This window comes from Cinclus cinclus, chromosome 1 (assembly GCF_963662255.1).
Source record: "Cinclus cinclus chromosome 1, bCinCin1.1, whole genome shotgun sequence".
Classification (NCBI taxonomy): domain Eukaryota; kingdom Metazoa; phylum Chordata; class Aves; order Passeriformes; family Cinclidae; genus Cinclus; species Cinclus cinclus.
The window spans coordinates 83311298-83455476 of NC_085046.1; the positions used below are offsets into that span (position 1 = coordinate 83311298).

At 40.2% G+C, this 144179-nt stretch overlaps 1 protein-coding gene across 2 annotated transcripts; it reads right to left on the minus strand.

Annotated features, from left to right (window-relative positions):
* Nucleotides 1-16152: 16152 nt before the first annotated feature.
* GRB10 (growth factor receptor bound protein 10) lies at nt 16153-118842 on the minus strand. 2 transcript variants are annotated; one of them, XM_062500009.1, is made up of 16 exons: nt 118792-118842; nt 95078-95171; nt 69136-69352; nt 66263-66404; nt 37156-37312; nt 31525-31640; nt 29388-29462; nt 26189-26326; nt 25577-25687; nt 24205-24303; nt 22623-22700; nt 21841-21957; nt 20902-20968; nt 19836-19923; nt 17121-17214; nt 16153-16299 (listed from the first exon to the last, which is right to left on the minus strand). In XM_062500009.1, exons 1-16 carry the CDS (start codon nt 118840-118842, stop codon nt 16153-16155), a joined length of 1791 nt encoding a protein of 596 aa, XP_062355993.1. The 2 variants fall into 2 exon arrangements, with proteins under 2 accessions (XP_062355993.1, XP_062356002.1); XM_062500018.1 differs by lacking the exons at nt 26189-26326; nt 95078-95171; nt 118792-118842 and having other exon boundaries at nt 69136-69344.
* Nucleotides 118843-144179: the final 25337 nt, after the last annotated feature.

Sequence of the window (144179 nt, forward strand, 5' to 3'; positions counted from 1 at the left end):
CAAATGAGTAGTTCACCACTCAATCTTAAAGTCATTTAAGGACTAGTATGCAATTAAGTAATTACTGGGCTGAACAGAACAGCAGTCAACATGGTAACAAATTACTGCAATGGTAAAAAAATGTATTTTTTTTAGAAAAAGGAAAACTAAACAGACAAAAAATATGTTTGCATCTCAGACTTTTGGACAGAGCTAGAATGGAAATTACCCAAAGGCAGGAACATACTAATTAGGATGTACAATAGAAATATGTATCAATAACCTTGAAAAGGAGGAGGCAGAGGTAGGCGTAAGAACAACCCAGGGCATGAATTCACACAACAGTTGTGTGCCGTGGGCAGATATTCTTGAGATCAGCCTTATAACTAGCTGAGCTGCTGATGCAGCTACAGAGAATCCTCACACTTACACACAATCATAATAATGCATTCTATTTTTTGTGCCTTATCTTTCATTAGCACAAAACACATTTGCAAGGCTCTGGGTTTTACCTTTTGAATTTAAGCTTTTCATTATCAGAAAAGTCATTTTCAGCAGCCTAGCACAACAATAGGCCCCTATCCTGGCACGTGTGGCAGGCCTCAGAATGTGGTCCTGCAAAACTTGCTCAGGAATCAACACCTTTGTAGCTGGTCCCCAGGTACCCGAGGAGAATGGCATAATATGGGCCCATTTAAGAGTTGGCAAGGCAGGCAAACGATGAGACAAGTCATCTCCTCCGTGAGCAGTGCCAAGAAAAAGAGTCCTGACATGTGAAAGGCAACAGAAAACAGGAGAGAGAGCGTGTGAGGCACCTGTCATGTTAGCAACCAGCAGATGAAAGACTTCTGAGAGTCTGAAAAGATCTTGTAAGAGAAGCTTAACATATAAAAGCATGTACTTCTATACCCACCTGAGTAAAGGCTGTATGTCATTAGTCTTAACAAACAAGGAACATATGGCTAAATAATTAAATAAATTCTAGTATGATGATAAAAAGGAGTATTCTAGAGACAGATGCCAACATTAAATATAAATTTCCTTGGAAGGAAAAGAATAGTGAAGAAAAGAAGAATATGCCATAAGAAAAGAAGATTTAAACACTAAAAAGAAATTAAAAGAGGAAAATCACAGCAGCATGGGTAGCATGTGCATCCAGTCAGAGGTTTCTGGCTTTTCCTGCTGGCTTTTCCTGCTGGCCCTGCTGCTGGCTGGGGTACGGGCACTCTAGCTGGGGTGCAAAATGCTTTTTGTTTGAGCATGCACATTCCTCAAAGCTGGGCTTATGCTGTTATTGTTTACAAAGCTTCACAAATGCTTTCTATTGCTTAATAGGTTAGTTTGGATTAATTAGTTGAATTGGTTAATTAAGGTGAATGAATACCAAAAACTGTATTTGCTATAGGACTTCTATTTCAGAGCAATTATAATTCTGTATCTACATTTGTTATGCAGTTTAACTTTGTATGCCAGTTTATCATTGCTCCTTAATAATAATAGTGTTAAGCAGTCATGCAGAGATTTTCCACTTCTCACAATCAAGTATTTTCTGTGATTGTACATTGTGACATAAAATTTTATTTACACATTATTTAGGAAACTTATTGATATAAAGGAATTTTCCTCGTAGATTAAGATCATCACTAAGTTGTTTTTAATTATTAAACTTTTGCTATTTAATATTAAGACGTCTGTAACACCTTCCTAGTTTCTACTTTTTAGGAGAAATGTTTCAAAAAGATACTCTTTAGCCAAAATTTCTATCTTTGCAGAAATAAATTCTTTTGTTTCCTGGGTGTCTTTTATACATGGGCAGAAAATACGATCATCTTATGGAAAATCTTCAGTATATGTCAATAAGCCTGGGCAACAGACCACAGAATCACAGAACTGGTCAGGTTGAAAGGACCACAGTGGGTAATCTGGTCCAACCTCCCTGCTCAAGCAGGGTCATCGCAGAGCTAATGGCACAGGATTGTGTCCAGATGGTCTGTGAATATCTTCAGTGAGGGAGACTCCATAACTTCTCTGGGCAACCTGTTCCAGTATGTGGTCACCTACACAAGGAAATTCTTCTTCATATTCAGGTGGAGATTCATATGCATCAGTTTCTGCCCATTACCTCTTGTCCTATTGATGGGCGCCACTGAGAAGCACCTGGATCCATCCTCTTGACACTCTCAGATATTTATACACCTCAATGAGGTCCCCTCCCATTTGTCTCCTCTGAAGACTAAATATGCCCAGCTCCCTCAGCCTGTCCTCATAAGAAAGATACCCACAATATTCCTCTTTTACTCCCACAGATTCTCTTAGATGTTTGTCTTTTATTAGAATACAGGCTTACTCATCATCTCCCATCTCAAGCCTCTCACTACCCATCACTACAGTGAGTATTCTTTCTGGTCCATTCTTTCTAGGCCCCATCTTAACCACAGCTAGAGGTCTCAGAGTCCTCTACTTCGGCTTCCTAAAATATATGAAAGCTGCAATACCTGGGGGTCTTTATATTTGTGAGATAAAACAACTTGCAGTGAAAGGGTATCATTCTGCCATCCCATTATCCCCCTCCCCCCTCTTCCTTTTTTTCCTATGCAGCCATAGGAACTGGGGAGAAGAGCTAGGAATGTCACATCTTGAATGATCAGTACGGAGCTGCAGGAAGCTCAGTACAAATAATCTGAAGTAACACAGGATACAGAGAGAGTTAAGTCTTAAGGGTCAAACTTAGTCTTACCAATATTGGTGGCACTGTTGGATGAAAACCTCTGTTTAATAAGCAGCATGATCAAGAATAGCAAGAAGTTTGGATCCACTAAGAACAAGTTGGAGAACTACAGGAAAAATATTCTAATGAATTTTGATCAATTGTTGGAACATTTCTTGAGCATTCAATATTCTCTCAGATTTTCACTTTCAAAAAGTCTTCAGTGCCCTCCTGGAGCATAAGAGAAGATTTTTCTTCAAAGGCACTTGCACTGTCCTCTGGGGAAGATTCAAATGAGTAGGCCTGATTAGCTTCGAAAACAGAACAACATGACAGAAACCAAGAAAAGGATAAGTGAATGAAAGAGCACAGGGAGAAGACTAAGAACTTCTTTCTGTTTTTCAAATTCTGAAAGCCCAAGAGGGATAATTCTGGGAAAATAAAGACAGCACATTAAAAACAGACAGAAGGAAACACTTTTTCACATCATGTGTGGTTAAAACTGTGGAAAATATAATTACCACAGGAAGAATTAAAGTCAAGAACTCAGCAAGATTCTGATGGGTTTGCAGATGTATAAGGATATCAAACATATTAAGAGCAATTTAAAACTGCTGGAAGGCACATGTATTTTTTCAGGGAAAACTGGCCAGGCATTTTAAAACTGCACAAAGACGTGTGCTAATCAGACTGAGAGACAAAGAAAAAGGTCTCTGCAAGATAATGCACCCACAGGATGCTGTTAAAGAAATGACACCTCCTCTGAAATCCTTCGCATTCATTCTCTCTCCCTCCCTTTAAAAATGCAGCACAGAAAGGGACAACATCTGCCACACTGAAAGACCACTTCCTTCAGGGTATTGTCCAAGATGAAAAGGTGTCTGCCAGCCATTCTCCCAGCAGGCTGGCATTTCAGCAGTCTTCAGCTTGTTCCATGTGTCTGGCAATGTATATTTGCCTTGAAAAATAGATCTGGTTCTACGATTAGCTGGATCCCTTCTACTTCTCTGAGCTCATATTGTTTTTAAAAGCAGAAAGCACCATATGTAGTATATCCATAATTTCCATCTTGCTTTTTTTGCATGACTAGTCACAGTAATGATGCTTCCCTCTTGTTACGTCATGTTAACTGTACCTGCACTGTCATGTGTCAGAAAAAGGAAAATCTAAAAACTGTGAGGTTTATTCATCTAAATGAAACAGTTTGTCAACAGCATAACTGAGTGCGAGTGAGGCCCAAACATAGGGAGGTGTTATAAATAAGTAACTTAGCAGCAGCATTACTCTCATGCTGAATTTATTGCCTTCCTAAACAATACACTCCAGTGCATTTTTTATAGGGCCTCTTTTTCCACCAATTTTAGACCGCTACTTATATCCTGTCTACAGAGCAGGAAGCGATTATTCCCTTCCTTTTTGTAAAGTGAACTCTGAATTATATGCCAGTGTTGCTGACACCAATGCTTGACGTTGCCCTAGCAATCAGACAGTAGATGGTACTTGGTACATTTAAAAAAAAAAAAGAAAAGAAAAAAAAATTCTGTAGCATAAGGAATGTCACAAAGCCAAGTTTGGCACGACTGGCTTGAAACTCTGAAATGCTAACAATAACCCTGACTTAGGGTTATACATATTCCAGCTTCTACTGGAATGCAGAGTTGCTGTTACTATGGCTTTAATTGCCTCCACTATTAAGATCAGATGAGTCCCATGTCTTCCCTCCTTATATACCTTTCAGTGACTGAAACCTTTCCACCTTATTTTTGTTCAAAACACTTCAAAACCTTCCTAACCTCTCTGCTTCATATCCAGTCTTGCAAAGACAGGCTGTGCCTAACAGATGGGGAGATACATCCTCTATAGAGGCTGTTTTGATAGTTGACACAGTACTGGAGTCACATCTTTGCCTTCAAGTCATCCCATGTTCCTACACTGAGACTCACAGCACAGCACTTCACTGAGGGACAATAAATGGAAAAAAAAATGTGTTGCCATTAATTGTTGCATCAGTCATCAACTTCTCATGGACAGAATCTCTCTGCCTCTGAAGCTGTAAAAAATAAATTCAGGAATAAAGCAGTATGTATGACATAATACAAGAATAATAACATTAAACTACATTTGACTCCATGTAAACTACCTGATTCCTCTGAAAACATACAACCAGGAAAGATAAAACTGATTTCTATTTATACCTTCACAAAGCTTACCAAACTTGCCCTGAATTTTAAAACCAAATGTTCCTTTCAAAACAAGTGGTGAGGGGAAAAGGGGGAAAGATATAGTATTATTTAACAGTAAACTGTAAGAGCAACCTTTTAAGCATACAGTGCTCTTGCCAGCTCTCTGAAAAGAGTCTAACACTGAAATCCCAATTTATTTTCCAAGAAATGACTATTTACTGTAATATTTCTTCGCCTGTTTATTAGTCTGGTTTTGAATAGATAGCAATACAGTCCACACAGGATCAAGAAAAGTGAAAAAAGTACAACAAAACACTTGTTCCATTCCAAAATTTTCTACAGGAAAGATATCACTGCTAGGAGAAAAAAAAAAAAATACAATCAGCATGATCTGGTTTAATGGGGAAACACTCAGGAATACTGGAGGGTTGTACACATGCAGAGGCTAACAGATGGTTGAGATGAGTATCAGGATTGGGATTAGGATAAACTGGAAGTAAATTGAGTTTGTTGTAGAGGTTGAACTTCTTTTTTCACTAAGCGATAATGAAATACTGCTGGCCATGTATTTTTCTGATTACGCAATATATTATCTGTGATTGAAAAAAATATACCTTTTTTGTTCCTCAGAAGAATGAGGTGAACAATTCTTCACAGAATCCCAGAATGAACTAGGTTGGAAAAGACCTTTGAGATCATCAAGTCCAACCTATGACCTAACACCTCCTCAGCAATTAAACCATGGCACTGAGTGCCACATCCAGTCTTTTTTTTTAAACACTTCAAGGGATGGTGACTCCAGCATCTCACTGAGCAGATGATTTCAGTGCCCAATCACTTCTTCAGTGAATAATTTTTTTCCTGATGTCTAACCTAAACTTCCCCTGGCACAGCTTAAGACTGTGTTTTCTTGTTCTCTCAGTTGCTGCCTGGTGAAAGAGACCAACCCCTACCTGACTACAGCCACCTTTCAGGAAGTTGTAAAGAGTGATAAGGTCTCCCCTGAGTCTCCTTTCCTCCAGGCTAAACAATCCCAGGTCCCTCAGCCATTCTTCAAAGGGCTTGTGTTCCAGTCCCTTCACCAGCCTTGTTGCCTCCTCTGGACACATTCAAGCACCTCAACATCCTTCCTAAACTGAGGGGTCCAGAACTGGACACAGAATAATGGAAAGAACAGAGTAAGAGCCATATGCTAAAGCAACACAGAAATTTCCTACTGATGCGCATCAACTGACCAATCAAAGAAACTCTCTTACAAGTTTCAACAAACTTTAGCAATTTTAGCAAGAAATTCCAGTTTCCTCACTTTGTGTTGCTGGTGGGGGATGTACGTTTCAAACACCAGAATTCCATGATGCTCTTCCTTGAGGTGTCACTCACCCAAGTAAACCTTTCAGCTTGTATCACAGGTATACAGCAAACCTGTTTTTCACTGAATTTTCATTAGAGTACCTTCTTTTCCCCTTTTATTTACTATTGACATAAGCAGTAAATTCCTGTAATGTAAACAGTGATTGTCGTTTTACTTCACCTTTCCAAGTTCAGCACATTCTCACTCTTTGAATCCCAGTAATGCTGTATAATTTTTGCTGTTTCACATTTAGCCCCACATAAAACTGTACTGTCAACATATGAAGATCACTCCAGTCCCTGAGCAATGAACAGGATCTCTGTAAGAGGATACACCTCATGTGACAGGTTTACAACAAAACCAAGCTCAAGGCCTAGAAGCACAAGATTTTCAAACAAATAAGAACTTTTTTTCCTGACCAAATTTGAAAAGATTAATAAAATTACGTTGTCAGCTGGGATCCAGCTCCAAGACTGCCCAGTACACCATCATTTAGTACTGCCACCCCTCCAGACTGCTTCCCTTAAGCAGCAGTGCCCTCAACCCAATTTTCAGCAGTGCTTAAGAAGAGGTTCTCTTAAAAATGTTGTGAATTGCAAAGCTTTGATTTCAAAATACTTAATGAACTCCTGACCCTTTCACCAAAACTGGCTTAAGCACATGTCAATTGAAATATTTACATTTAGCATATTATGCTGCACTTTTAAACACTGACTAGTTTAATACCTAACAAATTATGTGAATTAGTTGGATCAGATTATTTGGTGAAAGTGCAGAGGTGGCTAGGTTCATTTTGAGACGTTACCACATTTATCCTTACCTCTCTGGGGATTTCACTCCGTTTTCAGGTATCTTGGAAACAGGTATTGTTTTTAGCTCCCTATAATTCACAGTTGCCCTGCGAAGAAGAGGTCACCAGGAGCAGCTAAGGAATTTTAATCTCAAGAAATTTCTAAGGCTTTTCCAGCACCTACCGGGGCTTCACGGGTCCTGCGCTCGCCCTGCACTCCTCCGTTAACCATTAACCAGGCGTGGCCCTATGTCAGCTCCATCAGCCGCTCTTTCTCAACACGGGGAAAACAGAGAACCTGTGCACTCATTCAGCCTCAATTCGCAGCCATTGCGATAGGAGGGACGTGGGATTTCTCACTTGGTCACTGAGAAAAATCCAACGAGACGTGGGACGGAGCGAGCCAGCAGCCCCGGCATATCCTGCCTCTGCCGGGATTACGCCAACGAGGATGCCCACGCCACGGAGATGTCTGGCGAGACACATGAACGAGCGAGCGTGACAATTTGGGAAACCCAGAGCCAGAGCTCCTGGGGCAGCGGCTGCCTGGTGGCTCCCACCTGCCGGTGCCTCAGGGGCACTGCCCGGAGGGGGAAACCCTCATGTCCACAAACCGGGACTCTTGGCTGCTCTTGGCAGGCGTCGGTGCCAGCCCTGCTGCCATTTGCAGCAGTCTCCCCGCCGGTGGCACCCGGCCTGTGCTTAGAGCTGTTTCACAGCGGTTTCACAGGGGACAAGGCCCAGGCTGCCGCTATAAAACAAAGGAACCCCAAGCAAGGGAAAGCGCTGCACCCTTGTGTAGGACCGGCCCTGGGCAGGGGATGGAGCCCACCGGGCCCGCGGCCCTTTGGCCTTGCCAGCCCGGCCTGTTCCACCTCTGGGGCTGGGCACAGCCAGGCTTTGTTAGCTGGCCCGCGCTGATGCGACTTACTCCAGAATTTAGACTTGTCAGAATCGCAGACTAGAAATCAGCAAAATGGGGTTCCTGTTTGGCAAAGGCGGCCCGCAACCCCTCCGGGCCCCTGGCAGAGCAGCAGCGGCCCGGGCCCAGCCCCTCCCGGGGGGCAGCACAGAGCCCAGCACCCTCCAACACCTGCTGCTGGACGGCCATCGGGCAGCAGGGTCCTCCAGGGAGGCATGGAAGCAAGCTGGGCACCAGCAATTGCTCTCATCAATGCACGTCAATTGATGCGCCTTAAAGGCGGGTGTCAAGAGGATGGTGCCAGACTTTCCAGTGGTGCCCAGAGACAGGATGAGGAGCAGTGGCCATAAACTAAAACACAAATTCCACCTCAACATGAAGAAGAATTTTTTTACATTGATGGTGGGAAAAGCTGCCCCAAGAGGTTTGTGGAGTCTCGGTGTCTGGAGATATTCAAAAGTCAACTGGACACGTTCATGTGTAACCTGATCTAGGTGAGTGTGCCATGGCAGGGGGGCTGGGCTGGAAGATCTCCAGAGATCCCTTCCAACCCTAAAAATTCTGTGATTTACTCTTTCCATTCTCTCCCTGCCTGAACAGCAGTGGGTGGCTTGGGGGAGCCTCGACAGCTCCCCCACACCTGGTCTGCCCACCCCATCACAGCGTTCTGCCTCTGGCTGCACTGTAGCTTTCAGCAAGAAAAAAAATCACCTGGCTTGAGCAGGTGCACACCCCTTTCTGTTCCCCAGATGTCAATGGTGTAAGGAAAAATCTGTGTTTTACCTAGAGGCACCCTCCACAACATGTTCCACACTGCTGAACAAAAATGCCCAGAGATACCCATTTATACAAAACTTCTAGTACACTCGTTTCTGAGATGAAAGGGAGTAGTGCCTATTCTCTGTTTAAAGCTCATTTTAGAGGACACTTCAAAAGCTCAGTCCCTGTAAATTATGACCCAGTTTTGAGGCTGAATGAAGCCAGAGACTACTTTTGAGCAACTTCAGAGCCCTGATGGACTCAGCTCTGCTGTGGCAGCCTCCACACACGCGGTAAATCCTCCCAATGGAAGGCTGGAGCAGGGGAAGGCACACGAGGGCACGACAGCAGACCCTGGAGGCATCACTTCCTTGGGTGGGGTGGTAGGAAGCAAATTCAATACTTACATGGCTGTTTTGTTAAGGGGCAGCCTTAATTCAGTCAAAGGGAGCCTCCAGTTGACTGTAGAGCAGGTTCTCATGGTTGTTCCTCAGGTCTTAAGTGCTACCTTCAGCTGCTTCTGTAAGAGCCAGCCCTCATGTGGGCGCGTTACTGGATCAGGTAAGAAGTATCTCTAGCGCTTGTCTCTAGCCTTAGTAGTGGACATACAGGGAAGATGTACTTAGATATGTGCTGTCAAGTATTGATTCTTCCCTTGAAGACTGCTCCTGGCACTTGGTGACATGTGACCAATGGACTTTCAGAGAAAAAGATGGTATTTTCGTAGTTATCCATCAGCTGAGTTTTCTCTATCATGATGTGATAGAAGCCCTTTGTGAACCCATGTGAACTTTTGCCACGTGCTACATTTTGGACATGGTGGACAATGCAAGAGGTTATATGAGCAGTTTACCAAGAAATACTTTGGGTTTTCCTGGACTGGTCCTCTGCATACTTCAGGTGACTTATGTAACAACAACAACAACAACAAAAACCTCATAATTATGTGTTTTGTTTCAGCTCAGCTGCCTATGTTTATCTATAATTCTATCATACTAGCTCACTGAACTGTTTTATTCTATGTTTGATTGTTCCTCTGACCCTCATGTTTGATCTTCCATTTCTACTGCATCCTAACTCTTCTGCTGCCATTGGAGATCCTACTCTCTTTTATACTTTTAGGGAGAGAGGATGCAATCTCTTTCCAGGTACATGTACTTCTCTGAAGCACTTTTTTCTAGAGCAGGTCAAATGCTTGTTCCAGCAATTGATTTTAAGCATTTTGAGGCAAACTTTGTGAGCCTTCAATGACTCACCCTTGTTTAGCCAGCTGTTTTCACAAACCTTACCGTCTTATGCAAAAAAAAAAAATCCAAAACAAGGAAAACAAACAAACAAACAAAACCACAACCAAACCAAATAAGTATTCCACCCACCAATTCTATAATTACCAATTTACATTCTTTCATAACTAGATGTGTTCCTGTACTTTTCAGGAAGCTCTAATCCTCACAGCTTGCCTCATTTCTGTATTTGTTTTTGATTCTGACAGTGCTACAGCAATGTGAAAACTAGGAGCTGGTAAGAGTCACACGGAGCACATTATTATCATACACAAATTCAGCAGCAAAGAGAAGCATCGTGGAGGAAATCAAATAATGAAAAGGTCTAAAAAATTATTTAAAAATAGGATGTGCCTAGGATTCTTTGTGGAGCAGCGATATTGTCCACTTTCAGGACTGTGCTTAGCCATTTGCTTTAACCATCATTGTTCTTGGCAGAACCATAGTACCATACTCTCACCCTCCTTTTCTTCTAATGGCAGTTGGGCAGGCTGTTTTGGAAAATGGGCAGTTTGTAGAGAACACGAATTCCACTGCTGTTTCTCTCCTTGGTAATGCAAGATGCCAGTCCTAAGACCTCTGAAGAATGTGTTGCAAAGGACAAATACAATGGCAGTCTTTATGTAGAAGTATCTTCACAAGTTTGAGAGACAGGAGGGGAAACTGACTCCTGGGGAGTGGTGAGCAGCACCGAGGGCATTACAGCACTGCCTTCACTGTGTTCTTTTCCTAGTTGCACCCAAACCACCCCTTGGACAATACTGCCCAAGAGTAATTCTCTTCTCCCTTCCACTTCCGTCCAATTCTCTCTTTTGAGCTCTAAGGGTTTCTACCTCTGAGAACAGCCAAGCCGAGTTTCAGGGCCCATATAAACCCAGGCTATATTTTTGCTCAGGGCCAACAGCTGTTTGTAATTGCACTTTCCTATTCCCCAATTGTGGCACCAGGATCTTGCAGCCAAGGGATGGAATACACCTGATTATAGAAAAGTGTAACAAACCTGGGCAACAAGTGTTGTAACAAGTGTTGTAAGACCCTTTTAATCACAGCTTAGTGTTTTGTGTGAACCTGTGTTTCTTGCTAAAACATCTGCTGGTATCTGTGAAAAATAATGACCAATTAGAGCAGAATTGTCTTTGGGCTAAGGGTTTGGAATGTGGTTACACAAACAAATTCATGTTCGTCTCAGATGTGACTAATCACAATATGTAATGAAAATCTTATAGGTCTTGGACATAGTTGTGGTTATGCTGGATTTTCAAATACTAACTAAATTGTGCTTCAAGTTAAGGAAGGAAGACTTAAGATTTAGGATGCAGAAGGAACCTAAATGAAGGCAGCATGGATATTTCAGAGGGAGATATCTTTTTTCTCCATCTGCTGAAATTGTTACTGAAGTTTCCAAGATGTCAGAAAAACAATGTAGGAGACACTAAGCAGTCTGTTACAGACTGGACATTGACAAACCAGATTAAAGCATTACTAAATTAGCAATAACAAAGACAAAAAGTCATCTAAAGTTCAACTTGAAGGGAAATAGCTCATCTGGTGATGTTTTTCTCATCTGGTTTTGCTGGTACAGGCTAAAGCAACAATTTAGTGTTAAAGCAATACTAATTTAATGTTTCTTTATATCAGGATAAAAGTCCTGCAGCCACATGCTGTAAAATATGAGTCCGACAGGAATTTACTTATAGGCCAAGTGCATTTAAGCTGTTTTGCCTGGTGAACTTCTTTCTGGAATGCCTTATGTGGGATCAGATGTCTGATCATGTCTGTTCTGCAAATAATGTAAAAGAAGCACAAACCTACCAGGCAGGTAATTCAGATCTGTACCACAGACTCACTTCTGGCCCAGATTAATTTTGTACTGGTAATGTTCTAATAGCCCTAGTACCCACTGCTAACACCAAGGGTCAGATTTCACAGGCATCATTTTGAATCTGCCACAGAGCTGGGCAGTTTGGACAAACATGCTGACAGCACTACCTTGCCATGCAGCAGGCTTACTGAGATCATCTTACCATGTTTGTTGTTTTTTTTTTTAATGCCATCTTCCTGTCTGTTCCAAATGCAATATATACAATAACGCAAGGTGGGGTTTTGGTGTTGATTTTTTTTATTTACAGGTTTTTGTAGAATTATTGTCTGTGACTTTTAATGATCATAGTGGGAGTCAATTTCAGTGTTAGTATGGCCTCCTCTAGCCAAGCAGGAAACAGGAATCCTCAAACCTTTTGTAAGCAAGCAGTCCTCTTTGTTAACTTAGCGAAAAAAGTAAGTTACTATATGCAGGATAGTGAATTCTAAGCACTTTAACATGCATGCCCGGATAGGAAAAAACTTGAGGAATATAAAAATCCAAAGAAAGTACCCTGCCTTTATGTAGTGGTGAATGAATTTCATCATGATAACATATAAATTGTCTCATGCTGTAGTGCAACAAGGAGACGTCACATGGAGACATAGCATGCAGAAGCCAGAGTGCAACAGAGTTTTGAAGTGGAATGCATTTTATGGCTTCTATGGATTAACAAGGAGGAAACAGGAAAGGATTGTGTCCAAAAAATAAAAGTGAAATATTTCCAACCTTCTATTTTTCTGTCTGCCAAAAGAACCACCAATGCCTCCACGCCACTCCTCAACCCTCCTGGATTTTTTAAGTAAAGATGTCTTTTGTGCAGATAGTGCTTTTCCACCCAAATTCTGATAGGGTGGAAATACAAGGATTTCCAATGCATACAAATACAAGGATTACAGGGGTAAATAATTGCTTTCTGGAAATACTATTGAAAAGTTTTCTGATCCAACAGCTATCAGGCCAAGAAAGTGTTTTATGCATAGTGTGCATTTTCAGTGAGTTATATAACTTTATGACCTGAAAGTTGGACACAGTATGTTGTTCTGATAAGATTCTAGCAGCCTTCCTAAGTGAATACTGTAAATAGCATAGCAGAATATCTCCAGTAATTTTTCAGAGGAGTGAACAAGTTCTTTTCTAAATTAAATGCAGTAAATTCTAATACGAATCTTAAAGACAGAACAGCCAGGATAAAGGTGTCTTGGGAATTGTTTTTTCCTCTTCACAGTTCTTAAAAGCTGTTTAATACAACCCATCCAACTGATCTGAATTAAGGCAAGAAATATACAGTGTACTGATATATCCAAAGCACGACATTCATTCCAATATAAAATGAATAGCATTGTATTAACGTTTATTTCTAATTACAAGAAACAGAATATCAGTCCCTTATTTGTACAAAAATACCTGAAAGATTACAATTAGGTTCACAAGCCAAAAAGCTATTTACAGTATGAAGCAAAGCATATTGAATAAAGGTTTTGTCTCTTAAGTTAATACCTTTTGCATTCCCTGAAACTTTAAACTTTATTCCATTTTACAGTCACTAAATCTTGCATTGTGACAATATAATTTACGATAAGCAAGTCTTGCCACTGGAAAGGTGCATTGATTGGTCAAACTGTCAGGTATTTAGTGCAGAAAAGATAAGACAAAACATCTAAACTGAGGCACGTGTTTCTTCAAGATTAATTAACAAATAAAAAGTTTTTTGTACTTTAACACCTATCGTAACATAACTTAACTAGTAACCTCATTACCAAAATGGTTTGGCATTTTCCTTCTCAACATATTCAAGATTGCTACATGAAGTATTTATTTAGAAAATAAAATCACAGGCAAAAAGATAAAAATTCAACAGGCTCCAAAACAACCCTGAGCATCCCCTTTACATTCATGTCATTTAAATACAAAAATAAGAGTCAAATGTCCTTCAGTCCTTGGTATTCTGAGCTGGCAGCCAGCTGAATCTGTTGGAAAACTAAGGTGGCATTGACTGTTTTCCAGCAGAAAGAAGACAAAGCAGTGATCTGCTTAAGTAAGATTGTTGCCACTTTGAAGGTGGTCACTTTCTCAAAACAGCTCACTTTAGCTGGGAAGAGTACAAAATACTAAGTCAACCATCTACATACAAAAATCATGGTTCATAGTCAAACTTTTATTCTCAATTTAAATAAGATGCAAAGTTTTTTTTTTTATATATAAATATGAAACACTGCAAATACTATCCGCCTACTGGGAAAAATGCATGGTTGTCACTAAGCTATGTAAACAGAAAAACTTAAAACTACAGCATAAATGGTCTTATTAAACTGGTAATGTAGTCAATACAAGTATCTTTTTTTCTCCTAATAGGGGCCAAATAGAAGCATGCAAAGTGAAGTCAGACTTAAGTTAGCTTAATTTCAAGGTTTTAAAATACATTGTCTAGAAAGCAGGAACACTCATTTCACTATGTACAATTGAAAAAAAAAGCAAAACAAAACAAAACAGAAAAGGCTTCTACTAAAAACAAAATCAAGTTTCTTCATTTTTAGTATCTAGACATTAAATGGAAAAAAATACTAAATGTGTTCTGTAAACTAAAATACAGTGTTTCTATACCATTGACATAGTTTAAGCTGATATGGATGACTCAGGCAGGTTATGGTTTGTCTTAAGCTATTCTTAACACTACATGAAGACCTAAAAGTGTAGGATTGGTTTTCCTTCTTTACCCTTTCAGATGACTAGGATTTCAAACCCAGTGGCAAATATTAAGGATACTAGCCTGTGTAAATAATTTACCAGTTTACAAATGCTCCGTTCTGCACTACACTCTGCAAGCTCCCAGGGTAGAATACTTCTCACTATGGCTAATGGCACTAAGCACTGGGAAGCTACTTCAGTTCAGACAGCTGCTGAAGGAATGGTTGGCTGCAACTGCAGGTGCAAGGTGGGACTTGTCTGACTTTAATCGTGATTTATCATCAGAAAGAGTTATTGTGTAAACATTAAATAATTCATTTAAACATTAACAATAATGTAGTTCTGATGACAAACCAGCACCAGAGCAAGATACATGCTTGTCTGCCATAGGTACTGGCGTGCAGTAGCACACATGACACAGGGATCACCAGTTACCTCAATGGATGATATTGCCAGCAGCTACTTCATAATCAAATCTGTTGCTATTGCCAGCATGTTCCTTCTCACCATGTAAACTTTCATGGCCCTACAAAAAGCAGAAGGCGTTCAGTTCTTCTTATGCCCTATCCCCAGGAGAGCATTGTGTCATTGTAGCTTTACTATATTGAAAGAGCTCTTTGAAACAGTCTGAAAATTCAAGGAGCTATAAAGCTAAAAACACTGGTTTTTAAGTTTGTTGGTTTTTTTTTTTAAATTTTGTCATACTAAGACTACCTGCAGAACAATCTTCTCACAAAAAATTATGGTTTCAAATACAAGTGTAGTCATTCAGTCCTACTCTATTTAGTAACAGTAAGTTTCCTCAGGAAAACAGTCAAAAGGCTGTGAAAAACAAACCACCACTCCAATAATAAAAATTTGTGCATAGAATCTAATACAGTCTCTGCATGACTGAATGCCACTAATATGCCATCAACATACTACAGCCATTATGCTACAAGTCAACAGTTTTTAGAGTATGTATATTGGTGGTATGTTCTTTTAGAATTGTATCCTCATTGCTTCTTCAAAGACATCTGCAGATCATTGAACCTCAGGTCTCCAGAGAAGTACTGAGACATATGTGGGCACGCACACACACACACACTTCTTGATTTTCTTCTAGATCCTTTTAGGCTGAAGCATTCCATACATTTTAGGGTGCAGATTAATACCCAACTCCTGCATGAATTTTAAAAGCCACATCAGCTCCTAATATAGGCTGCATACAATATCCGAAACAAAGTAGGAGTGCAAAAAAAGTGATCAATACAAAAAGTAAACACACTAGTCTTAATTGTCAAGATTATTCCAGGGCAAGAGTTCTTTTCAAAGATTTCTCTTCATACTTGTTCCTGTTAAGTGGCCCAGCCAAGATACTTTCCAGTTTTGTTTCAAATTTACTCATTGTTTTACAGACCCTCCCCCCATTTTTGGGATGCTGGGACACTCAGCAGCAATCACTCTTAGGTGTTAGACAAACCAGCAATCTTGGTCTGTTGGCACCTGTCGAATCCATCCCTTTCAGAGTCCCAAGGTGCATAATTATTTTTTAACCAACTTAACAAATCTGCCAATTCCCCAGTGTCAACGTTCTCTTACAATTTCTCTTCTATCAAATCCAGTCTTCAGTGAGAGTCAGATTTGAGGTCATAAGGCCACTCGGATGCAGTGGTGTTTGAGTTTGCAGGGCAAGACTCCTTTGTTTAGTTGATAGAATTCAACAAGCTGGATTAGATCACTGAATTTGGTGTTCCCATCATCCAGACTGAAAAATATCTGTCCATCATCTTCACACTAGGAAAACAAAACATCCTTTTCAAGTTAGGCTGCACATGAAGAGATACACGCATGAAAAAACTTAGAAAGTACAACCAGTGTGTGACATAAATAAATAATGGACACTTGATTGCCCACACAACCCAGTGCCTGCAGATCTTTATGAAACCATGCTCAGGACTAGAAAAAATATACTTAACTCAACTTGTAACATTTTGCTTATGGAAATGAAAACTTGTGGGCAGAGTAACTGAAAGTTGTACAGACAGCACTGGCATTCATTAAGATAAAACAAAAATACCCCAGAAGGATTTGTTAGCTGTTTGTAAACTTGGCCAGCTAAACAATGGAGAGGGTTTGGAACAATAAAAAGGTCTACATAATCTTAAATTTTTCGTGCTTTATTGGACCAAGATAAAAAACAAATTGTTTTCCAACATCTTAGGGTAACGTTAGTTGAAGCTCAACGTTATCAGATAACTTCCAGAATAAAAAAAAGTTTCCCAAAGTTATTCTATGTTTGCTTCAGTGAGAAGGGAGACAACAGCTGCTGTTGTCGCTGACATTCACAGAGAACAAGTTCTGTGCATTACACAGACTTGTATAATATAGTGACATACACTAGTTTTCCTGCAATATTAATCAATAACTTTAATCAGACATTTCACTGATTAAAGAATATTCTAAAGAACATCCAGTTTATGTATACTTGCTAATGGAAACATCCTTGTTAGTTACATCAGTAACTAATAAGAGAAAAAATTTCCTCAGAAATTGGAAAAAGCTTCATGGTTTAAAATTTTGGCTTTTGTTATCAGTATCAAAAATAATCTACTTACCGGCAGGATTTGAAAATGCTTTATTTTTTGATGATGGCATAATGTAAGTACAAATGCCTTTGGATTGCTTTGGCTGTCCCGGAGAAGAAATAATCTAGGAGAGAACATTTTTAAGAACAAATTGAATATCGTCATCTGTTTGTTCTTAAATAATCAGAACTACTAAGTAATTTTGTGCCGCTGCCAAACTCTTTTTCAGTTGCATTTAAGAGGTGATTCTGTAACTGGCAATTTGCTTTCAATTATTATACCACGGCTATGCAACATTAACAGATGAAGAAACAGCAAGTGCAAGATACATGATGGTAGTTCTTCCCCTAAGAGTGTATGAGGCTTTTTTTAAGGATCTCTCTAACTCAGCTTTTCATTAATGATATGTACTCTCATGAAGAAAATGTTATGTTATATATGGGAATCTGTTCCCACTCTACAATGTCTTGCATCAGTTAACAGAAATCCAGTGTCAGAAAAATTATGTGTAGGTTAAATGGATGCAATTGCACAGAAAGAGCTCAATAATTTCTTAAAACTATTTACCAGTTAAGTAGCTTCCACATTATGAACATGGGGAAAACACACACTGATTTTTCCTCTAGTCACACTATTTTTCCCTCAGCATTAGTGGAAAGAAAAATGTACATTGGGTGTACAGCTACCAACATCATACAGTTGTCACTTTGGACTTTGGGACTTTAATGGACTTTATTTAACATCCATACTGGGAAGAGGAGGAAAAAAAAAGCTAGATAAGAAATCCTGTGTTTCCTCGCCTTGATATTTATGAACTAAGGAACCAGATCTTCTCCATGCCACAGGAAACAAGACTGTACCTTTGGCAGAAGGCTTATAGCACTAATCACTAGTGGATTTGTGTGATGGCTGAGTGCAGGACTGCAGCAGGCCTCTTAATTGCTGACCACAAAGCCAGGAACACACTTTTCCAAGGTACAGTTGCAAGAACTGCTTGTAGTCTTGAGAACTCAGAAGAATTTACTCCAGCTCTTTAGAACTGATTGAGAAATGTCAGTACCAAAAAAATGCACCATTGTAACCAGAGTCAGTTCAGTAGTCGGGGACAGGCATGTCTTGCCACTCTCAGAAACCATGCATGGTACTTGAAAGTTCCATTGTAATCCTAGGAAGACCAGATGTGTGGAAAAGGGACAAAAGCCTTCATAAATTACGATCCATGTCAGGGGGAAGGACCTCACCTGCCCTGTGGTTACTGCAGTTCATGCAGGTATCTCTCAATTATTCTTCATCTAGCTGTTTCAGATAATGCATGGTATCATAAGCTGGTGGCACAAAGCAGAGGTCTGCACAGCTGATGATGCAACTGTTTATTCAACCTCTGGCAAGCAACCAGCTTCCACACAAACAATGACTACCAAGAGAAATGCATCCTCAACAAGAACTTCCAGAGATACCCAAGATAGCAGCATCAAGCAGTTGCTTGTCTACAGTGTTGAGCCTCTTGCATGAACTATCAGGAGACTGTTATCTTCCTACCTGCTTTTGTTCAAGAACACACAGAGCAAGAAAACATAGGCAGTTTTCCACCCTGAAAATCATGATCCATAGATCTCAGAGCACATAGAGTAACATGGTTCTTTTGTCACTGCTGGAGGACCTTATTATGGCCAAACTAACCAATTTTCATGTTCCAGTGAGTAAGCTGATTAGGCACAAATTTAACACAGCATCAAACATATGAACACATTTATGAAGACCTCAAGAAGGATGATTCCTAAGGCCAGATTCCTAAGACAACAAGACAAAATGAGGCCAAGATTACAATGTGAGAAAACCAGAAACTCAAAAAGTCAGCAGTGCTCCTTTGCTTTCTCAGCTTCCCTTTTCTGTTGGACCTGCTTAGCTAAAACCCCCTGCCCTAGCCTTAGCATAGACAACTACCCCCCAAAACAAGCAAACACTGCTTGATGAATATATATACATGCACTACCAATTTCCACTTCCCTAATGTATTTTAGTCTTCAGAAAGATTAGTGTTGCTTCTGAATAAGAAAATGCTGAAGAAAGGTTTGAACTTCACTGTCTCCTGCGAAGCCAGCGTGGATATTTCTACCTAACCCTGAGAGCAGTGAATCAAAGGCAACCATGCATTTCCCATCCTACAAATCAACAATGCTGAATGCAATTCAAGCAACTTCCCTTCAATAACCATAGCTCCATATAAATAAGGAAAACAGAGATGCTTAGAAGACACTTAAATGCCGACCACAGACATTTTTGAGAGTGCTGGAACAGGTATTTCCATTTCTTTGCTCTAGAACAGAAATAGTGAGGCAGCACCATTAGCTGCTCTGATTCATGCAGAAGAGCATGGATGGCTGATCATAAATTTGTTGGCAAATGATTAGGTACAGCTTTGCCTGAAAAATATGTCCTAAGTGCAGATTACAAGAATTAACTCTTTTCAAATTCCAACTTCATCTAAAACATGACTGCCTCTATTAGAAAAAAGGAAAGACACTTAAGTGTATTCCTAATTTACTTTTCAAATTAAAAGTTAGGATCCACTCCTACAAACACACACTCTGACTTTTTTTAATCCAGGCAGGTTATAACGGGACTACTGAACAATCAGGTTACTCAGAAATGCTCATAAATCTGTAAACTGTTACAGCAGAAGTTGTGCTCTCATCTATAAACATTATTGTCAGATCATAAATACTGAGCAACAATAATACCTACCCATCTACAAGCCCTTGTTGTTTAATAATCCTGTGAGATTCTTCTCTAGAGATTCTGCCGTGAAACCAGTGCTGTGTCCTATGAATAACTGGAGGAGAGAGGAAAAAGAAGGAGAGGATGGTTAAAAACAGTTACACACACACAACCATTTTTTCCACATTCTAATTATTTGAACATTTTAAAAGTGGGTATAGTTCTCTTACAGAATATAAAGTATCTTCCATCAACCTATATAAAAAAAAAATCGGTATCAAAAAAAAATGCATCTACTTAATATACCAAGTAGAGAGGCATTATCTCCATATATTTTCTGATTTGCTAATATACAGTTAGGTAAACAAGAGAAGTCTCTTATAATACTGCCTTCTCATAGCTTCTTGAACATATTGGGACTAACAATCCTTAGAACTCAATGTATAAGCTAATGAGTTAGAAACAAGTTCCTCTAAATCTCAAATAAAGAAATGCACTTTAGATGGTGCTTTCAAGAGCCAAGTTAGCCCCCAATATTATCTTTGTTTCATTTTTCAAATGGTATTTTAAAATTCTGTTAACAGAATAGCAAGAGAAAATATCTGTGTTTCCTCCAAGAAATCTAGGATATTAATATGAAGTATCCAGCTATTTTAATGAATTTACAGTATCAAAGATATGTCTTTGGACTTGCATATTTTACATTATTTAGTTATTATGGAACAAATTCTATTTTGAAAACTCTTATATCTACTCTTTAGAAGATCATTCATTCACTTTCTTTGTCCAAAATGGCAAAACAACCTCTGGATTCTTTTAAATGGAAACATTTATAGAGTGTCTATTTTTACAAAATACAAGTTTCAAAAGACTAGTCCTAAAGAAAAGTTTGAGTGGGCATCAGAGGAAAACAAGTTTCTTCTACAGTGTTTGTATGTGTAGGCATGTTAATGACACAGAAGCTACTGATAAGGATTGTATCTGACATCAAGGCATTTGCACTACATGGCTGCACTCTGTGTCTGTATGAAATGTACTTTTTCTTTACCCAGAGAGGTCTCTGATACTATGGTTACAAACCATCAGAATTTACCTGTACTCAGTGTGGAAGGATGGAGTGGACTTTGGCTACCCAAGATGTTCATTCTTGTGCTACGTTTCTACAGAGAAAATGAATTACCATTAAATCCACACTAACGCTTCAGGAGAAAAGAATTAGTGCACATGCAATATAGATTTAATTTACAGGAAACTGGGGGCTGGGCAGATTTAATGCAAGGATGAGAAAAAGAAATGCAACTTTGAAGGGGGCTAATCTACAAGCAGCAGCTCATTTCAGTTGGCTTAAAACACGAGCCAGATGTTAATGATGAAAGCTCAGTATCTTAAAAAAAAAAAAAAAAAGAAAAGAAAGACAGAAAAAAAAGAAAAGACTGATATGTTTCTGCTCAGGCAAAACACCAGGCACTCAGTAAATCAAGCAGTATTTCCCTCCCGTACATAAAGCACCAGCTAATGCTTCAGTAATGACTCCTTTACCCTAAAAGACGAGCATGTGGGAAAACTTGTACTGCAGCTGTCTGTCCACAAGACACTATAAACAAGTTACATCAGTTTTCATTGCAAGAGGTCCTGCCTCTTGTATATTCTGCAATTAAACTTACTGGGAGCAAGCCATTAGTCAGAGCCCCAGCCTCTTCCATGTGGGGAAGCATTTAATTTGACATATTCCTCCTCAGAGACTGGTTTTGCAAACTGGCAGTAAAGTTCTGGTGGGTCTGCTTTCCCCCTCAACTTTCCTCTGGACACTAGGGGGACAGAGAAGCAGTGGTAGAAGGTTGTTGTGAATGTGACAGTTTTGCTAAAGATGGATATTGACTTTCAGATCTGCATGCTTGCAGTGTGATTGCTTCAGGTCGGAGCTAAGCTATACTGTGACCAGCACTGCACTAACATCATAGCACACTCTGTGTTTTGGCTCTCAACAGACACTTACTGACTGCAAAAATAGAAAAGAAGAGAAGATAGCTACCCTCCAAGCATGTCCTTCTTCCAAGGCAGCACTCTGTGCTTCAGCAGGATTTTCAATAACTCTTCCTATTTGCCCCGAAAAATCCATTGCTACTAGTGAGTTTTCAGATACACTTCTCTGAAAAGGAATTTTCACTTGTTTCAAAAAACAGGGAAAGGAAAACCCAGCTTGAGAGTTTCATTTCAAACTGTTTTGGTTTCAGAAGATTGTCCAAAGTCCTCCTTCAACAGCATAGAAAATACATCTTATTTTTTTTCCCCCCTTTCAAAAGATTCACAGACACAAAAATAGATGTTTTTTCTTTTTCAACTGTAGGGGAGGGAGACAGTTCAAAGGCTCAGAACAAAATCTGTTTGCTCAAGTTGCCCACTTGCCCTATTACTATATTCCAGTCATTTTCAGGGCCGGTAGGGATCCAAATATAGGCTCTTCCCTTTTAGGTAGTTAACAGTCAGCTCTTGGCCCAACATATTTTAGGAAATCTACGTGTTAGTTTTGCCAGACCTAAGCTGGCTTCTGCAGAGACAGCCAGATGTCTCTGTGCCGTACATCTCAAAGAGCATGACGTAGCCAAGATTTTTCAATCATGTGGATCATGTAAGCCTAAGATAATGGAGAGCCAACCACGGAAACTGTACTCATGCAAAACATGAACTTTACATTGATTTGCTACACAATGCTGAATTTACATTTCTTAGCGTAAGATTTTCCACTTTTAAAATGCAAAAGCAAATGTATCTTTTCCAACATCATACATCAGTGAGGTAAAGTTCATCACTTACTACTGGAGTGGAAAAGTGTGGAAGCATGGCTTTTCGCTGCTGAGGAATTCTATAATTCTGATACAGTAGCATTCCATACTGCCAACAGAAACACAAGGACATTATTATTCAAATATATGCCGTGGGGAAAAAAAAACTGTAGTGATTTCATGATACCACTTACACTGGAACAAGGTGCCACCTTTATTTATTATTTATTACTTATTATTTATTACTTATTATTTATTATTTGTTTATTATTTTCCTGATCAGAAGCTCTCCCAAAGCCATTTGCATTGAGTAATAGTGATTGACAAGTGGCAATCACAGAGTAAATAGGCACAAAAAGTTTTATTTAAAAAAAATACAAGCTTGAGTGATATGCACAAGTTATTTTTGCCACTCTCAGCTACCACCATGTTCTCCTTGTAGAACACAAGCTTCCAGTCAAAATCAGAACACACACATTAATTTCCTTCTTTTTACCCTCCAGAACTTTAAAATATTCTGCACAAGACATTCAAACTCAGTTTTCATAATGAAAACTTTCTAATTCACTAGTTCTTTCAATACATTTCACTGTCACCTGGTACTTTTCTCATCCTTAAAAAAATAAGGTGATTGAATTCCCGTCATGCCCTTGGTTGAACATGAAGAATTTTAGCAACACTAGCAGCTGGGATGGTAGGTAAACACTGACACTATCTTCCCTAGAGGCACAGCGCTGAAGTAGAGCAACATTGCTTACTGAATGTTACAACTGAAACAGATTATCTAATTTCCAAACAAGGTAACATAGGACTAGAGAAAGCTAAATGAGATAGCGAATGAAAAAGAAGGTTATGGGCAGCCTTTGGGCAAAGCCTTATTTTTTGCTGACTGTGTGCCTTTAATCATCTTCTGGTGTGTCTTAAAAACTAAGTCATTTCTTTTCTGGACATAGGATGTAGTAAGGTAGAGAGAAAAACACAGCAGTTTTCAAAGCAGCACATTCAGAAAAAGCCTTAGAACCAAACCAGACTTTATGCACATTTTCCTATGAAGATCAGGAAGTTCTCTCCTTCAAAGGGCACAAAATAGTCAGCTTTCTCCTCAGTTCCCTCCATCCTGATTTTGTTTCAAAAAGCAGTGAAGCCTCCTATCACAATATCACAAAATTTCATTGTGTGCTCTTAGACATGAGTAACTTTCACCCAGATACAAGGTTACTTATTTTTGTTACTTCTTCTGATAGAACCTTCAGAAAAATGGAAAAAACAAATTGCAAAGGCATTCTGTTCTGGTAAGGGGAGCCATTGACCATTAGGAAAACATCTTCTTTAGCTTTATAGTAACTCAAAAATACCTTGGTTAAGCAGGCTTTTAATTCATTCACATATTTCAAATTTGGATCTAAAACTAAAACTATACTTGATTCATATGTGGAAGGAATAAATGTCAGTCCTATGCTTAAATTGTTAGATGAGACAAAATGCTTGGCATTTTGCTCTTATCCATACTGTTCTGGAGTAGATGATATTTAAGAACATATAGGTAATTTCTCATTAACAAAATAACACTTAACTCTAGGTGTAGCTTTGCAAAAGTAGAAGAGATTAGCTACCTTGAGGAGTCGAAAGGCAGTCATCCAGCACGTCCTGCTTTGCTCGTCTTCAGCACACAACAACCGCAGTTCCTTAGTTTCATTTCTCACTCTGTTTGGCTTTAAAGTATGAGAGGGAAGAATTCATTAGAAAACCAACAGCACTGTAAGCTTAGAATCACTGTAAGCAGGGTAAAGGCAGGTACAGTATTAGTCTAAACAACCAGCCAGGAAAAGCTCCCACCACACTGAATTTAAAGCTCAGGAGAAGCTGAGCATGTTTTGAAGGAAATCACTTTCTCAGCTGGGTCCAACAAGATCAAATACTGGTGCCTCCTGATTTTCAGACCGTGGGGTCATTGATCCTTGCAGATCCCCTCCAGCTCAGGGTATTCTATCATACTGGTTTGAAATAACCTTCAGTCCTAGCAGTTTATAGGAACAAGGTATACAGGCCATTCTAGAACCAGACCTGGGCACTTAAGTTTTGTTGGTTTTGATAGTTGGAGGGTTTTCTTGGTGAGCTTCTTTGCAGGGTTTTTTTTGGGATTGGATTGGGGTTTTTTGTACGTGTGATTTTTTGTTTTGTTTTGATTTGGTTTTGTTGGTTTTTTTTTTTTCAAATCTGCGAGAAGTTTTACAAACTCCCATTTTGAAATGAAGGATGAAACTTTCCATAACTGAGGGTAACTGAAAGTTTGCTTCCATCAGTTCAGGATCAGTTGTTCAGCCATTCTCTTTGATGCAAACCCTTGTTGTCTAGCTCTGGAATGGCTGCTAGGAAGGAGACTACTTCAGTACTGTTATAAAACCAGCTCCCAGCCTTGTTTTCTCAGAAGATTACACTTTTCAAACCTTTGAAATACTTTCCAAATGAATCTTTCAGCATAACAGTTTTAAAAATCTTCAAAGACAACTGGTTATTCTTACACTCATTTTTCCACGACAGTCTTTCTCTTTAAATAAAGGCAAACCTCTGGCCCATCATAATGATAAAATTGTACCACATCAGAGCTTAATCCTTTGCTGCTACATAGTTTTGGTTCTTGCTGTCCACAGAAACTTTTCTATTCGATTAGAGAACTTGGAAAAAGCTTTCATCTGTGAGGTGAACCAAGGCCACCTCACAAGCACACCATGCTCCAGTACTGAGCTGCTCTTGTACAAAATTTTCCCAAACCAAAGGAGCACCAGATAAAGTGTTAAAAGTGTCACATAAAATGATGACAAGATTCACAGGACATGCCTGCCAAATGAAAGATGCTAAAGATCACGTCCTCATGACAGAAAAGGCTTGCAGAGTCTTACATATAAATCCCATTTAGCTGGGGGTTGGGGTGACTCTGAGCTACCAACACCGTCTGTAACTTGAGAAGAACTTCATAAGATTTACCTTTATACAAAATCCATACTCTGCAGGGGCATTGTACAACTTCTTGCCTGCTATCAAAGAGAAGATATTGCTGTCTTCTAGGTCAGCCAACAATTGCAAATGTCTTGGCTCCTGGGGAAATAACATGATTTAGCACAGGTAAATGAAAGGTTTTGGAAGATGTTGCGCAAGCCCTGCAGACTCTCAAGCCTGGCCTCCGACAGAGGGCAGTGCACAAACACTGCTCCTCTCTCCTAGGCAGTCTCAAGTGGCCATGGCACACATCCCTTAAATATCAGCCTACCAGCAGAAAGTGCTTGGTACAGGAAGCTCACAAAATACTTATGTAAACCCATCACATTAAAGATGGCCTGGCTTATCACATTGGTCCAGAGAAATCTGAAGGTTAGCACAACTTTAGTGGCCACAATAATGTTGCCTGGCTGGTTTGTTTTTATTTTATAATGAAACTGTGTGGCTCTGTTCATGCATTGATAATGCCTTACTTATCTTTTTCTATGGAACAAAAAAAGGGAACACTGTGCGGAGATTTTTAAAAAACAGGAAACAATACTGTAAAAGCAGAAAATGCTTTCACATGCTAGTACTGTGCAACTTCTTTTTAAATCTTACCTTTGAAGTTCCTTTTGTAGAACAATAAAGTCCTGATCTCCTCAAACACATAAACAGTTTCTTCCATGATTTCCTACCCAGCTCTTTCACATGCAAGAAACCTTGAATTTCAGGGCAGCTACTGGAGTTTAAAAAGTTCTGTTGGAGAGGAAAATGTAGATGAACATTGTATTCTATGGGTGAATTATAAAATTGTCACTGTATTTGCAAAACAGAGAAGAAAATGGCAAATCACTTTGCTGACTTGAGGTGCAGTTTCATTCTAGGGTTAAACTGACCTAGATGTTTAATCTGATTTACCTCCAAACATATATTCCTGCTCCTCCATTGCATCTACCTGGCCATTTCCTCCTGAAACTGACACCACCTTCCTATTCTCTGCATCAAGACTTAAATCTCAAAAAAGCTATTACTTCTCTGTATCCCCATTTGTCTTGCACCTGGCCTGAAGGGAGGGAAAATAAGTTTATTAATTCTTAAAATAATACCTCATCACAGCAATTTTGGCAGATTGTATAACTTGGAAACATTGGCTAAAATCTCCATCTTTATTCTAAAGTTTTTGAAAGGGAAGAGCCTGTTTCACGATTTCAAGTTTTCCCAAGATAAGAAGTATAACAGACAACAGAGTATTTAACAGAAAATGAATTGCAGAGCAGTCAAGTAAGTGCCAGCAATTATACCAGACTTCAGGATTTAGGAACATTTAAGTTCTTGACATAAGTAGAGGAACCCCATACAAAATAATTTGATTTGTGATATATCAAAGGAAGGAAGGAAGAATTAATTATGGTAGGAGAACTGATGGATTGCTCCCTTTTTACAACAGTCCAGGTTTTTAAATGACAGAGGGCTTGGTCATTAAGTTAAATGTCAAATTAATAAATTCAACAAGTATGAAGAAAAATGCATAAACCTGGTTGGCCTAGATGTCTCTGCAATTCTTCAAAATTGTGTTTTGGTGTGAACAATGTCCACAGGAAACAAAACCAGAAACAGCGCCATTTATCAGAATTCTTACTTGCATTAAACTAATTTTGTTCAAGTCCTCTTCCTCATGTCATCTAACATAATGGGAAAGAACAATCAATTTTCTTACTATTTGTACTATGAGAATCCACTTTTCAGCTGTGAAAGGGAAAGATCAAAAGGAGAAGAGATTCTTTTTGTCCAGTCAGCTAAAACAAAAGTAAACTAAGATGGCAAGCTTTTTTGCATGTCTGAGCCAGGCTGAGACTAGGGAAAACAGATCCCACTGGTTTTAATTCTACTGTCATGACTAAAAATACTAGCTCTTAATGCAGTGTATGATATCATGAAATTATATTTAATATTCTTCCCTGTTATGTGTGTAATTAAAACCAGGGAAATTGCTCAGTGTTTACAGTGGTCTCAGATGCAACGTACTTAAGGCTACTAGGCTGCAGTAGGTTTACCTTCAATAAATTACAACTGCCGTTGAAATTCTGAAAAATGGCTGTGCGTTTTTAAAAGAAAATAAGTACTTAATATAAAAAGTTTAACAAAAATGGGGTTTTTTATGGGTAAACAATGAACTAGAGGGAATTTGCTCACCCTCTTTCCCCCACCCTCTTGTGTTGTTAAAACCCCCATGACTTAATGCTTCTCTGGGACTGTACATTTCTGAGCCTTCCCAGAAGCAAACTCATACCTCATGAGGCTGTAAGGTTTTCCTTTCGCTACCACTTGAGTTGCCCCCAAAACTTTTCCATCTTCTAGAACATCTTGCTCTTTTAGGGAATCCTGCTGCTTGTATTAGCAATTCTCCACTTAAACTATAGGAAGAAGGGTGGTCCAAGGTGTGAAGACCTCTCTTCCTACTAGTCTGTGGCAATGCCAGTCCATGCCAGTTTTAGTTCCTGATTACAACCTCACTGCAAGTGACTTTCATTTTGAATTCCAGAAATTGACTTGATTTTTTTTGTTTGATTGTTTCCCAGATGTAAGTGGATGCTAATGTTTTAAATTCTTCACAGTGAATGTGGAATGAAAATTTGATGGACTTTGGTATGGTTATGGGACAAAATGAGTGCACTGGATCAAAAGTCAGTGTAAACTTGTTTTTAAACAGTCAATGCATACTTGCAAACATGCAAAATGACACAAATCAAGCTAAAATCAGTTACTTGTATGTTTATATTCTTCATACATTTGTACTTCTGCTTTATAATTTATTCATTATATTATTCATGATACTGTCTTCTAGGCGTAATGGTCATATGTTCTTAGTATAGTACTTCTTCAATAAAATGTGTTTTAATTTGGCTCCGGAGTTGAATGTCCACAGGTTGAGAAAACAAGTGAAGTGAAAAGGATTTAGACCATGGGGCTTAGACTGGAGTGCTAAAATTGAGAGATTTAAGCCCACCCTCCAGCACCATCCTTGAAGGCCAACCAACTATGCCACCACCACAGTTCCTTTATGAGCAAGCAAGAAACTGTAGAGTGACACTGAAACTTCAGCATAAATGCAGCACACATGCCACCACCATGCAGATTGCACAACTCTACCAACGCATAAGGAACACACCCCTCCAATTTAAGCTGGGGAGCTTTAAATGGGATTACTTTGCAAACACTGTGTACAAATTTCTACTTGCACTTACTTCTTAGGGCATTATTTTTCTATACAAAAGAGCAGCTAGTGGGCTGAACTATGGGGAAGCTGGTCCTTATTGTTAATTCTTGTCAGGCACAAATATGGGACACAAAAAGCAAAAGAAAATGTTATCATCACAAACTCATCTTCTAATATCCACTTGCATTTTTGCACTTTCTCCTGTGCTGTGATGTGGAGTACAGAAGAGTACTTCTGTTCTGCCTTTTATAAAAGGTATGTTTGTTTTTCTAGAAATATATTTGCTGAGACTGTTTGCGAGTAACTTTAGGTGTCTAAACCACATACCACAGAGTAAGTTGAGTATTAATGGAACAAAGATGTATGACCATAGCTATGAATACTTTGTGTTTACAATTTATACCTCAATGCCACAGGGTAAGATCTTTGTCAGGTATTTTCAACATTAGCCCCATATGCTAATTCACTATACTGGTCTTTCTCTGACTGACTGTTTTCCAGACTTTTGAATTGTCTTCCTGTCTTCCTTCCTTCCTCCTTCTCAACCCCTCCCCCTCCAGCTCCAAAACTTTCTTTGTCCATACAGATAATTTACAGTACCTGTAAAAGTTGTGACTGTGGGATACTGCCATTTGTTTGCTGGCACCAGGCAACCATTTGTTCTGGAAAGAAATTCTAGACACAAAAAGAAGACAATTGAAAGTCACATTATATTTGAACAGTTACAGAGAACTAGTGATATTTTCTTCCAGTCATTAAGTTTTTGGAACTATCAAAATTATTTGAACTATTAAATCCGTTTGGAGATCCCCTGACACAGAAAGTAATACTAGGGCTTTTCAAGTGCAGTTCTTCCCTTCCTTCTGCTCACCAGATGCCCGTGCAGACAGATTGTGGGTTTTTAAAATATCTGATATGCAGCATTTCATAAGTGCATTTTCCTCTCACTTCCTCTTCTACTGAGGACTTTTGGGGATCTCTAACAGCCTCTACTTTCTTAGGAAGGAAAGGATGAATGATCCTGCAAGTTGAGTATGTAGTGACTCCTTGCTTACTGTACCAATGACTCGACTTCAGATTTATTCCTCCAGCTCCCCTCTCATCTGCTATGTTTTAAAATTCCTGTATAATTTGGTACACTGAATTTACTATACACAGCAATGACATGAAATCATTCTTGAAGTTTTTAAACATTATTTGAAGCATTGAGACATACAGAAATGCCTGAAATAAAACAATGACTGATTATAACAAGATGAATCACAACAAAAACATTTCCAGTTTAGAACATTTGTCACTCTTTAGGCAATATAAATTTCAGTCTTTAGGGCATAAAGAGAAGGGCTGAAGAGGAATCACCCTTCTGCCAGGTAAGTTGCACAATGAGTTATGAAAGCTAACATTTACCAGCCTCTCTTGAGGAGAAACAGTGCCATATGGCAGCAGCTAATGCAACGGATAGGGAGCCTTCGCATTCTTACACCACAAGAATGATTTATTCTGTGATTGCAGGAGCCTGGTACTGAATGCCAAGCATTCTGGGTTTTATTCCCATGCTCTGTTATTTAATTAAAATATACCACATGAAACTAATGCGCTAGCTCCTCTGATACCAAAACTTCTGTACAACGCTCAGATGTTCATAGGTTTTCAGATAGTGAGATCAACAGAAGTAAAAAACTGGAACATGGAACACTCCATGTACAGAAATGTTTCACAGAGTAAGTCAAGGCACAGACTCTGAAACAATCACCAGCAGATGACAAATGTACATGCAAGCAAGCGTGTGAGGATGCAGCAACCGTGCACCTGTACAAGGAAAGGAACAAATTCATCACTCACAGTTACTTCAGCAATGAGTTTAAACATGACCTTGTGTATCTTTTTTTCTTCTCACACCACAGATGCCTGACTGACCCAAAGTCTGTTCTTACCTAACCACCTTTGGATTACCCTTCCTCAGCTATCTCAGTGGGACACACCAGTTGACATTGGTTCATACCAACAGTCTGCTCCAACATAATTGTTTAGATAAAATGGGAAAAAGTCGTCCTCAGATAAGCAGTTACACAGTAACCAGCCTCAAAGGATCAGTTACAAAAAGCAAAAGTTCAAAAGATCTTACAAATACAGGAATAGGTATAGCTATATCATACAGTACTTTTCAAGCATGGGTATACCAAGGACATAGAGAGGACAAGCTACTGTGATCAGTAAAGAAGGCAGAGCACAGTAGTAAAGCACAGCCATAGGTGAAACAAGGTTCAATATATGTAACAATAAACTGGAAATTCCTGGTATGGAATACGTGCTTTAGGGGTTACCCAGATGAGTTTGGGTTTTATTAATTATTACAGTCAGAAATTAGAAAGTTTGGATACTACTTGATATGCGATGAATTTGCTTTGAATCAAGTAACTTTGAGGACAGCGAGTAAATTGCACTTCTGATTGTTTTTCTTAAGCCAACGAAGATTTCCCTGTCTTGGTCACTCTCCAACATAACTACAGACATTTTGAAACAAGTATATACACTTGGTAACTCAAAAACACTTGAGGTTTTTAGGCTGGGAGGAAAATACAAGGAATTTAAACATTGGTTAAAATTTCTTTGGAAAGAATTCTGTTAGTTGGTTGCCTTTTTTTATATATAATAAATGTTTAGGACTTAACAGTGCTCAACAATGTTATTGCAATCCACCCCTCTGTGGTATAAACAACTAAGTAATGAGACTCACCATGGGATTTTTGAAAAATTCATATTTTGCGTAATTCTTCCTGAACAAAAATTTACTTTCACTTCCCATTGTGGACTCAACTTGAACTATAAGCTCATGATCTTCCAAGCACCTCTCTGTGGAAAAAGAACATGATGTCAACACACAGGCAACCAGCAGGAGTGAGACCAACTAAGAACAGAAATTAAAACAACCCAAAGTAATTCCATTACCTTTTATAAAATTAGCAAAACACATTCTAGCTTTCAAACCACATTGCCATGAGGAAATACTTTACTTTGCAAAGTATTACAAAATCTAACATTATATGGCAGTGTTCTTCAAGGTATTCCTGTATCAGGGCTTCATAAGCACTGAGACTTTTGAGAAAGGAATAGATTTTTTTTTTGTGTGTGCAGTAGCTACAATACTACAGACAAACCTCTTCTTTTTGGCATGGATTGTGTGCTGTGGAACTGGCAAGGTGGACAGGTTTAAGGTGGAAAAAAGTTACAGAAAGGCCACTGTTAGGTCACTGTATCACAGAAATACAGTGTTGTATTTGATCACACTGTATAAAACCAGTTCATTTCAAGGTGAACTTCAGGCCTTTATTGTAGATGCTAGACAATGGGGTTTATTATGAAAGAGGTCACAGGATCTACTTTACAGGAATACTGACAGAGACAAATGTTTTGTACACATGACAGGGCAATTTTCTGCTCTAGATTTGGTTACAAGGTAACTCCCCATAACCACTACTTCTCTGGTCAAAAGAATGGCACATCAAAGCATGAACAGATAGCTTAACAAACCCAATTCACTGAAAGCAGTAACTTGAAAGAAGGCAACTGACTAAGTGTGCACTACTTAATGAACTCATTATCTTGACAAGTCTCCAGAACTTTCTGAGAAAATATTTAGGTATTTTTCAAAAGTTTGAACTAGTCAGTGATTTCATGCCTTATATAATACAAAATTTAAAAATCAGGTCAAACAAAACAACTTTCGCAAAGCTATAAACAAAATGCCTGTGACTTGCTGATCAAAGAAGTTTGGAGAGTCCCTTCCACACTTTGTGTTCCTGCAATCCTTGTATTCCTATAGTAAGAAGTGCCAGGGTGCCATCCAATTTCTCTTGGGGTGTTTTCAGGATAGAATAGTTTTCAAAGGAGTCAACACTGAAAAACCTCCATAGTGGGCTGCTCTCAAACAAAGAGCTGTTTCTTAGCATATCACTTTGAAGAGGTAGTTCTTTGACTAACGTGCACAATACTGCTACGAGGTGGCTGTTAATAAAGAATATTTGCACCACCTCAGCATTCATCACCTAAACCTAATTTCTAGGGCTATGCAGATAAAGTTTCAGGTATTGCTAATCTGCTGCTACTACTATCATGTTTTTTAAGCAACTGGTGAAGTCAAATCTCCTTCACATTGTGATGAGAACTGTGGGCCTAGGAGGGTGAAGGGCCAGCTTTTTAAATTATGCTTCCTACAGAAAACATTTAATTGCATGGGTATGAAGCTTCATCACAGTATGAACCCTGAAAGACCACAAGTCCTGTTACGGTCTTGTTCTGCCACCACCCAAAGTAGTGGTCTTTGCTTTCCTAACACACTAAAAATTGCTTGTCAGGGACAAACTGAGTATTCTGTTCTGAGGAAATGAAGTATAGATGAACATTTGTCAATTGTTTTTGTATTTCAGTGTTTAGTTTGTGCAAATATACTTAGTGCCTGTTTCTTAGATGCTTTAGATGACTGACTTAGATTATGTAGTATTCTATTACTACATAAAGACTCTTTTGAGATTCTGTGGTGATATTCCTGCTGACTTAATGTTTATATTTTCATTTTGATGGTCAAAGCCATCTTGAAGAAAAGGTGCAGCATTTCATAGCACATGCATATAAAAAAAGGAAGCTAGTGCTGGTCAGTTTGCTATTACTTCATAGAAGTTGTACACTTGGAAATGCTAGGTAATTTGCATTCAGTTGTTACAAACGGGATGAACTTGACACATGAGCAGCTCAACCTCAGCCCTGCTTTGAGCTTTGTGCTACAAAACTAGAAGCACAGATGTCAGCCTGTTAAGTTCAGTTCAATAGGTCAGTCTGTCTTCAAGTGGCATTGCTGTTGAAGTGACCAGAGATGTGTCCTTTCAGTTTATCTGACGGGCCCACTCAGTCTCCTCTACACACTTCCTGGAACAGACTTCCCTCCACCCCACTCAAGTTAATTGCATTATTATCAGAACTTCTACTGAACTGTAGCAGTGATACAAGGTGGGAAAAGGAGCCGGATTGCATCATGAACAACTCACAGGCACAACCCAAAATTCCCAATCAGAGAATCACTATGAATGACAGGTGGACGGACCCCTGTATGAAACAGCCCGCCCTGATTTTGCATTTAAGACAGCACTGTGTTTAACTTTTAATTCACTCATATTAAGGGAAATCAATGCACATCAACAAAAAGATCTAGGTACAAAACTGCAGCAATGCTTTCTTCTAACCCTCACATATTTCAGAGCCCTACTATGTTCTCTCCTGCTTCAATTGTATTTAGCAACTTGTACAGTCAATTCTGGAACTGTAAAAATGAAGTTTATAGGTAGGGATTCTTTCAGTGTCCAGACACATACTATCATGTGAATGTCTTCACCATTATTGTTTTTGTTAATGATAGTAGTAATACTAATACTACTACTAGTAATAATACTTTTGTTTGTCCAATACATAGCTCTCAGTCCCTGTCCTAAATTGATGGTAGTTAAGTATGGAATAGAACATAGGAAAAATACCACATTTTATAAACAGGTTAGATATACTTATAGTAGCAAATGAAATAATGGGACCAGTTCAAATTTCATAGACTGCTTAAATATTGGCTACAACGTGCTTTAGATATTAGTGGTACAGTGCAGCAGGAACCACTTCCAAATATCAAATCAAGAAAACATGATGTCAAATTCTCACACCACTGCCTCCAGTGAGACCACAAATATTTTGTGCAGTCAAATAGCTGTTTTAAATTTATGTGCAAGCACACATTTTTATCTAGAATATACTTGGCTATATGTGTGAAGTCAACAGTGAGGTGAGGGCTCCTTACAAAGTGGGACCTCGAAGACCAACGCAATGATAAATATGGAGCTGGTTTCAAAAATTTGGTCTTGTCTTCAGTCTGTCCAATAGTCAAACAATGAATAGGCTCTGCAAACCAAGCTCTTTTGGAAAATACTATTAGACTAAATATGGGGAGGAAGAAAAAGATGGTGAACTCAATGCAGGAACTCCTCTCTTTTGGTGGGCTTCAAGGCTGTCACCTGGAGCATTAAGTCAGCAAGGATGTATGGTATAAGAAGTAATGTCTTTTGAAACACAGAATTCTGACTGCTCTTTCACCATATTTCTCTTCACACTAAGTATTTATTCACCATTGTTTCATACTTATACTAGCAATCTTATATCTAGAGGAACAAATATATACTATCAGATGCCTGATGATAATTTCATCCAGATTGCAGACAGATTACTACCTTGATCTGACAGTCTCCAAAATACAGGAAAGCTACAGGAGTTAGAAATAAGAAAATAATAAAAAATTTGAACTGCAACCAAAACTGGTGGAAGCATTAAAGTTGGTATGTCAAGTTTATTGAATATGTATACTTTAGACCTCAAATTCAAGAAACTGGATGATGTTGTCTCCTGTTAAATGAACTCGTTTATTTCCTTTTCTGTCCTCATCCTTTCAGATGTGTGAAATCTACATAATTACATTTTTTAAAATTCTTTCAATATTTTTTTCTTTGTCTGTTGGCTTTACACCCCCAAAGAAAGGTTGCATTACTTCTCACACAGATCTACTGCGTGGCCTACAGGGAACAGCCCTGGGGCCGTCCCTGTGGAACAAAGTTTGGTGGCTGCTGAAGCTCCAACCTGCACACCCCACTTCTCTGGGGGCCCGCTTTGTGCTTCCATGTGAAACAGAGGTCCAAGGCAGGCAGGTCCCCATGTATATAAATGCAGCCCGATAAGTATCTTGCTCTTTTCCCATCATTGTTAATTACCAAGTTATTTGTGTGTAAACAGAAGCTTTTGATTTCCTAATCAGCCTCCTGCCCGATTCATTCAGAGATGTCACACACCAGAGTTTGACAGCACAATTAGTCACCATGGAATCTATTGTGATGTCACAAACACTGAATTGTGGCATCATTGAATGAATCTGGCAGGAGAAGGATGTTGGTTACAAAGGAGAAGGCTTCTGTTTACACAATACCTTGGTAATCAGCAATGATGGGAAAGAGAATATAGAAAAAAGAGAGCCTGGTAGTTTTATGAGCATTGATAAAACTGAAAATTTGTAAAGGTTTTTAGAAGCACATGTGGCGCATTAAGTTATGGAGATAAAGATCCTGTAATTTATACCTTAATTCTTCACCTCATCATACGTCCTCAGAACTGAGAGTATATCAGAGACATAGACCAGTGAGCATTTTATGTTAATTTTTTCATATATTTCTACATTAGGAGAGATAATAAAACCATTAAATAATCAGAATATCCTATATGTTTGGGGTTTTTTTAAGCGTTAGGTCTGCAGAGCAGTGAATTTATTAGTGTTCAACAGTAGTGGTTTAGGGCATCCCTTTTCCAGCAAATCATTTCCTTTTTTTATTTGTAAGGGTTCTGAATTACATTTTTAGACATAAAACCCCCTCTGTTAGCTACAGATAGCATTCACAATTCCAGTGCTGGTGACTGCAGCTTATGATTTGCCTTCCTCTTTTCTAGAAAAAACATTCCCCATTAAGTTTATCAACTAATACTCCAAATGCTACACTCTTTAAAGTGTTATTGTACGCTATGGAGAATTATAGATAGCATTATCTGCACGATATGCTGTTGCAAGCCGTACAGCAGAACCCTGTAACTAATCAGTGCCACAAAATAACAGGAAAAGCAAGACTGAATAACATGAGATCCTTTCAGGTACTGTAATTAAACCAATTCACGGTGTTATTTGATTCCCCACGGTTCTTCCTCTTGCTGCCTTCTTGAAACTGTAACCATGACACCTTAATTTCAATTAGGTGGAGGAGCTGCTGCCTGGAGAGCAGATACCACCGCTGGTCCAGAAATTGCCCATGGATTTGTGGGTGGCGCCACCATTTTTTCCCTGCCTGAAGTCAAGTTTAGCCAACCCCCTCCCCCACCTCAGCATGTCAAGCTTTCATAAGCATTACTGTAGGTAGGTAAGGCTGAGTCTGTTCACCCAGGTCTCCCAGCTGGTGATGAGCTGAGCTGTTTCATAGGACCGTACTCTAAGGATCAAGCTTAATTTGCCTAAGCTGTTTATTTGCAATAGCTTCAGACACAGCAAGGTAGCAACAGAGTGCTAGCGTGAAGATTAGACAATTCTTCTTTTTTTATATAATAAAAAAACAGAGGATGGGAAATAAGGCTTAAATGCTTAACACATCAAATTGTAATACACAGAAAGCACGTATGTGACTTCAGCTAATTGTACAAATAAAAGCAGTGGAAAAGAAAACGTTCCATCTAGAAGCACATTTATATGAATTACACATATTTTATGTTCCCAGGTAACCATGCCACCCCTTTGACCATTCCCTACCTAATCCTAGGTGAGGGTGATGCTCCACTAGAGTCCAGCTGTTATCATCCACACAATGACTTTTGTAAACGAGCAGCTGACAGAGGTCCCTGGCTGTCATGTCTGCTAGAATCTCGACCACTTTGCTTGTTCCATCTTCACTAAAGACTTTTACATCCTGCAACATAAAGGGTACACTTACAGATCAACAGCTCTGAACATAGGCAAACCACACAGCTACTGTAGAAAAGCATCATCCTCTTGGTGTGAGGGTTTCAAGCACCTTGGCAGCCAGGACAAATGAAATGGATGATTCACTTCATAACACTTTCTCTCGATGCCCCCTAGACCTATTTCCCCTCCCCCCTCCCCAACACCTCCCTGTACTAAACAAAGATTCAGCAGGGTTAATATGACCACATACACAGAGGAAAAGTGAGAGAGCAGGTTCTATATAAAGCTGCGTAAGGTAAGCAAACGTGAAACAATGTCTAGAGAGCACTTTGGCAACAGTGGGCGAGAGAAATCACATCCAGTCAAACACACACAATTTTCGTTGCGATCCCATCGGAGGCCTCTGCACATTCACAGAGAAGCAGGCCAAGACCCCAGTGATTAAAAAAGGCTCTCTTGTTCCCCACTAACTTTTTATTGTTTTATGTGGGGAAGTCCCACTTGCAGTTTGCCAGCTAATCAATTACCTAGCACAATCCACACATTTGTCTCCCTGCCCTGACTTCTCTTTTGATCCTAGCTTGAAAGTAGTTTGCAACCAAATATACATACGATGCACATCCTAAATATCAATGGGGATGAGAGAACAAGTCAAGAACCTTCTCCCCCACCTCCTGAATTATACAGATGCTTTCCTCTTTGCATTGTTCTGCTCAAGCGAGAGACACTTCCCGCAAAATTATTTCTCCAGGCAAATGTGCAGGTCCCAGATTTAAATCAACTCCGTGTTTAAAACGCTCCACATACTAGGGAGAGATGGAGAGTCTAACAAAAACCTGGAGGGTAATTCGATATGGAAAATCTTACCTCAACAGCACGTAAAAGGCAGCAGTCGGAAGAACAAGATGGCATTTTAAATGGGGATTGCCTCTTGAGAGTTAGTTCTCTGCCTCCGCCGACCCTCTGCAGCCTGTGGCTGGGCGCCTGGGGTGCCGGCGGCGTCAGGGGCTGCCGTACCCTACCTGTCACGTAGCCCCTGCTATGGGGACTGTTTCTGGGGAGGGAAACAACTCTGCCAGAGCTCCACTCAAAGGGTTACACGCAATCTTTGCGGTAGTGAATCAAACCACACTGTGCAGACCAATCCTAGCCCTCCCTCCGACTGATGTAATCATTTCCCACACACTATCAGACTTCCAAATTATTCCCGCCTCCCCCATCCCCCCCCCCCCCCCCCAAAAGAAAAAAAAAAGAATTACAAAAGAAACGTGGTTTATTTTTATGACGACCTCGGGGCGCTTGAGACCCCTGGGGCGGGCGCGGGGCGGGGAGCCCGGCATGCGTGTGCTGCTGCCCCGGCGCCGGTGCCGGTCCCGCCCGCAGCCCGGCCTGCCCGCGCTGATGTCATCGCCTGCAACTTGGGCACTTGAACTTCTCCGCCGCCGCTCCCCGCCCCGCCCCGCCCGGCCCGGCTCCGCTCCGCGCCCCGGCGGTGCCACCGCGCCGGGGGCCAGCGAGCACGGCCGGCGCCGCCCCCGCTCCCCGGTGCCCCGGCTACGCACAAATTCGAGCCCGGCGAGGGAGGAGTTAAAGCCTCATCCAGCCCAAGTGACTCAAACCCGCGCGTTCAGGAAACGGCTTCATCTGACAGCAGGGATGAGCCAGCTCTTTCAGAAGCGGGCTCTGGAGAGGAGAGGAGGGGGAATCCCGGTTGCTCTAGGGAAGGCACGCGTGCTGTGCAATGTCACGGCAGCACTCCTGCCAGCGTTTAGCCAAGCCAGAGGCATCCGCACACACGCAGGAATTTGTTGGGCGTGGGGGTGCCCCCGTTTTCTGTCCTGCGGGCAAGTCTCTGTTGTGTCGCTAGCGCCGTGCCGCAGCAGAGCCCCGCATCACACCCGCAGCGGTCCCGGCCCGCCCCGCCACTCGGCAGCACGCCCGTGGGACGGGGGGACACGAGTGGATGGATGCCCGAGACACCCCGCAGGCATCGCGCCGCAGTGTGCGAGTGGGGAGCGCAGCTCTCGTGTTCCCTCCCAGGATGGGCAAGCACACAGAAAAACCGGTATGCAACAAGACAGAAAGTAGCTATTTTATCTGTTTCAGCGGGGAATGGGAAGGAATAACACCCGCTTTATTTTTTTTTTCTTCTACTTTTACAGTATAGCCATCGGTTGAACCGAAAAGTTGGTGGTGGAAGAATTAATTTCTACTTTCAGCTTACTCTGTGCACGTAACTGCACTTTCTGTATTGAAACGAAACTATTTTGGATAGATTTCCTGCCTCGGGAACCAACCTGGTGACATCATTCATTCATTAATCACGAGAAGCACAGCTCTGCCTCAGCTTTCAGTGAGGGGAGCCCGAATCAAGAATACGCCGCAGCAATCGCCACTTTTGCAACACCTGGAGGACAAGCCCCGCCTCTTTTCCCTTCCTGCTGGGAACAAGGCAGTGATACAGGACAGACTGCACCTGATCACTGCCAGTGCCAAGTCCCAGAAAAGAGGCAAAGCTGTGCTACTGAAGGTGCCTCTTCAGCCCGTGCAGAATGGAAAAGAGAGAGCTGTAAGACAACCACCACGACACTTTTCCCTGCTCCCAAGCATGGAAAACCTTAATGCCGTGTGGCCACTGGAAGAAAGCTGCAGCTGTCTTTTATGCTCATTCATGCTGTGCTCTCTCAGTATGAAGTAAAGAGGTCATGGGTACATGTTCCACCCTCCCCCTCCTTGCCCAGAGTCTGAGCTGATGCTGATGCCAGCCCCCCCTGAAGTACAACAGCATTTCAAAACTGGATACCCAACGCTGCAGTTTGGCGTGCGACTACTGTAATGCCATGTTCCCTCCTCCGGAGAGCCAGGCCCTGGAGGCAGCACCCACTGTCCCCACACCACAGCCGCTAAGGGAGCTGGGTTACAAACATGGATATGTTCATTGTGGGACCAGTCAGCCCTTGGGGTGTTAACAGTGCCTTTAAAGCCCAGGGACTGGAGTGCAGTGGGTGGGCAGTGTGCACACAGTGAAGAGCAAGTTAACTTCACTGACTATTAATAGTGCTGTGTTTGCCATCAAGGACAGTGCAAGGCCATGTATCACCACTGACATCACAGATATAAAACACTGCATCAGGAGGGGATCTAATGGCCTGAGCTAAACCCTGCCCCAGGGGACGGGAGAGAGGCAGGAGTGAGATGAAACCGTGTGCCTCTGCAGAGGCAAGAGTGTAACAGCCCCTAGGAGGCTCAGAGGAAGGGAAGGGGATTTTATGCCCCCACACAACGCTGCAGAGTTATGAAGTATAACCACAAATAGGAAACCAGCCTGACGACAAAAGCTTAATCTCCAACTTTCTGACAGTTTCTGCGACAAGAGACGCAGATAACAGTATTCCTGTATCACAGAGGGGACTGCATTTAAAGTCAGTTGGTCAAATCCAACTCTCACTTTTCCTTTCTCTCTCTTCCCCTTCCCCCCCCCCCCCCCACCCCACTTTAAGAGCACTCTATTCAAACTTCTTCCACCAGAAACACTGTTTCACTTCCAAAATTGATTTTGGACTTACAAAGGAAAATGAAGCAGGATTCATTTGAATAAAATACTCCAATAATGAAAACACTTTGCCTGATGAGAGGTTCAAAAAGTTAGTCTGACACTTTTGCCCTGCATCCCTCCGAGAAATGCAGTGAAATGCAACAGCAGACTGCCTGCAACAGTGATTTACAAAAGACCCTAATTACGTCAGCAGCACAAGGCACCTTCTATTCAAAATTAAGGTTAAGAATGCTAAGCCAACCAGAGCACTATATTGGCTGAACATTCAGTGCTTCACAGTGCAAAGGAGCAGATAACAGACTGCACCATTGTTCTGGAAAGAAGTCTTCCCCCAAGCTTTTCTTTTCTTTTTTCAAAAGACAAAAAGACCTAAAAAAATTAAAAATTTAAAAGAACATTAATATTCATCACTTTGGTGATTTCATCTAATGGGTCGAGTATCTTCATGGCTGTTTCATCTCCCAGCCTCAGTTCCTCAACCTCACTGCAATATTTTATGTGTATCACGTAATGAAAATATTTTAGGAATGTGAAGGGGGAAAAAAAACCCAACAAAAAACAGAAAACCCAAAGTCATGTGATGATCACATCATTTCTCCCTACTTTTTACACTATTTCTTTCCTTTTTCTTCAAAACAAAACCTGTGACTATACACAATGATCATAAAAATTCACTCTTTTACATGATGTTATACTGAAAATCTTCAGTGGCGAACAGATCTACATTTGCATTCTACAATCTGAAATCAAGCAGTGTAATTTATATCAGTGCAAACCTTTGTTATCCTGGGTTATGACTCCAAACATAAGGAAGCACCAGTTATCAGAAGGCCCTCTGACTGAAATCTAATAGATAAATGGTTTCAGTACACTTGTTCTTTGATAGTTTCCCTTTATAAGAGATTTAGATCAGAGACTTCACAGAAAGCTATTAAAATACACCGAAGAGTCATTACTAAGAGCTGCACAAACAGAAAATCAGTCCAGCAAGTTTTTTTTTTACTTCCATCCCCCTATTTCACTCATCAAGAGTGTTCAGACATGATAATCATACACAATCAGTGAGGTACATAGAAAGGAAATGGAACTGAAATGTATGCATGTACCTTGCCCAAGCAGAAGCAGCTATTTAACTGCAGAAGGTACCTATGTACCAGACAGGTACTTGCTGTTTTCACTGGAACCCTGTTTTGATGAGATCTTTTTTCTAAAAGCTCTTTATAATCAAAGCTTATCAGCTCACAAGAGCAGTCAGTCACTGGAGGAATGAGGAAGCTTTCAATTAGGATCGGTCAACTCAAAGCTGCTGAAGACTCAAGCTCAGCCTGCAGGCTACCCTTGAACTGCTGTTTGCCTGGTTGAAAAAGCAACAAATGAAGGTTTTGCTTCCTAAAGTTAAAGACCTTTGAAAAAGAGAGGCCTCTAAGCATGCTCTGTGCACACCTGACAGGCAAGCAACTCAGTCAACCACATCTACATGCCAGAGTACCAGCCAATCTCCCTTTACTTGCCCAGCAGCATTAAGGCAGCTTTATAAGACATGGAAATTTCAACTGCTGTAATGAAACAAATATATAGGTCAATCCTATGGTTCTTTTTGCCTTCTCTGTTGCACTGCTCATGCAGGAAAATGGCCCTTCAGACAAACAGCGGTGGTAACAGCAATACATCATGGATAAGATCACTTATACACAAGGCATTTGATAGTGCCTCCTTATAAAACAAAAAAACCTGTGAGGTACGTGATTACTTCTTCCCACCCCCCACATATACACATAAAACCTTTGGAAATGCTGAGGTTAAGGTTCTCATAGCAACATTTACTCTCTCCTCTGGTATATACTATATTTAGGTACACATTTAAAAGCCTATGAACAACAGAGAACAACTGTTGTATGATCAAGATCTTAGTCTACGACTTTCATATACAGAACAGTAATCTAAAAAAAAAACATTTCCACAAACCCCTGCTTTAGTTGGTCATGTTTCAAAACCCTCATTCTGTCCCCCTTCACTGGGCTATTGAATTTTAAACCCATTTCCAAGGGTCAGAGGAATAACCAGTCCTAAAGGGGAATCATAGCACCTTATGTTCAGTGGTCATCAAAACCAATACTGAAGTAATAAACTCCATGAGGGTTGCACCAGCAAGAGAGGTTTTGGGAGTCACAGAGATAGGCAGGGGAGGATTAGCACCGGGTTCAAGTCAGCATTGGTATTGAGAGGGTTAGCTCTTCTGAAGCCATCATATATGAACATCCAGTCACACATCCATCCAGTAATTTTGGAGAGTTACATTCCTTGTGAAAGTAAGGGAGAGAGATGGAGCAACTTAACATCTAAAGCAGATGACCGACTCCTGATTCTGGATTTAAGATGGAAGCCATAAGCTATGCTGGCGAATTCAGGCCACTGTGGTGATTTATCAAGCAAACATTCCTCTGTACTAGCTACATCATGGTTTAACCCTAGCCAACAGCTTAGCCCCACACAGCTGATTACTTACTGCCCCCAGTGGGATGGGGGAGAGAATTAGAGGGAATTACATTAGAAAACTGACAGGTTGAAACAAGGACAGTTTAATCAGGAAAGCAAAAGCCATGCACATGAGCAAAGCAAAACATGAAATTCATTCCCCACTTTCCATGGGCAGGCAGATGTTCTGCCATCCCCAGGAAAGCCCACCATGAGTAAGGGTGATTTAGGAGGACAAAAACCATCACTTCAAATGTTCCTCCCCTTGGCCCCATTCTTCTTCCCCCAGCTTCATATGCCAAGCATGACACCAAAAGGTGGAGGATTTCCCTTGGGTTAATTGGACTCAACTGTCCTGACTCTATCCCCTTGAGCTCCTTGTGTTCCCCTCCCCTCTTTGCTGGAGGGGTGGGGTGAGTACCAGAAAAGACCTTGCCTCTGTGTAAGCACTGCTGAGCAGTGACTAAAACATCTCTGGAATAATCAACACTGCTTTCATCACAAATCCGAAACATGGCCCCATACCAGCTACTAAGAAGAAAATTGACTCTACCCCAGTCAAAACTAGCACAATTACACACTGTGCTTGTTGACATTTGAGCTTAAAGAAATAAGCAAAGTGTGTTACATTGCATGTATACAAAGCATATTTAAAGGAACACATACAATGAGCACACTTGGGGTACTATTAAAGTTTAAAACAGAAATATTGTAAAAACAAGCCAAAGCTTTTCCTCCTCTAATTAAAAACTGCATGTGAAAATTATTATCTGCTGTGCAGGCACTGAATTATCTGCGTCTATCTTCTCAAAACTTAAAACATTTCTTAAATCTAAAAGTACTTCTCTCTGTATAGTATTATATAGCAACTGCATCGAAGCATCTTCAAAAATATCAGCTTTTTACATACAATTGTGCAGAGCACATTTTCAAGAACAAAAGATTTATCTCAATGTGTGTGCACATACTTAGAGGCTGAAGGTTTGGAAACTGTAAGCTGCTACTCTGTAATTTCCATATTTTAAAAATAAATAGAGGAATGCAGTTTTAAGTGATACATACCTACATACAGACAACACATCAATTTTGTGACAGTATTCCCAAAAGCTGTTTCAACTCTTTCCCACTTTGGTTTAATGTTCAAATGTTCAGATAGATCATTTGACCTGTTTGACACTTTCACATCTTCCCACTCAATTCCTCATTTGCCTCTCATTTTTAGGTAAAAGAAAGGAGAAAGACTTTTTCAATCCTTCTAAGAGTAACAATAGGCCTTTATGAATTTTGCTGAAGCTTCAGGGTATTTGCAGAATGCTGGAAGAGAGAAAGCTTGGAAAGCAGTTTGTATAGGCTTTGACAGTCCACACCAGCAGGAAGGGAGTGCAGCAACAGCCAGCTCACTCAGTCCTGGATCTGGGGGTCCAGACTGTTCCAGCATTTTCTGTTAGTTTTGACTCTAAGTCTGTAAATGTGCTCCCTTCTCTCCACACAGCTCCTCCTAACAGCAATTCCTTTTTATGCAAAAATTCCTTCTGGTTTCAAGATCCTTTACATACCTTAAAAAAGACAGTTACAGACACTGTTATACTCCTCTGGTTATGTAATGAAAGGCATTAAATGATTTTGTTGGCATTAACCTTTATCTTACATATATTTTATAGTGCAATTTATCCCTAGATAGTTTGCAATTCTCCTCAGCTGTGCTTACAGAATGCATTATTTATTGTCTGAATTTTGTCCAAGAGAAGAGTTTAGTACAAAACTTCTTGCAAACACAATTTAAATCACTAACAACTCTAGAAAGGGTAATACAAAGAAAAAACATAATAATTCCTTGATTAAATCCTTAAAAGTAACCAAGCTAGTTACTGAGTATTTTAAATTGCTTTGGCATTATAAAATACTCTGCAGAAAAGGAATTATTACCACATCTTCCTTCCTGCACAGGCTTCCAACCACAAAAACCACATTAATTTGAAGCTTGGCAGAGGGTACAACAAAGCTTCAGGGAGTAGCTTCCCATAGGATTTAGTAAAATGGTTGAGGTCCCCAAGACTAGGATGGTTCCTTATTTCCCAGTAGGACACTGTGACAACAGCAGCTGAAGCCCTTGTCATCTAGGGCCCAGGAACCCTATGAGCCAAAAAGCCATTTCAGCACAGGGGTCGGCAGCGTGCAATTGGCTTCTCACTTTGATTTACGATTATCCAAGCAGAACTTCTGCGTAGCCCACAAACCCTCCTCTTCCCTTGCATGTTTTCCTGAGCAGAGGTTGCAGAGCAGACAATAGGAACACCCTTAAGGACTGCACCTAGACGTGGCTCCAGCACTGCATTTGCATCCATGGGTCCAGCCACATATTACTGGGAAAGGGACCAGAGACTGCTTTCAAAGACGTCTTTGGAGACTGAGGATTAGTATTTGAAAATGTACACATTTTTAATGCATGGGCAAACCTTTGGAGTGGTGACTATCTCTTATATGATAAAATGGGACCTTGGGATTTTGATTGTGGTTGATGTAGCAACAGAAATAAAACAAAACAAAAACAGCAGCCCAACAATAGGGGAAAATGCCAAATAAACTGTATTTTGAATGTCCAGATACAACAAAACAAACGCGTTATTTTAAGAACAAGTAGTTACAATTACAAAATTTGTCTTGAACGAACAACCCAATTTACCTAGTCTGGTAGCGGAGGAATCTAAGCTAGCATTAAGATGTAGGGCTGGACAGAAATCAAACTTAGAATGCAATACAGAGTAAGACAAAGATAGACCTTCTTCCCACTCCTGTGTCTTCCTCCATCTTCCCCAAGAAAGTAACCAGAAGGAGTGAAAAAGCCAAGGATTTAAGCACTTGTGAATCTGTTCCCCAGTGCTTTCAAGAGCAGAGTTCCTAAGGTTTCCTCTGCATCCCTGAGGGCTAAAATGAATCTAAAAATATTAATGAAAACAAATTCTTAGCTGAAGCCCCAGCTCCCAGATGTGCTTCAGCGGCATGAAAAAAGTTTTCAGAAACAGATACAGTGATGCACTAAATTAAAAAACACCCAAAGGAATAAAAAAAAAAAAATCAATTATCTATCTTTACAAGAGTTCCTTTATTCCTCACACACACACACACATCCTGATGGAGCAATAACATCCCAAACAGGAAGTTACATCAAAGATGCCAGTAGAGAGGGGGAAGCTGGAAAGCAAAACAAAGTCAACTTTTTAAGAAAAACCTCTCTGAATTCAACATGCGTAGCTTGATGAGAGAAGAATCAAGTATGATATGTCACATGGAGACAAAATACAATGGCTACAACTAACCTAAGTGCGAAAATATGAAGATGAGAACAACTTAGGACAGTGAAAAAGATAATGGCAGCTACTGGTAAAAAGAAGGCAAAACATGGAGAAAGACTCTTCATGAGAACTGACTGTAACCTATGGGCACTCAAGGAATGATGACCATTTAAAGTATAAACACCCAACGAAATTTACAGCACAATGGCTTCCCCGCACTGAAAACCCCAAAGCTCAAGCACATCTTGGAAATACAAATGTCCCACACTCCGACAGCACCAGGCACAACACACAATCATTTTTTCCAGTCGGGCTGAGTTCATACTGCTCTGACAGTAGCAGCAGGGTGCTTTATAAGGAGAGAGTGACAGGCTTAACTCTAGCAGCATGGCAGAGCATCCCTAATGCCCGGCCGTCAGCTGCCTCTGTGCTGTACAGTATTCAGCAATATTGCTTAACTTCCTGTCTCCCAAGCTACCAGCTCTGGAAGCCAGCAATTCCAAGCAGTGAGCATCAGCTAATTGTTGCTGCCTGCAACGTTCAGGATGTTTTATGGGTCAGTTTGTCACATGCACATAATAAATGCTTTTAACAGAGTTGCTCACATTGGGTGGGGAGGGGATTTCTGCACAACTGTGTAAGCATCGATTGTGTGGCCAGAATTAACCCCCTGCAGATCTTTACCCAGGAAAAGTTATGTCAATGGAAGAAGAGAGCTTATGTTATCCTCTCCCCAAGGCATGTGTAATTCTCATTTCCAATTATTTCTTTTACGGGGGGAAAACTGTTCCATGAAACTGCTCTGCTGTTTAATTTTTGGTAGATCTAAGTATCAGAGGAAAATAATGGCGTGATATGGAAAAGTTTACAGGGATGATGTAAGGTCCAGGGTTATGGCACCACGATTAAGCTGGATATTCTATCTTGAATGCAGCTAGCTCCATGCAAATTTCACTCTCTTCCAATGTGCTAAGATTTATTAATTTTCAGTTGAAAAAAGTGAGAAAAATATTGGCATAAACCAAAAACCAGTAATACAAGAGATTTATTAGCATACAGTGTCTAACTACCCCACCCAAAAATACTTCATGTAGAGATCCAAGGTACCAAGAAATGTTTTACATCTCTCACTGCTCTGCTTTACTGCTGCACCCATCCATCCCTGCACACTACAGGAAGATCAACTCTTGAGTTTAAATCCACAGCAAGCATCTCTAACTTATCTATTTCCAAGTTCTCTCTCCAAGGCTTGCTTGAGACCACTTTGCACATCCCTTCCTCCAAGTAGGGGCACCAAAAACGAAAAAACAAACACAAAAAAACCCCACACAACCCAACCCTTTGCTTAGCTTACAGGGACAAATTCCCTGCTGCCATGGTTACCACTCCAACTTCTCCTGTAGAACTAGGAATAAAAAAAATTAAAAAATAATAAAAAAAAACTTCCCTGAGAACAGACGGCTATATGTTAGCTCTCCCTCCCCTCACTCATCATTGTTAGCCACTAAATCAGCTACATCTGGCATATTTAATTTGGACTAAATAAAATGTCACTAATTAAAAAGATGCCGAACAAGCAATCCATGACATTATAGAAACAGCTTGGTATTCAGCCTATTATGAACTGAAAGGAATCAACCAGTTTTTACCAAAAGCTGAGAAACAAAGGCAACTAAATGGTCCTCTATACAATCCTACTTACAACAATGTCCTCCAGCTCTCCCCTATCATCTACATGTACTGAGGTTTCCAGGCATTAATTCCTGGAGCACCAGTGGCTCAAAAGTGAAGTAGTTAGCTCATTATATATTGTATTATACAGCTTGAAGTCTGCAGCATTTATGCCAACTTTTAAAAAGGTTACTTTGCTAAACCGACAATAAGCAAGACATTCAGCAGGCATACACACAAGTTGCTTTAAAGGACCTGTGGCCACATAGTGGATGAACAGTAATAGCCTCTCCTCTCTTATGCTCTTCCCAGTTCTCAGCAGCCTGATTTGAAGTATCACAAACTGCTCCATCCTTTCTCTCTTGCAGCTCCTCTCCTCTGCCTGTTCCTGAAGATTAACATGCCAGCTCTGCATCTCCTGCTGCAGGTCACAGTGCAGAGATGTGAGTGCTGCTTTGTACCAACACTTATTCCAGAGCAGCTCCTCTTACCCTGACATCAATACACCCAGTCCTTCCCATCACACTACAAGCATCTTTCTCCTCTGCAGGTACATCATCACCAGTATTCCACTGCTGCTTATCAAACAGATTTCAGTGCAAAGCTGCACTGAATCATATAAACCTATTTTCACAGCCCTTAAATGTTTTCCATCATCTTTTTTGCCAACTGGTAATCTTTCATTCTATCCCTTGTGACTAGTTGAATAAGCATTTGAGTGATGTTATTTTTAGTGCCTCTAAGGCTGAGGATTTCCCAAGAGAACAGATCATCTTCTAAGTGCTCTGGTCCAGGTTCTCATCATCTATAAATCAGACGACTAGTTCCTCTGTTTTTACTGATATATGTCATAGAACACATATTTAGATGTATTTTGACTGCCATTATTCCATTTTAGTACTGCTCATAATCAATAAGATACAAATATTAAACGTAGAAATCGTTCCACATAAGAATTCTATTAGAATTTACTTTAAAGATATTCAAGCAGATTATGTTGGTAATGCTGGTGCATGCCAGCCAAGCAAAGCTATTACTCTTAGAAACTCAGTAATTTTAAATGAATTAACAGGGAGCTTCACCCTCATAACTCCAAACTTTATTATTAAAGACATGTATGTATAAAGAGATTATATGTTGCAAGATCAACATATCTTAAACTGTTTTATGGGTTGAGGTTTTATTTCCTCATTATAAAAATTTAAGAATGATCACAAGCTCACATAGGGTTGAGGGATGGAAAGGATCTCTGGAGGTTATCTGATCCACCCTGTAACTCAAGCAGGGTCACCCTGAGCCCTTTCTCCGGGACAGCATCCAGGTGCCTTGGAGTATTTCCAAGGACAGAGATTCACAACCTCTCTGGGCTGTGACTGAGAACGGTCAGCCACCCTCACAGTTACAAGTGCTGCTTCACATTCAGAGAGAACATCCATTTGTGCTTGTTACCTTTGTTCCTCCCCCTGGGCATCACTGGAAAGAGCCTGGCTTTGTCCTCTTTGCACTCCCCTTCAAGGTAATTATATAGATTCATAAGATGCTCCTGAGCTTTCTCTTTGGCAGGCTGAACAGTCCCAGCTCTCTCTGCCTTTCCTCACAGCACAGATGCTCCAGTCCCCATATCATCTCTCCAGGCCTTTGTTGGACGTTCTTCAGTATGGCCATGTCTCTCTTGTGCTGGGGAGCCCAGAACTGGACCCAGCAGTCAACATGTGGCCTCACCAGTGCTGAATAAACCTCCCTTAACCCACTGGCGATGCTTTGCCTGCGGCAGCCCAGGATATCATCAGCCTTCTTGGCCACAATGACATATTGCTGGTTCACATTCAACTTGGAGTCCACCAGGACCCCCAGGTCTTTTTCTGCCAAGCTGTTTTCCAGCTGGGTGACTCCCAGCATGTACTGGTGCCTGAGGTTGTTCCTCCAAAGGTGGAGGACTTCACACCAGACCTTGTTAAAATTCATGAGCTTTCTTGCAGCCTGTTTCTCTAGCCTCTAAGCTCTTATACAGATAGTGAAAAGTTACATAACCACAACATTAACTAAAAGCATGAAAAAGATCTAGTTTGATCCTAGTTTAGGAACCCTAAATGGGTCTTTTTGTAGGATTCTTCATCACTGTTTTCCCAAGCCAAGCCAAAGTGGCTCTAAGTTCCCTTTAAGTTAGTGCTATGGTCTGTTTGTCAAAGGCTGATGAACCTAACAGTGTAGGTATAAATAAGAAGTTTTGTGCTGAAATCCATGTCACAATAAAAAAATGCTTCCTCATATAGAACTAGATAACATAATGCCAGAGATCTGTTGCCAAAGCCTGCATGAAAGAAAATGCTACTTCTCCATTCAGCATCTGCTTCAGATTATTTTACATGGAAGTCACTGCTGCTCTGAATTTGTCAGGCACAGTCAGTTTCCAATTAAGCTATCTTATCTTTGAAGTTAATTGGAAGCAAAGCTTTCTCCTCCCTATAGGCATCCCCCTACAAGCAGGTAATCTGAGATAATTTCCAAACACATTCATTCTGTGCTGTCCACCCAATTAAATATCCTACACAAATGCAATCAAAGAGCCTTCTTTCTAATTGAAAAGTTTATGCAACAATTTTCATGAGGATCACATTAACCATTTAAAATAATTACCTGTATTAAAAAGACAATTATATTCAAATAGCTCACATGCCTAGTTTCTTTGTTTAGTGTAAGCAAAAGGGTATGAAAAAATCCCCAGAGGAAAAGCGTAAACATTGGGTGAATCTTCTAAGACAAGAGGCACTCTCTGGAAACCAATTCTGCATGATATTAAGTGGAAAATCTTTAAACAGTGACCTTTCTACTGTAGCTGATCATAGAGAAACCAACCATTTGCAAGACTCCGAAAGGCAATGACAAGGGAGCTGACTCTGTATTTTCATGTGCTATAGATAACATATAAAAGTCACTACCTACAAGCATATTTCCTTCTGCCCCTTTCTCCCTCCTGTCCCTAAATTATTGTCAAGAGGTTAAATAAATCCACCATGCAAAGATACCAGTAACTTTATCTCTGTCCTGGCATGAATGATAATTTTTGTCTCAAAGGATTTTGATGGCTCTGTATTTATACCATGGATCTTCTTTAGGATTATGCTGAGAAAAATCTGGGTCATTGAAATCTTCTTGAACTGAACCACAGAGAAAATGAGAGAGAATATAAAGGCACTGGTGTCAGGTTTATTAAAGGAAAATGCCTTCTCCCAAGCTCATTTCTCCTCCCAGATTGACTGGCAGAAGGCAGATCAACCATTGGACATCTTTCTTATTCTGAAGTTTCTATTTCCATGATTGCATAATTCCATTCCCTTTCAAAATAAGACTTTTTTTTTAAATGCTGTGCACTTGGATCACAGACCCAGCTACATAAGTTTAAGAAAGCTAGCCTCAAAAGGCAAAAGTGCAATTTAGACCAACATATAATGGAGAACATGCAAACTTCTCAGGATCTTAGGGTCATGGGCAACATAATAATTTAATAGTCTCTTCTAGATAAAACCTGAATCAAATATATTTCCACATAAACAGTGTTTTTCCTTTCCCTTCCTTCCCCAGACAGTAGCTTGGGTCTGAGATAAATCTAAATACTAAGATCTGCTTCCCTTAGTCTCTATGCTTATTGCAGTCGTGTATTTATGTAAACTAATAATGTGTACTGAAATATCATTCTATAAATTTCAATATCTAATTGTTCCATTCAGTTACCATGTAGAATTTCATAGGTTAAATACATAGTTAGTTGTACATGTACAACCTATTTTGAAGCGCCCTTTAAAAACATATTGTATTAATAACTGGCAATAATAATATTAACTATTAATTATTACTTCATTTCTAACTGTGTCAAACAAATCTGCTGACTTCAGAAAATCTCACTACTTACCAGTTTCAATTCACTCATGTAGAGACAATTCTACATTGAGTTGTGGCAGAGTTGTGGCAGAGTATAAGGTTTCTTACTGGAGAAACATCTATCTTGCCTTTTGTACAGCACAGAAAAGTATCAGAACACTTGCTTCTTCCACAACTCCCCCATCTTCCTGCACATGATTACACATGGCAAAAGTAGAAATTTTTTGCTATCTGCAGAATATTAACAAAAAATACTCAGTACTGCAACTATTTTTAGTTCAACTGTTGCTTATATGCTCTTCAAATTAACTGACGCTAATCAGACCTAAAGTGTAACTTATAATAAATAAGTGGTTTTGTGGATTTGTTTCCAGAGCTCTGTAGGTTCTTCTTTCAGTGAACCCAGAAAACAACACAAGGTTGCTTGGCTCACATCAACCAAGGCTTTGCCAAGTTGTGCACCCTATAAATTTCACTTTTTAAAGTATAACAAAACAGCTATTACATCAATTTCCTTCAGCTATACCATGAAAACCCCATTTAAAAAAGTGAAAAGGTACATTCCTCTTCGAGTGTGATATAACACACTTCACTTCCATGGACAGTGCCCCATCAAGCCAAATGTCTTAATCTTCTCTGCAGACACCATTATTTTCCATATGTACAAACTGGATTAGATAAATTACCAGGTAGTCTTATTCTGGGTTTCAACATGGAAAGCACCTTGAGATGACAAATTCAGCTGTTTTAGTTAGCTAAAACATCAGAAAGAGATCTTAATGACTTTGTCACAAAGATCATCAGCTGGGGAAATTAAACCTCCTTCCTTCTTCACAAATTGACTCTAGTTTCTTGCATTTGTTTTTCTACACAAAACAAGAGCTCAGGGCAGCTTTCCCTAGTACAAAATCAGAAAGCAAATCAGAGGTAAGTCACTTTCTGAAATGGCAGTCCAGTTCCTCAACCCTCTCCCTTAGAAACTCTTGCTCTTGCTCTCCCCTCAATGGGCTTACTGGCTCTTGAAGAATAGGTATTTCCCCAGCCCACAATCCCATTTATTATTAAATTTTCTTTTTTCCTCCTTGGCATCACTACTGTGTATAAAGTACCAGAGGCTAAAGCTATCTGTCCATGAAAGTCTGTAATCCCTCCCTAATTCTTACCTAAATTCTTCTACTGAAAAGACTACCTCAGATGTCTGAACACTGCACACAGAAAGGAAACTGCTAAACAGATGTGGAAGAGTACTGACTTAACTTTGCACAAAAAGACTGTGATAGGAAACTCAATTTTTCACAAGCCCTTAACAAATGATGGAAAAGAATCAGCCCTGGAGCTGCCAGCATCTCTCCAGATAAACAAACTCTGCCGTTTCTTGCAGAAGTAACTGAGGACATTGGCCATTCAGGCACATGGTCAACAATAATTTCCCACTTAAAAACAAGGCCCAATTTGGTCCTAATAAAACGGCTCGGTAACTTAAGGGAAGGAAAGGATCTTCATGACCCCAGATCACTACCTGGCTTGCATTCCACCTGAACTACACAGAGTTGGCAGTCATTTCAGCTGTCACTAGCCACCTTAGCCAAAGCACATCCTGTCTTCACCAGTCATTTGTGTTCCCACTGGGGTCAACAGAAAGAAGAAGAGGCACTTGTGCAACACATCTTTTATAGCTTTGCTACCCTAAGACAGCATGAAAGCCCTTGAAAGGGACTTCCCTATGTCACCATTAACTGGAGACAAGCAACCCAAATAAGAAGTGAGGAGGAATAGCACACAACAAGGTCCCTGGGTCAGACCATAAGACTCATCAAGCAAAATATGGAATGCAACACCTTACCAAAATAGAACTTGCTGTTGTTTTTGACAGGAAGCAAGCATCTACCTGAAGAAGTCTGTGAACAGAAAGACAGTAAAAGACTGGGACTATCATATCTGAATTTGACAGCCAGGATCTGACAACCTAAGGGTGATTAAACCCAAATCGCTGACAGAGCTTTTATGAGACTATGCACTGAGATTGAGCCAACTTCTGATTTGACCACTCATGTAAGGAAGTCCAACACAAAAAAAGTGGATTACCTTCACCAAGAAATCCCAGTATCATCCTCTGAAGTTAAAGTTTTTTTATCTCCACTTCTGCCAAGCTGAGATTCAAAAAAGGGCTCCTTGGAGGTGGACAAAACAACTATGCTGGATATGTTCATTAGTCTATGTGACATTTTCCAGCAACAAAAAAAAAACAATGCCACTGCACAGCAAATAATATGAAGAGCACAGCCATTCCTACTACTTGTCTTTTGTAGATAAAGACCTCCAAGTTTGTTTTAAATTAATGCACATGTTTTATAATTCAATATGCAATCAATAATCAAAATAGGTATTTAATTCCAGATACTGGTAATTCAGCTACAGTTACAAACTTGATTTACTACCATGTTACACAAAGTCAAATATGTCCTTCAAAAATACTTCTTTATGGTTGTAGTGCAAAAGCAGAATTGCCCAGCATAAAGAAGTACTCTTCACCAACCATCCAAAAGATCTGTTAAGTCACTGTAGGAAAATTTGCCTTGCAAAAGTTTTGCACCAACACAATTAGGTTTGTACAAAAATATCATGGAAGAACTCCTTCCATTTCAGGGTCAGAGTTCTGCACTAACTGCAAGTCTACACCAAGCAATCTGAGCAATCCAGTCAGACTTTAAATACCTTCTCTTCAAATATTTCTAATGTATTTCTTGAAATCAGATCTTAATGGTTTGAAATTTTATATAAATATTGGGTCAATTTGAGAGGAAAAAGAATTACTTTCTCCTTCCCTACATTAATGTATTTTAAAATAAAGAAATTAAGATAATAAATTATTTCCCCCACAATCCATCAGTCCTCACACCTAGATGTTGCCACCAAGTTGCACCTATTATGTTCAGAAAACATGTAGCTGTAGTAGAGATGAACTCAATTACGCAGAAAGCAGAGACTTCTGCAGACTCAAAGAATGCAGTCATTATGAATCATGTCTGACACCATACAAGCTTTTTATATTATTTTTGCTGGAATTTTACTAGGGTCTCCCCTTTCTTAATGGCTAGTATTTGAATGTAGGGCTATTAGCACTTCCAGGCCTCTGGCACAGGGATGAAACAAGCCCTTTCCATGCACACAATCCTTGAGCATTTTGATAGACAAGTTAAACATCACAGCTTTTACAGCTGCACACTGGAGAAAGTTTGGGAAAGAGACAAAGCAGAGAAACTGATGCATGTTTACAGTGCTGTAAAATTTATTTCACCATCATCAGAGCTACTATGTAATTTTATTATTTAAGGGATAAAAGTAACATATAGAAAGCTTCCAATGAAGTTCATTCAACTCTTTCATTTTAGTGATTATACACCATCACAGCAGTCTTTCACCTCAGAGCCATTCAGACATCAATGAATGAGCTGCTGGAGACACCCACAGCCAGCATCTGCTGCACAGTCAATTTCTCTACTCACTGAAAGACTCCATCATGCTGTCTCACTTCTTGCAGGATTTCTTGCTATAACTGAAATCCTAAAAGGTTTCTCTGTGACCTCTGAAGATTGCCCAAGATTGCCATGCTATTTCATGGACACAGAGGGCAAGACACAATGAAACCTTACAGACACAGCAGCTAGCGCAACCTTGGGCAGAGCACAAAGTTATTTTCTTGTTAGCCAGCTAGGCTTAAAGTTCCTCCGTATTACTTGAAGTGTTGCACTTAAGTACAGCTCTAAGCTATGCTTAATTAGGCTGTAAGCAAATGCTCATTTGTAACTTGCATGCAGTGCAACACAGAACTGAATGTTCACTGGGAGAAAAGGGAAATTATACTGAAGGTACATTTGCACAAATATAGCTGGCAGTCTCCTGATTTTCTCCTTATTAATATCCTAGAAAATACTGAAAAATGTGTTACTCTGTACAAATGGCTAGAAATTGATAATCTTTATCCCTGGACTGAATGTGGTGCTCTCACGCCCCCCCCAGCTGACAAGCACTTCACTTCCCTTGGAATGACAGCCTCTCCCTGCAGAAGATGAAAGACTCAGGATTTAGATTACCTTTTCCATGTGTGCAAAGAAACTCCAACAACTCAATGCCAAAAAATAAAACCAAAATCCCCAAGAGACTAGGATGCAAATCATGGTGGGTAAGTATGCTCAAAGAAAAACAAAAGCATAAACCAAAACTTTCACCTAAAACATCGACTGGATCCATATTCAGTAGTAAAATCCAGTCTCAGCACCACTCATGAAGACAAGAAAAGAGGTTCTCAAATATATTTAGGACCTTTTAAATGCTGGAAATGGAATGACATTAGCTTCAAGTGCAGCAAGAGCATTTTTCAGCAAAGCATTATGAGTCTGCCTTTTAGAGCATGCTCATTTGACAAGGCTGTAACAAGAGCCAAGGCTCAGCCTCACTTGTAGAGCTTTACAAAACTTTAACAAGCTAGTTTGTTTAAAAAAAAATAAATTCAAAGGTCAGGCATGGGAAAAAAAATACATAGAACAAACCAGCATACAACACAGAAAATCACACTGAGAATATCAAACACAATGTTTTACTTGTATGACTAGATGTAATAGTCCTGTAACATTATTCCTGTAACATTAGCTTTCTTTTCTTTGCCTCATGAAGCGGAGGGTGATCTTTATGTATTTAATGTCTATTTCTTTACAAGCTGTCCCATTCATGTCCAATTCATTATAAGGTGACAGCACTGAAAGAAATATTTTGATTTTCACCTATACACAATCATATAGATGTACGTGTGTGTGTGTGTATGTTTTTATACATATATATATATATATATACTTCAAACATTTAAACATAACACTGCTCTGGAATTTGTGACAACTTAGTAAAAAGCATTCATAAACTGAAGCACAACAGGTATTTTTCAATGCTAAAACTGGGTACCTGATACCTGATGCTTATGAAAGATCCCATCTATAGCTTGCTCAGCAGAACGGAGTACTTGGTAAATGAGAATTGCTGAGAAATCTGTAAAGCTATTTATAAGCTCTTGAAACACTGTGGTTGCCTTGCTTCGCGTAGATTTTAGTAAGCAATAAGGAAAATAAGTGTAGCTGGCAGCAATGTGACAAGTGAGTAACTTCAGAGTAATTAGATGATCTTAAAGTTTGCAGGCAAGGACATGTTCTAAATGACTCATAGAAGCCTAAGGGCAACTTGTCTGAAAAATTAAATCCAGGTGTTTTACTATGGGGACACTTATTTAGCTGAGAATACTCTCATTAATGTTTTGCACCTCCTTTTTTCAGCAATTTTTTTTGTTTTGTTTTTTGGGGTTTTTTTTTTTCCTTTTTTTTGTTTTTTTTTTTTTGCTCCTTATGAATGGCTGTTTCCTATTCTTATTACCTATTCTGGCAAGGATGGTAAGGAAATGTCTGGATGGACAAGGCACACTGTAAACTTTGTGTGTGTGTGTGCAGGGTGAAGCAGTGTCCTCATAGCCCATCTCTAAATAACCCAAAAAACAGAGCAGCTCCTCACTCTGCCCAGACAAGATATCTAGGCAGATGAAAGGGGTATCTGAAAAGACCTGGGTGTTATAAAGTGGCACCTGTTTGGTAAGACACAGAAGCAGCTTTTAAATGTCTCTCCCACTTTCATCCTCTTTTCCCATAAATACTTACTGAACAGTGTTTTCTTTACTGTAAATGAAATCTCACTAGATGTAAGTCTGGTGTGACAAAGCTACTTTATTCACATTCCCCAGAAACATCCCATGCTCAATGTGGGATCTTGGATCCAAATTTCTAGCTGATAGTCAATCCATTTTGTTTCAAAGTGCTATTCATTTCTCCCTCAGCAACACCAGAAGAAACCCAAACACTCCAGGTATGAAGCACAATAGTATTTCCAATTCTGTTGCTTCCTGAAATTCAGCAGGAGAAACCAGCTCCAGTAACCCTGGCAGCAGCAGGGTCTACTACTGGAGAGAATGAACAATTCCAATGACAATGGAGAAACATGAGATGTAGCTTCCATGAACCAATGATGACTTGTCCTTTAGCAAGTCCAAATTAAACTCACTTTTATGTAAATTTTGTAAATGATGTTCAGATTACAACCAGGATGAAGCAAAGATTGAAGGTACTTACATTAATTAAACAAAATTACTTTTTAGTACAGTAAATCTGCACTCCTATTAGGAGGAAGAATAATATAATAAGAATTTGATAGCAATAGGAGGCTATAAATCAAGAGCACAGAGAATTGAAACTCATCCCACAATGATTTAATTAATTCAGTGGTATTCTTCTAATACAAAAATGCTATTAAATTCCAACTGACACTTCCCTCTGTTTAGGAAATGGAACGAAACCATATCTGCAAGCTCTGGCACAATGCAAAAACATCCCACTACCAAAATAATGAACTAACTCCAAGTTCCTTCTGCCCCATGCATCCACACACACAAACAGTACCTAAGTGAAGAGGGACACTTCAAATAGACTTCCACTTCAATCGTGGGCACAGAGCATTGTCCAGAAAATTAAAACAAGTCCAAAGAAGCCTTTTACCTTCTCTGAATGAACAGCATCCCTCCTCACACTTAAGCAACAACTGATGGATTGGAAAGGAACAAACTAAACACTGGCTTTGCCTTCCATCCCTAGAAGTAGATGCCAACAAGCAAGGAAAAACTTGGGTGTCTTCCCAGTCCTGCACTCCATACATCCACAGCATCCACCAGGGATCACCAGCAGCTCAGCAGCAGGTGCCAGCACAGCTGTGCAAGAGCTGCCACAGCTCATCTTGGGAAGGACCTCGAGGTCAACTCACCTACCAGCTGCTGGCAACAAACTGGTGCCACACGGTCACATAGGATACACACAGCAGAAGCTCTAAACTATAAGCTGGTGCTTTCTTTCACCTGCCCCACTGGATAGCAGAGGCCCCAAAAAGCTTCCATCCAAAATGTCTAAAGTTGACCTGAACTCACACCTAGAGTCCAGACAGCACAGATGTCACAGAGACTCAGTGTGGCTATTCCTACTTGGTTGAATGAATCCTTAAAGGCTACCAGCAAAAAGTTATGACTTCTCTGATTCATCTTAACCATTAGTTTATGCTATAATTACAGTCACTCAATACAGTTCTGGGGTTTTATTTAATTCCCTATTGCACTTATGTTTACACCAAAACCCATTGTTGCCTGCCTCACTAGGCACAGAGAGAATTACAATTCCTCTCATATTATGCTTTCCCATTTTTCACTGCCTTCTCAACCTGATCGCTCCTCAGTTCTGTCAATTCCTGATCAAAGCACAGAACAGCAAAATTATATTCTTACTTTGCCATTAATAAAATATAGCAAGAGGAATGTGCAACAAAATGTTCAAAGGCACACATATCTAAGATGCACACACAAAAACGTAGTACGAACACACTAACGCAGTTACTGGTGCAAATACCATGGACTACTCAGTGTTATTACTGTGCAAGAGCTTTTTAAAACAACATCAAAAATTACTGTGTGGCTGGAGAGCCAGTGGGGGTACCAGCACACAGGGAGCAAGGCAGGCTTGGGCCAGGTCAGTTCCACCCTGCCCTGTGTGATGCACAGTGTGTTCTCTGCTGGTTCTGAGCACACAGCCATCCTCCCAGCACACCCCCACAGCCAGAGCATCACTTCCAGGTAGGGAGCCGGGCCAGCCTTGTGTCATTAGAAACAAAAAAAATCCCAACAAATAAAGTCTTGGGTTTGATCATGAGATGCCCTTAATATTTCCAGTAATTCATGTTGGGACTGTAACTACTGTTCTGGCACTTCCCAAAAAAGCAAGAACAAAGAGACTCATTTCTTTCTACCACAAAGCTTCTCACTGTAAGAAGCATGACGAAGGAGAAACAGCAGCTTTGTCTCTGTGCTGATCCCAGTCCCCAGCAGGGCACATGCAGGGCTCCAGCTGGAGAGCTGCAGACCCGCCTGGTGACCATAACTAACAGCACCGAGGGCTGCTGGCCTTGAGCTTAGCCCAGAAGGCTCATCAGACCACAAGACATTCATCACTCTCTTCTTCAGTAATGAGTAAATGCGACTTTCAGAACGATGTGAACTCACCCCCACCCTGATTTCAGGACAACATGTTTCCACCAGAGAGGACATAACATGACAAGTAATGCAACATCCTTCTGACACTGCGCATCAAATCAAGCTCATTTAGTTTGGGAAAGTGTTATTTCTCCAAATGACAGAGGGGCACCCAAAGGCCTGCTTTCTTGCAGTTACATCACAGCCCTGCAGCAGAGGCCTGCTCTTTCCCTACTTTTTTCCAAACACAATTGCAACTGCCTTTAAAAAAAGCACCTGAGTTAAACATGCTGCAGAGCAATTTATGTATGATTTATTTATGTAGCATAAGAGACTTTCATCAAGAAAGATTTGAGAGAAACAACATGATGTGTCATGGCAGATACTCATGAAAACCCATGTTTTAAAGTTGGGCCAAAGCAAATGCCTGGACTTGGACCTAAGGAAATGACCAGATTATATCCAGCTATAGGTTTGGCCCGTTTAGAGAAAGTAATTCCCTGCTGACTCACTTAGATGTCAGTATTTATTTTCAAAATATCTTGTTGCTAAAGATTTTTCCACTGAAGGATCAAGTACAAAACTTGCTGTGACACATGAAAAATATTTACTACATAATGCCTTCATTATACAGAAGTTAATATTTTTATACAGCTTCTCTTTAGAAAATCAACATCCTCATCTTCAAAAGACCCAATATAAAAGTTTTATGGGAAGAAAAAGAAAAAAATATGCATCATAACGTGTAATTAGAACAATAAAAACTAAGAAGTCTGTTTACACAAGTTCCCTTGAAGGGTAACTAAATCCAGAAAAAAGAATGACATTAATTCATAGCCATTTGTGAATTTAATTTGCTAGAAAAGAGTAAATAATTTGGGTACATCAAACTGCTTTTTGGAAGTTTGCCTGGGCTGTATAGAGGGGGGATGTGAGAAATTTGCCCTATTTTTACAGCTGAAAGCTTCATTGACTCACACAAGATACTTAAGCCTAATATCCTGTGGCATTGCAGTGACCTACATGTAATTATTGCATGCTTTTTCCAAAATATTTGTACACAACCAGAAATTATAGCCTAAGTTACCAACTAGCTCTTCGTTTATACCAGCAACACAAAGATGGACTTCAACTGGCACTAAGGTAGCCGTCTGATGTTTTTAGCAATCTTTTGGACAAATGTTTGGTCTTGGTTTGGTGCAATTTTCTGGTTTCCATTTTTCTTAGGAAAACATATTTATCCTGTTAAGTAAACAATGTGTTAAAAACTTTCAGCTGCCCCTTCTCCTGGCCTGCAACCACTGCCCCTCCTCAGACGTGAGGTGGTTTTGTGTTTGTAGGTGTGCATGTAGGTATACATACGAAGATGTGAGGAAAAGGGAGAGAAAAATATCAAGTGGTCTTGCAATGCCCCTGGTGTCACCCAGACCATGTCCTTCCTGCTCATGCCTTTTCCTGCCCTTCCTAAGCATGGAAAGTGGGAGTGCTCTCAGAGGTCTGCTGAAGTTTTGGGCTCTGCGGTGATGTGCAGATGGATGACACTCAGAGGACAATCAGGCACATGATGAAGAGGGGAGTGTTTGGGCATGCACTGATCAGGGAGCTCCTCTCCTGTCAGCCTCCTGTCCATGCTCACAGACAACTCTGCTCTCAACTCAAGGATTTAGGAGTTGTTTGTCAGCTACCACTTGAAGGATCATGGTTTCCCCAAGCACAAGACATCTGTGCTGTCCCACTCACCACACCAGCAACTGAAGTAGCTACTGACTCAGCAGCACAACCAGTTGGTACTTTTCATCCAGGTGTTCACCAGCTGGTTGGCCACATTTACTAAAACTTCAGCTGTGCCAGTTCCTGCAGACCCATGTGCTGTTCACTATTAACAACACGACATGCAACATTTTTCACTGCAAAACTAAGCTCAAAGTAGGTCATTTCCACCTGCAGACCTGTAATAAAGGATCATACTGCTGAACTCCAAAGAGGCATGTATCTCTTTAATTACAAATAATTTTTGAATGTCTATAACCAAGTTTGTTTGGTCACACAATCCTACTAGCACAGATGCTGCCACTGTGGATGTTGTTCAGTGCAGGATAGACTTTGAAATCTAACCTCAAAGTTCACAGTTAATTCTCTACTAAGTCTTTTACTACTAAATAATGTGCCAGTTTCACAAGCTTCATATGCTCAGAAAAAAATTATCCACAAGATTAAGGTCTTTTTCTAAAGTAAATAAGATTATCCAGAATTTAAAAAAAAAAAAAAGAAAAGAAAACCCAAAAACTCTAACAAGCAAATCTTAAATTATTTCAATAAGCCTAACACACTCAAGTTTTGCCTCCCAGATTGGTTCTCCCATTAAATGACTGTCTCATTTGCCTACACATGCTTTAGTTTTGTGCTAGTACTGAAGACCTGTTATTTCCCACTGCTGTCTTCTGGGGAGCTGCTGCAGTACACAGCCATCATCTCTAAAAGCAATATTCAGTGCCTGACTGGCAGCAGAGTTAGAGGTGGAATACTGCTTCCTGCTCTGGTGAAATTAGTACCATTACCTAACAGACTTCACAGAAATATTTTCAAAAATATGAAATTGTTGCATTTTTTGAGTACAATAAAGAAAATGCTTTGTCACCATGAGAAGACAGAAAAAAAAACTTAGCACAAAAAAGTATGAAAGGTTTATTACAGTTATTTTTCACTGTTTTACTGTTTTTACCTTTCTTTTCTGAGCCAAGAGTATGAAATAAATGCAGAGTAGTGCATAAAGAAATGCTGTGAACTACTTGTTAAAGAAAAAGCAGTAGTAACTGCACCAAAAAAAATCAGAAAGAGACTCAGAAATTTCTTGTTGCTTCTATCTCAGGCTCCAGCTACAGAATAAAATTTTGCGTATGAGGCAAGACAATATAAATTTTTTCAACCAAAAATATAATTCAAACTTTATGACCTGAAAGTTCCTTTACTCACTCTTTCATTCACACATGAATCCTTTTCCTATAGGGAACAATATACTGGGAAAACATATAACTTTTGGTAAAACTTGAATAGAGCTGGAATTTCTTTATGCCTAAGGTTTGCCAATATGACATGAAACTCTTCTGTGTTTAACAAGACTGAATCTTCAAATTCCTCTTGCATAACCACTACTAGATTTTATCACTGCAGAGTTGTATTTACAATTATGAAATAACACTGAGGTGTTCCAGGAGGAACAATACTAACATTTCCTTTCTTATGAAGTCATCAGACCCTCCAGTTTCCCAGTGATCTCTCTCCTGTTTCACATGGTCAGCAAACAAGACACTCACTTCTTTCTGAAATCCCTAAAAGCCACATTAACCTGAGACCCTCTCAAGTGCCACAAATAGAGCTGATCAAAGGCAGCACTTCCTCCACACCATCTGTGTGCCATGATGCCCTGTGTGATCAGAGCTGCAGCACTGCTGGCTGGAACTGCTCTTTGCTTATTTACCTGTAAATTCTTGAGAAGCACCAAAGGAATTCACTAGCACCTCATAAATCCCATGTAAACAGAATGGCTCGTTCCCATCTCCAATTTTAATCCGTGTTCATAATTTGCAAGCAGAGAACCTGAAATTAAGCATCTTGATGTTTTACCTTGGTTAGGACTTAACATTGTATTTATATTTTCCTTAAAGCACCACTTATTTTCCCTAACTGCCAGGCATTAAGACTTGCTATTGCAGTCCCTTAACTAAGCTCATCACTAGTTTTATTAAACAGTAGCTTGTATTGTATTGACAGACATTTATCTCAGCCAGAGCATATCCTAAAATCATTTACTCAAATTCCCAAACTCTACATTTTTAATGGGTTGAAGTTGGAAAAATGTATAACGTTTCTTAAGCTACTAATGATTTTTTTACTCTTGATGTTTAGCAGACTCCCATGACAGGAACTAAAACTGAGTTAAACAAATTACAAGGAAGCTGAACAGAGAGATTATTTTGTTACCCAGGGATATTCCATGTTTAAACCTGAGGCAGTTTTCTTCCTTCATGAAGAAACCAAACCTACTCTCTTTTACCTTTACTGTTAATACTTTAAAACTAGAAGGTTTTTTTTCAGTTTGTTTCTCTAACCCTTCATTAAAGAGAGCAAAATACTTTGTTAGAAAGGAAAAGAACACTTGGCTATTCTTCCCTCACCCCAAGCCAGTGTTTCTCAACTGCCTCCAATGAGCTGATATCCTGAAACACAGTGCATTTGCATCTAAAAAAGAAACCATTATTGCCCAACAAGCTTTACCTCCTAAGCTTGTATCTTAAAATGTTTTACCACTATAATGGATTATCTTTGATTTAAAAATTCAGCAGCAAGCATGTCTATACAATATAAATTATTTCATTTTAGGCTTCCAAAACATCTGTCAAAATTTTCTCTTTAAAGTAAAGTAGAATAATTTTAAATTAAATTAGAAGGTAAAACTTGGGGAAAGAAAAGATCTTCTATTCTGCCTTTATAGCCATCTTCTTACATACATTAAAAGACTGATTATTTTTATATTTATCTGCTGTTAAACCACTGGTTTCTAAATTCCATCAGAAACTGACTCACAGATCATTTGGGGTTCCTTAAGGTTTTACAGAGCCAAGTTAAGGGTGGCTTGGGTAATTTTAGTAAAACATACATCTAAAAGGCAAAGAAACTCTGAATCCAGGGAATATTTGGAGAGGTAAACACAGGTTCATCAGAAACTAAAGTTTATTTCAGAAAGACAGCTGTGCTGCTGTCCTGCTGGCAAGTGCCAGGAGGTGGAATTGCCCCTGGTTTTATCTCCCCAGAGTCACATCAACACTGCCTTGGCAAAAAAACCTCTCTGCTTAGCCAGTACCTGGGTCACTGACAGACCCCTGTGATAAATTCCCAATGGGATGGCTCAATTTTTTTTTCCCCCAGGGCATGATTTGGTTACCTGTCTGTCTTGTATCTGTAAGAAATACAGTAAAACCAGTGGAGATGCAGTGTGTCTCTCAGGAAAGGAGGCAGATGTTTATGGTGCTGTAACGCAACACAGAACACGCCAGGGCACACACGTGGGTCTACTGCTTGTAGCTGAACTGTCCACCCAAGCCCTTTATCTCTCAGAGATGATGTAGGAGCTAATTACAAACTAATTCAGCAGTGACACAGAACTCCTCAAAATTTTGGGTACTCAAGGACAGAATTGGTGTAAGCCAATAGTCAGAGTAACCCATCCTTTCATTGCCATGCAGGTCAGCACAGTTTACAAAATAAAGGTTTCTTAGCCCAGCTTTAGTCTTGAAGTGCGCTTGAGGAATGATACAAAACAAGATGATGCTTTCTTATAGACTGGAGTAGGACAGAGAAGAAAAACTGCTGTGTTGCTGAGGTTACTGCTGTGGACCACTTGAGAACTCAGTCTGGGCTATCTTAACTGGGCCAAGAATCCAGAAAATTACTCCACCAGCCTTCCCTGGGACAACCTTCCCTTTAAAACCTGTTACAATGAGCTGTGCCTAGTTATAAGCTCTAAGAACACCTTTTTGAGCAGCTGCATGAAAAATAGCAAATAAAGCACTACCATGTCTTTAAAGAATTCAGCTGTTCAGTGTTTTTGTGGCACCTAGAATATGCAGTATAAAAGGCACAGATCATCATCCAATTCTAAGCTAATTCATTTGACTTCAGAATTAGTAAAATTTTAGGTTGAATAACAAAATTTGAAGATATAAGCACTACTGCTCCATTCACAACATGCATTTATCTGAAAGAGGCTTACTTCATTTTTACACTTCTTTCTTACAAACCTTTCCAAAAATGGCCTGAAGCCTATTTGAAGATACTCTCTCGGCCAGTGCTGCCCTACTCACAGACAAAGTCTACAGGTGTTTTCACTTATCTGGAAGATTTCTTTCTGCCTTCAAAATGAAGTAGTCCATTGCTGGCCTGCACGCAAATGGATGACCCAAAGCTTCATCCCATACTCACATGCTTACTAGCAGGTTGACTCTGAGGTAAAGATCCAGGGGCCAGCACTGGAGAGCTTGCAGGGCTACAAAGTTCTGGGAAGGGATTTGGGATGGCTGGCAAAGATGATGTTCGGAATTGCTGTTCTTCTTCTTGAAGACGCCTATAAACACAGAAGCACTATGAATTAAGAGGAGCAAACTGGCATCACTAGACCTGGCTCTCCTGCCCCAGCATTTGTAATAATGACACTAAAGACAGGGAATCAAACTCACTCTTTTTCTAGGTAACTACCATACAGTTACAGCAACTCCCAGCACAGAGTAGGTAATTGCATGTAAAAAATGACCAGTCAGGCATCTATGCTTGTTTCGTTGCTCATAATTTGATTACTTGGGTGAGTAACAGAGGTAACTGTGCAAATAAAATAAACAGGAATATCAGTCTGTACTCACTGTTGTAAGCACTAGATTACAAGCTTAAGCTGTGTGTGCCAGAAAGTCAGTAAAGCTCTTCCAAACCAATGTGAAAGAGGAGAAAACAATGGCAGTCAGTCAGACCCAAATTCCAAGTGGATTTGAAAACAAACATGTACCCCACAGTAAAATTCTCTAAGCTGACACTTAAACCAACATTGTCACCTCATTATAATACCAGATTCTATCTCCAAGCAAGTCGACATTTCCTGGAGAAATGAAAATGCAAAGACTTTAGCAAAAGCTTCAGCAATAAGCTGGAATTACACCCTCCCACCTTATGCCCATTGTACAGTTACAGTTCAGACAAGTTTGCATCCACCTAAGTATGCCTCATGAGTCTACATATAACAGAGTTTCAAGTTCCAGATTATAGTACACCTACAGTGCCCACACCAACAAAAGAAAAACTAAAACCTACCAGAAAAACTGTAAGACCGATTCACGACTACACAGATGGCTTTTGGTTTCCCTGCTGCCAGGGCATCACCACTGAAGATGCACTAGCTGACTGCAGCAGGCTGCCCTTCAATGCCTAAGCAGAAGGCACCATCTAGTGGCAATCATGAAAGTTTCCAAATCAACTAACTCATGGATTTGAAAGGCAATCATTAAAAACTCGGTTTGCTCTCATTTTTCTGCATGCCTTCAGCAAGCAGAGCCTCCTTAGCAGAGCTGCCTGAGAGACAACTGCTGGCTTTGTCCCTGGCAGCACGTCCCACTTTGGGTACTCTCACTGCCTTGGCCTGTACCAGATGGTACAGGAGGATGACAAAATTTAACTACTGTGAAATATGCTCCATGGGTAACTTTGTCCTGCAGTTTAGCTGCCTTGGTGTTCCATGAGTGACTCTTAAAATCTGGGGGGTTGCAATAAATAGCAGCTTCCAACTGTAACTATGAACTATGCCAACAACTATTTGACCTGCTTCGTTCTTTTTTTATTTTTTGTGCTCCCTATGTGTGCAGTTCTCTGTAGTACAGGGTAAAATGACAGTGTAAGATTTCTTCAGGCCACTAGACATGTCATATCTATACAACAGTGTGCCGTAATGCAAGTTTTTGACTGACCTCCACTATAAGAAGTGGAGCCACAGATTCAGTATAATTAAAAAGGTGTGGTTTCCTGAAGCTGGGAATTCTCTGTGCTGTGCTCTGCTGTGCATGTACTGTTGCCAGTGGATCATTTACTTCGTAACTGATACACACAAAATCCTGTGCTCCTCGGAGACCACAGTCAATCACCCTGTTCTGGTGGCAAACAAGATGGGTCCAGATAACCCTGAAGAGAAGCTTCATCATAACCTTCTTTGATGATGATAAACACAGGATGTTCTGGTGTGCATGGAAGTACAGATTTCAAAACGGCAGAGTGTTCTCAAAATAAAAGTTGCTAAGTTTTTAAATACCAAAAATAATTTAAGTGTTTGGGCAGAGATATTTACAAAACATCAACAGTTACAGTACTCCAGAGAATACATTTTCTAGTAAAGCCCCATTCGATGTTAACTATGAAATACCTGTAGAACTGATGGCACCATCAGCTGACTTAGTTGCACTGCACACCCATTCAAATAGAAAAGCTTCCCATAAGCAATACATCAGCGTAAACAGTTAGAAGCCATCACTTCCACACTTGGAATTTTTCTTGTATTATATTATTACTTTTCACTTCCTTCAAAGAAGAAGCTGTTAGCTAGTAGGAAAGAAATTAATTTACCTACTCATGCTAACAGGAGCTCCCTTCCTCCTGCTGCCTAAAAAGATTTTGAGAACCGGTACATCACCTATATACTCTCCCACCACCATCAAGAGTTTTCCACTAGAAACCTGAATTTCAGTCCTCAGCCTTACAACAAGAGACAAGTTTAACACTTTATTTTGGTAATGACTTACACAGTGCACTCAAGTGAGTGAGTTGAAAGTGCTCTGGGAAGAACAGATAAATAACTAAGACATGCTCCATTTTTGTTTGTTGGTCTTAAACCATTCAGGAAACCTCCATAGAGAGGCACTTTCTGTATATTAAAAGCAGTTGAGCACAGCCTCATCTATCTACCTGATCTGTTATGTTTAATAAAACCTATAGGCTGCCAATAGATATCAGACTCAAGAGCACTGGTTTTAACAGTTTGGAAAAAAAACCCCAACAAATATTGATATAGCTTCTGTCAATTGGCAAAAATGACATGCTTCTACCAATCAGCTACTGCAGAAACATCAAGACTTGTCTAAAAGAAGGGTGATAATACATGGAAATATTATGTCCTTCACCTACTTAGTACGTTTTTCTATGCAAAAACCCAGTCTAGCACTATTAAGTTCATAAACAAAGCGTATCTCCTGTTTAGAAACACAGTTCTTTTGAAGCCAGCTCACGACAACTTCTGGGATAGGAGGCGAGCGCCTTGTCCCTACCTGACTGCCATGATGCGCACGGGTTGGGAGCGCTGCACCTTCTGCCTGGGGGACATGGGCTGCAGGGTGCCGGGGCCCGGCGAGGGCAGCTGGCTGCGGCTCAGCTGGCCGTTCTGAAGGAGCGGAGCGGTTTCCGACTGCACGCTGCACGTAGAGTATAAGCTTTCAAACGAGGAATTCATGTCGTTCACCAAAGCTTCCAGGTCCACGTCGTCATCTGAAAGACGAAGTAAAGGCAGCGTAACGCAGCTGGAAGTCCCAGGCAAAGGAAACGCAACAAGAGCAAAGAAAGTTTCAGTAAAACTATCAGATAATTATTTAACTACATTTTTACAGTGCAAATTATTGTTGCAGAAATAACATATTTCTTTTAGAGTAGAAAGCCACAACTAGTAAGAGCCAGCAATGGACATTTGTTTTGTCTTTCATGGTGAAAAGCTATGGACACAGAATAAATATTACAGTATTTACTATGTATATGTGTGTGTGTGTTTGTGTGTGTATATGTGTGTGTATTGAATTAGAATTTGGTGGGATTTTTAATAATGACAATGCTAATGTGAAGCACCACTTCACTTACTGATAAACTGCCATACATTTCCAAAGCACATCACTTACAAATACCTCAGTTTGGCATAGTAATGTATCAAGTTTAGATTGTCCAACACTGTAATAAATACTTTGCAAGACCGAATAATTGAGAAGAAAAAAAAACAAGACAGTGCTGCAGTGCTGGAAGACATCATTATACAAGTGATCATTGTATCTTGTTAAAAATCCTACCATATTTTTTTGATATGGTATTTTGAAAGGCAGTCCAACAACTTTCATATAAAAAGACCTATCCCTGCTCTTGCAGTGTGATAGATGAACTTCTGCCTTAATGAGTACAAAGTAAATCAGCCAAGGATGTGGTGTGGCTGGCTGGAGGAACATCAGTCCCTAAAAAGGGCACCAACCTTTCTATATACACCACCTTACCTCACTGTAAATAAGTAACATGTGCTCAATCATTCCTCCTTAACAATCATAATTACTCTGCAAGACAAAGAGAACTCTGCAAGCCCTTTGCACTAACCACTCTCTGAACTCCTCTTGCAGAACACTGCAATTACTCCCCAGCCACACATTACATCACTCCCTATCAGGAGTGCAGCGGGCTGATGAACACACACATCGATATCTGCTTCTGGTTACAGCATAGCCACTGCCTGAACAGCTACTCCCGACCAAAGAGAGCTTTGTGCAGCCAAAAATGTGCCCTCATTTTCCAGCTCTATCAGCTGGCCTGCCAAAACACACCATTGCTGCCTGCAAACTTTCTGTCTCACAAAACCCTTCATGACAGGGACAAAAAGTAGAGACAAGCAATGGAGCTGGCAAACACACAGTGCTATGCAGCTTAAACACACTGTATTTTCCCATATCCATTCTTTTGCCATGTTTTCTAGGTAAATTAACCATCAGAAGCAGCTTGCAACCGGCTGCAACCATTTTCTTTTAGATGCCATAAATTATTTTGTACAAATATCACACTTCTTGAGGATATAATTTGAAAACAGCATCACTCAATTTCTGTCCACCAACAACATGCCCTGATAACCATAATGAGATCTGAACATGTCATTTACATGGCAATTGTTTTGGGATGCTGATAACCTCCACTCTCGGTGAACAAAAGACATGCTCAGAATTAAACAGGTTTCTGTTCACGCCCCTACACCTGAGCTCTATTTAGTGACCACATTTCCCACTGAAAGTCAGTAGGCTCTTTGCTATATAGTGACAGCTGCTTAGCCTTCACTTAGAATGTGCTCAGGAGGATTTCAAGGTTTGAACATATGTCAAAAAAAAAAAAAAATAAAGAAGAAAACCACATCACCCCATAAACAGGTTTCTTCCTTTCAATTCTTTATGGTAATTTCCCTCAATTTTTGCATTTAACAGCTACTACACTACTACTAAGACCCATCTTCACTAGGTTACACCACCTTCTCTGTATGTCAGCTAGTTGATGCATTTTCAACAATCTAAGCTTTGCTTTGTTTGGACAAAGTCAACAATAATTTTCCTGCTATTTTTAGTGATCTTGCGACAGAGCTGCAATTTAAATTTCATTCCATCCTCCAGATTCTTATCCTATTTGGAGAGGACGTATCAAAAATACTTCTTGCACAATCACAGGGGAACCACAGAAGTAGGAGTATAAAGAGGGAGAGGCTGAATTACAAGGCTTTTAAATTTTATCATTCATCTAAAGTACCAAGCTGTAGGGTGTCAGGTGGCTGTCCAAGTAAAAGCTTAGGGGCTGGATGTAGGAGCCATAAAAGACAGCCCCTCACCACAGAGGTAGGGAGTAAATTACAGCAACTAACAGCAATTGTTTAGGATGGTGAAAAGTAGAAAGAGAAGAAAGTCGAGGTATATATTCGGTGCAAGTCGGTATGGCTTGGTCCCTGGGGGTGCTAGTTTCTTAAGAATTTAGACAAAGCTATTAGCATGCAAATCATTAAGTTTTCAGATGACTGTAACCTGGAAGGAATGATTAAGAGTCATCTCAAGCAATCCCTGAAAAAGCAAATAGCTGCACAGGTGTCTTATGTAGCCTAATATGCATAAAATGAGGCACTTCATGCAAAACACTAAGCAAAACAAGTACATAGTTTAAAGCATTAAAATACCATTAGCAGGCTTTTAAGTATATCAATTACACACCTAAATTCAATTTCTAACAGGACAGGCACTGACAAGGTGCATATAGAGTTCTCCTAATAATATGCTGCACTGCAGTCCAGAATCTGGTTTCACTCCTCTGTCAGCTCCTTTTCTCTGTGGGTTCAGCACTGTTAATAATAGCCCTCAGTCTTGCCATAAAACCTTTGCAGGAGCAAAAGATCCTTAAGATCCTTAATCTTTTTGAAGACAAAGCCTGCAATCTTGAATTTCATACAGTTTCATTTCTATACAATGGCATTTACTACTAAATACCATTATGTTTTGGACAGATTTCAGCATGATGCAATAGGAAACCTCACTGCTGTAGCCTACACCTCGGAAGTGCCAGCAGATGTCTCAGCCTGCCAAGTAATCCAGTATGTTACTGTGATGGCCCTCCACAGAGAGCCATCAAAACAAAAATCAAAGAAGCCCTCCACAGGATTTCTAACTGTTTCATCCATATGCAGGTATACTGTTCAGATGGGTATTTCACTATATAATGTGATCCTACAAAGCACCTTTTTTTTTTCTTTACCAACCACTGAGATCCTGCCTCCATCAAGACAACCCTATGCAGAAAAAAAAAAATACGTTGACAAAACTGACTTTGAGAAGGCTTGCTAGTTAACAGCAACATTTGTAAATCATTGGATTTCAAGCCAGCACAGCACCATGCTGGTGGTCCTCAGTTTTGTGACTGACCTGAAAGAATCTAGCAGGAAGAGTTGCAAGTATCTGAGGAGTTTCCAGCTCCCCACATATCTTGCATAACTGCACTTCCAGGGATACAAAATTATATTTTCCTTAATCTGTATTGAATTCTGCCATAAGATCAAGGAGTACAAATGTGGATATTCAAGGTCCATTATTCCATTTCAACTGAATGGCACAGAGGCTACATTCACTTCCATGCACAAACATGCAAGCAGCTCTTTTGACTGTCATTATTAAAGGAGAACACTTGCAAAACCTAGCTCTGACATGCTTCTGGTGGTGGACAGGGTGCTGGCAGTTTTGTAGACTTGTGAGAAATGTTCTTTCCCAAACTAGAACCAAAGTGCACACACTGGCAGCTGTCTGAACTTCCTTTTGTTTCTTTGCCCACAACTTGTTAAACTTTGGCTTTGTTCAGAAACCAGCTCCACTAGATGTTGCAAGTAATATTTTTGGTACAGTAAATCATGATTTCAATTACAAGTAAAGGTTTAAAAGTTCAATTCAAGGAAAGAGGAAAACTTTGTTACAAAAAGTCTATTAAGCTAGTGAGGTAGGCTATCATGCTCCATTAAAAAAACAAAAAGCACCTTGAATACATTTTTAATGTTTTCAGCATAACATAGGAGGGACGATAACCCCTAAATTGGGCCTAAGCAAACTTTAATCTGTACTTAACCATGTCCCACTTGCCTGTCTGCTTCTAGCCCTTCTCTATCCCCTAGATCCTCATTTATTTACTTATTTTGGTAGTTGTTTGCCTTGACATGTAAAGCTCAGCTAACAAGACTAAGCAGGATCCCACTTATTCTGAAGCGACATAAAGCTGAAATGATCATGCTCATCTTCAGCTGTGCCAGCTTCCTGAAGAAAGCAGGTATTTTCATGGCTGTCAAGGGGCTCACTGCATTACAGAAATTCTATTTATTGGAAAAGAGATGAACAAGGAAAGAATCTCAGCTTTGGACTACAGACCAGGATGCACTTAATGTTGCTAAGTGATAGTTCAGCAAATACCCTTCCCTCTCATATGTGGTCCACAGTTCATAGGGAACACTTTGAAAAACACCACAGCGCCTAAATTTAGCTGTGATTTAAGAGGCTTGTAAAAACATTTTATTTCAAGAAATATTTTCCTTCTTGTTTGCTCATTTAATCATCCAGCATTATTTCTCAGTTCCCAGCATTATCAGTTCCCAGAGATAACTGATGCAAGAGCTACTAGGAATTCAGTAGATTTATAAAAATACTACAGCACTTTTCTGTCTCCATGGAAGTCTGATACTACATGAAACCAAACAGCACATATATAAACAAGTCTTTGATACAGTAAGACAGCTGTTGGCTGATAACCTACTCCTATTTGACAATCTAACACCAGCAATCAGTTCACCAAAACGAGTTTCAGAGAAGCACATTCAAGAGCCATCTTGACAAAACAAAAAAAGTTAAGATATACCCAATATAAGACTTTACTGAAGTTAGCTGAGTAGAACATGGTACCCAAATTGTGAGCAGCCCCTCCAGCACATATGAATTAACCCTCAAAGAGGCAGAGGGAAACAGTGAAAGAAAAGGAACACACAGCTGCATACAGCCTCCTATCCTGCATTGATGATACAGTGAAACACTACGTAAATCACAGGTGATACAGGGAAAATACATTTATACTAAAATGAACAAAACTGTACCAGAATTTGAAAAGGGGGGAAAGAAAAGACATATAAAATACCTGTGATATCTACGTCAAGATCCTGTTTCAAATCCTCTAAAACCACACGTAAGTTATTCTGATTCATACCGATAATGCAATTATGTTTTGCAAGGGTTTTGAAATTATGGAAATCTCATGTTTTACAACCAAAAATGCAGGTAAGGATTACCACAGTGAGATGTGTATACAAACACCTTTTATAAGGCAACCTCTCATATTAAGGGGATCCCTTGCACAAGAGCACTGCAGCACGTCCCTCCAGTACTGTGTCCAACTGCCATTTTGAAAAGACTTTTCAGAAATGTCCATCACTAAATTTTTTTGAAAGTATACTATTACTGGCAACACACAGTTGTAATGATGCAAAAAGAAGTCCATTCCAGGTAACACTCATACTCTATTACTTTCTCCCTCTGAGCATGTAACTACACTTGCTATGTTTACACAAATGTCTCATATCCCTCCATACCCTGGTTTCAGCTTCCACTAATGCCACAGGCACCAGTTGATCTGCAATTTTCATACAACTGGTATCCACAGCCCCCTACAGATGCATGTATTTAGTACTTGGCAGCTTCTACACCTCCGAGAGACGCATGCAACAGAAGGTGGATGATAATAAGCAGATCTCTTGCAATTTTTTTAAAACCACAGTGTCCTCCACAGTGATGCTACAGCTAAATTACACCCTCTGTTCACAATATCAGCTACAATTCTATGCAATCTCTCCCCTCCTGATTTCTTGAAAGCTACATATGGATGGGAAGTTTAGAACAAGAAACAAGAAGACAATATAAAAAAAACATTTGCAAACCCTATGCTTTCACACTGTTCCCCAGAGAAGGCTGTCAGACAGAATTATAAAAATATCAAGACTGCCTCAGCTGAACATTAGAAGCTTAGAAGGTTTTTTTGTTCATTTCAAGTAAAAGCAGAAGGCACAAACACAACTTTGTGTCCAAGAGGCAACACCATCTCCAGAGCAGTCACAGTTGGAATTAAAAATTACAAGCCTGAACCCCAAAACTTTATGTGCCCTCGAAGTCTCTTTATGCCCTCCTTTTCTTTATTGTGTTCTAATGTTCTTCAGCTTAAGTGAAATCCTCTATTTTGTACTGTAGCTGTGGTTGCTGGCCTACAAAGTGTCAGATCAGTACACGTGCAGCTTGCAAAACGCTAAATGGACCATGCTGTGGAGAGAAGGGCAAGAAACAGAGACGCTGGTTGGTAAAAAAGCATGAATTTGAGATAGGCATCTGTGCTCTTTGAGCACACTGAAACACCACATAGAGAAACCAACGGTGGACTATGTAACTGCCCCAGTATTCTCCAGGCAATTTTTCAATGCCGCAGGCATCTATTCCCATTTCTGCCAGTTTTAGTTGTGATGGCTAACACCAAGTACACATACACTAATTACAGGTGCTGGAGAGAACTCTATTATTTTACACCTCTTTTCTAAAGGTTCATCGTTGGACTCCAGATATGTTCTCAAAACACACCTGATTTCTTGAAATAGAAAAAAAACTAAACTGAACAAAACTAATGTTGCCAGGTAACAAATATAGGAATAAGCTACATATGAAAGGTGCTAATAAAAAAACAAAGTTTCAATGAGTAACAGGAACAACTGGCTATACACGCCCTGCAGCAGGAAGGAATGAAGTTGTACACTTGGACTAGTGGATAACATGAGTCTTAGAAATTCTGATAGAAAAACATGGAAGGCTGAAAAAATGAAAAATTCAGTTTTCATCCAGTTCACACCTAACACTTGACATCCTAAAGAGTGAAGATGATGAAAGCTCGGTATGTGGGGGAAGGGAGGGTGGACAAGAAGGGTTTATTTGTTAATTACAGGGACAAACTAAGGCAAAGCATATTTCTGATGGAGATTTTAATGGTTTTGCCCTTTGATGGTGCTGCAATTATTCACAGACAACATTCAGAAGCATCTCCCACTGTGCATGCTCCCATTTCTAGCGCAAGGATTGCAGAGTCAGGTTGGTCTTTTTGTGAAGTGGATGGATATTGGTTGCCTTGACCAACTATTGCTGTAGGCAAGTATCCTCACCACCACCACAGCTGAACTCTTGCTTCAAAGGAACTTCAAAGGAAATTTGCAGCTTTGCGGGGAAAAAAAAAAAAAGGTAAAAAAAAAAAAAGAGAGAGAAGAAAGCAAACCTTCTTTCCTAAAAAGGCATCAGGTCAAAGTTTGATCCCAGAGTCAAACAGGAAACCAGCTGATCCTGTGTTACTGCACATTGGGACTGCCCACCTCCTGCTGGGTGAGCACACCCTCGTCCACCTATCGCTGATGACAGCAATCGCCTTTCAAAACCCTCCTTGCAGGCCAGTGCCTGCACAACCACTGCTGTATAGTAGCTATTGGGTAAACACATCACTTAAAGCAGAATACCAGATTAGGTAGACCTCCGGGAAACCATAATTCTTGAGCAGATTATAAAATCCAGTGAAAATATTAATTTTCAAGTAACTGGTAACATCTGAAGTTTTTTTTTTTTCCATGAACATGAGGTTCAGTGGTTTTCCTACACCATTTTCTCACGGCACCTGCTTTTAATTCATTTATTTCAGAAAAAGACCGATAAAGATTTTTAAAAAGAAAGCATTTCTTTGATTGGATTTATCAAGACAAGGAAAACCCAAACCAGCCTCAGTTACCCAGACAGAAGCAGCACCATAGAAGGCAGAATGGGACATTCTTTCAGAGGTCAAACCTGGGGTCAGAGTAGACTAATCCTCAAAAACCCCTCAATGACAGAGCGGTTACATTGGTGAAAGATGCAACACATCACAGGGTGTGCAGGCCAGATGGATGTTCCTGGCCCTAAAGGAGACAGGAGCAGAAGGAAAGCTAAACTTTAAGTCATAACTTTGTGAGGAGTAGTCATGAACCTATAGCCTTGTTGTGGCCCACCCTTAACTCAGGACAAAAAAGCCAAGGAAGAGTGAACATGAGACAGGTCAGACAGACAGGTCCACTGACCCCAGGGATTGATTCTCCATTCAAGTCTTACCTCCCAGATGAGGTTACCTGGGTGCACCTCATTCTTGATGCATTACCTCAACAGCAAAACTGAGAAAGCAAGCCCTGTCAGTATATCCCAAAATGATGATCATAGAAATACTGCCACTTATCCTTCAGGAGGACTTTGGTGCTGAAACACCTGGCCAGCAGAAGGGCTCCTGGTCTGTGCAGCCCATAACAAAGCAAACAGAAAATCCATTGGAACTTTTCAGATCCATGTTAACCTACTGAGCCATTAAGGAACTAACAAGTCAGAGCTCAAGAAGCACAACACTGGGTTGCAATGAAGAGGTGAATTGAAATACTGTCAGCTGACCACAGGGTAAATGCTTGACTGCATATTATATTAGACAGTCATATTTATGAGAGAATGGCTTTAAGAAGATACCTTGTATCAGTAAGAGGTGAAATTTGACAGAAAAGGTCAGGTTAGGTGCATTTTCATTGAGATTACCTAGTCCTACATCAGAAACAGAATAAAAAGCTTTAAAATACCTCAAAATATTTTCTTATGTTTATATGGAAAAAATAGTTTTCCCCAATTTATTGTACCATTTCCCATAAATAGATTTCTACTCATAGTGCTTCTCTAAAGTTTTACTCAGATATTTTATTCTTATTGCCAGTGTCCAAGAAAAAGAAGAAATAAAGTGAGAGTGTACATCAAATATAGACAAATAATACTACTAGACAAATCACAGTTCAAAAGGAAGCTAAAAATTCACACAGATGAGAAGCTACACGTGTCTTGCAAATCTAAAGCTATTAAAGGCAAAGTTAAAACCAGTCAAAAGCATCTATTGCTTTCCTTTTGGGAACCTGTGTTCTCCCTCCCTGATTAAACACCATAATACCCAGCTGAGTAATCCCAGCTGAACAATCCTTACAAATCAATATAAGCACCACTGCACGGATTAGTCCCTCCCATTCTGCCAAGAAAGCCCAAGCTTTATCCCTGCTCCGGGCAGCATCGTGCATAACCTCCTAACGTGCTGCCATAGCTCCAGCCAAAGCCTGCAACACCCTGCCTGCTCCAGCCCCAGTGCCAGCGGCTGCTCCATGAGAGCATCGCCCCACTGCATGGGGAAGTTCCTGCCTGGCAGCAGCAAACCCCAGCCTTCTTGCATTTCATTTCAAATCTACTCCACAACAACTTCAACATAGCTTTCAAGTAAAAAAAGTGATCAGATTAACCCAGAAAGTTCATTAGCATTTCTCTTCAGGAAGCAATGGATCTGCAGAGTTGGTGCTGAAGCACTGTTATTGTTATTATTATTATTATTATTAAATTAGGCATGTCCCTCATCACCTGATACCCCAGATAACCTTTATTCCTAGTAAAGTTAAACCATGAGTTTTAAATTTTGCTTCAAACAGGTTTGTTGCTGGCTTAGAAAGCATGCTTGAGGATGCAATACAGGTTCCAGAAGCTGCACACAGCAATTAATGAATCAGCTATTCTTCTAAGTTAATTAAATATTGCATTTTCAGCGTACAATAGTTACCTAGCTATAGCTGATGGACTTACAAAGCAGACAACTGGAATATTTCATATTTAAGGTACTTCTTAACAAACTTCACAGAACCAAAGTCATATGAAAAATAAAACGCTTAAATGCCAGGGTAATTTTGGTTTCTTTTTATCAGTTGCTTTAATAGTTTAGCATTAACTTCAACTGTCATTTTGGTAAAATATCTACAAGAGACTGAACAAGGGGAGAGTTGTTTGGAATTGCAACACTGCATTAAAAAGGCCTCCTTTAAGAGCCTGCTGGGGATTAAAATAAATTTACTTGTAGAACATTAGAAATTGCCTCTGACTTGACTTTTAAACCCAATACCCAACAAATAATGATGAGCAAGCATAACTACCTTCACTTCAGAGATGAAGACAGCTGCCATACAGTTGTCCTCTTATTGCATAGGCAGCACCTTGATATAAGCTTTCCCTACATTTCTTTGCCCTACCAAAGGACCAGTGTTTTGGGGCACACATTTAATTTCACCTGAACACAGATACACTGTCCCCAAATCAGCTGTCTATTTTAGACAGCTCTCTAAAATAGAGAGCTCTCTTTTCAGGCAAGTCGAACAGCTGCTTCTGAAAAATCACATAGTCCTTTGGGGTGCAGAATAAGGTGATCTCCTCCCATGGCCTTGGCAGCAAAGGGTGGATAATTTGTGAGGAATTACTGCTGTAACAAAGCGTGAACCCTCCACTGCATGAGAAGGGAATGCCACAGTCCTGCCGCACAGATCCCCAGATGGCAAAGCATATTGCTGCAGTCTCATCCCAAATGGCAGCGTGGAGCCACCCTGAAGGTGTCTGTACCCCACTCCGCTCAGGAGGAACACAGTCATTTATAAATCTCTGTGATGCCTCTCTCTGCTGTGACTACACTGATTCCAAGAACTCCCAGTAGTCAACATGTTTTGGTTATTTTAACATAACAACCAAAAAATCCCCAACCCCTATCAAAGATTACATCACCAACAACCCCAGGACTGGCAACAATACAAAAGCATTGTATTGAACAAGCAATCTTCATTCACCATACAAAACTTCATTGAAAATCAGCCTAGCTTTATTTAGGCCTAAGAAAACCATGTGCTGATGCTTCTTCTGAACTCACCAATTCGAGTTTCCTTTCTTTTCAGCTAGGCAAAACCTGGTCCTTCGTGATTTATACCCCACAGTTAAACTGCACTGGTGAAAATCAGTCACGATCAGGCTCACCCAGAGGCGAAATCTGCAGGTGTGCTACGCAGAAGACTCATCACAGCTCGGCATGAGTTAAAACAAACTTGTCCATTATGCCCATCTTCCTTCTGAGATCCGCATGCCTGATTTCACAAGCTGTGTGCATTCCCAGTTCAGGTACACAGGGCATACCCTGTGATTCTGGGAAATCAGTCTGCTGCTCTCATCCATCTGCTCGGTGTGCATGGAGCCCAAACCTCTGTCTAGACTCACCTCCTTGAACGCCTACAGAACAAGGCTGGAAGCAGAACACAAGGTATTTTCCCTTAAGGGTACTCTGTTAACAGACCATCGCTTCTTATGAGGCTGTCTCCACTTCTTTTACCCCACATGACAAGGATGTCACCGGCATGCTCAAATGAGCTTGCAGGACACCGATGTCCTGCATTGCGCTGCTCAACTCACCCCACCATTACTCCTAGGAGAGACACCCCAAAAACCTGTGGACACAGGGTCAGTGTTTTCTGGAGGTGAGACAACCTGCTCTCCTCGCTCTCTTTCACATCTGAAATACAGCCCAGAAAAGCAGAGAAGACTGGTTTGCTCTGCCAAAAGCACGCCCACGTATTTACAGACCTAGAAAGGCTTAGACCTAGAAAGAGGCAATGCGTCAACAGGACAGAGCTCAAGGTAGGCCAAAAGCGTTGCCGTAAAGCCTGAAGGCCCTGAAGGACTTCTCTCAGTAGCTTTTCAACAAAGTCAGCACCTCCAGGTTAGCCACGATAGCAATAATACCCACGGGCGTCCCAGCAGCAAGCCTTCCCAGCCCCAGTTCTCTGGCCGAGTGACTCATTAGTGATGCCACCCTAGCCTTAGAGGTGACCTGTATTTAGACTTTAGTATATTCCACATTCTTCCCCTGATGTGTACTTTTTCATTGTCATCTTTCTGAAGAATATTTATGGTTATTTTGGAGCCTAGAAGCTACCTAACTGCTGTCACTGGGGTCATCACCCAATTGTCTTTGAGTTGCAGACCTTGCAACTTAAAAACCCATCATCTGCAGCACTTCAAATTTCAGAGGGACTTGGAACACTCTACTATGCCTGAGCTCTCCAAGATTTTTCAACCACTTAAGGACAAACCACAAAAACATACACAAAAACAGTAATTCCCTTTTGCCCTTGAACAGCAGCAAGATCACAAATTAATTGTGAAGATAAACAAGAAAATTAGCAGCCTCCATAAAGCCCTTTTTTCAATATAAACTTATTACCATCTTAGCTTATAAAAATTTAGAAGTGCATGCACATGTAAATTCTCAAGCAAGGTATGTTAATTAGGAGGGTTAACAAGGCACAGCCAGTTCAAGTTACTCCTGCACAGTTACAGATCCACTCAGACAGTAGTGCTGCAACACACCCGAACATCGCGCTGCTCCTAACCTCATCTTGGACATGGCACAAATTGCCTGCAATCTTGATTTGGACAGAAAGACTTAAATATTGTTACTGCAATCCTAATGCCATTAATGAAATTACATACTAATTGCTTTGGTCAGTAGCACCTTATATACTTTAATTACTTAAGCAGCTGCTTGCTGTTAAGAACTCCAAATTTAGCTACATCTCATACTATATTTTAAAAGGGTTTTTTTTTTTGTTTAGCTAGTTTGCCCCATTTAACTCTGGCACTATTTTTTTTAGCTGAAAATGCAACTAGCTTGACAGAATCTTGTCCTTTTTAATAGGCACAAAGAGACTCAGAAAATGTAACAAATTCAGATTGATCTTCCCCTTGAAGCTTCTTGGCTTTAAGAGAAGTGCTGCAACCTTTTTCAACCTCAATGCAAGAATGTCAGCTCCTTTGATGCATTTCTCAAGTATCCTCACATGACACAGCTTGCTGAAGTGCTGTCATGAACCACTTGCGGCATAATGTTTACATCAAGGCAGAAATAAATACTGTGCTGCTTATCACAGTCAGGTAAGCTGAAAGACAGTGATGACTGAAGCTTATTGTTACAATGGTGCACTGTGGTAAAAGATTTTAGTGCAGAACTGACACCAAATTACAACACAGTTGTCTTTCTACAGATTATGCTTATCTTACTAAGCTATGAAATTTGAGGGGTTTTCTCCCCTCCTCTTATTACATGAGTTTAAAACAAGTCTCAAGCTTGCTCTACCTGCTTTATAGACAAAGTAAGAAATCAGGGTTACAGAAATGTACTATTCCAGTTCATTGTGGGACAGTCTTAACATCACAAGACTTTTCTCAAAGCTACAGCCACCATAAATAATGCTAGACTACAATATCATCTTTTGCTATTTTACTCCCCTTTAAAAAATTCAAAAGCATTTTCTTTGGTATGACAACATATTTTCACTGATGTTCCTCAATCTTTTCTTAGATGGACCTGAATACCATCTGACTGGAAAAACAAACAAACAAACAAGCACAGATTGTTTCCTCATTTGACAAATTTACAACTTAAAGTACAAGCCAGGACATCTGCAGCATAACATCAGAATGTATAGTTACCTAAAATTACTTTTAATCCTTAATAGTGAAAAATAAGTGAAGGCTCTTTCTCTTTTCTGATATGTTTATGCACCCAAACACACTTAACTAACCATAAAATGAATAAAACACCAACATATGCTCTCAGAACAGGAAAGACCTGCACTAAGAGTTTCTGCACCACGTAAAGCCCTAGAAACCACTTCAAAGTTCCCTCCATCTCCAACAAGTCCTTCAAAGTAGACACTGCATATGGGCTTCCTTTCATTGCAGTGAACTAATTTTGAGAGTTATCTTTCTGAAGAGCAACACATTCTTTTATACTTGACTCAAATCGATTTCAGATTCTTACTGTCTTCCTCTTTCACCACAGTAGGGTACCATTTCACTGAGAGCTACTTATGCTCTTTTGTACCCTATTAACCTCTCTAAGCATCCACTCTGTCAACAACATCTCCCAATTCTGCCCTCATTAGCAAGTCTGTCTCTGCTGGCCCCTCAAAACTGAGAATGCACTAGAAGACACTGTGTTCCCACATGCTCTCTATAAAATACATTCTGTATAGGTCTGCACATTTGCCTGGAACACAAGGGAAGGTTGCGAACAACCAGTTCAATAGAAATTACTCCACATTTCTACTATTTTTCCTGTTAAAATACCTGTATTTCTAGCCCACTGTAAGTGTCTAAGAATGCTTTTATTGCTGCATTTCATTTCACTTGTCAAACCAGAATAAACTTCCTTCAGAGAAGGTGTTTTGTTTGTTTTTTTTGTTTTGTTTTTTTTTTTTTGCTGTTACAAGTACATTAGGAAGAGTGCCAGTGCAGCTGTACCACCAAACCCTGGGAGACACCAGACCCCGGGGAATGCAAATGGACTGAGAACATCTCTTTTCAGGGGAACGTCATCAGCACCGAGATCACCAAGTCTTCTTGCTCAAACACCCTAGCTGTAAGAAAGGAGGCATTCACCCCAGCAATGCCTTCAGCAAATTTCTCTGATCGTCTCAGTTTGCCTTGGAGCCAACAATCTGACAGATTCATCTCTAAACTTGCTGTTCAGAAAGAGATCTCTCTATTTTGTATTTCACCAGCATAACACAGCAGGAGACATGTATCCTGGCTCAAAAATCTCTGCACTATTGCCATAGGGAGGAAGGGTTGAGAGGGTTTTTTGTTTTGCTTTGTTTAGTCATTTTCTTAAACAGAAAGTTTATAGAGATACACAATGGTAGAAAGATATTACCACAAACATAAATACTGTATTAGTAGACATCTTGGCTCCTACAATAATGAAAACAAATTAGATCTCTTTCAATAGTTTCATTTCAGTTACATACTGAAACCATCTTAAAGAAACTCCATGGCTTTTCACTTATGCCTCAAGTGTTTTTAACTTATCTCTTTATCCCATTATTTAATGCTTTTTTTCTTCTTCTTCTTTTTCTTTTATAGTAAATGTTCTTATGTCATCTGGCAAGTCTGGTCACTGTTCCCAACTTTAATTTCACCCCCACATGCACAAAGCCTCAAGTACCCTTCAGCTTAATTCACTGACCTCCTCCCTACTGTGAGTCAAGACTTATGTGCCATCAAAGTACATTTATGGTACTTAAAAGCTGCATCATCTCTCATCACTTCCATGTCACAGGCTGCATACAAACAAATCAATTTGCAGAAAGGCTACCCGTCATATCAAAGTAATACCCTGTGGTTTACCCAATGCATTAGGACACAATCTTACATATGTTCTCATTTCAGTCTTGACTTCATCTCTGCAGAACTGGCTCTCTACTTAATACCATGAACAAAGCTGAAGTGAGACTTCATCTTCAAAAAGAGCATGCACACTACTAAGCAGATGTCAACCACATATTTGACATAAGTTCTGCAAAAGCAGTATTCTTATTTTGCTGATGGGGAAAATGTACAACTCCAGTTACTGGTTTAATTCCGTCTAGAAGCTGATTCATTTAACGAATGCTTCTAACTCTTTGCCCTGCTCCACACAGGCAGAGTGGACAACCCCAATTAGTATTTCCCAACTTCTACACTGAGGGGGCTGTGGAGTGTAAAGTCCATGGCTGCTTCTGTCTTCATGCTCATGTAAAGAAGTATACACTTGTCATCATCCTGCCGTGCTTTCTGCAGCCCAGTTATTCTGAGCAGCTTATGGATGCCTGAGAGATAGATGGTTAGTTACCACTACACGGGAGCCAGGTCTGCTGCTGCCATCATTACTTGCCACAGTTTGCAACCACTCGTTCCCATCTGTGCCTAAGAGCCCATGTGACCCCACAGCAAAGGCTATGGACGTTTGTTACTCCATGCAACTTCCGAAAGGAGTGAAAAATAACCATTTCCTAAAAAAGGACCCTGCTACCTATAAAGCTGCCAAGCCAGCCCAAGGTCAATCACATTCTTCCAGCAAGGACTGGCTGTAAATACAGGCAAGATACTCTGCAGAGATGCAGGGCTTACAGAAAGAACCAGAAAGTTCCTGTAATCAAAGCCTATGCCAATTTACACTCTTCTTGGTATCTGAAGTATGACTTCATTCATGAATCATAAATCATTTTTAAAACACAGAAAATAATCTTGATACTTAAATAAACATAACTCTGGCACTCAGAAAGCCTACTTTCACATTCACCCAAAACCACAGAAATTTATTAGCCAAGCATTTTTAGTGACATCCTTTATTTTTTTTGATACACCAGAGTGTATGTTCTTTTTGACATAACTAAGTTAAGGTATACTTGCTGATATAGACCATGAGCGCATTCTAGTGTAATTTATTTGTCTCAACTAGAAGAGATATATTCCCATGCGGGAAAAATCTTAAAATCTGCAGTCTTCAACTTCCCAGTCATTTGGCAGAACCAGTCTTTATTTTATTTACAGATTAGAAAAAAAACATATCTAAGGAAGATCATGTTTAAGCTATAACTTGAACTTGGCATTTTCCTCTCAGCTGTACAGTGCGTTATGTCTTTATATGACAATCCCATTTTTCTAGCACTTAAGCTCCTGAAAATTGTTTTCATGTGCAGAAAAGGATACTAAAACCTTACACTAATTCTATACTTGTTCAGACTGCTTAACCTAAATTTGCTATAATACTGTCAGCCAACTTTTAAAATCCACTGAAATTTTAAGCACAAGGACAACCTTTGTTTAGCATTTATTTCTTCTTCTAATTAACAACTAACAAATGAAAAGGAGCATGAAGTAGTTGAATCAAGGAATCCTAAAGCACCAGAAGCCTTTGTCAGGAGAATTGCAATATCATAAATATGCCCCTTTTCACTATTGCAAACAAGTCTTACCTCACCCTCATTCCATTTCTCACCCCTAGAAACGTTACAGAGCTAGACATTGCATGGATGATTTTTATTTAATAATTATAATTTTTTTAAAAGAGACGCAAACTGAATTTCTGTATTAATTTCTAACATGATAAAGGCTCTGCTTTAAAGGTGAAGCTCATAAAAAGTAAATTAACTTATACTTTTCTTCACCTGAGGCACTGGAAAGAAGAGACAGAAACCAAAGGTTAGGACACTTATTAGGACAAACAATGGAAGGAAACTAAGAGCTGTACTGCCTGTTCTCCACCCTCTCACTACTTTGACAGAGACCAAAAATATAACTTTGAAGGTCAAGGAAAACAAAAATCCAAAACTCAGATACACGTCTCTCAGAACTGTTTGCACACAAGAGGGCTGCACTGTGTCAGCTATTAAAAATTACCTGCATCACAAGAGAGATCAAAGGAGCATGGCTGGTCAGAGACAGAACAAAAATCAGTTCAGTGTGCTTTGAACAGGGATAGGAGTAAATCAGGACTTTATCTGGTTAAATGGATTTCATTTTGAAAAAAAAAAAAAAAAGAAACAAAAAAACCCCAAAAACCTGATTTAAAAATTGTTCAATGTTCAGGTGAAGTAAGGCTGTTAAAAAGCAAATATGAAATCCGACCAGTATCAATTCAGGGAGCAGTTTCTGACATTACACTGCCCCTACCTCACCACACCACTGCTACCACACTCTTTGAAATCAGTTCATAGAAAATGGGGTCCTTTTTCCCCAGTCACCTCCAGAAAGCACAGAGACACAGTTAACACTGTTCTTTTGAGAAATCTGTCTGCTTTTACCAAAGCAAACAGATTTATAAAATAAAATAGCCTCCCTTCAGCAGTCAGTGATTTCAAACATGCTGCAGATAAATGGCAATCAGTTTCTGACAGATGATACTCTTAAAAGTCTGAATAAGCAGAATAGATTTATTTCAGACTTGAACACAATCATGAAACCAGATTAAAGCCCTAGAGCTTTCCATGTAATCAGATACTGTAAGACAGTTCTCTCTCCATTAAAGCTGACCTTGCATAGTGACATTGTACTTTCATTTCAAAAATTAGAGATACTTCTTAAAATATTTTCAAAATATACAACAGTATAGATGCACTGATTATGGATTGTTTCCATCTCTAAATATAACCTTCCCCTTTCTTTATATATCAAATTGCCTTTGAAACTTAGAATTTGATAATTTGATTTTGGTTAAGGTCAGAATTCAAAGTTCATATTCTGATGTTACAGAGACACTGTTTTACTGAACAATGTCATTATTACAGCATGATTAAAAGCCAAGCTACATAATAAATCAACTTTCTTAGCTGGAAAGCTCATTAGTACTGAGATAATTTTAAGTGCCCACAGCCATGGTTTGACACTTGTCTATAACACCTCCACTGAAAGGTTCAAAAGCTTCTTACATAAAGTTAAATACACTTAAAACATTCCTCCTAACAGGGAATATGTAAAATCCAAGAACGTGAAGGAAGAGGGTGTAGTAGCACAGGCAAGAATTCAACCCAGCCACATCAAAAATGACATCCAGAAGCCATCAAAAGAGCCTGTGTTGGTACTATTAATTTCTATCCTTTTGCTCTAACCTGTTGACAGCAGAAATTTAGTCAGACTACAAAAGAAAATAAAGGCAATACAGTTATACCAGAGAACATAAGAGCTCATGCCATGATTTTGCAATTAACTTTATTTGATTAAGTTAGAAGAGGATGTTTCAGATTGCTAAGCTCAGTTTTGGACCACTAATTCAAATGGAAGAAATAAGCTGCCTGGGGAGCAGAGGAAGACCTGAGACCAGAAGTGCCCCGATACCTGTTGGACAGTATAAATAACTATATAAAATGATTTTAAAAATAGTGAAATCTATCACATTTGACTGCTTTAGCAATGGAATGGTGCAATTTGCTAAGCAAATATACTTACAGAGGAGGGAGTGCATCACCATAGGATAACAGATTTCTTTCCCCTCATGAAAGACATGAGATAAACACAAGAAATGAGCTCAGCTCTGATACCTGGGAGAAACACCTCATCACGAGGGGGACACTGAACCACCGGTTTCCCTCGGATGCCTGAATTTCCCCAGGCGCACCATTTTAAACACGAGCTCAAGCCCAAGAAACAGAACGCCTGGAACAACATTAATCTCCATGAAGCCCTTGCAGGCTTGCTTCCCTCCAGGAGCCCCCTCTCAGCTCGTTCAAGGTGCTCTCCCTCCCAAGGAGTCACCAGCCAGGCTGTGGCACCAGGCTGCCCACACACAGGTGCCTGCTGAGCAAGGGGCCGGGTGACCCAACACCACTGGAGCGGTGGCAGTGGCAGTGGCACTGGCAGTGGCACAGAACGTGTCTGTGCCGCTGCTGGCATCACCTCAGGGAGCTGGCACACGGCTGCAGGAGCTGCCAGATGGAAGCCAATACACGATGTGAATGGCATCCTCCTGCAAACGGAGCAGGTGCTCCCAAGAGATCAGTGTGTCCAGCTACCCACCCCTGGCACCCCAGCCCCTCACAGGGAGCCCCCAAATCGTGCTGCTCCCTGGAGCCGTCGTCGCGCAAAGCTGCAGCACAGGGAGGAAATTTTCCACCAGGTGCCCCCGACTGCACACCCACCAACATAGAGAGAGGTCATCCCATGCTGCCTCTTGCACTACCCAGCCAAAGGATGCAAAAAGAACAGTTGATTTGCTCTTCTTCACCGGCAGCAGGTGAAGAATATTGAACTATTTTAATATTGAAGGCAAAAGTGAGTTAGAAGGGACGTTTGATTTTGCAGTATCTCTCCCTATTTGATTTGTGCTGAGTTTCTTAAAGAGTCACCGTTGTACACTTATGCTAGTACTCAGCTAACTTGTTTTCAAGGAGGTAATATGAGGGGTGGAGAGAAGTAAGTACCCTCTTTTTCTGAGATGGATGTGTAAAGAAGCAAGAGAAGGTCATCACCCAGTAGCCAAATTTACACCTTCCCCTCCCAAAGCCTTAAGACAAGAGTTTAACAAGAAGAAAGGAGCTTCTAATTACCCTGAATTCACGCTTTGTGAATTTACTCTCCTCTGTGCCATGGTAACTGCAGATACAAATCTCGACAGAGAAGGAGGAGGAACACCTATCTGCAGTATTAAAAAAAATCCCAAACCATTATTTTAGATGTCATACACTCATACAAGCTTCAGTCCCTGAGAGATGAGTACGGTGCCTCATGGTCTATCTTGAGCAAGGAACCCAATTTCCCAGTCCAGCTCCATTTGCTCTTCCAATGCAACTGCTCTGCCCCAGCAACCATCCTACCCTCCGGCACAGCAAGAGGTCATTGCAAACCTGGTAATAATGTTACCATTTTTCCATAGGCCACAGAGGGGAAAAAAAAAGGCTTAAAATGAATTTTTAATATTGTAGTACTTCTTGTTTTAGGCTTACCTAAAATTCTTAATTTTTTCTACATCTTGCCTTGTAAAACTTCCAATGAACAAAGGCCCCAAGGCAAACCCTACAAAACCCTATACAAACAAGACAGTGGGCTCCTTCCCTGCACTGAATCTACTGAATCCTACCTCATCAGAGAAATTCAACAGATTGATACACTGAATCCTGAGATTATAATCAGGTTTAAAATACCAAGCTTGTCAGCTACGAGATACAACAATGTCTTTTTTTAATTTATATCACATGGCTTCAGACAAAGACAATTAATTTTAAATACGTCCAAAACTGATGATTTGCAAGTTGATATTAAAAAGTTGATACATGGAAAATAAAATAAAAAATAAAATCAAAACCACAACAAAAATGAAAAATCCACCAGTTATCTACAAATTATTTTCTTTGAATATGCTAGTTTAAATAATTTTTGGTCTGTTTCTTCTTATTTCACTGTTTTCACTCAATCTTCATTACATTATGTACACAGTCTTCCAGCTAAACTCAATCAGTTCAGTTCATCTGTCTCCTGCAGCTTGCTGCAGATCTCTGAAACAATCTGTACCAAACACCAATCTACTGTCCTTTCATAATTTTTTTTCAGAGTTCTGTCAGCCCAAGGGTTTGGAAATTAATCTAATGAGGGAAGTTAAACTTCCACACTGCTATTATGGGTGCCCTCCTAGTAGCCATGCTAACAAGATTCATCACCAAATATAAATGGAAGCATTCTCCAGAAGAAGACAAAGGTACTGTAATGAGCTAGGCAGGAAGCAGGGCCTCTGCTCTCGGTGTAAGATTAGTCAGTGTAAATCATTTTGGCACTAATGGTGGTTTTTTCTAAGGCTGGACAATGACAACAACATTTACACAAAGCACGAGAATTCATTAATGTCTGGCAGTATTGTCTCCGAAACACAAACAATGTTTGTTTTTTATTCTACACTTTCAATTCAGTACCAGCTGGATTCTGCAAAAAACATGGTTAGTTCTGATACACCAGATAACCAACTCATCCCAGTCAGATCCCACAACTGAAGCATTTCAGAAGCAGCACCGACTGTTACTAAACACACTCCTCCTTAGCTACAGAATGAATAACAACATTGCCTCAACCTCCCATGTCTATCCTGAGGCAAATACAGAAGAAAATATATTAAAAGCAAGTAATAACAACAGTGGTGGAGAAAAAAGAATGCTACACAGTATTATTTCTCTGGGCTAAATCTTAGGCATCGCAATACTTCACCTACACCCATACTCATTCAAAAGTCTGCCTGTATTTAACACGGGCTTATATTTTTTGTTCCAGTTTACTAGAAGGGAAGTTTCCACCATGCTGACGTTTACTATCTCTGTAAAAATTAATGCACTATTGACTAGCCAACAAGGTACAGAACAGCAACCACCTCAAGAGTCAACAGCAGTATGATGCAAGTTTTGGCAGATGCCCTGGATCCCTCCAATTTCACTGGGAGCCAAGTGGTCTGTACATACAGGCAGGAAATCTAATGCCCACCCAATCTGCAAGCCAAGCATATTCATTATCTCACTACAGGCAAGACTTCCTACCATCACCAACCAAGAAAGACCAAAGGCTGTTGGCTAAAACAACCTTATGACCATTTCCTTTTGCTGCTGGAGCCACCTGGCTGTGGAGCCAGAGGTACCAGGAGGTTCAGCTCAGCTCTGCCTGCAAACTGCAGGGATAATGCAGGGATAAAAAGCATCAAATCCAACAAAAACTGAGAGCACCTTGGGAAAGGAAGACTTCATGAGAATGCACTAATAAAAGGAAGATAAATCTTTCATCACAGACGCATGGCAAAACACATTTGTACAGAAACCGACAATCATCCCACAAGTACATATACACAGAAAGTGCCAGCATTGCATGTCTAATACTTCCACTAAAAGGCAAAGTGACAGAACGTACTTTATTTATGCCTGGTTTTAAAATTCTGAATAAGAAGTGGCTATGCAATCTCAAAAAGTACATGTCAAGTACCAATAGAAAGCACTATCCATAACAGAAACAATACCTGTAATCCCCTCCTAAACATGCTCTCACTTCCTCTTGGTCTTTTTGAAGATGGCAAATAATTGTTTTGCTTGTGTCTTTACCTCCTACCTTCCCCTCTTCAGAAAAGCCACATAGTTTAGACGCTTACTTTTTTCTTCAAGCCTAGAGACTTTACTACAGCCTCTGGAAGGAATGTTCCAGAAATACTTAAGACTTGCTGGTTATTAAATGACAAATCCTGTCTGGTTATTCTTAACTTTAACTTTTAATAGGTATCTGAAGCATATGTGTTTCTTCACATTAGTGGATACTAGTATTGTTCAGCAAGACAGTTTGTTCTTTCCTATTACATTTGACTTATGTCTTATCCTATGGGGAATATAGGAAAGGCATAATAGTTCACACTCTTTGCATTTAGTACCTTTACAAAACTTGCCCAATTAGCAGAATCATTGAAAAGTGATAAACTAAATAAGGGCTTAGATATAAAAAAGCCTATTGTTAAAGTAAGCAAGTTTATTAGCATACCTACACAAAAGCAGTTATTGAACTATTTCTAGGAAAAAATACTATTCCATCTGCACTCAATTTTGCACATTAGTTTCACATGAAACCTTCCTATTCTAAAGACTGCTCACTTTACAGAACTATCTTTTGCTCCCCAATCTTTACAAGGTATTCTTTTGAAAGAAGAAGCTGAAGAGTTGTAAAGCATCTGCTTGTGTAAAACCAGTGATTCAGAAGGAAATACTACTTGAAATACCCTCCACAAGAAAGGGCTTATTCACGTTGGCAGGGCTATCCCAGTCTCCACTTGAATACTCCTTTTCCAGTTTGTGTTAAAGGATTCAGATGCCTGGAAAGAAGCTAATCACCATTTTTATAGGCTATGGAAAGTAGACTTGGTTCAGAATTGCAGGTGCTTGTACCAAAAGCTCTTCCAGTGAAAAGCAAAGGACCACAAGTTAATGTTCAACAGAATCTGGCAAATCTGCTGCGCTCACTGAGAAATGTGGTCAGGTGTGAATTGCAAGTGCACACATAAAAAAACTATGGCTGCTCAAAATTCAGCTGCAGCGTTTAGCACAAGACACTAACGAGAAAAAGGCAGAGAACACCCAACACAGGAACTATTTTAGCCAATTATAATCCTTTCACAATTTCTGCTCGTGACACTCACAGAAAGCTTTAGGTCTCCTAACAGGCATGTACTTAAGTCAGCAAATAATGTTGCATATAACTGGAAGCAAAAATTGCCACAGTCTGTTGCAAGCATCTTTATCATCAATATAATCAAGGCACAGCACCAAATGTTAATTTGCAGTGGTTCTGCAAGTTGCTTCTGGATACATATTTACTCTTTTAGGCTTTAAACCAGTGCCAGCAAGGCTTTAGTAGAAAGTAGTGGATAAGAAAGTTTAGTGTTAAGAGCAAGAAAAACCAAAGCACACAGCAGCCACAGAATGCAAAAATCCATTTCACGTTAATAATCTAAACTTCCTATTTATTATGTGACTAATATGACTATAGGGGAGCTAGTTCAGACCATGTCACAACTCCCTGAGCTGAAGCTCTTTGTGTTGTATTTTTCTGTGTTTTGTTCATTAATCTGGAATTCTAGAATATGTGCCAGCTCTAAAAATACTTGTACGTTCAAGTTCTTGGACAAGAATATTTATTTCATATGCTATGAAAAGAGCATAGATGCTTCTGCTTGGACAGAGCACTCAAGACATTGTGTAAAATCACACGTACAGGCACTTCCATTTCCAAGAGAGAACCAAAGGTACCTTCTCGCTTCCCTTCAACACTGCAGAAAGGCAGAACTCCTATAGCCCAGCTCAGCATTAAAGGCCAACTTTGAGCATTTAGGTTTCAGCTCTTAATCCAGACCACTAGCATAACAGAGTCAAGATTGATACTGTACTATGTACTTACTGCAGCCACAAATTAGAAAGATTTTAGAAATAGAGGATTTGATTGCCATCAGTCAGCTGACATAGAAGAAAAATTCAAATTGTGGACACATAAGCAATCTTTATTTCAAAAGGTACTGGGGAAAAACATTAACTGGGACTTGCTTGAGAAGCAGGAATTGAACTGCCAGAACCCCCTATGCAAGACATTTTCTTTAAAGATGGCTGTTTCTTAAATTAATTTGGACATTTGTCTCAAAGTAGTTGAGAAAGAGCCACATGTCAGGCGACACTGTATGGATCCTTTTGCAGTACAACAATATTGTTAGAGGAAAAGAAGATCTGAAAAGGAAGTGGGAAAATGTCAGGCTGCAAAGCTGGCGTTCTGCCATCTAAACAGAGTATTACCTATTTCTTCTATAAATGTTCAGGCTTCAAAAGCAGCAGACATATGCACTGTAACACATGAATCCAGACCACACAGGATATGCTCCCCCTCCCCGCCCAAAATCCCTTGATTAAAGGGGGATATTTACAAATAGCTTCCAAAGTCACCTGTATAGATCTGTTCCACAATTTGCACATCCTCACATAGGAGAAAATAATGGAACAAAAACATTATTCATTCTAAAACACAAGAAAAACTGAACTTATAAAATGTGTTCTATGCATGCAAACATGCATGCAAACTACTCACTGTCTCTGCTACTTTATGTTTTAGACTGGATTACACTGCAACCCATTACCTCCTCTTTTCAATCAAAAGCAAATCATTAAAAACACCAAAACACTTAGGGCAAGGAAAGGGGAGCAAGTTAAAATACAACCCTCATTACACTCTGGGACTTGTGCAACTTTAATTGTCTTGATAATCTACAAGTAATGAAATTTTAGTATTGCTGCCCTGACAAATTTTAAAAAGCTGGATTTTTAAAGGACAAGCTAAGCATGTCATGTTTAACAAATACTTTAAGTATGCTTGTAATGTTTTTTTGTTTCAATAGTCTTGTTCTGTCTGCATTACTATTAGTTGTTGCACTGATGAAACAACATTTGAAGATGACCTTCAAGGACTTGGTTTCAAATTAAGCCATCAGGAAAGCCTGAGGGTAAGAGGGTTCACTGCTTAAAAGAACACTATTATCAATTATTTCAAGCCTAAAACAATAAAGCTGAGCTGAGCAGTCTCTGTAATAATAGTAACTGTTGTGTTTTAAGTCTCTGAACAGACAGAAATCAGTGAAGACAGAGTTTTAAGATTTGTTTTAGATTTTCATGAATGGTCCTGTTGAAGTACAGAAGCTCAACTAGTATACCTACATTACAACATCTAGTTCAGGGCTATCTTTTCACAAATGAGCTGACCTCTGTCATGGAAAGCAAGTAAACATGCTTTTGTTTTTTCTCTTCTCCTACTGCAGTCATTGAGCCAGAGCCTGTCTTATGGCAGTCAAAGATTTTTTTAAAATGCAACCTTAACATAACCAATGTTGAATTTAATGTAAGTACTTCCTTCCTCCCCTCTCATAAAAATAAGAGAATATCCCTATCACCCAGGCTAGTAATCTTATATTGGGCTACAAGATTTGAGATGCACACAAGTCCTTCGTCCCCGTCACTCACAGCTCAGAGAACAGTTGTGACAAAAACCAATTTCTTCAGCCCTCCTCCTCCAACTATCCAGAACATTTTCTTTTTACCCCCCAGTGTGAAGGAGAAAGAGCAACATGGAGGCAAAACCATGCCTGCACTTGCCTTAGAAGCCTGGATTTCCACACACTGTTCCTTACCTTGGTGGTTCAGGGAGATGCGGTTAGACGGTTCTTGGAAACCCGGTTCCACCAGATCCCGCCGACCATGAGCTGAAGTCTGATCTACATTGTCCTAAAAACAGAAGAGGAGAACATCTTATCAAAACTGGGCATTCTGTACTTCCTGCAAGCTACACTACTTGGCGTAAAACCACCAATGCAAAACAAAAAAAGCCCTGCCATGCCTCTGAAAGTAGAAGCCAATGTCAGAGAAGGTGGGGGAACAGATCACAGGGGGACACTAGGCTGTCACATTAATACGTGTGGCATGGATCCAGAATCAATGACTGTGCTGTTGGCTCATCTGTACACCAGTTTGCATTTCAAAGGAGAAACAGTGATGTAAACGCACTTCCTAGTTTAACAAAAGTTTCTTCTTGCATCAAATTATGCAGAGGCTTGGGGCTTTGTTTTCTTTAATTCCAAGTCTGTGGCTTAGGGCTTTGTAACTAATTAACTGGACTGAAACAGATTCAGTAGTGAACTACTAAACCTCAAGAGAAATCAGAAGTTCAGTTCAGATAAACATCCATGGCTCTGGATGCCAACCTGTTGTTTTTTTCATACTGGAATTCTCACAAGATCAAGTTTCATGACGTTTTAACACAAACTGAATTTGGCTAAGTCAAATACCACAGTTTCTCACAGATCTTGCCAAAGACGACAACTGGGAGAAAGCACGAAAACTGAAATATAAGCAAGAAAATAGGAAAAGCAAGATAAGTAATGTTTTCAAAGTATGAGAAGGAAATTCAGAGCAGGTGCATGATTTTACGAAGCTGGCATATCTTTGCATCTACCAGTTAAGGGTAGGTATGGAAAAGTGCACAAAGATGACTTCATTGATATATTACCAAGCATAAACTGCTGCATTGATATACATGACTATACACATGATCCCCCTGTGCCCAATGTGTGGGCTAAATACTCAATGGCATGGCCTGCTTTTATGTCAAAACATAGAAACCATCTTCATGGCAAATGACACTGTAATTAAGGCAGAGCAGAAACAAGCACACAGTGAGCAGCAATTCAACTACACCCAACTATGAACCCTCAATCCAGCATTGACAAAATATGAACTCTTTTTTTTGGAGCTAATGCTCAAAATCATAATGGATGTAGTGTTCGGGGACTAGAACTGTATATAGTTATTCAGTATATCAAATAAACTATCTCTTCACCAGAGAGACTGTCTCAGCAAATGCTTGAGCTTTGATTCAAGTACTCAAGCACTGCTCTCAAGTGTCATCACCATCAGGGAGTAGTTCAGGAGCCCACAGGCATTTATAAGACAGAAACTGACAACAGTGGTATGACTAAGGAAGGTTTTTGTGAGTAAACACTGTATGATAAGATACAAATGGCATCCATCTATCTATGTCAGATACAATTGGGACCACTCAAACTTCTGCCTCCACACTGGCTATCTCCCCTTACAGCTCTTTACATTCTTCGCACTGATTTTCACAACACTGGCTGTTGTTTCATGCGCCACATCTCGCTTATCTCATGAATTTTTGTTATTGCTTCTCAGGAATAAAAAAAAAAAAAAAAAAAACAAACCAAAACCACATCAGACCTTCTGTCAGCACAACTGCCTTTGGTCTTGCTTTCTTGAAACACAGCAGTATTTGTTAGCTCTTTCACCGGACCTAACTGAACACTTACTAGGAACAAGCAACTCACGAGCTCCTGTTTTCATCAAATCCCTGGCAACCACAGGATATCACATTCTAACATTATTAGTACTTTCAGAGCACTAGTCATTCTCACTGGATTTATCTCATTTTCTTTGGGACACCACACAGCCATCACTGACCTGACCCACATCATCTCCATTTTAAATGTGAGGCAGGAAATTTGGGACTTACAGCATAAGAAGGCAACTGCAGAAAGGACATACAAAATTATGAATCCGTTCCAAGAAAGTTCACTTCAAATTTTTCCAAGGTGCCAAGGGCAACAGCAGGAAGGAGATGTTTATCTAGGAAAAGTTTCAGTCAAAACTTAAAGCTGAACCTGACTGCTCTCAGTACAAAGGCTAAGAGGAAAGCATCACAAGCATGGATAACTCAGTGGAACATCCCTCTCCAGCCAAAAGCTTTTCTCTATGCATTTCTCTACCACAAATTCAACATGACCCATTTATATAGGGTAGCTAAAACCTCACACATGCAGTGTAGCAGCATTAGCTCCACTTCCCAGGAAGAAGTCACAATGTCTAATGCATAGATGCAGTGACATATTGCCTCTTGGCTGGGAAGAGCACCAGGGCAACCCAAGAGAAATAAAAGTAGGCACAAGAAACCAGCTATAAGCTATTTACCACATACCAAATTTGTGTTCAGTAGCCCCAACATATGAAAGTCCCTTCTGGAAAGAAAGGTTCACGAAGTATCAAGTAGGAACAAAGGTGAAATGGGGCTGAGGGGCATGATTTTACATTTGGGTTTCCCACAGCAGTAACACACAAACACTTAGCTGAGAGACTTTATTTCAAGGTTTCACCCTGGCTCCAGGCCTGCAACTCTTCAATTAAACCAGACTCTTCTTTCTTTTTTTTTTTTTAAACTAGCAATTGCCAAAAATTTACAGGAATAGGATACACCCTCACCGGAATCACCTTACATCTTGTACCAGAAGATGCTGAGAACCACAGGCCTTACTCACAAAGTTAACCTAAAGCCATGGTAAGGCAGATCAAAGTTTTCAGAAGCAGAGGTTACAGTGATTAATGGTTGCTGGTGCTGCCCTTATAAAGCCGATGCCCCTGCCTGTTTCGCTGGGCACAAATGCCTGCCCACAAGATCCAGAGAGTTCTGCAGCTTGAGCAAAACAAAGGCAAAGGGTTTCCTCCGGACACTGTGGGCCAGCAAAACCCAGGTGCTAAAGCAAAGTGACAGGCCATGCATAAACAAAGCCACACCTGTTAGAGCAATGCAGGCAGTGGAGGGGAAAAGGTAAGGGCGGTGAGGTTTAAAGAGCCAGGGGTAGTTTCGCATGACCCTCCGGAATCTGTTTGTGTCCGTTGTGCACAGACAAACACTGGCACTCGGCCAGCTGCAGTGGAGATCACATGCTGGAACAAGGGTAAAAGAAGTAAGGGGAGAGGGGCAGGAAATAAAGTTATATAATTACTCTGTGCCAGCAGTCGTGTTGTCGAGCCCCAGCTCAGGGCTGTGGCTGTGGCCCTCAGCAAGGTGGGCACCTGCTTTGGTCCATCACCATTGCCCCCTGCTGCAGCTGAAAGGGGCCTCCAAACAAGTCATTTGTTTGCCCCATGGTTTAATCCCCAGCTCTCCCTCCTCTTCCAATAAATGCTCTCAATATGAAATTAAACCATGTTACTTAACTTACTGTACTGTCCAGCTATTGCAGTATTTTTAGAAGCTAGCTGAGCATTAGCCCTTGCTGACTTTTTGCATGTGCTGTTTTCTCTGACAGTCAGCCTCGGCAACCAAGGATGATTTAATAGAGTGACTAGCAAGAGTGCTAGAAGGACCTGAAGCAGGGTCCTTTTAAAGCATTAGCATTTCATAAAGCCAAACACATCATCATTGCAGGTCAGATTACAGTGTCCTTTTGCAAACCTATGTTGCACGACACAAAATGTGACGTGCTTGCATTGCCTTAAGAGCCAAAGTCCACTCATAGACAGTGTTATCTCTACGTACCAGTAACCAGGACAATCTAGATTTATTTTTCAATCTATAACCAAGCCTTTCAAGTTGCACTCCTTAAACTATGACATACAATATTTGCTGCTGTTTGTGCTAGCATGATAAGCATTTCTGTTATCTAAGAAAACATTAAATCTCATCTTTTAATCAGAGAATCGGCCAGACATATACTACAGCAGCTCTGCTGTCTGCACACGTGCTCTCTAATCACCTCTTTGGCTCCAAGTGCCACTGTTCCCACCTGCAGTTTAGCTCAGGAGAGTATTTATCAGTATGAGACAGCATTATTAGACAGACCAGTGTGTTGCTACCACTCTACTGCTGCTTCTCTCATCCTAGTTTTTTCAGCAAAGGTTATCTAGTCAGTCATTCAGGGTAATCTTACAGGTAAATAGTGCTTAAGAGAAGGGAAGACAAGGATTTGAATGTACAAATAATGAAGTATCATTTATACTTCCCTTCTCCCTCATTCTTTGCGAAGAAAGGGGTCTAGCATTAGAAGAGACAGAGCAGCTTTCTGGAGAAGTCTGGAAAACCCCTGAAGGCTTCAGCTTCTTCCAATTTCAGCAGTCTCTGGAAGTTTACAAGATAAAGGCTGCAAGTGGCAGCACAGCTTCTCGGAAGCTCCTGGGAGCATGGCCAGACTGACTATGTCCAGACCACCAAGAAGACAGTCCCTGGTTTTGGATTTACTGTAGCTGTCTGCAAAGCCACACTGCCATGCCCCTGAACAAAAGGTTCAATTGAGCAAGAGTCACGCGTACTCATGCCAGCAGTCCTACAGCAACAAATTAAGATCATGACATACTTCTGATGTTTGTACACCGTCCAGCACAACAGAAAGTAAAGTCAGACATGCTGACTGGTCTCACCGCAATTTAGAAGACTATCAAGGCAGATATGCCTCAGTTTGCAGAGAGGGCACTCCTGCCAAACAGGAGCTCCCTGCCAACCTGCCGGTGCTCCTTCATCACACCAAGGTACAGGTCCTAAAACTAGCTGAGCATAAAGAGAAAATTAGCAAAGTCATTATTTGAACCACCACAGCTTTACTCTGTTCAGGCAACTTGTGCAAAGCAAAATTAAGTACCTTACGTTAGCACAGACCAAGGAAGCTATTGCAGAGCACCCAAGTGTAAGTGGTCCCCAGGAAAAAAAAGCAACTACGATAATTCACTGAAGAGGTGAACACCAAGGGCTATGAAAAAAGAGGGCACAGCTCCAGGCTTCAGGAGCAGAAAGAGGATGCTTTGAGAAATTACACTCTCTCTTTGTATCTGCAACTTGTTGCTCTTAGAAGAAAGACACAGACATACAAACATTTCTTTATCTGACTCAGTACTCTCTTTCTTAACGTGCCCCTGTAGTTTCCTTATGCAATGAACAGATTAGGCTACATTTCTTCTGAGGATGCTTCATAAGATTCCTCACTTTCCAAACGACTGTTTGCATTTCTCTAACTTCCTGCACTGCTTTTTAAGCTATGCTGATTCTTTGCACCATGATTTTGCAGCTGTGGTTTACTTCATGCATCAAATGTACAAAAAGGATAATAGACTCAATTATGATAAGTGCCAAGTAGCCAGCTACTCATCTCAGTAAACTTTCCTATAGCTTACTGGTATCCACAGCCATCCAGAGCTTCTGCTCCCCCAATTTTACTCTTAGCCCTGTGATGGCAAACACACAGGATATTACAAGAATAAATCCAACTGACACATCCAGACCAATGTTCAAGTTCTAATCCAAACTCCACAGTCCAGATCAATTAGTACTTCACATGACACTCCTTTCTTAAAAACTCAGCAGCACACTCCCCTACCAGGCAGCTGTTTGGTACAATGCATTTTCAGCAAGCTGACACCCCAAAGTTTGAGGAAATGTGTTCCAGTTAAGAATCCTGAGAGAAGTGCAAGGTTCTTGGGTTTGTCCAAAGTCACTGCTTTACGAACGATTTCAAGTTTACTCAAACAGAGTGTGTATGTTTTACTGTTTTCTGCCAGAGCGTTTAGCATGTCATACAAATAAAGAAAACACAGGCTTTGCACACTAGGCAAAAAACTTTAAAGCGCATTCTCAGACAACCCATATATTACATAATTAAAGACCTGTAACCTGGTTTCCTGCCTCTTAACTACAGTCATTTGACTAGGTAAGAGCCAAGTGAAAGGCTCAGTAAGTCAACAGAGTAACTGTGAACCTAGAATTTTAGCATTCCCATTGCTAAGAGAGCTTGTACAAACAAGGGCTTAAAATAAAGCCACTTAGCTTTGACAAAAGTTGGGCTCTCTCTCCTGAAGTAGCAAAGCCACTAACTGCAGGAATCCTGATTTTGCAGTACTGGCTGTCAAGACTGGGAGCAATAACCTTAGAGACCAAGAACAAACAAGCCAGTTCAGGATTACAGGAGCAGCAAAGGCAGCAGCAAGCACATTCCTCCCGACACACCACAGCACCTCCAATCCTCAGTGCCACAAATCACTGAAAACACACGATAACCTGACAGGGCACACAGACCTGTTGTGATCCACACATTCCTACAACCCCCAGCAGACTTGCCAGCCCACCATGCAACATATATGACAGCTACAACAGACTGGGAATTAGCAAAGGGAGAAGGAAAACGAGGCTGACAGACAAGACAGACCTGCGTCCGTGGTCCATGTCTCTGCAGTGGCAGAGAATTTGTTAAATGAATCACAGGAATTATATTACGTCCCATGATACAGGGGAAGGCAGAAAGGCTTGTCAGTCTGACCTTGGAGAAACTTATCTCCTGACCCCCTCTGGGCTTTAGCAACTCACTGATCAGAAAACCTGCAAGTTTTTTAAAAAAGGGGGATTGGGGCCCTGTTGTCAACACTGAAACCCCACAGTGTGAGTGCCCCGAGCCACTGAAGTGTTTCTTCCTAAAAGCTATAGCTCAACACAGTGATAGAAGCCACTGTCATAGCTGAGCCAGAAACTTATTTTTCTGAAGGTGCTTCAGATTTATTTTTAGTTGTCTAGTTATGTGACTTATCACTACTTGCATTGCAATTATCATCAGGGCAAACCAAAAACCACCATTGCCCAGCTTCTTCCGGTCACCCTTGCCCCAACTCCCAGTGTCTCCTTGGCCTCCATGAAATTAATTAACATAGTCTAGCAATAGCTGGACCACAGCTAGCAACCCCCCAACAGTATCTGGTAGCAGCTGTTTACTCCTAATAGGCTTTTCTCCAGTGAGGCAGGAGTAAGCATAGTGAGTGTTAGCTGACAGCTCCAGCAATGCACTTTTACAGCATGCATACAGGCTAACATTAGAGATTCTCATTAGAGATTAGCTTCTCTAGGCTGATCTTTGAAAAACTGGCATGAGCAGGGCTTTCAACACTCCTGAACCCAAAATTTGGCAAGACCTCTCTCACTAGATGCAGTCCTCTCTCAGTAGGAACCAACCACTTCTGCAAAAATTGAGCTGTCTCCCCATCCTCTGCACAGAGAAAATGGATAGTATACTCCACAGTGTGCACTTTTTGGACCAGACTGCCATTTATTATGGTAGAAGAAAATTCAATGCATCATGGTTGCTGTCTTTTAATCAGCTAGCAGTGAGGGAATCCAACTGACAGGCTCATAAATGCTAAAAGCTTTGTTCTATTTTTAATGAGACTAAAACCACTATGGCTGTTAGTGACAGTTTACAGCTAAAATAAAGTCTTGAAATACAGAAAAGAAACAATTACACCAAGTTCTCAGTGAAAGCAATCACTCCTTAGAGGTGTCTTCACCTATCAAGTACTTAATTTACTTACTGATAAAGTAACCTTTAACTTCTGTTTTTAAAACAAACTAGGTTTCTTTTCATTTCTAACAAAACATCCCAGAATAACTGGAGTTCACATTAGGAAATTCTTCACAGTAGGAAAGGCCCATGCTTACATCGAAATTTTGTTTCTTCTGCTGGAGCCCACAGAACCCGATAATGTATCTCTAGCTTCTACTTAATTCCGAATTAGCCTTACCTCCAAAGCAAGGCACTCTCACTGGCAAGGGACTACCATTGACAAAGATACATGTTCAAAGCTACATCCTTTGCTGCATGTTCTAAGCTCTATGGTTTTGGTCAATACTGACTCAAATATTAAGGTCTCTGAAAAATCTGTTTTTTGTCAAAGTCTACCATACTTATCAGTAGGAACTGAATTTAAAAACTGAGTTTTGTTACCATGAGAAAGTATAACCTAAAGCAGTATGCTTTATTACTCTTTTTTTAAAAGAGGCTTTTCAGTGAGATCTCATATCAAAGAACTGACACTTAACAGTCTACAGTAGTTAAATTGAGCCAAAAGCACAAGTTCATACATGTTAACTGCTATACTGGATGGTGCTCACGCAAGCTAAAGGAGTAATACAGCCCACAACAATGTGTTGCTGCTCATAAAACCTTTAGCCTATCCAAGAATCCTTATCAGGGTCACTTTCCATGTGTTGTCCAAGTTTCTGAAGTGCATGGTCAGACTATATTCTTTCTTCATCAGAAGGACAAAAAGAAACATAATTGGAATGAATATTTGTACCCTGGTGCAATGGAAACTTTCAGCATCACACACTTGCTAACACACCTGTACAATCAAGAAAACTTCTTCAAAATTATTTCCTTATACTTGTATTAAAAATAAATAAATAAATAAAAATTAAATATCTTATTTTTTGGAGGGAAGCTGTAACACAGGAAGAAGGTACAGGACATTTGATCCTTTCCAACATACCGGCCTCCCCTCAGTCAGACCTGTGAAATACAAAGTAGTTCACCTGTTCTACCTGTCATCAAACATACTACAGCTTTGATAATAGCAGCACTGCTGGCCAGCTGCTTCCAAGAACACTGGCTTTGGGAGTCAGGTTTTGACAGCATCCTTCTACCACGTGGACAGGAGACATTCCGCAAAATGCCCCGGACAGTGTGTCCCAGCACAGGCTAATGGTGCCCTGAATTAACCTTGGAAGGCTCAGTGCTTGAAAGGATGAGCTGGTGGACTCTAGATCTGGCACTACAGCAACACATCTGTGTGTCTCAGGCTGGAAGTGGGGGGGGGAGGAAAGAAGGGAAGATGCCACCTTGGTGCTTTGGAAAGTGGCAACCACAGCCAGATAACCTAAATTATATTTAAGTCTATGTAAGCTTGTAGCTAGGAAGCCCTAGACATCAAGACAAATGAAACTCAAAGGAATGCAAGTAGCATGAAACACAAAGGAATTTTTACCATCTGAATGTGGGTCTGCTCTCTTACCAGCAATAGTGCTACCCCCCTTTTGTCTTTGGGATGGTTCAGGTTCAAACTGCTAATCCAAACGGTCCAATAAGGGAAGATGATTCTTCACAGCCCTCAAAAGAAGTGATAAAATGACAAACCTCCTGTAGGGAAGGAGCCAGTGTGCCCACATGGACCATTAAAGTTCACTGGATGTCAGTAAGCAAAGTAAATCTCACCTGCTAATGAAATTGCTCTTAATGTCTTCCAACTGATATTCAGACCAATTTCAAGTATCACATGGAACAAATTCATACAAAACTACCTTGCTATCCTTCCTTGCTTCAACTATGAGTGACATGCACTTCATCACTCTACTTTCTAGCCAATTTGCTCAACTGCTGAAATTTATGGTGTGCGTGGTACCTCTCCCTTCCTTCCCAACAGTGATTCTTGGCACTAGATACATAGTAAACTATGACTAGAAGGGCCTGCCCCATCTGAGCAAACCTATGATCCTAATTACCTGAATCATACACCTTTCTGCTCAGATAAAGATCCATTCTCCAGTTACATGGTGCCCTCTGCCCCAGAACTTACTGCTCACTTCAGACAAGGGCATTTGTAGTTCAAGTGACTTGCTCTCAATTCAATACAGAATTAACTCTTTACACATCTCTAAAACAGCAAGCCTTACCAAAAGAAAAAAGAAAAAGACATTTAAAAATCTCAGATGTGGAGAAAATATTTATACACTTCAGTTGACTGCTCTATACCCTACTTAAAACCCACAGAAATCACAGACACCAGTCTAAGGCACAGTAACTATTTACAATTAATTACCTAGCATCAGATCTTGTACTGGAACAGACTGCTGTGTTCTCTTCTAACCAAATATCAGGGTTAGAGTCCGAAAATCAGTAATGTAGTTTATGAAAAAAAAAAATGTTGGAATCTAAGAAACAGTCTGGAATATATGGGTACTTAAAACAGTTGTTTTGTACTGCACATTTAGCAGTAAGGGGTTACTTTGCAAACCTTCAGAACAGAAAAATAAAACCACAACAAACCCAAACCCCATATCATTGCCAACAGAATAACATGCCTGAATGTCTGCATTTCTTTCCTTAATTATTTATGAATCTCATTTAACCTGTGAAGTTCTAAGAAAGTCACATATATAACTGCACCTTATACAGTGATGTTCAAAACAGTTTTCCTGAAAAAAAAAATTCTCACAGTGATGCTCTATCAGACTTCATTAAGTTGCCATCCCCAAGTGTTAGCAGACAATGGTTGGTTAGCACACAATGGTTGGTTAGCACACAAAGTTTCTGATACAAATGATGTTGCAGCCAGCATTTCAGCAATACCTACATAGAAATTGTCAACTCGCAACAGTTGGAAAGGAAACAAAAATTAGGAGTAACCACAGGAGCTATCCTGACTATTTCAGTGCGTCACTGGCTTACTCCAATTTCTCAAAATGAAAGAAACTTACCGGGCTCAATATAGGGCCCAGTCCTCCTCAGTATCTTTACTGATGATCTAGATGAGGGTATCAAGTGAACTTATCCTCAGTAAGCTCATGGGCAACACTAAGTTGGGTGGGAGAGCTGATCTGCTGGAGGGTAGGAAGGCTCTGCAGAGATCTGGATCAAAGGGACAATTACATAAGGTTCAGCAAGTCCAAGTGCCAGCTCCTGGACTTGGGTCACAATAACCCCAAAAACACTCCAGACTGGGGAAGAGTGGCCGGAAAGTTGCCCAGCGAGAAAGAACTTGGGGGTGCTGGTAAACAGCAGCCAAGCATAAGCCAGCACATGCCCAGGTGGCCAAGAAGGCCAATGAGATCCTGGCTTGTATCAAAAATAGGCCAACAGTGCCAGGGTAGTGACTGTCACCCTGTACTCAGCCACACTGAGTCTCTGTGTCCAGTTCTGGGCTCCTCACTACAAGAAAGACACTGAGGCACTGAAGCAAGTCCAGAGAAGGGCAATGGCACTGGTGAAGGGTTTAGAGAGTGAGTCCTATGACAAGTGGCTGAGGGAGCTGGGTGTGTTTAGCCTGGAGAAAAAGAGGCTCAGGGACGACCCTATCACTCTCTACAAGTCCATGAAAGGAGGCTGTAGCCTGGTGTGGGTCAGCCTCTTCTCCCAGGAAACCAGCAACAGGATGGGAGGACACAGCCTCAAGCTGAACCAGAATAGATTCAGGCCAGACACCAAGAAGAATTTCTTCATGAAAAGGGCTGTTAAATATTGGGACAAACTGCCCAAGATGATGACTGAGTCACCACCCCTGGAGGTGTTCATGAGTGGACATGGAGCTTCATGCCATTGTCCATTTGACAGGGTGGTTATCTGTCAAAGGTTGGACTCAATGACCTTAGAGGTCTTTTCCAACCTAAATGAATCAGATTTCCTTCATCTTCATTACCCTTAGAAAAATAAGTATCTAGGTTTGACTACAGTAAAATCCAAGCACCTCAAAGGTACTTTTTAGCCTGAGAACTCATTTAGTGCTCTGCCTGGTTTACTTACCTCTGTCTAACTTTCAGAAATCTAGGTACTACATGAAATATGTTTCATTGTTACACTTGTTCTAGTATCAATAAAAATATATATTTGTATCTATCCATCTCAAGGTAACGGCTGCCACATCTTCCTTTCCTTGAGGAAAGGGAGTTAATTGCAAGTAGCTCCACCAGTTATCCTGCATTAAGAAGATGGCTTTATCAGAAAATCTTTATTGACTTAACATTCTCTGAAGGAAGAAAATTTACAGAAGATCTGCAATTTGCATTTAAATAGTAACAAATTACATGTAAAATTGCACGCTGTCCCAGAAAACACAATACAAAGTATAAATCTTCAGTTTGTGCAGAAGCTGGCACACTAAAAGCAAGCACGTCAATCATCTCTTGGTGCTTGGAAGGTTTTCTTTTTGTTTCATTCTGTTTTACAGTAGTTCACAATTTAAGTGTGTCAAGTGACCACTTATTTTATACAGCTCCTCCCCACTTCTTTTAACACCTACTGGACACATCCAAGGAAGTTATCCACAGCACATCAGAACATACACTGAGGCACTTCAACATGGTTAGCAGCAGCTGCTTTAATTCCACACAAAGCCTCTGAAGGCTACACTAAAGCCTCAACAGAGCCAAAGGGTTTCATAACTACCAGTATGCTACTGGAGGAAGGTCTGGTGTGCCAAACACTGCTAAGGCAGCACACGAAACAAAACAAGCAAACCACCTCAAAACAAGACCTGCCCAGGTAAATGGTCTCCAAACAAGGAGATCTGAACAGAGATCACAAAGCTGGTCAGCCAGAAGAAATGTTCAAGAAATCCCACAGTCACAATAAATCCCCATGTGCAATGTTTGAACATGCTGGCTTTAGCACCACTGAAACACTACTGCAATAAACCGTAAGAACATCTCTGCAAATGGATTTCCACCGTTTGCTCCAAGAAAAGACAGGAAGCAACCAGATGAGCTGCTGCTCAATCTGTATTGAAGTGGCATTTCTTTCTCTTCTGTGAAACCACTGCTGGAGACAAGGGAGGGGAAGTAACTTGCTTACCTTGCAGTTCAAGGGGCTGGCTGCTTGCACATGAGTGGCTACCACACTTCAGCTGAATGGTGATTAATTCAGGGTGGTACCTTTTACAGCACAAACAGTATTAATTGTACTGCTTCCTCTAGTTTTGAGCAATTCTTTCTAACCAAAAATGCAACTCTATGAAATAAAAGGCAGTGGAAAAGATTCCTCCCGAGATTAAAGTCAAATCAGAGATGAAAAAAAGAAGAATCATAGGATGAGGAGGAGAAGAGGAAAAACTTTGAACTAGGCCTCAGAATCCAGCTCTGGGTGAGAGGAATGGGCCACCTTCTGAATAAACAGAAGACCAACTTATTTAGCTAAAACAAGAAAATTAACTGTGACAGATTACCAAGAAGCTCTTTAACACACCACAATACTGACAGCATGAGTGTAATCTTACATCATAATAATGTTATTGTGTCTGAAACATCCCTATTTCAGAAGATGCTACTGGCACAGTCGATGGATGAGACATTTCTGGTCTTGTGGGTTTGGGTTTATTTTAATCTTCAGAGCAAGCCATACTCAAAAGATATGCTGTCAGAAAACTATTTCTCCAACTTCCTCTCATCCAGCATAGCAGTTATGGTTTGTGACTTAACCATACAGACAGCTCATGTTCAACAGCCAGCAGCTTGTCATAATTCCAAGGACATAGAGGACTCCAGGAAAAACAAGATTACAAGAGATGCTTTTTTCAGAACATCTCCAGCACACTTCAGTTAGCCTTTTTGTTCACATCATGGCAAAAAAATAATGTATTTGATGCAGAAATTTCACCAGCAAATGCAGTGGAAGGAATTTCTTCCATCAAATTTGCAACACACTGCCTTAGATACTTCTATATGGTCAGGAGTAGAGAAACAGGCCCTCTGAAGTCTTAATTCACATTTACCTTAGAAAATACGCTCTACAAATGCTTCCAACTATGAAACACAGTGACTATCTCAAATATTGGTATTTATATTTCAGTTGAAAAACTCCTTGGGTCTGTCCTGAATTCGAAAAGGAAAAAAATTCACCTAACTTGAAAGGGCATGTGTGGGTGAGTAAACATGTTAAGTTGCTTTAATAAATGGATTATTTATGTATGTATTTATTTATGTCACATGTGTGTTACATATGATCCTGGAGTTACCTTCTGCAGAAATCTTCCCAAAGGGTCATGACAAGAGGTCATGGTGGCATGGCCTAGAAGAATAAGCCCAAGAAAGAGCTCTGGAAGAAGTATATACAGAGGGGCGATAGGGTATGAGCACACAGAAAGACTGTGCAGGATAAAAGGGCTTCACTCAACCAGGAGGCAGGAGACCCAGAGCCCACAAAGGGTGATGACGTGAAGAAAGATGGCCCATGGAAGTGGACTAGCCACAAACACAGTTAACTGTCTCCTGACATCATCATTGCCAAGACGCCTTCCTGAAAGAGACTGTGATCTCCTTCTGGGAGAGCTAGAACATCATCCCCCAAGCTCCCCCAGGCATTACTCTCCATCAGCCTGAACATAACCACTCAAGGAAATCCTGGGAGGTCAGGTCTTTGCCAGAGACGGAAGAGGTAGAAAACCCACAGGCAGGAAAGGGAGACATTAGCCTTGTCAGGCCAGGCATGAACCCTATACAATCAGTAAAAGGGTTCATCATTTGAAGACCCTTGCTCCCTGACCTGCACTGCCTCCATGCTCTCCAGGCATGCAGGTGGCATCTCTTCTGCAATGGGCCCACAGCAGAAAGGGGAGCATCTGGCCAGGACTCTCCTAGTCCCTCCCTGCCAAATGACTCAGAGCCAGAGGCAATCATGACCAAAGGATAGCAGCATCAGTCAGATTTGAGGGTGGGTGCTCATAAGCCATTCAGCACAGGGGAGCTTCCCTACACCATCCCAAGGACAGCCCTGGGGAGGTACAGCTGGCAGTAGGTCCTTGGAAAAGACACCATGAGAGAGAGACAGTCCACTTGGATGTAAGCCTTGTGAGAGAGAGTAAACATCAGGGAAGCCAGGAGAGTGCCACAACAGAAGACTGAGTACCAACAGCCTGGCTGGGAAGCCACCAAAGGCAGTGCTGGGTTAGAAAACACCTGAACAATTGGCTAGCACCTCTAGGTTCTCCTTTGCTTCTGTCACACTGCCAAGTCCCTTAATACTTCTTCCCAAAAGAAACACTCACCATCTTTAAGAAGATTAATGTTCAGAATAACTGTCTTGCTCAAACCAAATGAGTCCATTTTTGCAGCCAGGTGCATGGAATCGGGAGAAACTTGACAAAAATCAGCTAAATCACATTTCTGACCCACTCACATGCAAACAGTGGCATTCCAGCTGCAGCCAAGCACTGGACACTACAAATATTTCTGGAGTGGGTTGAAGATTACTTCACAAGTGATCAGTGAGCCAACTGGGGAAGCATTTTCCTGCTTTACCAACAATCTGGCTAAGCCAACTGATAGACAAAGAAGAGCCATTTGGGGAGGAAGAGGCTGATGGCAGTGGAGATGATGCAGAGATGACAGCAATAAGTAAGCAAAGAGAGCAAGACTAGCAGCAGAATTACAGTCCTGGACTGTAGGAAAGCAGATTTTTGGCCTGTTCAAGGATCTGCATGCAAGGTTCCTATAGCAGACTTCTCTGAAGAGCCAAGGTACCCAGGGCAACAATCTGATCTTGCAGGACAGCCTCTTCAAACCTCAAAAATGGTCCATTGTGGCATGCTGGAAGACACAGGGGAATGGCAGAGAGGTAGCTGAATGGACAGCTGAATCTCCTGCCTCAGCTTAAATGCTGAATGCAAAGAAGGCTGAAGCAGGAAGAAGTTAGATAGAAAGAACATGGAGATTGTGAACATGCAGAAGAGCTGGAGCAACCAAAGGATGCCAAGAAAAATCAAGGAATTGTTATATAGGCATGCAAGGACAAAAGGATGCCTAATATTAGTTTAGTTAGTTCTCAGCTGTGCACAGGACCCAGCAGCTAATGACACAAAAGACCAATGGTTTTTTGCCTCAGTTTTTCCTAGTTCCTCCTCACATCTCACAGTTCTTTGAGGACAGTGTCAGCATCTGAAGGACTGAACCATTACTCACAGCAAAGGAAAGTTAAGCATCAGACAAGCTAACTAGGAGCAGATAGGATGCATTAGAAGATGCTAAGGAAGCTAGCCAATACTATGCTAGCAAGGCTACTCTCGCTTATCTTCAAAAGACTAAGTCACTAATCAGAGGATGATCCTGGTGAATGCAGAGGCAGAAAACACATTCCTCTTCAAAACAGGTAATGATGACAATATGAAGAACCAGAAGCTGGTCAGTCTTGACAAGCTGGCAAGAGTATGGAGCAAGTCCTTCTGGAAGTCAGTGCCAGGAACTCAAAGGACAGAAAAAAAAGCAACTCAAATCTACACTAGCTGTTCCAAAGAATAAATCATACTTGTTTGCAATTTTATACCATTTGTACTAAGGTACAAATCTCTCAAGAAACCAAAACGCGCACACAGATCCTGGGTCATTGTGCTGCCTTCTGATTTCATCTAGCTGCACATACTAGGCTTCTTCAAACACATAGTTAAAATTTTACAATACTGGATGATCATATGGGATTTTTGGAACATCTATTTTCATTAGAAGAGCAGGCACTTCATCTGTACTCCCCACAGCCCAAAGCAACCTGCCTCAATATAGCTGAAGGCTGTAGAAATGTCAGCTGAGTACTTGAGAAGAACCTACTGCAACAGCATAAAATTCATCGAAAATACCTCTTTGCCTCCACTGAAGTATCAATGCTACAAATCTCATGTGAGCTGAAATAATGGCCTGTCACTCTCCTACACTAATAGCTTCAAGAACTTCTTCAAGAAAGGTGCCAACACCACTTTGTCAGAAACCCCCTCCTGAACTGTACAGAAGTATTCACTATTCTGGGGAACTTGCCAGCATGACAGTATTTACTGTATGACTAATATGCATTAATGAAGCACAAATGGACAACTATTTACTTGTGCTAATAACTAAACCACTTTATTAGAGCTAAGGCCTCTAGCATGAAGGATTGCCAGGCTCCCCCACTTGCCAAAATTATGTCAAAAAATGGAGCCAATGTGTAAGACATCAAGAGCTACAGCCAGTGTGTAGTAGAGTCTTAAGTCATTGTTTAACATCCAGCTTGCAAAGGACCAGCATGCTCCAAAACCACTGGCTGTTTCCGAGAGCTTGTCTTCATTGTAGAGGCTAGAATTTCAAATATGCACACTGGTTGTACCAGTGGGCAGGCCACAGCTATCTTAAAATAGCAGTAAAGCCTGAGAGCTTTGCTGAGCATTTGTGTTCTACCTTTGACTGCTCCCTATTCTTTCAAAATCAGAAATAAAAACATGTATCTTAATGCCTCACATTAAAATATCAATACTATCTAGAATAAAAGGCCATCAATACCAATAATATGGCCTTTTGTTCATGCAGGATGCCTGAAAACTGATCAATTTGGTAAATTTCCATCCTGAAAAAGCAAAGTCAGCTGTACAAGAACAAAGTCCTTGCTCTGTGCAGCACTTTCCATCCCACCTCTCCAAGAAGGGAACATATTTGCAACACTAGGAATGAAAGATACGCCTCAAAAAGTGGCAGGGTTTTGTGGGAACCTAGGAATAACTTTTTAAAAAGACCACTTCAGATTACATTATATTAGGAATGGAAAGAAAAGTTCTTAGGGGATGCAAAAAGAGCAGGTAAAGATTGTTTTCAGTCATAGCTAGTAGTAGCTAGCTATATATTTATATTTATTCCTAGCTTTACAGAGTAAATGGCACCTTCACCACACCAAGCCCATGGTGAGTTCAGGCTCTGCACTCTTCTTTCAATCAGCAGCTTCAGTTTGGAGTAGAAAATCTGCAAGACTAAAAACAAGGTCCCTGCCATGAGGCATCACATGAACTATAAAGTCTGGAAACTGAACCCACAGTTTCTCTGTCTTGAAACAGGAAAATTCTCTTCTCATATTTGGTCACACAAACAACTTCATGCAGAATCACAGGATCTGTGGTGGTAGTTGGAAGGAGATTTTCTTCCCTTCTTTTTTAGCTTATAAAAATATATATAAATAAGTGCTTATGAAATATCGTCCTTCCTTTGATCAAACACATTCTCTTTAGACTATGTAAGGCAAGAAAATGTACTGGGCATAACTTTACACAAGGTCTCTATCTAGATATATTTCGTGGAAATACTTAAGTATAAGGCAACATTATATCACTGGTCTTTTCCAAGGATAGAGAAGATCTCCCTGAGCCAACTGGCATGGACAACAACACTAAGAGTTATCTGAGCCATAGTGCTTTCTTGAAAAGTGACAGTTCCAAATACACAGCAAAATTATCTTCCTCTTAAACAAAATTATCTTCGCCACTGGTTACTATTTACTCATATGTAGAGCACAGAACATCTGTAGGAGGAAGGTTCATTTAAAGCACATCCCCCCAAATTATCACTAATGTAATTTCAGTTGGCTATAACCAATGCAGTTTAAAAAAGAATGCATCCATTCCTTTGTATTTCAGGTTTCTATCTTCTTATATTTATGCAGGCATTTGAAGTGTGAAGCTGTCTTAGGACTGGTACTTCAACTCTCATCTGTTAAATTAGAGCTGTTATAAACATGAAAAAAGTCATACTGGTACTTCTCCAAAATAACCAGTTGGTAAACAGCTTGTTAAATATTTACTCATTTGGAAAAGATCCAACTCATGAAAAAAATAAGCAGGATTTTGTTTGGTACTATAGCCTGCTAAACTGATTGTTACCATTGCATCAAAACGTTCTCAGGAAGTTTTGTGAGAGAACAGAAAATAGTCTGTTCATATCAACATGGGTATGTTTTCAGCCTGCAAGTTGCACAGAAGTCAGAAACTAAAGAAACCCACTGCTTTTGATTCTCACACTATCACTAAATGACTGGGGATGGAAGAGACCTCTGGATGTCACCTGGCCCAATCCCCTGCTCAGGCAGGGCCACCTTCAGCCAGTTGCCTGAGATCACATCTGGATGGCTTTGAACAATCTCCAAGGGTGAAGATTTCACCACCTTTCCTAGGCAACCTCTGCCAGTGCTCAGTCACTCTCACAGTGAAAGAGCAGTGCCCATTATCTAGAGGGAAGCTCCTGTTTCAGATCATGTCCACTGGCTCTGGTCACCAGGGAAAAGAGCCTGGCTCCATTCTCTTTACAGTGTTTCAGGCTTTTATAGACATTCCTAAGAACCCCCCTCAACTTTTTCTCAAGGATAAAAGTAACAAAACATAGGCTTAAACATGAATGAAACCAGAGCTAAATCAAGAGACTGCCTGCATTTAACAACAGGGTCAGTCTATGTTTAAGCATTAAATCATTAACAGGAAGATGGAAAATTAAACTTCTTTGCTTTATTTCCTTACTTGATATGCAATATCTATGCTGCTCCCTGACCAATGGTAGTAGCAATGCAAGCAGCAAATGGTATGATTTATCACTCTAGAGTGTTTTGAGTCTTTTCTCTTGATGGGTTGAAAAAGTTCATATAATTGAAAAATGTGGACTGAGCCAATTGAAATTTCTTGCTTGTATTCACCTTAAAAAAAAAAAACCACTTCATGTTTTGCCCACTAACTTCTCTAAATTAGAATACAAAAACAGAAGTGCAAACAGTAAGGTACATATACTTGTGACTGGAAATGTAGAAAGGTAAACTGGTACATCAAAAACCAAGAAAAAAGATTGATGACTATTTCTAAGAAGGGAAACCATAATCAATTGTATATAAGGTTAGTGCAAGATACAAATTTCTTTGACATTATTCTGCTTTATATAAAGCATTCTGATGATACACCATAATGGTGACAAGTACACTTCCACTCCTCTTTAGGAGATAAGCACCACACTTCTATTTTACTGTTAATGAAAATAACTGGTTTTGGGACAACTTTTGGAACAGATTTCTTGCCAAGAAAAATAAAGGCTAGAAATCAAGCTTCAGTTGGTCCTCAATGAAAACTAACAAGCAGCATCAACTCTATCTGTAAAAAACATTTGCAGTCTGCATTCAAGGAGACAGATTTCATAACTTCATATTGGAGGCAACATGTCTTGTAAAAACATTCACTAATGTTCGCGCTGCTTTGTACTTTGTCGGCTCCAGTCCGTCAACCCTCTACACCACATGCGTGTAAACTGTTAAAACAAGAGTACCGTCAATAAAAGATCTGTTGACTGACACCATATTTCACAAATCTGATTACTTTCTGCATTGGCAGTAGCAACATTTCAGCTTTTCCTTATGCAATATGTAGAAGAATGATGCAATGTAATAATGCATCTGGTGTTTTTTCACTTGGCTATGCCCAAGAACTTTGAAAGCCTGCTTGCACACTCTGGTCCTCCCATATTGTCCCCTTAGCCTGAAAAACCCAAACTTCAGGACTAATTTTAGGCAAGCAGAATCTTTGTGCACTTAAGCCTAATAGGAGTAAATTAAGCCACTGTGTGTTTTGAATATTGAAAATCATGTCTTGGGCTTGTATGTGAAGGCTTTGGCAATGGGGGGAGGGACAGGTTGAAGAAAAAAAAAAAATCTGTACAATTGTGTCCTGGTTCTGACCAAGACAGGGTTAAAGTTTGCAGTAGCTGGGAGGCAGCACTGCTAGGATAGGGAGGTTATTCTATACCACCTCACCTCATTGCCCAAGGTGGAAAAAGGGGGATTCTGAGGAGAAGGGGTTCCTTCCTCTTGAGCAAACCTGACACTGGTCAGGTTCCCTGGGCATTTTGTATGTGAAATCGCTCTCTAAGAAACACTTTTGTTGTCAACATGGTTGCTGTTACTGCTCCTTTTCTTATCTCATGGCTGTTCCCAGTAAATTGTTCTCATCTTAACCTGCTAGCTTTGCTTTTTATGCCTCTAATTCAAGGGTAAGGATTATTGCATCCATCAAGGTAATTCTCTAATTAAATTAGAGATCTATTCAAGTCAAAAGGGGTTTTTTCCTCCCCCTTTACTAAAAGAGAACCCCTCATCTGTAACTGCCCAATCTAAGCAGGTGATCCCTGAAAATAAAAAGAAAGCAAGTTTCCCAAAAAACCACTCTCACTAAGATGAAGCACTCCAGGAAAACGATATGTCATGGATTTTGACCAGATGACTTCCAAAGGTGTCTTCTAACTTACTGTATTATTTTATTGAAAACAGGGATCAAAGCTGCCATCCTAAAACCTGGAGGACCTCTGCCTAACTGCAGCTCCAGGTGAAGGCAGGGCAGTGTTGCTATTGTAGTTCTAGTATTGGCAGCAAATCACCTTCACATCCACAAATCTGACATCACTAAAAGAGGCTTTCATTACAGTAGCTAGCGTCTGATTAATTCTCTTATGCATTTAATTCCTACTCTTGAAGTGCACAAAGCTTCTCAAGTATGATGTGCAATATTCTATACTCTTATCTGATCAAGAGGATTATTAGCAATCCTGAAATCCACAGCTCCGTACACATAAGAGAAAGCAATTTCCATTTTCTCCCTACTTTGTGGCCAAGTACTTGCAAGCCATTTTATACCAAGTTACAAGCTCTTTCTCAAATAAGAATTCAGCTCACGAAAACCAAACTACATTACTTATTACTGAAATCATACCTGCCTCTTGGTCATGAGAAAACAAACAGGAGGTAGAAGGTGGAAGATGAACAGAACATTTGTGTATGCCCAAAATTTTATCTTCATAAACTGAGATAAAAAACCTTATCTTTTTTGTTATTTATGTCACTGAAACTCGTACAATTAAAGCAAAGGGTTAAAGAACTAAATATTCCCCAAGAGTTCAAGTCACTGCACATAAATACTGTTGTGACTACAGATTGCAAAAGAACGGAAACACAGTAAATCATCCTGTTTTTTCTGAGAAATTCTGGGACTATGTTCTGAATTTCCAGGAACAGAAGACAAATACTGCCAATTCTCACTGCAGGATTTTTATTGAAGAGTTCAAGAATTTGGAAAGGACTCCCGAAAGCCAGTGAAAGATAGTATTGATTTTTTTTTTTAACAGAGCTAGAGATTGTTTCTAGGAGAATGCACTCAGTATGACTGTCTATGTGCTAACTCCTGAGAAGGTTAAAATAAATAACAAAAAAAAAAAAGTGCCCAGTGGGAAAGTCAGACCTATACCTTGCCCATCTCTCCAAAAACATTTTAAAAAACAAGAGAAGGTATATTGGCAGCAAGACATTCTAAAGGATGTTCTACTGGGTATACTCACTTACCCAGGTTCTCATTTTTCTTGTCTTGAATATAATTCCAACCTCCAACATGTCAATTTATTCTAATACTGAATTTACAGCATTAAGGTCCAAACCTTGGGATCTCTGGAGCTGCATCCTTCATAGCTTCTCATTCACATTAAGTAGGAAAATGTGCTGAAAAAATGGAATACTTTTTTACACTCTAATCAAGAGCATATTTAGTTTAACCTTCTTTCAGCCCTTTACCAACAAAATGCTTTCACTGCAGCCAAATTTGAAAGACAAGTTGATGAAAGCTCCTAAGTCAGATTTAGTAGGGGTGGAAAAACAGATGTTCAGAGTTTTTTTAATGCAAACTTGAGCTCTGACAGAAGGCACAGTAGTTGTGAATGGGCTTCCACAGCTAGTCTTCAAACTGGTTATAAGTACTTAGGATAGTTAATACACAGTAAGCTTTGACCAAAAATAACTGAGTCACTTTCCCACCATCTTAAGTCACCCCATGTTGCTGTGACATTTCCAGTCTGCTGACTGCCCCAGACTAAAGCAGATTATCTACAGGGTTTGTCAGACAAAGGGAAGTAACAACGAAAATTCATATTTTTACTTCCTATGAACCATTAAAGACACTTTTCACAGGGGAGATTGGCACTAAGTTAAAGAATTTGCAGCTCAAAAATGACTGCCTAGAATGTCAAGTTTCTCTTACATAGCTCTCCTTTCCCTCAGCTTCACATCATGACTCAGATGATGCTCTAAATGAATTGGAAGCATAATTTTACAGTGCATCAAAATTATGAAGTCCAGGCACATCTATTCACATATTCTTTCAAACTCATAGATCCAAGTATAGTAACAGATTTTCGGGACATCCAATTTGTCAAAGTCCAGTCTATTTTTATAGCTGCAAAAGAAGCTATAAAATAACTGCTATGTTTTTTCCTGCTATCAGAGAAAAGCATTCAGGTATATTCAGCTGACAACTCAGCATATACTAACATTAGACTTTTAACTAATTAGCAGTTTCCTGTTGAGGAAAAAAAAATGTAAGTTGATATATTACACAACATGTATGAAACCTAATCCTAGAGAGGTGTTTTTGGAAAAACTGTTGGTTTTATCTGTTTTCTTGTTTTTCTTCCAAATGAGTAGCATGACTGCAGTAATCACTACTAGTCATGTTTCTCTTGGGACAGAAGGAAAAGGTTTTAATGTCACATGACACTGTTTAATTATTTGTGTATCTGCAGGGTCCAAAATCGTAACTGAATCCTCAGGGTGGTAATCATATTAGGAAAACAGAAGATAAAAATTGCAAAGAAAAGATCATATCCAAACTAGCAATTTACAGTTTCATAAAAAAATACAAAGCAAGTATTATGCCAACTAAAACTGCCCAGAGGAAAAAAAAGAGAACTTCTACATGCATTTTTGTCGAGTACCTTTGAATTTAGCTGAGGGTTTTTTAAAATATACTCTTTGTAATATGCCATATTGGCTGCTTAGATACAGCACAATGACTCAAAAAGCACAGGATTTATCCAAGTGTAAAACATCTCTGCCTTTGTTCCTACAAATATAGCATTCTGCAAACTGATACATTCTGGTGCAAGGCATTTTACTGGTACTGTAGCTTACCACCTTTTCTTTGGAAACAAGTGCCTTCTCCCAAATAAGAACTGGCTATTTTAAAGACAAATATCAAATCCATGTATACTAGTGACCCAGTTTTTTTCGGCAGAACTTGAATACAGAATGGTAACAGAGGCTCTGTTTCCAAAATGTTAGCAAAACCCAGAGAATTGCCAGACAGCTATTAGCAGTTTGATGAAAAGTTTGAACGCACAATCAATCACCAGCATACAGCAATATGATGCTACAAGCTGACATGTACATGCAATTTCACAACTTACTATCCGATAAGGAAGATGTAAAAAGGAGTCTGGGCAGCCAGCTAAAGCCATTTGTTCCTCCAAATTTTCTTCAAATTACATCTACTGCTTCCCAGGACCTGCAGAGTACAAACAAACTGTCAGAAACCATACTGAAGACATTTCATCAACTTATTATTGAAAACAGTTGGAGGAGGAAGACCGAGAAGATCAAGATGAGGTGATGAGGATTTGCATCAACTTGAAGTAGAAAATGTGCATATTTGCTGCCTACAGCCTAGCAAACATGTTCAATGTGATGTTTCATTAAAAAACCCAACATAACTATTCTCAGGCTGTGCAGCTCCTGCTTTATCTCCACTGTTTAGGCAAAAATGAAGGCCTCTCTTTACAGGAAAACCCTAGCTCCCCGAGACTATGTTTTCAATTGTGGAAAGAAAACACTGAAGTCTGAGTTAATTAAGATGACAGTCACTTACCACAGAATCATTTAAGTTGGGAAAAACCCATAAGATCACCAACATCTTTATGCAGCATCAGCCTTCGATGCCTGGCTACACAACTTCTAACCTTTACCCTTTTCTGCCTGCCTTTTCCCCCATGGTTTAATTCTCACTCAATATATCACAGTGTCACATACAAATTAATTCAAGTCTTGCACTTGCCCTTCTGAGTGATTATTAGCAGCAGCTTTGCAAGGTGAGTTGTGCTTTCTTTAAAGCATCACTTTGTGATCAAACAGAGCCTGAAAAGAAATCTGCAAACATTTAGAAGTACGTATGGCTAAAGAACTAAAAATAAGGAGGCAATACAATGTCAAGATAACTATTATAACTGCCTCATAACAAAGAAAACAAAAATAAACATAAATAAATAAATACATCACTATTTGCTGCTCCAGCATTTTTTCCTAGCAGTGGTGGACAAATCCCTGCAGTGTAAGACAAGTGATGCCCCTCTAAGCAGATGAAAGAGGCATGACTGGGGAAGAGAAAGCAGGCTGCAAAGTACAGTCATAACTTTTACTTCTACCACGATCAAGCTCCTGTCTGGTTTGCTGTTAATTATCAATTATGTGTTCAAAATAAAAGCCTGAGTTTTAAACAGCCTACCCACTGCTCTCTGCTAAGCACAAACTGTCACCAAACTGAAGCTGCCAGCAAAATTTTTGGGACAGTTAAGAGAGGGACAAGGGTAAAAAAACATATTGGACAAACTGTTCCCAGACGAATTCCCGCCTATGGTCCACAAACCATGCACTCATCAAGGAAGCTTTATTTTGCCTTGCCCCAGGATGAGTTTGGCTGAGGTATGGGAGTCTTGTCCTCTATCAGTAAGGCAGGCAAACTCCTGGGAACTTCTTTCCAGGAAGTAGTTACTGGACTTCTGCACTGACCAATTCATACAGTCAATTACCCCAGGAGGAAACTGGTTTTGGCAATAGCAAGTCTGAAAATCCATTTAACCAAATATACACAAATCCAGTTGTTTATTCTAGGTAAGTAAATACTATGGGAAAAAAAAAATATTTAAACCCAAAATCTTACAGGATTCCAAAGGCGGGGAGGCTACATCAAGCATCTAACTCTGTAGGCACATAACTCAGCTTGCACTATTGCTAGTCTTTAAACATATGAACAGTGATCTACAGCCTTCTAACTACTTCTCCACACCCGAAAGTTTGCCGTCAGTTTTAAAGATTGATCTGAAGATGTCACTTCATTCACCCAGTTTGTTCTGGGAGAATTAAAGAAGACTTAAGAAAAGCTCTTATAAATCTTTTCACATGGGGGAGCACCATTTTCTTTTCTTTCTTGTAAGCACATCTACAAAGAAATTAAGCAAGCCGCTGAAATAGCTGTTTTGAAGTTGGTAAAATGCATCGAGAATAAGGAGAACTGTATTATTAGCCTCTAAACTAGCCAAGACTAAAGAAAGTCTAAGACTACTTGGCATAAAGGGCTAAGGGAAAAGAATTGAGCTTTACACTGCAACAGTTTTATGTTCATTATCACTTCAGTATTTAGATATCAGGAAAAGGCACAACTGCTGCAAATTTAATGCTAAGTTAATTAGGACCGAATATCAAAATACTGGTCTTTTGACATTTCAGCAAAAGGTCTTTTGACAATATTGGTCTTTTGACAATTCACTTATAGCAAGATAGATTAAATATGTTCCTCAACAATACCAGACCAATTTGTCTACTCTAGGGCATGCTGCAGTTTATGCCACAGCCCCATTACACCAGTTGAAGATCATAAATTACCTCAAACAATAGTTGGAGTCAAGACTACATAATTTATCAAGAACCATTTGCTTTGCTACATTCTTGAGTATTCATTTGTTAAGGCTGCAGAAACAGAGAAAAGCAATAATCTCTAGATGGTATCATTCCTGGTCAGTCACACATGAACACTGATTTAAGATCTCACCTCTTTTGTCTGTCTAAAAATAGTTTATCAACCTAGTCCTACCCCAGGAACACAAAAAGCCTTTGCTCACCTTTAAGACCTAAGGTCCTTTGTATACCACATCAACAAGTAATAAATTTCATAGGGACAGAACTCTACACCAATTCACATGTTCAGTAGATGAATATTAGAACTTAAAAAGAAAAATAGATCCATTTTTCCTGTACTGTTGTCTTTAAACAGTGTATTTAGCATGTCACTTCTCATCAGAGACTGTAGCTGCACACAGATATACATGTTCTTTCCACACAAGTTACACAGCACAAATCACAAAGAGGTATTCAAGTGCCAAGTTACTGCCCTTTTCCTAAAATGCCTTAGATGGGGGAGGGAAATTCCAAAGGATTGTAAATAGGAAACACGCTATGTAGTGATCACTGTTACAAAACTCAGGACATTCAGCGGTGAGAATAACTCATGCAGCATCGAGGGAGACAGCCTGTGCACATTCAGAACCAAGCCATTCCATGTGCTTTAACTGGCTTCAGAGCTCTGCCTTGGACAGAGGCCCTGCAAGGAGGACAGTCACAATAAACCACATTTCAAAGGATTAATTTTTAGTATGACATTCTCCAGAATAAATAATGGACTATTGTGATGCATGGCTTTCATGTCTCAGCCTCTCAAAAGTGTTAAACTCACACCATCTAAAAGATTCTGCATGGAAAACACTGCAGGTATTCACCCAGGAGATTGTCACTGCTCTGAATGGGTTGTTTAAGCTACAATCAAATTACTCAGATAACCAGCAGATTAAGTTGTCTATTAACTGCAAATTAAGCTCATCATCAGGTATGTTTTTCTGATTTTATCTGCACATTCCCAGCAGAGGAAACAGTATCTCGCCCAGCACTCTGGATGCAGACACAGCCTACGCACCTACAGATACTAGGGTAGGAAAATGGCAGGGGTATGGTCACTCTGCCAATTCAGGAAGTTTTCCAGGTTCTACATGTGCCATCTGTCAAAGTCTTTAAATTCAAGAGAAAAATAATTTTTAAAATGCAATTGCTTGTAGATTAGTTAGGAACAGGAGGAGGAGGAGAAGGAAAAAAAAAAAGTATTTTAACCTGGCAGAGTTGCAAGACAAGCTCCAGAGCTCTTGAAGACTGGATTTATGCTCTTATATGAAAGGTAACTTAACAAATTTGTTGAATGTTATACACTTTTAAGTATTTCATATTTTTTCTTCTATAATGTTCTGCTTTCTATAGCTGAACTATTGTGAAAGAGGGAAGGAGAAAAAGCTTCAACATAGCTTTAATTTTGACCTGAAGACCTTTATCTAAGAGCTCGGGTTTTACATACAAGTTAAAAACCTTTCTCTCCCTTTAATGTACATCTTTCATTCTCTCAGACACTAAGTATCACTATTACATTTCTTCCCACAACAGTGAATGGCATTTAGCAGACTAAACCTGGATTTTCCTAAGAAACCAGAACAAGAAAACTGAAACAACACAATATTCTCCCCTAACTTACCTTCAGGACTGCCTGAGTTAAGTCTACTGGACTTAAGATTTAACACCTTGAAGACCCAGGGAGAAAAAGATCCTCTCTTCTTGGTCTACACAAGGAGCAATCTCCAGGACTTCAACTGGCTGCTCCCCTGCAGGCTCCAAGCTACTTCATATCATCTAGGAAAGTGTTCTGTTTTTTCCTGTAGACGTGTGTACATACACACAGTACACACACACATTTGTCTGTATCACTGCATGGATACACCAAGAAACCCTCTGCCAACACAGGTAACAGTACCCATACTCTGACACTTTCTTACCACTCTACTCCTATTGCCATAGTTACAATGGAAATAAAGTTGGATACAAGCAGCATGAGGCATGCCAGTGAATTTTCTGTAGTTGAAAGACCTAACAGCTAGCAATGTCCCCAGCTGCACTGAAACTGCAGGACCCAGATGTGCTTTTGCATGCAAGATCCAGACAATTTCTTACAAAAACGAAGCCTGAATGACTACGTAGGCTGAAAAGAAAGTGCCATCAGATTCCTGAGCTGCCTCGACCAAGAAGACTAAAACATCCTTGGCAGCACACAAATTTGCCATCAGATTTCATCATAGCTTCAGCAACCAGTACATGTAAGGACTTCTAAAGCATCTTCCCGTCTTTTAGTGATAGCTTCAGGTGGAGACTGTATCAGTTTACAACACTGAGAATGGCCCTCACCCTCCCTAAGGGATCACTTGGTCAGCAGGACTGGATTCATCACCTCAAACATTTTACTGACCACTTTCTCAACTTAACTCAGTTCAAACACACACTTGCTTCTCTCCACAGCTCTGAACATCTCTCCTCACACCCAAGGTCTCCAGCCGACCCATGCTGAAAAATAAGACCTGGCTAGTTTCCCTTCAAACGAGGTTTGTGCTCCAACACACGTCCCTGAACACTCCAGAATGGAATCACTCTCCAACCGCAAAAGATTTAATGACATGATCATCAACACCCTGATGGCCTACTGAGATTAGCAGCAGGTAATATTTAAGAATACCTGCAGCTTTCCCAATTTATCCCCATTTCCCTTGCAGGAATTGGTATCTTCACACCCATTTTGTTACACATATGTACCCACAAAAGGCATTTGCAAGTCTATGATATGAAGCAATTGCCTAACTAGAGGAATACTTTGAACAACAAAGCATTGTTCTAGCTAAAATTTCAAGTGAGTGTTGCGCACTAAAATGAAAAGCACTGTTCAAAATATAAATCATCAATCAAAAGCACTTCAATTACGTCCAAACACTCCCACGAAACCATACTAAAAAATCTGGTCTTATAAAAAAAGGGAATATAATTCTCTTTTGCCATTCTTAATTGCAAAGCTGTTAGTCTAAATATTACACCTTGTAAAGGAAGCCATTTGCCATTGTACTTTTGCCAGAAAGTGAAGAATCTTGGCAATGGCAATTCAGGCTTTTGAAAGCCAAAACAGATACATACTTCAGAAGAAGCACAGAAGAGCTGATGCCATCCCAATTCGAGCCTTGCCAAATAAAATTAAATAAAATATATGCAGTTCAGCATTTTTTGATTTCCTGAATCTGCCTAAAATTTTGAAAGGGCTCAAAACTCATAGCCTGTGAATTCATGTTCACCTCCTGACAGAACAGCTTCACTGACAGCAAAGATACGGTCCTGAGAAAAAAAACTATATTTAGTCCAGCAACATTAAACAGCACCACCAAAAAAACCAATCAACCAAGGAAAAGAAAAAAAAAAAAAGTCAGAAAATCAAACAACAAATCCCAAACCTATAATGAACTTCGGAAATATTTACAGAACTCTGCCGTTTCACTCTTCCTTGACTACTGAAAATCCTCTTCTGTCTCCTAATAGCTTCAAATCCATAGCAAAGAAAATGAAAGCAACTAAACAACTTTGGTAACTAAACAGAGACTTATACCAAAGTCTAAATTAAATGCTAGTTATACAGAAACTGAAATAAAAAAACATGTGGTATACAGCAGACAAACCCACCAGCAAGCCACATGCAGAGATAGGGAAGGTGCAAGGATGCATGACTGGGACATGAGATGTACACGAGTGAGGCAGCCCAAGGTGAACTTTGTCTGACAATGCCATGACCAGTGGTCTCTAGTTTTGAATATACAATTTCTCGCTATGTCCTTTGTCATCAGAGAACTGAAAAAACAGTCTCCATTCTCTCTGTGTCATCACTGTCTTGCCTCCCCTTCCCACCCAAATCTAGTCACATTTCTCATAAAACAGAATCTAAAATTTAGTAATTTTGGGAAGCAGTCTAAATAATTATTTCCTTATGTTATTTTAAGATTTTATTATCCAACCTGAAGACTTAGAGTGAAGTTATACAACAGTCAAGATGATTTACTAGCTTGTTACTGCCAAGAACAGGACAGACATCCCACTCTCTTCATCAGCCCTTGCTCTGTTTTCTTCCTCCACTTCCTCCCAGCAGCTTCATGGCACTCCCTCCTTCTCCCCGCTTTTGTGTCATGTATGGTCCTTAATGAGTTCAGCTTGTGTTAATTAACACATTTGTTTTGCTGCGTTAGTGTTCTGCTAAGGAAGCAAATGCAATAAACTTAGATCTGACAAGCAGTTCAGTTGGCACAATGTGAATGGCAGGAGACCATGAGCAAGAGGGGAAGGGAAAAGGATCACCCTCTCTCCAGTGGCAGCAAACTCTACATTGGCCAAGGCAACCTGTGACCCTTCATTATCTTTGTTTATTTCCATTATGAGCTAGCAAACCTTTCCTACTGCACATCCGTGAAAATTAATGCTTTCCAGGCGTCTCACACAAGTAAACATTCGAACAGATCCCCAGATAAAATACGAAGTTTTTCTCAAAGGCACTTTCACCTTCTGGTACCAACTCAGCTAAAGTCTGCTTTTGTTGCACACCTACCAAAACACTGCTTTTTGCATTCAACGCACTACTGAGCCTTTTTGCTTCCAACAGACAACTGGTGTGAGCGGTCCTTCCCTCTGCTTTGTCGTGGGATTTGAAAGCTGAGGGCTCCAGACTGCCCCCAACACAGAGACTAAACTACACGCAAGACATTCTAAACAATTAAAAGTTCATCAGCCTCTGTGCACCATTGGTTTTTGTTGCTTTTTTTTTTTTTTGAGAAAATCAGATCATTACAGATTCTGTTTGAAACCATAGCTTTATCTACATGCCTATCCCTAAACACCCATTGCAAAGCTCTACCAGACTCAACTTGCCTTTGTGACAAGAAGGTGACAAGATGGTAGCATACACTCCTCAGCTATTACTTCTACAGCCTCCTGACAAAAGTTGGAAGGCCATAAAAGTAACAGCTGAGGAGTGCATAATAATAGTTGAAATACATATACAAAGGTTTGATACAGAGACTTGTAAATTCATAGAGTAGCAATCTGCAGCAATGATGCCCCACTCTAAGCTTCTGCTCCCTTATTTCTCTAAAACACTCCATTTTGGAAGAAAATCTTCCAAAGCATGCAGAAACCTTTTTTCCCTCCTGACTGATGCAAAGAACAAAGATATAAAAAAAGGAGAAACAAAGCACAAAAGGCAATCTCCTATCACATGACCTACTGACCACTTTTTCAAGCATTTTTAGCCTGTTTCACTCAAATGATACATTCATCATTCATCACAATTATTCACAGCCTATTTTTCTTTACTTGGATCTTCATGCAGGGGGCTCCATAGCTTCTCAAAGAACTTGATAGGTTTTTGTTACACCACACTAGCTACAGAGGGCTGACCATAAGGCTGACTTCAAAACCAACACTCACACTTCTGCACAGAATCATTCACACCCCTCCTTAGCATCTCCCCTGCTCCCCAGGATTTTCACATGGGTTAAAATACTTTTCCTGGATTTAAAATTTTATTGGTGTAGACTAATGACATTAGGGCTTTTGCTCTGACAATTTGCAATGTCTAATGCTGATAGTTAACACAGCAATTTTACACATATCATTTGCTGTTCTCTTGGTGCAAGATTTTTTGGGAAGAGTTATTAACAAGGATTATCAGAAGCTTTTATATAGCATCTGTATTTTATATAGACATCAAGCTTTGTGTTTTTGAAGAAAATTAATTGAAAGAGTCTTTTACAGTTATCTGTGATTTTTATTAATGAATAAGCACTGGTTTATTCACCTAGTCTCATCTCATACAAATGGTTGAAGGTAGAAGGCAAGTTCAGACATTCCAATTCACACTGCAAACTACTCACTATGATGGTATCTTTTTGAGATACCATAAAAGGTACATTTAAGTGAGAAGGTTACTCTCAGTATACCTCATTTGTATGGTTAGAACACTCAAAAGAAAAACTTTCTGCTTAGCCCCTGAAAAAAAAAAAAAAATCACTTTCTGTGAGCAGAGCTGCATTCCCCAGCATCAACAGTATGTTAATTCACCCTCCAAGCAGTTTTGTGGTAAACATTCGCAAACATTATTAATTCCAAAGAATTCAACTGCTGAAACAACAGTGGGACAGGTGACAAAGACACCCTAGTAGGTAACAGTAGCAAATAGCAAAAATAAACAAGCAAACCCCTTTTACCTCTCATGCACAGCAAGGTAAGCGTTACCAGAATGGCCTGTAAGTGATAATTCAACAGAGCCAGGAGAGCTCTGGACTAATCAACCCCAAGAAAGCAGACAACGACCAACTCTGCTTCTAGTTGCAAAGAGTGCAAGGACGCAAGCCCAACAAATACTGTGCTGCTCTTGAGATGAACAGAATAAAGAAGTGCAAGAAGTGGAAGGGGTAATACACGGAAATTAAAGGAATTAATTCTTTGCACACCCTTGATTGACTGGAACATAAAATACTGTACCCAGTTTGGAGACTGCACTCATTCACTCCCATTCAATGAAGTGCCAGCAGTGCCAGAGCTCGCTCAACTGCAAAAAAACTGCCTGTGGTTTTAAGATACTGATGTCACAGATACCCCATGTGTACTTTAATGCTGCCTCACTAACAAATCACAGCAATCACTTCTTAGAGCAAAGAGACCATTTTGTAATCTCAAATGCATTTGCTGGCATTATGCAACACACAAGCTTCAAATCCACGGGTGGCTTACGGTTAGCAGCAGGCAATCAGTGCTGACTTTCAGAACAAAACTAAAATGCTACTGGTGCTCTATTCTTGAATACAGGCTAAGAACTTCTATAAATAAATAAATAAAGGATATTGGCAATGCAAAAGCCTTTCTTACCCTCTTACGTTTTTCAGCCCTTCAAAAACAATTTCAAGCTGACATCTCAAAAGGGAGTATGCTGACCTACTTGCAAATATAATGCCACCCTGGGACAAACAGGGCATAGCTTTTTCAAGTAAGTGTAAACAAAACAGCAAATAAACCTACAGAATAGGTTAATATTTTGTACAAGAGCTACTGCTCAACCAAAAGCTGAAATCTAGCCAACTGATCACACGTTTCATGTGCATTAGTGAACATTTATTTACTGCTATTAACTTGTACCTGTAGAGGGGAAGAAAGAGGCTATTCTTCCTTTGATTCTGAAGGTCACAAAGTGACCAAAATCCCAGCCTAATGAAGACTATGATGAGGTTGCAAGTGTCACAGCTTCCACCAACCCTTTCAAAATGAAGTGTTAGCACAGGGAAGAAAACTGAAGCCTGGGTGGTATTACTTCATAGACTATGTCAACTTAATTAGAATGGTATTTTGGCAGTACCAAAAGATTACATATCGAAGGCTGGGTAGGCCAAATTACTTGACTAGAATATTTCACCAAGCCGCCAAATTAAGAGCTACCTCCCTGTGCCATAAAGGAAATCTGTTGCTCCAGACCTTATGAGGCTATTTAACAGAGGTATGAAATGTTGACTATCCCCAGCACTGAAGGTTTACTAGATATGCATTAAACGAGGAACATCCCTGGTTGACCTTCAAGACTCCAGAGCTGCCAAAGGGGAACATTTGTTCTCCTAGGGGTGTAGGCTCTAGATGTAGCCGAAGTGCCTTCCCTATGTACCAATGTATTTTAACCCACAAAACACCTGTATTCCAAGCCTGGAACCCACACACAGGTCCCATCTGCATTCTCCCACCTTCAAGGTTGCCCAGCTGGTACTGGCAGCAGTGGAAAGGAGTGAGAAGACAGCATGTAAGTGTCCCGCCCCACAACATCATTTTATAGATCTGTAGTCCATAGACATTGCTCAGAAGCAAATCAACATCCAGGCTGCACACAGAGCTGACCACAACACATATTACACGATATGAATGCAGATACCCTAGGTGGTGGTGGTATGTGTACAGAGAAATGACAGGCCTGCACTGCCACATCAGTCAGGGAGAAGAAACAGGCTCTCCTTATGTGCAGTCCATCTCATTCCACAGCAGCTATCTGGAAGTCAAAGAAACCTGGGGCTTGCATGACATGAGTTCAAGAAGCCACTTACAACCTACACAACTCAACAAAGCACACCACTGGAGTACCTGGTTCTTTCCATCTTGCTGTTTCCATTGACGACAACAACAGCAATTTAGAAAACTAGTCCAGATTAGCCATCCATGATCTGGAGACAAAAAGCCAACCAAAGGAATCCTTCCCCAGTGTACAGCATTAAAACTTCAAACTCTCAGCATACCTGGACAAAACTAACAATTATGCCAGGCCAGTTATGCCTGCAACTTTCAGTTACTGTACTGAAAAAGACAATCCTGACAAAGCGTCAGTTTCTCCCAGCAACTTTTAGGGTTTAATTTCACTCAGTGTGAATAATAATTAGACACATATATTACACACATGCACTTATACGCACCTGTGAGCTCTATGAACTCTAGATGAAGAGATTCTTTAGCAGCAGCACAGAATGCAAGATAACATGGCACAACTCAGTCGACCTCATGAAAAATAAAAAAAACCTCAGTTCTCTTCCCTGAGTTTCTTTCACTGTTTGATGCAGAGATTTTGTTCACGCTTTGCTCCTAAAAGTTCTCCCTCTCCCAAAATACACTGCAGTATAATAAAACAAAACATTTATCAAAGGAGCAGATGAGCTCTCTTGCAAAACTGTGAATATCAGAAATTTGAATTTCTAATGCTGCTGTTAATTGATAAAATAATAATTCTATTTTTTCTTGCTAGTTTGTATTTTAATCTATAAAATCATTCACTCATAATCAATACAATCAATTTGACCAATGCACCAGAAAAGTCTGGATTTTCATTTCAGCCTCACTAATTAGGAGTTCTATTTTATTAAAAACCAGCTCTGCATGAAGAGATGGCTTCATGCAACTGCCTGCTTTACACAAATACCTCCCACAGGCTTTCATACTATTTTCTGTCACTGGAAGAAGGAGAATATTCCCTTCACCTAATGCTCTGATGCTTACAGATCTCAGCAATCACTAGCTTGCAATATTCCCCATCTCCTTCACATGGGCAGCAGTACCACAGAATTTGCCACCAATGCCCAATATTCTCTCCTCTTTGTGGCATTACTGATCTTCGATAAATTGCATTACGGCTTGGAAATGATCACATTTGTTTCCTGCAACACCTTTGCCTACGCATTTTTTCCAGTCCAATAACTTGCCTAAGCCAACAGCCTAAAATGAGCAGCACAATGTTCATGAGGACTCTCCCATTCAACTAAGTGGCAACCTCCTCATTATACAAACCCAAAAGGTTTCTCTCCAAAACACAAGACAGAAGCAGAAGTTCATTGAAGCTGGATGCTTCTCACGAGTCAGGTTTGAGAAGGCTGCTCCGTACAGTAGTGTTCTCTCTGTGGCAGGTGATGACCACCACTGCTCCCAGAGAAGCTCCCAGCTGCAGAACTTCCTAATCTTGTCTCTTAAGCTGCAGGCATACCCTCGTATTCTGCTCCTGCAGAAATGCAACAACACATTGCCTAATGCAGCATTCCGGTCAGTCTCAGTGGGACAAGCAAGCAGCAGGAATGACACAGATACAAGTTTTCCCATGACAGCAAGTAGTACCACGTGGTCAGAAAAGACCCTGCAGCTCAAGTTAAGAAGTGCAGGATTATAGAAAATCACTACCAATCCATGGGGAGGGAGAAATATTGAGCACACCAGGAAACAAACACCTGAATCGCTCCCATGGGCTAAGGGACAGAAAGACATGGCTGATTTTCCACCAGACCTTGATGACCAATCCCTAAGTCTTAACACAGATGTGTCTTAGGCAGGTTAAACCTTTTAAGGTTTAAATGCCTAATGAGATCCACTTTTAAACACACCAAAAAAGACAAGTGGAAAGCACAGACTCACTCTGCTTTTGCACCACATCAGAACACAAACAGTCCCTTCTGCAGAGGCCACATGTGCCAAGAAGGACCAGGCTCCAGTTCCTGGTACTTAAACAGAACTGAAGTTTTCTTTCTGTGTATGGAAAGTACAATACTGCTGATCATTTGTACTGCAGACAAGTTAGGAAATCATCCCGTATAGTCAGACAGAATTAAGCAAATGTGTCAGTCACTACTGGAAACCTTCTCCCTGATATCCAGTGACAGGATGTGTGGGAATGGCTCACAGCTGAGTCAGGGATGGTTCAGACTAGATACACAGAAACACTACCAAGAGGGTAGTCAAACACTGGAATTGGCTTCCTAGAGGGGTGGTCAATGTCCCCAAGCCTCACAGTATTTAAGAGGCACTTGGACAATGCCCTTAATAACAGGCTTTGACCATTAGTCGTGCCTCAGATCTTTACTCTGAAGTGGTCAGACAGCTGGACTGGGTGATCACTGTAGGTACCTTCCAATTGGAAGGTTCTATTCCATTTATCAGATATTCAATGTTCCATTCAAGAAACATTCTTTTATACCAAAAACGCCTTGCCTGAGTGAATGGTCTTAAGTGAAGTTCAGGACATTCTTTAATTTGTAGATTTTTTTTTCTGATACATGTCAGGCATTGAGGCAGCACTGGAAATAACTAATTCTAGAGATGTCCATCTCAGAACACTCAGGCGCTCTCTTGCCATCAGAATTGAGCTTATGCAAAAAAACAGTAGGTAGCTGAGAAAAAGTAACCTTCCCATCAACAACCCTGTTCTATCTCAAAGCAAGAGTAAAACCAGTCAGAGACAAGAGCAGTTTAGGAAAAATGGTTTTATTTGACAATGAAATGGACTGGGAAGTTTATCCTCTGAACTGCTACATGCAAGCTACGGGCTGATGACACCCCACAGCCATCTCAGGAACCTGACCCCCACTGCCACAGTGCCCCACACTTTACACACAATTCCCACGTCTCATCCAACACCCTCACTTTCAGCATGTGGCTCTTGAGAAAAGCGTACAAGCTTGCACTGACTGCTGACCAGTGATGTTGGCCAGCAAGGGACCAGTTAACAATATGAATTTCACAAACCCACAATTCCAAACAGATATGAGCAAGTACTCTGCTGGCAATTAGAGCTCCAGCTTTATTTTATTTATTCCAGTATAAGAACAGATGTTTCAGTTATTCAAAGGTTTTCACAACCTTAATTGCTGACCTTAATTGTTGTTAATCTTTCCCATGAAGTGGAGACAGACAGACGCCACCCGTACTTTGTGAAGATAGTGAGCTGCAGGGTATGAATAATAAAAGACAGTATTGTCTGCCTTCTCCCTCCTGTGTGAAATACAAGGGTATTGGGATTGGCTGGGAGCATGGAAGAAAATTAATGAACAAGTGACTTAGCTGTTTTATTTATTTTTAAGGATGCATCTGCTACAGGATTGAACCTTGACATGGACATTTCTTCCCCTTCCCCAGGAATGGGTGAAGCTTCCAAGTGCCAGCAAAGAAAGTGCTGTATTTAGCCTTCCCAATGCCTGAAACAGCTGATACACAAAGCACCCTGTCCACCTCACTGAGTATCACTAAAGCTGTAGTATTAAGCAACAAAGTGTTGAGTTTCACAGGGCAATACTAAGTTTCATAAACAAGTTCTCGGACTGGACAAGAAAGCAGCATTTAATTATGTACTAGAAACACTGCAAAAGATACATGAGAGCTTCCAAGTCTTTTCCTTTGCTAGTGGGAAGACTGCCTGACTTCTTAGTCAGGTATGGAAATTTTATATCTACCTTTTTGCTGCTGAACTTGGAGATTTAAGTTTTCTAACCAAGAAATACATTCCTCTGACTTTGCTCTGCCAAGCGTGCTCAAAGACGTTAACTTGGTGTTCCAGTAATTTGAGACCAGGCAATGCAGAGGAGGCACACAAGCTCAGAAATAAAAACCCGGATGTACTGATGTAGGCATGACCTATAACCTAAGGAAGAAGCCCCAGAACCCAGGCTAGTGAAGATCAATTTCATATTTATGGTGCCTTCAAGCAAAAGCCCATAATGAACTTGGGGCACAAGACTCAACCCGAAGACTAGATCAGAATGGCATTAGCTACCAGCTCTGCTGCAAAATACAGGAAATCAAGTTTCCCCCCCCATCTCTCATGCCAGAACTCACCTTAACTGCAAATGTCTTCAAGGATTCTTGACAGAAAGAAAAGGTAAGGACTGTTTTGGTTTTAGTTCTTTAAGAGATGTTACATTAGTTCATTAAGACAAAATAGATAAGCCAACTAGGCAACATGTATGCTAAATAACTGCTCACGCATGATATTTTAAGAGCGGCATTAAAAGATAGTTATAAATTGCACAATGAAAAAAATTCAGTCAAGATTTCTAAAGAAAAACATCCAACTACCAAGCTGTTAATTGCTGTATATACCCTGTTATACCTAAAGGGATTTGGACATAGCATGAGAAACGCTAAGTTACATGTTTTTAGAAATGAGTTTTAGATAAATCCAGGGAACTCAAAAATCAGGAAGAAACTTCTTTTCTGAAAGAACTAATTAAAACTAGATAACATAGACATGAATAATCAATGAGATGACATGAGCAAATGTCAATACAGCTTCTGCAGAAGTGATGACTCAAATCTACCCCAAGTTCATGACACTGCATGAACAAGACACAAGTGGGTGTCATCCCTAGGGACTCTTGGAAGGACCAGAGCAGCTGTAGATTGCAGGAGTGGTCCATCCTTAACACCTAGCCAAAGGATAACAGTTAAAGGTAGGAAAACATTGAGCTTTTTTTCAATACAAGAAGTCTTCAGGATTACCATAGTGGCCATTTTTTTCAACATATCCTTAAGCTCTCTGAAATGGGACAACCAGGGAGGTGACACAGAGTTTTGCCAGCAGTATGATGTGTTCAGTCAGAGCTGGAGCTTCATGCAAAGCACAGCAGAAGGATCTCATGATCACAGGCAAACAGGTAGCCAAAAGAGCAACTCTGATATAATTTCCACAAACTCAAGCCAATGTGCTAGAAGAATAACCCTGCCTGTGTGTACCACTGAGGGAAGTGTCAGGAGACTGAAGTCTTGTTTGAAGTATCATCTTAGAGGAAAGAGGGAGGAGAGGAAAAAAAGCAGACAATATCTCAAGGAAATACAGTATTAAGAATCAAGGAACTGCTACAAGCAAAGCAGAATCATGACAAGTCATTAAACCCAGGGCACACCCACTTTTTGAAAACTGTGAGCTGTTATGACATTGAAAGGGTAAAACAGAATTAGAAAGAGTACAGAGAAGAGGAATTCCTAAAGCAGAAACTAACAGTCCCAGATCATTTGGCACAGAAAACAGACAGCTGAAGGAAAAGAAGGCGGACATCAAGTCAGTTATAGAGGACATTGAAAAAGTGCCCAGATAATAACAATTCCCTCTCAAAAGAAAAATTCCCAATATTTGAAATCAATAGGAAGCATAAAAATCTTTCCTATGGGGTGACTGGATTTATGAATGTGTTAAAATAGTAATAATTTAGGCAAGCACTGGAGAAACCTCAAAAAGGATAGCAATGATAGGAATAGATGTGCACAACCCAGACAACTACAGCACAGCTCACCATGATGCAGAAGGGCCTAAAAGCAGAGAAAAACTACTTGCAAGCTTTCTACCTAAGCAACTGCAATTCAAATCAACATTTTTCTTCTTTAACTAACACTCCTGTCTGAGAATTGTGGGTACTAGACATTAACCTAATGGGGCTGGTGGTGAAGAAGAGATGGAGGAACAGCCATATCACTGTGGTGCCAAAGCAACACCTCAGCACTGCCACACTGCATCATCCTCCAGAAAACACGGCACCAATCCAACAGATTTGCACCTTTAACAATATGGCACAGACATAAAAACTACAGTTGCTAGGCATCCTCCATGTAACATTTACTTTTAACAGCAAGTCCTGCAGGCTGCTGCAGTATGCAGAAGGTAGAACACATGTAGCCCACAAGCTGACAAGCACATGCCAAAATGCTGGCTCTCTACAACACACAGCGTGATCCGCTGCACCTAAGTGCCTCGCCCACTGGGAGTTCACTACATCCATGATGCAACACATTTTGGTACTGAATACAAAAGATGCTGTTTTCATAAAGGGCATCTAGGAAGACCCCTCCTTTGCATTTCAGGCCAGGACACGAGCAAATTCAAATCTAAGGTTTTAAAGAACATGATTTTTACATGATTAAGGAAACTTGATTAAGTCCTTCCAAAATCACAACTTAAGGCCAGCACCATATTGAAAGTGGCTGAGAGTCCACAGCTGAATAAAGCCTTGAACATCTCTTATCAGCTCTTTATTTAAAAAGAAAAAAAAAGAAAAAAAAAAAGAAAAAGTAGAGCTATTTTCAAAACAGCATAAGAGTCACAACACCAGAAAGATTCTGGCTTTTTCATGTTCTCAAAATAGCATGCTAGAAAGACATCTACAAAAATAGAAGTTTTAGGTGCATTTCACTTTCATCTTGAGCATCAGCTCATATATCCAATGCAGCATTTGCGTAAGGCTCCATAAAGCATTCCCTCATCCACAGCCCCACTCTGATCAGGGGCAGAAAATTGTGATCAGATGCAGCCAATCACTTGAAAGCACTCCAAGACCAGAGGATTTGGATGTTGGAGCATGCCTGTTCCTTCCCTGTCACCCCACACACACTGTGCACTAAGAAATTCAGATTCTTCTAACTTGCTTCACTGAAATGTAAGCAGTCTAATAGAAGGTGGCAGCCAGCAGCATCACCAAAAATAAAACCATCAGAGAGAAAGTAGTGAAGTGTAAAGTAATGCTTTGTTTCAGGAGGCTAAATGCACAAGTTCTTTTCATTGTACTTCTTGACATAGAAAAGCAACAGCAGCAGCAACAAATTTCAGGAACCATACTCCCTTCTCCTCCATGCCCAGGAGGCAAACCAAGGGAAAAACAACTGTCTTCAAACAGCCCTTCTGCTCCTTGACTGCCCAAATTCACCTTTGCTGCCCTTCAGTGTGGCAGAGTGAAGCTCACTCAGTGTGCCAGCAAGAGCATCGCTCTTTACCTCCCACTCCCTGCCTTCTAGGAATTTCCCAAGCCAACACTGGCAGATTAGGAGCTGTAATGCTATTAAACACTGCAATATCAAAATGTGAACTAAAGCACATAAAGCCTGACTTAAGAAGAGGGATATTTTGGGGTGGGTTTTTTTGTTTGTCTGTTTTTTAACCTCTGGAAAAGCATCTAAGGGAAACAAGTGAGGAAGCAGTGTCAAAACTGGCAGCTCCACAAGCAAAACAGCCGAGTTTAGGTGCGCACTGCAGCCTGCCTGCTACTTCAGATTACTTACTGCAGAGCAACAAGTCATTCTCTCCCTAATTGGGTCCCAGTTTAAAATAGTCCTGTTATTTTTAGTACAGTACTTAAGTATCTGAACTGTGCCCTGTACTGCCAAAGCTGGCATGCATCCCTGGCCATACCAGAAATTCTGATATTAAACAAGAACACACATGCCACATACCCAGGCCAACGTTTGTTCTTCTGCCTTGTCTTTAGTGGGCGACTTTAAAGACTTTAAACATTAACAGCCAGCCAAAAAATGGCACAGGCTTACATACTAATTCTGCATTTAAAGCCTCTCTCCCAGCTACTGTGCAACAAGAGAACCAACCCAGCAAGGAAAGGCTGAGAGTCGCAATACCACTGCTTGGTTAGAGACACTCAGTTTGTTTTTAGGGCACAGACAGAAGATAAGAATGGGATTATTTTATCTTGATTTTGTTTGGTTTGCATCCACACAAATTCTGGAGCACTGGAAGAGAGAATAAATCTAAAATGCACTCTAACTCACCCCTCTTCTGTACCCTTCCACACTGCACATCCACTATGGATTAAATTTAAACTAGTCAAGAAACAAAAGGCTTGTGTTAAATATGTTTACACACACCACAGAAGGAGGATTATATAAGCTCTGTCTCACAAACAATATGCTTCTTCTGCAGAAGAAATAAGATGATCAAAGCAAGACTTGTGCATGTTTCCAAGTCAGTCTTCCCACCTTCCATCACAGGGGTGACAACCGTCCTGCAGCATGCTAATTCTGGAGTGCAGGGAGCAGAACAAAATCTAAAATATCCATAGGCTGCTCCAACAAAGCCTTACCTGCCACCATGACCTGACTGTCCCTCACCTGGTGCTTCCACTGTAATCTTGCTTTTGTTAGACCAGGAAGAACAAGTTCCCAGGAGGAATTTACTCTGTTCTTTTACCAAGTACTTTGCAGTAAGGAAGTCAACTCTATGAAAGAGCTTTAAAGACAAAATCCTAACCTGAAAGACGGCTGCCAGCCAACAAAAATTTGTTAGTCTCTATTACCACTAGACCATCTGCTCTTGAAACTGTACGTTCCTTTTCAGAAGGGTTCTTATTTTGTGAACAGCATTAGCATTGTTCACTCTCTCCACTCTGTCAACATCCCCTTATCCAACATACTTCTAGATCTGGTGGTGACACAAGACAGCCTCTAATTTATCATATCATTATCTAGTCATTTTGGGTTCATCAGTATATTTCAGTACTTTCTATTTTCAATTATTCTAACCTCAGACAGTAGCAGAAGCAACAGATGTAGAACCTTTCATGGCTTCTGAATTATGGCTGAGCTGATCAGGGGCATCACCTAAATGTTGTTTTCAAACCCAAGTCTGACAAAAAAAGCTGAGACAAAAATTCAGCCTTTTGGCATTTGCCCTTTTACCATTTCAGTACATTGATTCTGGATGAAGGAACTTGCTTTGTATTTGAAGAGAACCTTCTGCCACTGAGTGTTCATTCTCTCTCATCTTCAGTTTTTAGTTAATCCTCAGACCCAAGATATTTAAGCTTTGCTGTTGCCCATACGTGACAAAAAGCAAGCAACAGTCTGTCTTGCTAGGTAAAGAGGTCAAGCAAAGGCCATCCATCTGGACTCCACTAAAAGAGCAATAGCTTGCAGACAATTATTGCAATACCAAAATAAGTGAAAGTGAAACAAGAGACATAAAAATCTCATTCTGTAATTCCACAGCAATAAAATAATGATTAAGGGAAAGGTCAGTCTTTTTTTAAAAGAAAGCTACAGGTAACAAGACCAAAAAAAAAAAAAGAGAAAAAAACCACAAAACAAACAACAACAAAACCCCAAACAAGAAAACAAACCCAAAGTATTAGTAGTGATGATAGGAGAGAGGCTATATATCTATATATATATATAAAATAAGAAGAATCAACTATCTCAAAACAGCTGGTTTTCATGAAACTCAGTAATTATTAGAATAATCAGTCCGGATTTTTTTAAAAAGCTTCAAATAATTAGCAGTTATTTTTGAAAATTCCATAGTGGATTGACAAGGTAGCAGAGGCTGGAGAACGGCAAACAATGATTTCCTATAGAAGAGAGTGGAAAGAAAACCACTAAGAATGATACTTGTTGCTTAATTCACACATTGGCCACTAAACCCACCTGCTAGCACCAAGAAGAAAATAAAAGACTGAACTCAACAAAAACTGGTTGCTCACATATAAGCCAAGTCAAACCAACTCAACATCCTACTATGTTAGAATAATGTATTTTAGGAAGACAGAAGCAGTAGACACTGAATCTGAATCCTGACATTAGCAAAACCACATCAAAAGATTCAAATTGCATTCTTACAAAAAGATAAGCAAACTCTTGTCATACTGTTATCAATGCAAACAGTCATCTTATGGCAGATTTGAAAGTGACTGAGCAACTGCACTGACTTATATTTGCTTGGAACATCAATAAATATTTAAATACTCACATAATAGCCTGACATACTTAATAACCTCTGCAGAGATCTGCCCTGGTCCCACACTATTTTAACACTAATGATCCAGATAACAAAGGAGAAAATGACTCTTATTAAACTTGGGGAAGCTGCTAACTTGAATCTGTCACCTTGCTGGAAGACTTAATTCAAAGCAAGTTTTAGAAACTGGAAAATTCTTTGTTGAGAAAGTGGCAAATACCATAGAGGAATGTATAGAGGAACATATGTGAGAATCATGAAGCAACAGTTCTGCTCTACTTGTGGCTGATAAAGCTTCCAGCATGAAGCTATACCCAGTCTTCAGCAAATTTCAGAAAAGATCAGCTGGAAAGAATCCAAGCAAAACCAATAGGAACATCACAGAATTAGAAAAACATGACATCTGGGAGGAAAAAAAGAAAAAACAGAATTAACTGGAGCTCAGCCAAAAGAAGCAAAAGTCAGGGTCATGATGAAATCACTCAAATCTATGAAAGCCTGCTGCAAAGAAAGAGGGAGTAATACCTTGTCCATACCCACAACTTTCAGAAGAAACAAAGGTTTAAAAACAAAGATTTAGGAAAACATTACTGTACTGAGTGGAGTGAGAGCATAGGGAAAACACAAAAGAGAAGCACCAAGTCAAATTGCTAAAGGGGAAAAAAAAAGTAAGTCAATATCCAAGACACTGAGGAATAAGCAGTTTCCCCCAACCACTGCCACCAGGCTGCCATGAGAAACACAGCTACACTCCACATTTTTGTTGACTAGTTTACCTGATGCAAGTCTCCTCTGCAGATCTAGTACTGTGCTACAAGAAAAATAAGCTCAACAGATCCATTGTCTCCTCTCTTTCTCCAAAGCATAGCACCCAAATTGAGAATACCAACAAGCTGCATACCAACTGTAACCTTCAGGGCTGAAATGTCCTTTAAAAAAAAGAAAAAAACAAAACCCCAACCAACTCAAAAACCTGAGGTGTTAAAGTACCTTTTCAAGAACTATAACACAGGCACTAGCTTCAGTTGATTTACGGGTCCAGCTATATCCTAACACCAAAAACAAACCCAGAACCTAGCAATAGAGGCACATGGGACATACCCTCGAGCGCTTTGAATTTTGCTCTTCAGTCTCACTCTGGAGGACAAACAGCAGAAACACCACTTTGACAGTAATGCCATGTCTATCTTTTAATGTTTACCCTCAACCTACAAGCTATAGATCAAAACTCTTGGTTCCACTGCCTGTCAGGGTTTTGAAGGACACAAGGCATAGAGAAATTTCTTCTTGCAGAAGACGGTGGAAGATAATCTATAATGGCTACCCCAGCACAACTAACTGGAGTCAGTACTGCAAGGTGCAATCCCATCATTCTGAAGCTTGGCACTAACACTTATTCAGAACCAAGTATCTCTGCAAGCTGGGGGCAGGAGGGAGGGGGCAGGGATAACCAACAAAACCTCAATCCCTTAAAATTTTTTTAGCTCATGGACTGTGAGCACCAGTGTATTCCAAACTGCATTTGCATTTGTTCTCACTATGCAAAAACTCCAGGAATATCTACAGGAAATGAACTCTGATTAGACATAACTGCAAGCACTATCATCCTATTCAGCTGATTTTCTCTCTTCAGACCCCTTCCCCACACACCAGTTTGACCTCCACCATTTGCATCAATGGAAGCAGCTAGGGATAGGCACTTGACAGATCTCCCAATCCAGGGTGCAAGACTCATTTCAGCGCTTAACCATGCAACTGAAAGATATTTAAGCATGCCACAGAGGCTTAAGTGAGGCTTTGAAATTGCATTTGCTTTATATTGTGCATGTCAAAAAGACAGTCATTTGTCATCTTTTCTTGAGTATCCCTGAGTAAGATGCTGATGCAGAGATAAATATTCATAAGGCTAACTCATGCAGTTTTCCCTCAAATCTGACTAGATCCAATTCCCTCTTGTTTTAAGAAGTAGGAATTATATGTAAATACCACAGAAAAAGAAGGAGATGTAGATGTAAAGATGCAGGAGTTCAGACCAGGTTTCTGTGCTTGGGAAGGACCCACCATGGTTTTACAGGACTAGCAGTAGTGCCCATCCCTCTTGATCAGGAATGACCCTCTGCTCTCCACTTTGCACATTCACAGCTGCAGATACTGGGATCCTGGAGTATGAGGCTGACAGTCTACAAAGGCAAAACACTAATCACTCTCAAATAGCAATAGGACTGGAAAATAGAAGAAGGAAAGATAAAATCCATAGGTCAAGAAGAAGTCAAGAAAGGTAAGCACACATTGCCATTTCATGGAGTTCAACCCTGTCACTGTCTGCATTCAGCAGAAGAATTTTTGCTCAGGTGCCTCACCATGTGGTTATCCCTGGAATCCCTGATTGTCCAAATGGCCACCATGCCACAGGACACAGCACGTAAATATCCACTGCAAAGCAACACTGGTGGTTTAGAACAGGACTGAAGCCAAGCCAAGTTTTAGACACAACTTAGCTACCTGTATCACAAGTGGGATGTTTACTATGTGCTGTGGTATAAATACTCCTCCTCTCCCCATTTTTTTCCTAACACTTCCTCCACTTTTGGAGAAGCCATCATCTCAGAGAATTTAACTTCCATGAGCTGGGACGTGGGAGCAAACACAGAGTGATAAAACCATCACATAGACAAAACACATCCACCAAAAACTGCAGGCTTTTCTCATACAGATGCCTCACAGCAGCTCCAAGAAAGTGCTAGCATTACTCCAAAGAGATAATCATATCAGTAATCATTTTCAGAGCCATGATTTAGCCATGTTGCGAGTTAAGACATTTCCCCACCCATTACATCTTCACCAGAGAAGGGTGGGGATGCAGCCTACCTTGCCTTTTCTCTACATGACACTAGAAAGACACACATGACTATGGAAGTCAATTTGATTCCTTCTCATCTCACACTGCTGAGAAGTGGGTGCGCACTATGAGGAGAAAAAAAAAATTCTAAAGAACCAGGGGATGAAAAAGTAGAGCTATATCAACATTGCCCTTCTTTGTGCCTTCTCTTCTAGGTTCTCAACACAGCTCCTTTAAAGCAGCTTTCCCTCTCCCCTCCCAGTGCTACAACATACATATATGAGCAGAGAGGTAACTACGAAACTGCTAATCAAATGCTCAAAACCAGACTGAAATAGTTTCTAATATTCCTTTTTCAGTATGTATCACATTAAAAAAAATCCAACCATTTTTAGTTGACCTTCATTTATACTCTTGATAAATTTTAGATCTTGACTCAGTATTCAGCTTTTCCTCCCTAATAATGGGATGGCTCAATTCTTTCTTACAGGATGCAAAAGAGGAGGAGAGTTTTTGGTGTTTCCCAGTGGAAGATGACACGAAAATTTAAAGCTTTATAGGTTAGGTCAGTTTTAGGATACAGCTACTTCAGACTGCTCTGCTTTCATTTATACAAATCCCGTTACCTCTTGACCAGGCAAATCTTTAGGAAGATTACTGCCTTGCTACGAAATCATCTCCACTGATAAAACTAAACACTTGCAATCCAGGCTGCACTTAAACCAGCAAGGGTGCAAATAGACTCTTCTTATAAAAGTGGCAGAAAGTCATTAAAATCAATTTAAGCTACCTAGAATATTTGGATCATTTTAAACAGCTAATGAATTTCAGAGACAGCATCTCAGGTGACAATCACTTCTAACAAAACCTTCCAGTCCCTTTCAGGTTTGCTAGGGACCTCACTTGACATGGCGAAGGTGTCAGGTATCCTAAATCACCCTGTTACAGCACAACTTTTAAAAGGATCCCAGAAGACTTAACCTGAAGCTCCTTCCTCCAAGCCTCTCAGCTCCACAAACAACCACAGCCCTACAAAGCTTCCACATTCCTACTAAGCCCAGCAGCTACCCAGCCCCATTCAGAACTTCAACACAAACCAGCCCTGCATACACCACATTGCTGAAAGGCTGCATCCTAAGGTCCCAGGGATTCCAAAGTGTTGGATGCAACATGAATTGAACTGCAGAGGAGTCACACCTTTCTCAGACAGCATAAAAGGGCTGTATAATATAGTAATGTATCTAGTGTACACACATATCCCACCTGGGAAACCTCCAGGCTTTCAAAACAGTGAGTTGGGATTTAAAGAGTTCTCGAGCTCCTCACACAAAGCACACACTTCCTTGCTTGGTTTCACAGAGTTATAACTGCAGAATTAAATGATATTGGCAGGAAGAGGTGACTAAGACCAGGTACTGGATGAAAGCATCATTGCCCACACGATGCAACAATTTATGGCTCTAACAGGTTTAGGCAAAACGTCACTCTGACCACGCCACTTGACCTGTAGTCAAACATTGACTTCAAACAAGTCACAGTTGAACGCAGGAAGAAAGCCTTGATCCCCACACACGTTAAAAAATACATAAAACAATTTTTAGAAGTACTCATCCCATGAATGTTTCTCTGGCTGGATGAATCTTCTCTGAACCACTGCCAAAGTTAGTACAGATATGACATGGTTGAAGCCAAGCATACAAGTTGGCCAGATATCCCAAAAAGAGGAAGAAACTTGCTATTTGTATACAACCACATTAGTGTGCCCATTAAATTGATGCTTATTCATTAATTCCTTCACCTCAACAGCCCCAAAAACCTAACAAAGCTATGAAAAGCAACTGGAGCATCATGAGTAGCATTTATTACAAAACCTGAAATTCAGTCAGCAGCCGATAGAGAGTGCTCAAATTAAAACACAGGGTATGGGAAGAACATTAATACACATTTTGTCCCTCTCCAAATGATCTTGCAAAAGACAGAAACTGTTTCTAAATGGAGCCAAGTCCCTGTAACAAAAGCTAAGAAAAGATCTCTTCCTCCATCCATCTAAGAGTCCACATACAATGGAACTGGTATCCAGCCAGAAGGACAGAGCTAATCAAAACTCAATCATTTTTGTGATAAAATTATGGAAAAAACTATTCAGAAATGTTTCTTAAGAGAAACCCCAGTCACTGCTGTGCAATCCTGAACCCAGGAACCTGAAATCCAAGTCTTCCCAAACTCTGTTTGGTAAAATGAAGAAAATCCATGACATGTCACCTTGCCCCCAAAATCATTCCACATTAACCACAGACAAGAATAATAACTGACATTACTGAAGAACTTATTTTGGTTTTCAGTCTGCAGAGTTGTTGGTTAGGATTTTTTCAGGCTAAAGCAGACTAGCTTGAGCATGGATGAGAAACTGCAGCTCTAAGGCAGCCCCTAAAGAGTCACAGGAGTTC

Coding starts and splice junctions, on each gene's coding strand:
- GRB10 (XM_062500009.1), bottom strand. CDS start 118,842: ATGGCTTTAGCTGGCTGCCCAGACTCCTTTTTACATCTTCCTTATCGG. Junction 31,641..37,155: donor TCACCCTCACCTAGGATTAG/GTAGGGAATGGT, acceptor CTTTTTCCACAG/AGAGGTGCTTGGAAGATCAT. Junction 26,327..29,387: donor CACAGTCACAACTTTTACAG/GTACTGTAAATT, acceptor CCTCTCCAACAG/AACTTTTTAAACTCCAGTAG.